Source organism: Coturnix japonica, chromosome 23, assembly GCF_054131305.1.
Source record: "Coturnix japonica strain WE chromosome 23, WE-NBRP24, whole genome shotgun sequence".
Classification (NCBI taxonomy): Eukaryota; Metazoa; Chordata; class Aves; order Galliformes; family Phasianidae; genus Coturnix; species Coturnix japonica.
The window spans coordinates 6,853,751-6,983,905 of NC_140685.1; the positions used below are offsets into that span (position 1 = coordinate 6,853,751).

At 41.9% G+C, this 130,155-nt stretch overlaps 2 protein-coding genes and 1 long non-coding RNA gene across 9 annotated transcripts; all 3 read right to left on the bottom strand.

Moving 5' to 3' along the window:
• Positions 1-51,078: 51,078 nt before the first annotated feature.
• LOC146757333 (uncharacterized) lies at positions 51,079-53,040 on the bottom strand. Its single transcript, XR_014936653.1, has 3 exons — positions 52,669-53,040; positions 52,394-52,488; positions 51,079-51,670 (listed from the first exon to the last, which is right to left on the bottom strand). It is a non-coding gene; the product is annotated as an uncharacterized LOC146757333 (long non-coding RNA).
• Positions 53,041-62,447: 9,407 nt separating this feature from the next.
• On the bottom strand, positions 62,448-72,595 carry KCNJ2 (potassium inwardly rectifying channel subfamily J member 2). 2 transcript variants are annotated; one of them, XM_015880091.3, is made up of 2 exons: positions 72,440-72,595; positions 62,448-67,852 (listed from the first exon to the last, which is right to left on the bottom strand). In XM_015880091.3, exon 2 carries the CDS (start codon positions 67,634-67,636, stop codon positions 66,353-66,355), a length of 1,284 nt encoding a protein of 427 aa, XP_015735577.1. In that variant the 5' UTR covers positions 67,637-67,852; positions 72,440-72,595; the 3' UTR covers positions 62,448-66,352.
• Positions 72,596-84,353: 11,758 nt separating this feature from the next.
• KCNJ16 (potassium inwardly rectifying channel subfamily J member 16) lies at positions 84,354-115,132 on the bottom strand. 6 transcript variants are annotated; one of them, XM_085522530.1, is made up of 7 exons: positions 115,008-115,131; positions 114,857-114,926; positions 111,133-111,217; positions 109,723-109,769; positions 105,818-106,110; positions 103,837-103,933; positions 84,354-88,482 (listed from the first exon to the last, which is right to left on the bottom strand). In XM_085522530.1, the coding sequence occupies exon 7, from the start codon at positions 88,404-88,406 to the stop codon at positions 87,117-87,119; it is 1,290 nt and encodes a 429-aa protein (XP_085378656.1). In that variant the 5' UTR covers positions 88,407-88,482; positions 103,837-103,933; positions 105,818-106,110; positions 109,723-109,769; positions 111,133-111,217; positions 114,857-114,926; positions 115,008-115,131; the 3' UTR covers positions 84,354-87,116. The 6 variants fall into 6 exon arrangements, with proteins under 6 accessions (XP_085378656.1, XP_015735572.2, XP_085378655.1 ...); XM_015880086.3 differs by lacking the exon at positions 105,818-106,110; XM_085522529.1 differs by lacking the exon at positions 105,818-106,110 and having other exon boundaries at positions 111,133-111,263; positions 115,008-115,022.
• Positions 115,133-130,155: the final 15,023 nt, after the last annotated feature.

The window sequence follows — 130,155 nt, forward strand, 5'->3', positions numbered from 1 at the left end:
CAATAGGACTCTAGGGTAAAGCGATAGCTTGGGAATAGCCTTGGGAAGAAAGACAAATATACACAGAGGATGCAAAACAGTGTGAAAAGTGATTCATGAGGACTCGGTGCTGTTCCTAATTGTTAAGACTTTATTGTATTTAACACATTCCTACAACCCGAACAAAGACTCTTGATTTCAAAGCTTCTTGAATGGCGTGCCTGGAGCTGGCCAAAGCCTGCAGGGAACACCTGCTGGGGTGTGCTGAGCAGAGGCAAAGCAGAAAGGCTTGGATGGAGGTAATGGCATGTGTGGAAGGGCAGGAGAGCAGGATGGCTTCCTCTGGGTATCTAATATGAATCCTTCTTTAAAGCAAACAAACAAAATGCACTACGTTGTAACATGTGGACTGAGATGAGCTTTAGTTTTGAGCTATGGGGTTTGGGGACTATGGTGTGCTCAGAGCTCTGTCATGGAAGAGCTGGTCCAGTTCATAGCTTTGCTGCTACGTATCCGAAAAAGCCAACCTCTGCACATTTGCTCCTTGTTCTTGGACCCTGTCTTGTCTAAAGATGCTTCTGTGTTTTTCAAGATCTCAACAGGTGAACACCCAAATGTTTTCTAGTGTTCTTAGACATCCCTGTAAGGAGAACATAAAACCTGCTGGTAGCACACTTTAGCTTCCATAGCCACATTTTGTGGATCTCCTATGCTGAAGGACCACCACAGACCAGATTAAAATCAACTGCTGCCTTCCAGACTGGAGTAGCTCCATACTTAAACAAGGACATCTTAATGCAGTAGTGTACAAACTTGTGCATTCCCTGAGTCCCTGGGTGATCAGTTTTGGGTTTGGCCAGATCTCTGCATTTCAGTCTAGTTTGTTTTCTTATACTCCTCGTGTTACACGGAGTTTTCACTCTCAACACAATTCTCATAACAAAGACTGCAGAAATAATTTCTGTGATGAAATAGAAGCTCTCGAGGAGATATTAGGAGGGTTTGTCTTTGTAGAATTTGTTTTCAGCCATACTAATGCATCTGAGCCAGTAATTACAGTCCTGTTATTGCTTTCCATGGCATTCAGATAGAATGTACATGCAAAATTCTGGAACTTTTTGGTGATTTGGGAGTTTTTATTTGTTCATTAGTAATGGTGTGATTAGGAAAGTAAAGGACCTGTCTTGGCAAGTAATCTGTGAGTAAAGATACGAGCCAACAGCTGGGGAAAAGTTCTCTGGGTGGGAGGGAAGTGACTGAGGATTGCACCCTGGAGTACAATCTTCTCTGCTTTGTCTAGTCTGATTACAAATGATTCAAGTAATGAAGTTTCTACTATTACTCCTGGGAAAGATCTGTGGTCTTATGTTACTCGTGACTTGGGCTATTCTTTAAGCCAGGGAGGGAGGAATGTTCATCATTCATATTTTATTAGCGTTCTCTGAACTTTCAACATTTACATTTGAAAGCGTGAAAAGAAAAACACTGTGAAATTATTCTCAGGAATAGTGCCACTGAGACACACACATGTATTTATAACACACACACACTAACCCCTCGTGTCCTTTGATGGACTTGTCTGTTCACACCCCATACATACACACATTATTTCTGCCTAGAGACTTTCTAATCAAAGCAAGGCAATCAAATAAAACCAGCTCAAACAGATGGATTCCCACCTGCCCCATCTGTAAGTGTGCTTCTGCAGCTTGCTGGGAAATTCAGCAGGTCAGAAAAGATGTTCCCTCTTCCCTCAGCGTTTGCATCCATTTTCATGCCTCGACTTGAGTCACTAATGGCAAAAGCAGTAATAAGCACCCAAGCTGCCAAGAGCATCGCTCTTCTCTTTCACCTTGGGTGTTGCTTCTCATGGATACAGACTGGCCCAGCAATAGGGATCTTTCACCAGTAGGGCACTTTCATCAGCAAATGTTATCAGGATTGGCGCTCAGTTTAAAAATACAGTGTCTCCGTTGAATATTACGCATGTTAGAACCCACAGCCCTCTGAACTGTCCTCTGCTGGGTGAGATACATCCCATACCATGCTGTTTACAGCATTACAAGCTTAGCAATGTGCTTTTTTGGAGGGGAGTTGGGGGGGAAGCAAAGGATACACAAGTGAGTGAGAAACGCTCTGTTAGCAGGTTTGATTAGCTGCTATCTTCCTGTTTGGCATAAGAATAGTGGAGTCCTGGAGGCACTCAGCCTGCTGGAATGAACTGCTGTGTTAGCTTTTTGTTACGCTGATCAGGTTGTTTCCAGCTTAGACATTGAGAAACAACTTTGCTTGTTTTTCAAATAGGCAGTCTTGCCAGAGATTTTATTTCTCTTCTGTGGAATCTCTTTTGACCCCTTCAATTCCTTTCTGTGCTCCTACAATTAGGAGCAGCGTGCTGTTATCTTACCTCGCCTTGCACTGAGATGCCTGTAGGATGGGAGCCCTGCGAACTGCTCGGAGGTGTCAGAGTTGACATTACGCGATTAACTGAAGGTGTCCAACCTCGGTAAGGTGTCTGCTTTAGAGGACCCAGGAAAGAGAAATACTCTGAGAGATAAAATCAATCTGTCATAGGACTCAGAGGAGAAGCACTGAGTAGGAAAAGCCTTGCTGCTCAGCTCTGGTTTAACAGAACAGGGTTGCTGGTACATCAGTCTGAATTGATATTCACACTTTTCAGTTGGAGTGGGTCTACATTTGAGTGTCTGTAAACAAGAAAACTGAAGTCAAGTTACTTGCATAAGATCTCTTGGGAGATATAGCAATCTGCTTTTGCTCGGACACCAATATAAATAGGTTACACACCTTTACAGGGACTCCCCAGAGAGCAGTCTATGACCTTCAGCTATATCTAATCCTGTGAAAAATATGAGACACAGTGAAGTGCTGGGACTCCAAAAAGTACACTGCAGAGATGTCTGTATGGCTAGATAAGGACAATGTCTTTGGCTTTATGGATTTACAAATGTTAAACATACATTTAATTGTCCTGCTTGATCAGAGCTTGAGTGAGGAGATGCAGCTTGTTCTGCAGTCTGGTAACACCATCAAAAACAGAACTCAGGCAATGGTTGGCTGATAGGGACCTGGCTGAGGAGGTCAGGTTTACACATGTGAGCTATTGTGCAAAGTGCAGTGAATGAGAGGGCTGATGAGTCAAATCAGACCTGACAGCTGAAAGTGAGACATGCTTCCTTGTGTTTTTTGCAACTGTTGATCATGTATTTATACAGTGAGCATAACGTCTTTGGAGCAGGAATTGTGTGTTTTGGTTCAGTATTTGTACAGGGCTTAGCACAGCAGTGGCCATGGCTAGGACAGTCTGAGCTTGTTTAAGTACAGTTATGTGTTACAGGGGTCTGCTGGGTTGGGACTCCTGTGTTTCCCTCAGATAAAGCAGAAATCTTGAAACAAACAAACAGTATTTCCTGGGCAAACTTGATATTGTAAGAAAAGTAAAGCTCTCTTTGGTGCTCTTCATGGGCAATTTCTGTGCTTGTATGCAAAATGACACAGGATTGGGTGTAGTCAAGGTTGAGGGGAGGTGTTCACTTTTACCATTGGTTAAATTTTGTAGATTCCTTCAGCTGTGATTGAAAATACTGGAAGCAGGAATTCTTCCTTAACCTCAGATCCCCAATCAGTGGAGAGAATATCCCAGGTCAGAGAAAGAAGGGTCAAGTCCAGCACTTTGCCACCTGGGAGCACTTCACAGCCGGTCCTGGCTGAGGCACAGGAGATGTTCTCACCTTGGCTGTGTCCATCCTCCTGCTTGGAGACAGGTTTTTCTATTGTTTAGCCCCATTGTGAACCCCCTCCTCTGGTTGGGATATTTTGAATGGTAGCTGTTGCTGTGCTGCCTAAGTTGAGCAGGACAAGAATAGCCTGCTCCCCCAAATATAAGTGGTCTTTCAGTTCCAAGTCTTATAAAAGCTCTTTTGCCAGTGGAGCACATGCCAGATGGAAAGTGCCCCTCTGATTTCCTCCAAACACGTATGCAGCTGTTACTGTTTCCCCCCCCTCCCCCCTTTTTTTTCCCCTAATGAAATTTTTAGACCTCACCTGTTAACACAAGCATTATAGGGTTGGGGATGGCTGTGTGGGTTTGTTGGTTATTTTTCCTCCCTTATTCCCTGAAAGGAAAATGACTTGAGATGTTTTGGAGAAATGACACAGGGCAGAAGCTGTGAAAATATCTTTGACATAGTTTTAACGGTGGGAAATTTCAGATACCGGCAAGCCTTTGTGCCCTCAACACAGTGCCTGGCTGGAAAGTCTTTGTTTATAGCGTGCTTTATTTTGTGAGACAGAAGCTGGAAGCTGCCCAGGTCTTAGGGGGAATACCAAGCATTTAGCTTTGACAGAAATAGAGCCATGGCTTAGGACACACTGAAACAAATGGAAGACAAAGTGATGACCCAGATCCAAGTTATTAAGGGTAAATACATATTGACAAGATTGAGGATTAGGTAGAAGGTGCTTAGACACGGAAGGAACTGTTTATGCATTGTGTACAGAGTAAAGTTTACTCTGCAATCATTGGCATTCTCAAAATAGTTGATTTTTTTAATGAGAGAAAAAAGATAATCAGATCGAGGAGAAAAGGCTAAATCTATTTCTAGGCTCCAATGTATCGTGAATGCAGCATGTCTGGTGCACCAACATGTCATGATATATCTGGCAGGAAGATGTAGTATCTCTCTGGTACGTTTGGGTCTGCCACATGACGATGTTGTAGCTTACACGTGTCCTTCTTTGCTGAAGCTGTCACTTCTCTGTTCACCTTACAGCACCTCTTTCATGGGGCTCTGTCTGTGCATAGGCTTAGCAGCTTCTTCTGTGTCTGGTGATGCTATTAAGCATGACCCAGGAAAGTGGAAAAATAGAGATACCTACAAGAGGGGCTGGGGGAGGGCAAACAATTTTCATTAACCATTTTAAGAACCTGTGTCTTATGTGAATGTGGTAATAGGAAACAATTACAGAGTCAGGAAGCAAGCGGAAAAGATAACTTTGATGGAGCTCATCATTCACATCTCTCAGCTGACTGCTCTCTCCAGCAGAACGCACAGATGGAGTGTTTTGCAGGTAACAGTACTCAGTGCAGCTTCTGATTGATGCTCACTGTTGTCTTCGAATGGGCTGCACAGCTCCACTAGTACAGTCAGTGTGATGCACAGTATCTGCCTTGCTCCTCTGTTGCACCTGGATGGTGCTTGTATCAGCACAGCAGCGCTGCTTGCTATCACAGCACATGACAGCTGTGACTGGAAATGGATACCAGCAAAAACCTCAGTCCTGCGACTGTCAGAGAAACTCTTGCTTTTCTGCATCAGGGAATACAGTGAAGGGAGTCCAAACACACTTTTATTTGCTTATATAAAGCCAAGTCTCTTGAAAATGGGGTCAGATGTGAGCTAGCAAACCTCAATTCGTTCTCGGTTGGATTAGCCGACAGTATCCCAGGTCAAGAACCATGCTGGTTTAGAGAAAGCCTCCAGCATTGCTAGGGCTATATTTATGGCTGTTTAAATGCTGAAGCATGCAGCCAGAACCTTAGATGCGTACCGGAACATCCCAGCATGCATCAGAGGGATGGGTACCAGCACAGAATGAACGTCAGAGCTGAGTTTGCTTGGGTAGGGAAGAAGGAATGGTTGAGGGGATAAAACCCTTCACTTTGTGTCATACAGATTGGATTTTGTTACATCTCCCAGCAACACCGGAAGAGCAAAGGTTGGTTGTTCTGCAGACCAATTGACCTGACATTGAAAATCTTTCAGGCTGAAGGGGTTGCTGGCATTTATGGTTAAGGCTTTTGTTTGTTTTTGCAGAGAGATGTAAATATTATTAAAACAAAACTTGAAATTGTTTCTGAGGTGAAAACTTTTCCTGGAGTAGCAGAGAAATGAAAATACATTTTGTTGTGGAACAGTGTTTATTTTTTCCTGACAAAGTTTTGCACCGACTTTTAAACTTCCCTGATGAAATCTGGCTCATCCCAGCAGCTTCTCTCACATGGTGCAGAACGTATCAGATCTCAGCCGCAGGTTCTCGCTGTTGCTTTCCACTGTACTGAGGTGATGCAGAAGGTGAATTTCCAGCAGTTAATTAGCAGTCAGGTGGGCAGCACTGCACAAACTCTGTTAGGATATGTTAGGTTATGTCTCTGTTATGGTTAGGGTTAGGTTTAGGTTAGGTGAGACATAACCAGACATATCCATAAACAACACTGCTTCCCTCAACCATTTCTCCTTGGTTAATATTTTCATTCATTTCCTCTTTATTTGTCAGCCTTCCTCATTTGCCCTGTGACTTCTACACTCCTCCTTTTTTGGGCTGCTGGATTGCACAGCCAGGTGTCAGAAGAGTCCCACATCTGTCCCCCAAAATGTTCATATCATTTCTGCAGCAGCTCCAAACCAAGGGATGGAGTGTTCCTGAGGTCACAGCACTGGGGGACACGGAGCTATTTTCATACCCACAAACAGAGGGTGTTTTCACAGGAGTGCAAGCAGGAAGTTATTGTTGCAGCTTACCTTGAATAGACAAAGGGAAGCCAGCAGCAGTCCCAGTACCAGCTCCTCCAACACAACCATTGCAGGACCTTACATGTAGCTCTGCTCCATTGTTCCTTGGTTTTCTATATCCTTTTCTATTTAAAATTTATTTAGGGAGCCTGCTAATGCCAAGCCATGCTTTCTGCTACTCTTTACATGCATTATTTCAAACCCCGCTTTGTTCAGCTGGTGAGGATCAGAGGAAAGATGAAATCCATCATTATTTTCTCACTTTGGGGGCAGGGACGTTGTTGTTGTTTCAGATTTTAGCCAGCTTCCTGTATTTACTTTTGCAGCCTGCTCTGGTGATGTGCTGACTGCTTGTGTTTACTGGTGCACCAGCTGCGGCTGCCCGGCTCTTCCTGCAGCAGGGCTGGTGAGGGGGGAAATGAGAGAAATGGGCCAAGAGCATTGCTGGTCTCCATTAAATATACAAAAGCATATTGCAAACAGTGGGCTCAGCAGCTTCCTGGAAAGAGACTCAAAGTCCTTTCAGCTGCCTACCTGACACAGATACCTGAAACTGGAGATATTCTTACTGAGTGACACGGTCCTGGTTTGTTGTATCTAACATCTGCTTGATGCCTTTCACTACTGAACTATATTTTGCTAAGCTGGCTTATGAAGCGCTCTCCCAATCACTGACTCATCCCAAGTCTCCTTTTCTTCTAGCCATGCAAATAGCAAAATCTGCAGCAATCCTTGCCTGCACCAATTTGTTGAAGGTCAGTGCTGTGCAGCAGGTGCTGATACTCCCATATCTCCAAATACAGCACCCAAGAGGCTACATTTCCTCTGTTTCTCTAACTGGGCAGAAGTTTTGCCAGTTTGGCTTATATAAGATTGTAAAGCAACTCAGAGTTCTGTTATACAGCAGCAAAAAGAGCAGTTTGCATTGTCTCTGCCTGGATGCTGCTTTGCTGGGGAAGCAGCATCACCTCCCACCTCTTCTCACCCCCCAGCTGACAGTGGGAGGGTTATTACCTTGCTGTGCAAAGCTGGGGGCTGATATTCCCAAACTTGGTTCACATCCTTCCGGCAGTGCTTTCTTTATAGTTAAAATTACTTGTTCTGAAAAGGAAGCAAAATTCTCCAGCTGAACCCCTAAAATTTCATATAGATTTATAGTTCCATTGCCTCAAGTGATGTCAGTGTAGCCAGAGGGATAACCTCTTCTCTTTCACACATGCTGGCACTTAAGAGCATTTATAAGTCTGGCTTATTCTGGTTGGCAAAATAAGAGCTATCTCTGGAACTTTTGCCACAGAAGATTTCAATGTTCTTCTCTCAGGGGGGAAGCCATTCTCCTACCCCATATGGTTGTGCTCCCAAAGAGCTCCTTGGGGCTGAGGCAGCAGGATGCCACGTTACTGCAATGAACCGAAGTGCCTGTGACAGCCCCGTGCACAGCTTTATTTTCACAGTTCCCCTGTGCTTCCTGCAGGGTGTAAATAACCAGCAAGAGGAGTGCTCTGGAAGACATGAGAGATGGGTGTCATCAAACAAAACCAGGAAAGAGGGAGAGGAAGGGCAGTACTACGAAGGACAGGAAGGTGGATGTTAAAAACAAGGAAAGCATGAGAAGGAGAGAGACATCAGACTGAAATAGCACACGTGAGAAAACTCTCCCAAGCAGCTTCGGGCTGTCCTGGAATGGGAGATGGGGGCAGGAGGAGGGGGAGTGGGAAGCTGCCAAGAGACCCTGAGCGTAATCCCTGTCAGAACACACTGAAAAAGGAAGGAAACAGGAACCTCGTGCCACAAAAATCTGAAAGCTCAAGTTCTTCATGGCAGAAGTGGCACAGAAAAGCATTAGAAGAGAGAATTGGTCTGAGGCATTGCTGCTCTTTATCTCCTATACATTCAGGTATTCTGGGCCTGAGGTTTCTGTGCCTAGAAGGCTTTTCCTTTGTTGCTGGCAGTGAGGAATTTGGAAAAGATGCCCCTTTAGTGGAGCTTTGGTTTTATCTTTTTTTTTGGCTGTATTTTTAACTGTTTCATTAAAAGGGGAAAGGGAGTCAGGTGGTGTAAAGAAGTCCCATATTTGCCTTTGGTTTCTTATCAGAATCACCCAGTTTAACTATCACCTCATCACCCAAATTCTGCATAGCTGGGCTCTGTTATAGGGAGTTGTACTTTGCAAAGCAGTAAATAAATTGCTGATTCTGCAGGATGGAATTAAAAAGCTGAGTGCAACCCAAGTACATGTATGTGAGTGATTTGGATTTTTCTTAGTAGAAGACAGCATAAATAGCTCCATGGAAGCATGTAAACTTACCTCGTGGAAGGTTTCTTTTCCCCTGTGGGATTGAAGTTATTTTAATGTTGATCAGAGCATTGATGTTCAGATCCTTTCCCGTCTTTAATAGCTTTGATTACTATTACTTTAATGAATATAGTAATCATAAATCCACCAACCTGGGGCCATTATACATTGTGCTTTGGCTCAGGACCATAGAAAACAATGGCTTAAATCCCATACATGCTTTGGCATCCACTCAATATCTAGTACATTCATTTATGCTAAATTTACTTTTGTTTTCAATATTTCCAGCGTGCCCTAACCCTTCTGACCTACAATCTGCTGTAAATCCCTTTTACTACTCACTGACACGTGACTTTATAAATCACGCATGGGCCGCTGAGATGATGCTGTAACCAAACCCAGTATTTAGACTACAATTGAAAGGTCATAATTCTGGGCACGCTTAAAGGCACAGCTCATAACAGCAGTTAGCACATGATTCAATCTTTGACCTTAAAAGCAAAAGGAAGCAGAGGTTCCTGCCCCCCCCCCCACCTCACTATGCACACACAGAGTTGTTTAAAACAGGGCGTTCAGCTGATAGATGAAGCATATATTATACCACGTTTTGTATGTATTATACCATATTTTGATCACTGGAAACGTCAGAAATTTTGCTGCAAGGGTGAGAAAACTGTAGGTCTGATACACTGGACCTGGTGGTAATCTTGTGATTGAGACTGTGCTGTGTGGAACTGTCAGTGTGCTCTAGGGAAAATGCTACAGGAGGCATTTCCAACTAACTGCCACTGGGAAGGTGAACCCACAGCAGCAGGATGCTTGATTATGTAGATCCTTAAAGTGGTTTGAGTTGGGATGGACCCCAGAAGGCCGTCTGGCCCTGCTCCCCTGCAATGAGCAGGGACACCTACAGCTTAATGGGATGCTTAGAGCCCCATCCAGCCTGAATGTCTCCAAGGATGGGGTGCCACCACCTCTCTGGACAATTCATGCCAGTGTCTCCCTTATTGTGAAGAACTTCTTCCTTATATTCAGTCTTAATCTCTGCAGGTCTGTCTTTCTTAGCAGGGTCTAAACTTGCAATTTCATCCAATGTGTCTTTTCACTCCTTGCCTGGTGGCTCCCAACCACCTGAGCAGATATCACATCAGAAACTGATTTCTGACCAGCATAGGAATACGAATGGCTAGAAAAATGTGTGGAATGCTGCTGTAGAGCAAAGTCATCTGGGAGTAGAAACGGTGTGATTCTGCGAGTAAAAATTATTGGCTCTGCTCTCTCTATCTACCACATAGCAAGGCTGTTATTTACCACTTGCCTTGCTCAGTACCCAATAAAAATCTGAGCGCTTTTTGTGCCCATGGTTTTGGAAGTGCTTACATCTGTGCTTCCAGGAAAAGTCAATGTTATAAGTGAATAAAAAGGGAACCCAATCTGACTGCAGGAAAGAAGAAAAGCTTTAAAAAAAAAACCAAAAAAACACAGAAGAAAATGACAAATCTCTAAAAATTCAGAGTTTTTTGCTTGGCAGCTTTTGAAATAATAGACTCATGCTTATGACATTGCATAACATGAGAGAACATTACTCATGAAGAAGTGATGTAATGTGACATGTGACATCTGGTAGTTGGAAACTTCAGCTATATGCTAACTTCACATTGCCTTGACATGTCACAGTACTTGCAAGACGTGTGGAAAGCATATGTGTTAACACAGCCACTGTATGGCTCTCATGAGGACTGCACATCTCCTGTTGGCAGAGGCCTCTGTCTTCATTTTTTTGCCCAATTGCAACTCATTTCCAGTTTCGGTTGTCTTGCAGATTCGTCTCTGACAAAAGTCGCATCACTTTGAGTTAGGAAGGGTGAACAGTAGCGCATCAGATCAGTACAGAGCTGTTATTTCAATGTAAGAAAATTGTGGCGTGTAGAAATAATTCATACGTTCTTTCTCCATTCTCAGTTTTAAGGATTAATTAAAGACCTGTCTTAAACAATTGACAAGTGGAACTGCTCACCTTCAAAGGCACAAGAACTCTGTTTATGTATCACAAATTTATTTTGAATTTAATGGAAATTTAAGAAAGGTTTTCAAGTCTAGGTCCACCTGCTCTCCTTTCTGCAAACCCACTAGTGAGCACCCAGTCCTCCAGCTGCTATCAGTGGGACGTGCTCACGCACTGAGGCTGATGGGACACTGGGGTCAAAGAAAGGATATAATGGAAATACAGCTGGGACTTTCCAAAGCACTGGGCTGAGTGTTCCCACTGATAGCATGAGGGCAGCCATGAAACGTGAGCCAAGCTGGGCAGAAATAGGAGACCTGCGTTCCTGCAGTGCTTGCTCCATGCCCTGCTCTGCACTGTTCTCTGCTCCTCCATTGCTGTGAGTGAGTTCCCCTCCGAAACGTGAGCTGAGGATCTCCCATCTTCTATTTTTATTAGGGGTTTGGATCTCTCTGAGCTTTCAGCAGGCTTTACCTCCCAGGCAGTGTTACAAATACCTTTCACGCTGTATTCTCACCTTCTCCCCTCCCTCTTAAATCATTTTTATCTTCTCCCTCTTGCATAGAGAGGGTGGGATCCTCTTTCTGCATTGACCCTAATGGTGTGTGGTGGCCTGAGCACCTCCAGGTCTTGCAATAACTGTGTGAATCCCTGGACTCCAGCCACCTGCTGCAAACCTTTTCCCTCTGCTTGTGTTTCTTGGTTTGTCTCTTGGGCATTGCTGGTAAGAGAACACCTGGTGAACAACTGCATGGCACAAGACGTGGGGATGCTCTGCTATTAGCCTGTCCTGCCCTTTACCTATCTGTCACCCACGGCAGCTTGGAGGCTGGGGAGAAGAGGAAAAGGAAAGACGGGAGAAATATTCCCTGCTAAAATTCATGGGTCTATCTATTTCTGCATCCTGAATTAGTCTTTTTCTCCTTGGATCAAATAAATCTTTTCCTTCAGCTCTGCTTCCTGCTTAACCTACAGACTTTAGTTGAAGAGATAGATTTGTCATTTCTCTGCTGGAGAAGGTTTGTTTAATTCTGAAAGTGGCACAATTAAATTAATGGGCTAAAAGGTCTGAAGGAAGCAAAGGTCAGCAGCTCCCAGATCTCCCTGCCAATAGAAATTGGTCACTAAGATACAGAAAGGTCTTAATATACAGAGCTACATAGTATGGATTTCAGCTGGAATTAATTTCATGCTTAGAAGTGGCATTTTTTTCTTCTTCCATCCAGTTCAATGTCTGTGAATAGAATTCATTCTCAATCTCAACTCACCTATAAAGGAGCACAAAATGAGGCCACCAGTTTTGCAGGGAAAAAAGGTCCTGAGCTTTTTATGTAGCTTGTGTTACTAACTGCACATAAGAATCAGGTTATTTATGATTCACCATTTATTTCTAATGAAAGTATCAAAGCAGGAGAAAATAAGGAGAACAGTTGAAGGACAGAAATTGATAGAAAAACAAGAATTATTATTTTAAGTACCAAGTTGGTATCTGTAGATGTGGCCATTGTTATGAATGGAAAGGAATCTGTCAATGAGAGCATTCTAAGGAAAAAAAATAATGGTTTGAACCTCCACTTTGCTTTCCCAGTTCCAATGAATGATTTGTTCAGCACATTGCGCTTTATGAGCATCCTATTCAACAGGTGTACACACACCCCTTGGTGCTTTTGTGTGCATGAGTGCAGAGTGTTCTCGCTGCAATTGGTGCTACCTGCTGTGGTGAGGCTGAGCAAAGCTTACCTGCAGCTGAAGCAGGAGTGATGTGTCTGCTGCCTCCAGGCAACTCCCAAATAGCTGAAACTCTGCCAACAGACGTGCTGGGATTGGAGTTGTGAGAAACATGACTTAATGCAGACAAAATGAGTCAGAGGGGGAAGGGGCAACAGGTGAGAGAGAAGAAAAATATTCACTGGCAGCCTTTGAACGTAAAATTAGTGCTAGAGGCGGCATCTGGGGGCAAAGGAGGATGAACTTCAGCACTTTGCCTGAAGAAATCCAAGAAAAAAATGTTCTCTGATTGCCCCTTTGAATAGTTGGGTCATCGCAAAGGGATGTATGTGTTTTTTGGGCTTCACAAGGGTTGGATGCCTCGAGTCACCTCGTGGTAAGGAGTAGAGGTCAGCAGAGGAGAGGGGCTCGGTTGGGGACACGGAGCACCGGGGTGGGAGCTGAAAGAAAAGAGCTTGGAAACAAAGAGGGGAAGCAGAACTCCAGCGCTCTGACAGTCCCTTGGACTGAGCCTGGGAAGTCGTACATAATCCTTTTGAAGAGTAGCCTTCCAAAGAAGCCATTGTTTGAGTCTTGGTATGATTTGTGTCTGTACTTAGTATGGAAGAGGTTCTCTAATCATTTGAGGTCATGAGGCTGTGATAGAATTATTGTGAATTCCAGTGCAGACTAGCATTGAAGTACCAGGGAGGAGAAGGCAGCACAACTGGCAACACAGAGACTTTGATCTCTCCCTGGCTACAGATGTGTGCATTCCTACAGAGGGTTTGAGGTGATTTTTCTGTCTCAAAGCACCAGCTCTTTGGGTAAACACATGTAAGGAATGCTGCCAACTAGTATCTACTGGCCCTCACTTAGGTGGTGATGGCTTGACATGCACTGAAAGTGTGTTTTAATTAACATCTTAAAAAAAAGGAGGAAAAAAAAAAAAAGGAGGAAAGAATGATTTCTCATTTCTTAGAAGGTCAAAAGGTGCTCAGGTATTATAGGAATGGATATAGCAGAAGAGCCTAAAGAGACAGAGAGACATGTCAAAACACTTAGATATCACATCCCCTTAGAGTAGCTATTTTCTTTCTGTTATCGTGTTAAGTGGAGGTATTATAGAAATGAATCTCCTGTTCAGACATGTTCAGAAGATAAGGCTGTGGCAGGTACTTCTTGTTCAGAGTGCCCTTGCTACATTTGGCCAAATAGAGCGCCTGAAATAGTTGTATGATTATTTTGTAATATTGTTCTCTGACTGCAATCAGCTCTACAAATGGATGTCATTACTTTATATAAAGGCATGGCACTCGCAAGTATGAAAGGTTAATGAGATTGTTCTCTACCCAAGCATATGGCAGAGCATTTCACCTGTTCTGTCCTGGAAGTGATAAAAGGAGAAAGCCTGCACTGGGAAAGCCTTTTAAATTCCAGTACTTCTCCATAGCAGAGTCCATCAGTCATACTGAATTGTACTGAAAGATCCCTGATGCACTGCACTTGAACTTTTAAACTGCTCAACTCAGCTTTTGTTCAGGCTGGGACCCCCAGATCAAACTGGTTTTTATATAAAAGAGGTTGGTTTTCACCAGGGAATCTCATCTATTTGACTCAAGCTGAATTTGCTCTGAGCCTGCACATAAAGAAGCAATCAGTTGTACTGTGCACACTGTGTGTGCATGCGTATGTTAGCCTCACAGTTGTTCTGTCATTTGGAAGGAGGATGGACATTGCCTGGCCAAGCAGATTTTCAGCACTAAGTTAGGTGAAAATACTTAAAAAGTAAAAATTTATCCATTTCAGTGATGTAAAAAGCATAATATTGCTTTCTCAAATATAAAAACTAGAAGTCATCTGTTATATTCTAGCTTTGCTTTGGATGCAAGATGGTTATAGCAGTAATGTGATGATGCTGAGTATGCTTTTGCCTTTTGAGCAGTTTTGGGGAATGCTCCCTGCAGAAAGATGAGCCTCCTATAAGCAAAAATGGGACCCAGCTCCCAAACTCTTATAAATAACCTACACACCTACAGGAAGGAATCTTTATTAGGCTGACTGTGTGAAAAGAGACTTTTGACAGCTCAAGTGGTCTTCTAAGTACTGAAAATAGGTAATTTTCCAAATCTATTTCCCCATCTAAGGCAGTAGATCTGTTTAAACAGATGAAGGTATAAAGAGCTTGCAAATAGGTTGTGAAATTTGCAGATATCTATGGCTGAAGGTTAGAAGACAGTAACAGAAACAAGAATAAATCTGGACTCTAATCCTACAGGTCCAAGTGGCTTAAACTACAGAGCTGCTACCATCAGAACAATGATGAGGGGTTTGGTCCTGATTGACCCATCAGAATATCAATTGCTCTTCCTCTGGAGCATGCTGTTGGCATAATGCTTAATATACTCTTGTTTCTTGAGCAGTCAGAGCTTAGGGAAGGAATGGAGCTGTGGAAGTGCAAAATATCAGTATTACAGTAAATTGCAGAGGGGAAGCATACTGTCATTTACACGTAAAAGAAATTGAAGCTGTGCACTGACTGCCTGGTGGGTGGTGAGAGCAGTGCTGAGATCTACGGCCTCCTGGAAAATAAAACTCCACACACTCAAACTTCACGTTTCTCCGCAGTGCTGAACAATCAGGCAGGGTGGAGGCTGCTTTCAAACAGGCATAAATCTTTCTTCCCTCTGCTTGAATCTCACGCTGATAGGAGTAAGTTTTCTTATCGGCCGCTGATGGTAAGAAACAAGGATCTTGATAAAGTTGTTTATTCCAGTTAGGTACTGGCACGATGTGAGAAAACACACTGGGAGACCAGATGTTCAGCAGTTGGCCAGTGCAGGCTCAGGAGCAGGAAAAACGATTTTCCCTTCTTTTCCCTGGCCTGGATTTGCATGTTATTGTTTCATACAGCACCTCTGGTTTTCCTTTTGACAGAGCACGGCAGTTTCTTCTCTTGCGTGTGTTCCTCTCTGACTTCTGTGGGTGCTGCATTTTCACAGCAGGTTTTGAACACCGTCAACACACAAATGATAAATATTCCTCGGGATTCGGGAAAGCTTTCAGCCGAGTGTAATGAATAGGATTTAAGCACGTGTTTAGTAATCCGTTTGGCCACATCAGTAACCACCAATCTCATATAGGACAGTGCTGACAGCTTGGCTATTAGGTAACTTGTATCTCCTGTATATCGGATAAATCTCCTGGCACTTGCAATTCCCCAGACAATAGTTGAGCTGGAATGGCCGATTGAGTTTCTTAAAGTCCCTATGAGTGGTCTGAGTACAGTTGGCAGTGTGAGTCAATGGAAACTTGCTTTCAGGGAGCTAGGCTCTCCTCAGACGCACCAAATTCATCTTTCATCCATGGAGAGTTTCAGTCCCAGAATAGAAGGACAGCATTTGTGGATGACTTTGTTCTTTTTGGACTTGGGTGATTTTTTTTCTTCAATTAATGATATTACATGAGGGGCTAGACAGAGGAGAAGGACACAATATGAAAACGTTCTTTGATCTTGATCAAATGTTTGCTCTATTAAATAGCTAATTAAAAAAAAATTTAAGCAGAGCAGCATAGCCTCATCCATCTGCAAATTGTTTGTAGTCTACAAACGCAATAGGAGAAAATCAAATGTCTACATAACCTTCTCTTTTAACCTTTCAATAAGGAAGTTCTTCCTCTCCAGCCATACCTGCAGCAATTAATACCACGCTGTGGGTACATCTCTGTAGATAGGATAGATACCTTTTGAGGGCAGCCCATTGTGCGCAACATCAAAATATTAGAAAGCACTTCATTAACCAATCTGAAATGAAAGCATTCAATCTTAATCCTGTCATCGAGGCTGCCTAATTAAAGGAATGGGCAGATTTATGAAGCTGCTATTTTTAACAAAGCCCCGGCACATTCAGTGCCTTGGACTGCGTGCGGCGGAAGTGATGTCAGTGGTTGCCTGAGTGAACATGAATTATGTTTACAATATCCCAGGAGAACTTTTGTATTTTTCAACTCCCACAGAAAACTATCATACTTAGCTTCAAATAGAAAACCTCAGGCACGGCTCCAAGTGATTTACACAAGCTGAAGCTGCAGCTTTATTTTTCTTTCATATTTCATCGTGCTATATCTCTTCCTGATTCCTTTTATTGTCATAAAAGCCGGATCTTTTGCAAGTCCAGTTTAAACCAGTGGAATTAATCCCCTACCCAATCAGATAGGAACAAATTTGAGAGGTCTGTAGTAAGTCATTAGTTTTACATCATGTTTGTGATGTGATGGTGACAGAGTTTGCCCAAATGAGGTTGGGGACTTGGGTGTGGATGTTGTAGGACATCTATAAAGGTCCTCAGCCTCTTCTTTCTACCTAACATTTAAAATTGTTTTCTTATGGATGCTGCTGATGGATAACTTTGAACATTCAGCCATTCTCCAATGGCGGGAGAAACAATCTTGAATACAGAGGGCAAAGTCAGCCCCAAAAAGTCTTAGACTGAAACAAAAAACAACAACAAAAAAAAGCCTAACCCCAAATCAAAGGAAATAAATCTTAATGCAATTTACAGAGAACAAAAACTGAAGCTCCAAGTGCCTTCAGTATTTTGTTCTTACCATGTATTGATGAAAACCTTTAAGCGCTATCCCTATATTTAGCGTTGTGATAAACGTTCTGCATCCCCACGCTGCCATCACTGCTCGTTTAAAAACTTAATTTATGACAAGTTTTCTTTCTGATGCCACTGTTTTCTTTCTCATGAATTATAGATCCAGCTCTATACACAATGTTGGTATCAGAGAGCGATCAGTAAATTGTCTTCGTGAAGAGAGAAAATAAGACAGAAAACTACAACAAAGAACAAAGTATTGATTTGGAAAGAAAAAAAAAAAAAAAAAGCTTTTTCTGTTTCACTCAGACTCAATTCAGCAGGAATTTGAATTCTTACAGCAGACCAAAGAGCAGGATAAATGACGATCACAGCACTAAGTGGGCCAAATCCCTATTCTCTTGTCTAACAGAGTGACCCTTTGCTTTCCTGTAATCTATCACAACCTCCCCCAAGCTAAATATTCCTTTGCAAATCCTGGCTTGGACACCATCCCAACCTGTAGTTTAACATGTTTTACTACTATTGACCAGCATTTCACTCCTCTATCTGGACTCCTCCTTTCATGGGTCCCCAATTAGCAAGAAATAGCATTCCTTCTGAATTCTTTCCCTCCTACGATAGCTTATGTTGGTGCAAGTGTTCAGATTTTTATGTGTTGTAAACCAATGCAACATGAGGCACACACTCAAAATATAGAGAAAAAATAAAGATTGAATTCATTTTTGCTCCTAAGTTTGGAGAGAAAAAATACTGTCAATTATCCAACTATCTTCACTTGTCATAATCTGCATTTTCATAAGATATTTCACTTAGCTCAAAATTATATTTGTGAATGGCAATTTTTTGTTTAGCTATATATGTCTGTATCTTCTAATTTTCTCCTCTTACACATGGGATCTTGCCAAATGGTGCTCTTTCTCTTCCATATCTCCAAATCCACATCCTCCTTTTCTCATTAGCTGACAGGCTGTTAAGTTGATATTCTGGCAATATCTTTTGCAAACTCTTCATTCCAGAAGGAAGGAATGCAAAGGCCAGCTAGTTGAACATGTCTTTGCAAATACTTTAGGTTTCTTTTCCTCTTGTTAAAGCATCCTAAAATAAATATATTCTACACCTACAGTCTGAGAAAAACTTTTACAAGGCAATTCTTTCACAGAAAGAAATAAATTACAGTGGAGATAATGCAAACCAAGAACACTGTGTGTACAGTTGAACTTCAGAGGTATGAAGTTCTGGCAGATGTGACCAAGATATTACTTTCTAATTGTTTCTTCACACTGAAACCATCTTCTTTGTCAAATCCTGGGGTACTTATGGGAATGTAGTCGATCCCAGTCCCTTTTCCTGACAGGAGTAACTTTGCTATGCTGACTTTCTGCATAAATCCCCTCAAAAAGGGTTGCTATTTAGATATATATGTTCTGCCATTGCTAAGGCAGCAGAATTATCTCTATTGATTGATGAAATTATGATGGAGAGAGGAAAAAAGAACAGAGTGAAAACAGCTTTGAAAACTAAAATATACAAGAAATTGCCAACTAGTGTAGAATATGGCAAGGTTCCTCAGATTGCATTATGTGGATCAATATGGTTCTTCATTTCTTTCTCAGTAGCAAATGTTGTGAGCTTGTTCCTGTTTCAGTTGTGAATTGCATTTGTCAAGCATTTGTTATCTTCCGAAGAGCAGTGGGTGATCTCTAGGAGCAATTTCTGTGACTTGTGTGGATGTTTCAGCATTGCTAGAGATGTCAGGCAAACTGTCTGAGAGGTCTGGAGCTGCTGCTATTCACTTCTCTACGATATATGTTGGTGACACTAATACACACTGCTATTGGTTTTGTGGGACATGGGACAGTTTCAAATACTGACTGGTTCACGTTCCTTAAAATTGAACTTTTCAGAGGTAGAAATGCTCATATTGTTTCATCAGCTCCATATAAAAGAAAGAAAGCCTATCAAGTATATTTCTGAAAGAGACAGAGGCATTTGGTCTATCAAAGCCTCCTGCAACTCTTTCACAGAAGACCCCACTCCCAGCTGGGAACATCCCCTTTGTGAACACATCTGACCTCTTCGCTGTGTCCCCAGGAAGCCCAGCTGGGCCCATGGCACCTTCTCAGCTTGGACCCAGCTGTGTCCAGCCACCGACTCTGTCCGAAAAGCTGGTTGTTATTAGTTTGGCAGTATGTGCCTACAGGAGACAATGGATGGCTGGAGAACAAATGAGCTGACAATGTCAAAGATATTACTGGATGGGAAAACTGATATTTGAGATGAGCTAAATTTAATTATGGCTGTTTAAAATTCTTTCAGTGTCTTTTCTATATTTTTTTCACCTCTTGTTCTCCACTACCACCCATGTTCCTATTTCATTCGGGTGAGCTTGGCAACAGATGTTGCCTGGGCATCACCAGCACTGGAAACCCTCAGATCCGCAGTAGCCCATCATGAATACAGGCATGGTTCCATTGGAAGCCTGCCTTTGATTCACCAAAAGTTTGACATAGCCAAGATGCTTTAGATGAAACAATTTGGGGTTTTCTGCCTAAAAAGAATGACTTCCAAAAATATTCAAACCAGCTCTAACCACTACATCTTCAACAGTGATGAGTTGCTACTTCTTAATCAACCCTAAGAATAGCTAGATTAAATATTTTGCTCCATTTTGAACGAATTATGGTATCCTGAAACAAATACTTGTGGGTAGCTAAATTAGTCTTAACAAATTCATAAACTAATTTGGGTTAATTGTCAGTTAATCATCTCAAAAGAAGAGGCTGAGGTATTTCTCAAGAAATGCACACAGAATAACCATAAAGACAACATATTTCTGATATTTTTAAGGTAAAAGAATAGCAGGAACCCAGCAGACCACTAAAAATCTACCCTACATTTAGTACAGTATCAAAAGAATGGTAGGAGGACAGAGGTAGAGTGTTCCCCATTTCTTCTGAGAGGCAATATCTTAATGATTACTGGCTATACTTAAGAGTTGAACCCCTCAGTAGTATCAACTATAAGAAGCACAGGTGTATGTGTGACTAACTTGGGGAAGTAAAATAAAAGGAAGTGTGAAGGAGATAACTGGGATTATTTCCAAAAAGAAAATCAATATCCAGTGTAATTGGCACTTTCATCGTTGCAGGGATGACTGTCTTGAACCCTGTCTTTTCTTGAGGAAGCAGTAGCACATTACATTACTCTCATGATCCAGCTTCACCTATCCCTTTCCTTTACAAAACAATGGCTATATTCATTCTACAGGTTACACTAAAGTGCCATAGAGCAAGTAACATTACTCCACCACTGACATACCTACATCATCAGAATGATTCATTGTGTCCTGCACCTGCTGCTCTTGGGAAGTGCATCATCTGGGAGACCATGGCCTTCAACTGAATAAGTTGCATTAGAATACAGCTGTGACAGGAACGGTGCTGCTGGTTCAGTAGGTGGCACTACTCCCTTTGAGTCAGGACAAACACTCATGAAGTTAGGGAGCTTTGTGTTTAGCATTTGGCATCCCTCAGCTGTCACATTGAAAAGATTCTTCTTACTCGTGAAATACCACATCATTAAAGATCCCATGGCATGTTTCATAAGAGTATAGTCAGCAACACTGGTGAACTGAGCAAACCTCATTACCTTTTGCCTCCCAAAATTTCTCTTTCCATTAGTGAGGATGATTTACTGCTTGTCAGATAAGACTGGTTGTTGGCATTTAATAGATTCCACCTTCCACACTAGAAGCTGTCTGCATTTCAGTGGAAGGGTGTAGCTGAAATTGTATGTTTTTGTAGGATAATTGGATTCTTTTCAGTAGGGCAGTGTATCAATGTCAGTCAGTTTTACTGTGTTTCTCAAGCTGCTTTGTACATGGCACAAAGCATTTGGAACCTAGCATTTGTGTTGGATGGAAATTCATGGGTGGTGATATGAGCAGAGACCTTGTTAGCAGAACCAAGCACAGGAACTGAGATAGTTGCAATGTGATTGTGTAGAACCTGTGTGAATAACCCATGCAATAATCACATCAGTCGTAGAGTATGTTCAGAGGCATCTCCCTAGGAGACAGAAATGGCAATATTGTAAATTCGAACTGTAAATGAGAAGTCGGAGTATTGTCTGTAGGGTTATTCTTGTGAGATTAAATTGAAGACCTCCACTTGAGTATCCTTGAAATCATAGTTTTGGAGGAAGGATTGCGTAAATGCTTCAGGAGGTAAATGCCAGAGGAAAAAAGACTGTAAAAAAAAAAAGACTGTAAAAAAAAAAAGTAAGCCTTAGCAGAAGAACAAATGGCACTAAAATGGTGCTGAATACAAATAGGATGGGCACCAACAACCATCAGCCTGAGCAAGGAAAGCTTGGAACCACCTTCCACTGGGAGCACAGAGGCTAACGTTTTAAGATAGACCTTACTCAGCTGATGGAGTGGTTTATGTGATGCGGCTGCTGGATACAAAACCTCTTCAACCTGTTTTTGTGGTTGCTCTCCAACAAAAACTAAGATCAGCTGCCTAAGTGCATTTCCACACCACTCGTGCCCTCTTGCTATGTCTCCATCTGCTTATTGCTTGAACCTGTGACTTTGTCTGGCACGTGTGGTATGCTTTGTACTGTATGGTACCTCTAATCCCCTTTCTTTTTGAATCACACGATGCTGTTTTGTGTAATGCATTACTGATGTGAAAAAGAACGAATGCACGTCTTACACAAAAGCAGAAGTAGTCTCCCATCTCAGGAATGCACTGGCAATAGTCCATCAGACAAAGATTCCACTTACAGCTGCAAGAATGGACATAAAAGGTGGATGACTGTCCTCCTGACAGAGGCCAGGAATGCCACTCAGTCTTCAGTCAGTGCTCACCCAGTCAATGCCTGTTATACAATTTGTATGAGGCACAAGTTTTTACTGCCACCTTCTCCTCCATGATTGCAAACACCCTTCAGACCTCCGTCCTCTTCCTGATAAATATTATTGCCACAAGTTGAATGGCTGGTGAAACTGAAAACACCAATTTTGCCTATTTTCAAGTATATGGAAGTAGCGAAGGTAGTTAATGCTAAATTCAATCTGAGAGCAGCAGTAGTCACTACATCCTCTATATTGCACAGCCTGAAGAGTCCAAATTTCAGCAGTTTTTCCTTGTTTTTGTTTGGGTTTTTTTTCCAGAAGCCACTGGAGATTTTCAACATTTGTTTTCTTAGAATATTGATAATAATTTGTCCCTCTTAGGATGCAGAAAAAAATGATGTTTCAACTCCTGCTAAAATCCAGCCATGCTGAGAGCACTTATCCTCTATATTCCAGTCTACTGGTAAACTCTTTTTTGGATTCAACAAGGCTAAACTCAATGTTGTTTTCTGTTTTCATTGTGGGAACACATAGGCCCTGAATCAATGGAACTTCAGTCTAACTTTATGATCTCCTGGGGAGCCTGAAATTCTTTTGTCTCTGTGATCAAACCCTTTTTCTTTGTCAGCAAAGCAGTCCAGTTACTGGAGACTGTTCAAATGGATCTGTGCAAGAAGCAACTGGGGAAGTGTAGAAGGACTGGGAATAAAAGCCCACCTGCAAACAGATCTCATTGTGGGCTACATTTAAATTGAATCATTCAAAAGCATAAATCCTTTACAGGGAAAGAAGAACCAAATATTAAGTGGATAACAAGAGAACATGCTTGTGTTTGTTTGGATTTGGGTTACTATAGATTTTATAGCTGGAATTGAGCAGTGTTGGCCATATGGTAAATTAGTGTGGTTTCTAGGGTGCTTAAATGGTGTAATCAGGACAAAGAAACTTTGCAGTACACCTCCCTGAGCAATTACTGGGAGTGCTAGTTCAGTTAGAGGAAAAGAAAAGGCAAAGCAAGAACAGGAATCTGGGAAGTGAATTCCTGGCGTTATCCATCACAAAGAAGTGTTCTGTCAATTGTCACTTAAATTGTCTTCACCATCATTTACTTCACTTTAAAAGAGGGCTTCTAACTGACCTCACGCTGTATGAGCTAATTAATTCCTACTGATAAAGTACTTTGCAGTGTCCTGTTGACAGGCGCTGAAGAAGTGCCCAGTGATTATACCACTGTTATGGCTCCTGTGGTGTGCTGGAAACAGAGAGGGTAGAGTTTTGTTTCAGCTACCTGCCTTTGGCAAGTGAATCTGGAGTGACCTCCTTAAGATCAATCAGAAACACTATTAATCCATCCGTCATACGAAGTGACCCATCTTAGCCTATTTCCTGGCTGTAAGCTGACTGAGATTTATCTTTAACCTTTACAAGAGCACAGAGAGGAGAACTCCTGATACATAAGAGTGAGATTTCCCTGGAATTTTTCAGAAATGTGCCATAGAATATTTGGAACGTATTTGAGTCCTTCAAGATCATTTCTTTTCACCATAGCATAACTGAGACAGAGATGAAAAGGAATATTAACTGATTAACTCAGAAGCAGGGAGTCATTATGGGTGGCTGTGAGGATGATGATTTTCAGAGTGATTTTACTGACATAAGTTAATAGTCCAAATACATTTGTATTCATTGAAATCATAATAGATTAAATAATTCAAACATCACTTTGGACATAGCCAGGCAGGCATTCGTCCTTGTTTTTCTGGTTGTTGGGTCATTTTGTTTTGTTTTTCTATTCTTTTTACCCTCCAAATTTCTCGTTGGCAGTAACTGTTTTGGGGGCCATTCTGATTCATGGACCATTGGGTAGCATGTGTGATGGAACTGCATCAATGAACAAGGAAAGGCCCACTGAAGGACTTAAGTACAGCCTTTGACACAGTACCCCACAAATTCCTTCTCCCCAAATTGGGAAGATATGTATTTGATGGGTGAACAGTTCAGTTGACAAGGAACTGATCATACCCAGAGGATGGTGGTCAACTACTCAATGTCCAGATGGAGGATAGTGACAGGTGTCCCTCAGGAGTTAATACTGGGACCAGTGCTCTTTAACATCTTCATCAATTACATCAGTTGTAACCCCTTCCACAGCCACAACGAATAGCTGCTTTGGGACGCTTTGTGCTCCAGCATTCAGCTCTTATATCACTGCTCACAGCCTCTGCTCTGGGTGGGCATAAACACCAGATCTGTTTTTATCTTTCGATCCTTACACAGCTGTTGGAGGGAAACTCACCCAACCACCCTATGTGACTCAGGAAATACGTTGCAACTATGTTCCATTCTGGCCACACTCCAGAGTGAAACCCGGGTGTACTGGCCAGCAGAAATGGATGGAAATTCACATGGGACATTTTTTACATTCTGGGCCACATGCTACTTATGAAAAAAAAAGAAAGAAAAAAAAAGAAAAATAAAAGGAAAGGAAAAAATTCCACTGGAAACAGGCACAGAACTGGGAGGTTTTCTCTATCCAATTGGCCCATTGTTACCAGAACTGTTACTGGGATATTGAGGTACCATCCCCTGTGACTAGCACTAGGGCAAATGCATGCTCAGCATGTAAAAGTACATGAGAAGGAAGGAGGAATTGTCTAGAATGGGGTGTTGAAGTGGCTTTGCAAGCGCTGATGCTCACGTGAAAGCAGACAGGTTGCACTCATAGCCCTGAAACGTTCCACGTGATGAGAACCTGAACTCCCAACCCAGCCCAATGACTTGTCCCAGGTGGACAAAGCCCACTGCAACCCTTCATCTGCACTCCCTCAGCTCCCAGCAATTAAGGGATCAGGTACTTTGCCAAAGCTACTAGTAATTAATATTTTAAAATATTAATAAATGCAGAGCTGCTTATCTATAGCAAGAGAATGGGAGCATGTGAGCAGCACAGGTGACTTCATAGCAGGAGAAAATACCAGCCCTTAGAACAGCATCTAAAAGGCTACTCAGGAAGAGCTTTGCACTTTCATTGACAAAGATAGCTTTAATTGTCATTTTCAACTACTTAACAAGGAGGAGGACTTGCAGAGAAGGCAGAGGAGAAGCCTTTGCTTGGAGGGTGTATCCGGAAGTCTGATGAGACTCCTGAGCCCCCACATCATACAGAAGGGTGGTTTATACCAATGGCAGAATGACTCAACCTTATGCATGACCAGTTTGAAAATCAAGTGCTGGAGGGAGCCATAAGCAAATACTCCCCACACCCAGGCACCATCCACTGAACCTTGATGGCATTCACACCAGAATGACCATCCCCACCACCAGGTCTTTTTGATGGGTGGTTTGCAGCAGTAGGCCAACCAGTTTGGCAAGGAGCAATGACGTTTCTCATACTTTCACCTACTGTTGGCATAAAAACCAAAGCAAAACCATTTTAACTTCATCCCAGTCCTACACCCCGTGTGCAGCTGTGCAAGGGCTTTCAGAATCCCTGTGTGTGAGAGGAGTGCAATGGGTTTGCTGTACAGATGGAGAATAAAGACACTAAGGGAGAAAAGTTCAGAAATTCTCAGCATGCACTGAAAGGACCAAAGGAGGACAACTCTTAGATAGGCAGCCAGCTTTCTTCTTCTTTTTTCCTCTTTCTAATGCAGAGCACTAAGCAGTTCTCGGCAGCTGCATCTTTTAGATGCTTAAATGGGCCTTGGACTTTTTATTTTAAGGAAAAAAAGCTGGTTGTTACATGGCTTGCCCAAGCTCACACAGAGTGTCTATGGCAGAGCCAGCAATCAAACACAGATCTCCTAAGTCTCAGGCCAGCCCTAACCACAAGACCATTCTTCCTCTCACAAAGATGATCCTCATCCCATAAGAAAAGTATTCCAACAGGATTTTAAAAAATCCTATAAAAATACTTAAACCTGAACAAATATGTAATAATTGCTATTCAGAATCCACGCAGGGTCTAATTAAATCCATATTCCTTAACCTTAATTTAAAACAATCTCAATGTTATTTTTAGGTTTTGGACATGGATTTATTGCTTCTATCGGCAGCATGTTTGGCATCCGATGCCATAGCACGCTCTGTTTCATCAGAAGTGCTGGCTAGAACCTTTATTTTCTGGACAGCTGCTGTAGCCTTGCAGCAAAGGAGAACTAGCGGCTTCATTTCCCTTAGATGGTGGCTCAGATTGAAAAACATCCCGATTGCTTATGCCTTTTACTGTACTATCCAAAAACAGGGTGGTTTTGTTACTGATAATGCAGGCAACTCCTGTCTGCTTTGTGCTCCAAGCCCCAGCTTGGGATTAAACTTTAATTCCGGAGATAGGGGTTATATAATAAAGCAGAATATGACTCCCCAAGCTATCCACTTGCTGACCTTCCAGCCTGCGAGCGGAGGGCTACAGAAATCCAGCTGAAGCAAATCATTTGATCTCTTTAGGTATAATTCCATTTTGCCTCTTGATTTATAACATGAGTTACGCCGGGTGCTCAGGAGCTCACAGGAGCTCAAGGAGCTGAGCCAATCTGTAGGTGTTGTTTTTGCACATGTAGGTGATAGTAATGGTCTTCTCTTGATAATAATTGACAATTAAGGCACGTGGTGATATGTAGCTTCTGGTTTTTTTCCCCTTTTATTCATTGTTTCATGCTTCTTTAATCCCAGTATTTATAAGAGGAACTAACCGCAATAATACCATTTATTTTTACAAGGTTTCTAACTTACTTTTGGTCAGAGACAAAAAGACTCAAATACTTCTGCTAAACTAGAACAGTGATGCCTCTGTGAACAGAACTTGAAGGCCGTGCCCTGAAGAACTGCAAAGCATCTATTTGTCCTCTGTTTGTAAAACCTTTCATCTTGAAGTGCTCATGCAAAAGGGTTAAAAGCAACAGCAGAAAAAAGTGGAGGCGTCAAAATGACTGCAAACCCAGGGCACTTCTCCCATTCTTACCCTGGGCACTGGGGGATGTTTATGCTTTGCCACTGTGATGTAGCTGTATGAAGTGAAAAAGTGCTCTATAAAAACAGAAGCCGTTGTCTGTCATTACCTCTTTATCTCATAGTGATCTATATGTCCAACCTTGCTCAACACCGCAAAACACTGTGGCTGGAAGCATCCATCATCCTATCAGTTCAGTTGGATTAATTATACTCAATCAAAATGTTTCAAAAGAGGACAGAAATGTCTGCAGCAGTTAATCCTGTCTATTGAGGCTGTCAGAACATTGGCATTTTACACTTCAGTTCAATTACAAGACAAATCTGCTAATGGGACATAATCTTTCAGAGTAAACAAGGAAGCAAAGCACTAATATTCTGGCAATTGATTTATGCAGGGTAAATGGTGCAGAGTAAAAGCTTCAGGAAGCCACATGAGTGAGGACAGCCATGAGCCATCGGTACTGCTTTAATCTTCCCTTCTAAAAAGAACAAACATAAAACAACAACAAATCACCAGTGCATTTTATGTATATAGATGTATACTATATATAAAGGGGGGTTGTAAGAAAGAAAGGGACAGATTCTTTATCAGAGTCTGTTGTGACAGGACAAGGGGAGGTGGTTTCAAATGAAAGGAGGGGTGGATTAAACAAGACATAAGAAAAATGTGATTTAAAGTAACAGTGGTGAGGTGCTGGCACAGATTGCCTGGGGAGGTGGTAGATGCCCCATCCCTGATGACATTCAGATCAGGCTGGATGGGCTCTGAGCACTGATGGAGTTGTGGAGGTCCCTGCTTGTTGCAGGGGGTTGGACCAGATGGCCTTTAGGCACATACCCATCATACATGGTGCGGTCCTCACATCTCCCTTCTCTCACCACACAGTCCTATGGAGAAACAGGATAAGAAACAGAACAAGTGAATCAGAGCAGCCTTTGCTGTAGGGCTGGCTGTGCCCTGCAGATGGGGATTCTTCCACATAAGCATGCAGGAGACTGTGGGGCTGAGAAGCAGTGTGAGCTCTAAGCATTTCGTTGACGAAATGAACCTTTAAAGGTTTAATTAAAAGCCATTTCCAGTGATTCAATTGCCTTCCCACACAGACTGAAAATTTCCAAGCAAGCTGATTGAATTATTGCTATGTAAATCCATGCACACGCACATCCTCGTGCGCATACACACGCACTACACACCCCATTATCCATGGCACATATTTAGAACAGTTGTGAATCCTTTGTGTCTTCTGCCCATTGCTTGGTTACTTACAGCACTGCAGCTTTGTAATTCTGCCTAGTCACTAATACCCTCCAACAGCCATTTGGACATCATGTTATCATTAAGCATTTATAACAAACCAACTGCAATTAAAGATTTATAAATCCTATTGCATTACAGCGCAACCCAGAGCAAGAATTGCCCTGAGGTCAACTTTCCTTTCTAATTTTTTTCAAGTACAATCACGTATTGGGATCAGTCATGAGCATGAAGTGTGCATGCTCTTTCTTCATGGGTTTGTCCAAGTAATTTTGGTTTTGATGGAAGCATTTGGTTTAGATTGTAGTTTTTACTGGAGGAAGGATATGTCAAAAGCTGCAAATCAGGTTGGAGAGACCTCCCAGAATCATCTTCATCTCTGACAGGGTCTTTACAGCACTTTGTTATGGCACAAAGCTATGCTGGACACAAAGTGCCCATGCTGATGTCCAGCACTGGTATGTGTTCATGGGCACAGCACCCATCCATCCTGCATTATTTTGTTCTGGAGGAGCTTGATGCCTCAGCCCAGCAGCCACTCTTGGATTCATTTGTCCACCTCCATCCTTGTTCAGCAGATTTCATTAGGAAGAATATTGAGGGTCAGGAGATACAGAAACGTGAGATTGTACTGCGAAATAATGACACTGTGAGGATCAAAAAGGATGTTGTTAAATTTGGGTACATCCAGATTTTACGTCACATTTGGAACTGAAGTCATGTATAAATACTCTTTCTCAGAGTACCCATGGGATTATTTCTTTCCCAAGAACTATGAGACTTTACGAGCTACTCTAAGGAAAGCAGCATATGCCCTCTCTGTTAAAAGTTGGAGTGTTTTACCCAGACCCAGTCCAGTTCCATCTCTGATCTTTGGAGAGAGAATGGAAGGCTCAGCTAATTTCTTTACCAACATTTTACTGACGGTTACGCACTGAATGCTTAAAATTACACCTCAAATTTCCTATTTAGGCACTGAAGTAGCAGACAGTCTTTCAAAGCACTGTAGCACTTCTCCAGCACCATAAACCCGATGTTTCAGCATTGCCACTTTTTTTGGCTTGGATCAATCCATGGACACAGTTTTCTCTTCATTTCCCATCTTTTTACCTATCTGGAAGACATTTGTGCACATAATCTGTGCAGCACTCCCACTCTTACTTCAGAGGGTGGTTAATTATATCCGGGATGGTTACAGCAGCATGTGGGTCACAGCCTGGTGCTGTGTATGTGCACAGCAGATTGGCCACTGCCCACTAGCATGATGGGCTGGAGGTGTCCCCAGGGTGGGCTCTACCCCACAGGGCAATGATGTAGCCCTGGGGACACAGTGCCTGCAATCCCGTATAAGGCAGCTGCCCCCCTCCCCAGGAGTATTAAATTGTGTTTAGAAAAACCCTCTTCCTCCTGGCTTTACACACACTTCTTACACCACCCCAAAGTTTGGGGTGAGCTGCCTACATTCAGCTTGATAACACTCTCCTAACTGCAGAAGCCACACTTTGCCTGTTAAATCTCAGCCCCGAATATTGCCCTTCTGTTTGTACCTAGGCTGCCCTTCCCCAGGGACCAGTGATAACGTTTTGACTTGTGACAGACACTTCTTTCGTAAGGACATTTTCCAGGCTGACTTTTCCCCAGCTGCCTCATAAAAATAGTCTTTTTCTACTTGAAAACAGTTACTTTAATTTTTGGGATGTGGGGGAGGGTACCAGCATCCTTCAAAGTAATGTCTTTTGATTAAAAACGAAACATATAACTCTGAAGTAATTAACATGGATGTTATTGGATGTACACTGATGATTACATTATAGGACTGGTTATCAAAGGATTACAGTTAAGAGGTTTAATATTCTCCAGCTGATCCTGGAGCAAATTAATCTGGTCTGACCTTTACTGTTCTTTGTTATGTCACCATAGTATCATTTCAGCATTATCGTCTCTTACCCCATTTTGGGAAAGTTAAATAAATGTAGAGAACTTCAGAAACATCTCTTTTCAAGAGAGAGACTACAGAAATAAAGCTCAGCTTGTCCAACTGGTCAGATGAGAAAAGCAGATCTGAATTGTGACCTGTTGCACCTCTGCAAAACTCACATTCTTGTTAGAACAGGAACAAACTGCAAAGAAATCCGTCGCCTCTATATGGATAATGTTCAGTACTGCATACGAAGTGAGTTGCTTGGCACCAGATACGTATCGTATCGTGTCCTCTCCCTAGAAACAAAGAAAAATATGGGGCCAATACTCTGCATTTAGCTCTCTCACATTTGAATCCATCGTGTTTAATCCCCCGGTGTCCACACGAAGCCCACACAATTAAGTGTTTATATGTGACAATGCAATCTCACAGCCATGAGGTCATACTGAGCAGAGTGGATTAAAAACATGCTACCTCAGTATAATAGATTCAGACTTCATAGATAAGAAAAGCTGCATAATGACAGATCTCTGAGCTTTTTGTCTGACTCAGCAGAGAACAAAAGACTAAGCCAATTAAATAACTGACATCTGCTTTTATGTACTTCTGCTCATATCCGTGCAAAGCCATCTTAATAGGTATTTTTAACTCTCGTCGAAAGAGCAGGTTTGTCACCGATCAGGTCCTTACTGATGAATCTTCCTGTTGGAAGTGTTAAAACGCAGCAGTGCTAGCAGTCAAACAGATGATCCAACACAGTTACAAGAATACAGACTCCGGGGCTCTGTGAAACCAGGAGGGCTTCCAGCATGCTCTCATGGAAACAGCCAAGGCAGCTCTGTGAAGTGAAGCCACTGATAAGCCACAGGTGCACAGAGCCTGGCCAGCTCTGGGGAGGTGCTGGGATGGAATTTTCAGCCTTGGCTTCTCTTCCCCTATGGGGCACTTGATTAACTTTGCACCTCCCACGAGGAAAGAAAGGAAAGAAAAGGGAAAAAAGATGAGTTTCAATATTGTGCAGCATACAAGATCACTGTTCTGGGGATGAGTGACCCCACTTTGGCTACTGAGAGCACAGATCTCTGCTTCACATATTGAATCTAAGTTGATTTAGATGATTTCAATTCAAACACTGTTGAAATATATGCTAGTTGCACACATCTTGCTTGGTTCTTCCCCATGTTGAGTCCCCAAGCAACTTTCTCTGTAGACTGTGAAGGTGGAGCCCAATGTTTCAGAGTATTTGTACAGGCCAGTGTGTGTTTCCCCAGAGTCCACACTTTAGAGTAGAAATTATAGGCATAGAATATGATACACACTTTACAGAAGAGAGTATTTCAGCAATGGTTACAGGCCATGTTTAGATCCACTCTTGATGGAGTGTGGTCAATCTGAGTGATGCTCTACTTGAGTGTCTTTTATCAGAAAGTCATGAAAACTTTGTGTGTTCTGGAGTTATTCTGTTAATTGCTGAAATCTAGACCCAGGCTATCAGCCACCCTAAGGAGCACTGATCCTCACCTGTGCTCATTTACACCCGTGGATGATTTGGTCTTCGGTCATTTGAGTGCTGCCTACACTCAGAAGCGTTAATTAAGGATAAGGGAACCTCTCCTGCAAACAATGGGGCTCTGTTTCTTTAGTTCTTTTAGTAAACACTTTATTTCTGAAACCAGAGCTCCTGAAGTGATTTATGTTACAAGAGTAACTTTCCTTTATAATTAATTAATTGATTACTTAGTTAATTACTTAGTGATGTGATCGTTGAGCTCTGTTATGGCATCTGGTTGGGGTGATACTGATCTCTGAATAAATGTATGGCTTTTCCCTGCTGGTATCTCTGCTCAAGATATGGGGTTGGCATCTCTTTGGGTGCAGAGAAGGGATTACCCACACCTCTCTCTGATCTCTCCTTTCATTACAAACTTCACACTTTGAAATATTTTGGTAAGCTTTACTCATGATTTAGGGGAAAATAAAGAAAGTAGTGTGAAGTAGAACAGGCAAACCATATTACTCTTTGCTTGTTGTTGCTGCTTTTGCCTCAGCTCCATCAGAAGTGCAGCTCAGTAATGACCAACCCAGATCCTGTAATGACCCACAGATCCTGTTGTCTTCTCCTTCCTCCCAGGAACTCAGACTTTAAGTTAAACAAAACGTTCAGTTCTCAGCTCTCTTGCACTCCTGTAGATAAGTTTCCAATGAATGGGATGCTCAAATGTGGAGATGTGGCACTGTGGGATATGGTCAGTGTGGATGGTGGGTTGGGGTTGGACTTGGTGATCTGAGAGGCCTTTTCCTACCTTAGTGATCCTACAGCTGTGCTATTCCAGGACATAGTGTTGCTAGGTGCTGGCATACTGGATGCTGCTCGGTTACTGTGATTCATTTCCTCTTGCTTTTGTGCAAGAGGAGCAGTCTTGCCATTACACAGAATGCTGCTTGTAGCCTTTGGAGGTTGTGTTGAGCTGTCATATCATCTGCTTCGTGCTCAGAAAAGCTTCTGGGTTTTTCTCATCGTATCACTCAATGCTTTCATCAAAAAGAAAAAGTCCAGTTGGCTGTGAATGGTGTTTTACCAATGATCTGAAAACTCTGTGAATGGATATGTTGATGCGTGAAGCTTAGCTCTCTTCTAGCTAGGAGATACTTGTTTATTCAGTTTATATAAAAAATTAGTACATAGGTGCGACTCATTAACATGATTCTAGTGCGTTAAGGTTGTTTTCTCCTGAGTTGATTTGGGTTTATTTTACTTTTAGCTATTTTTTCCATGAGAAAATATAATTACAACAAATAATTAGTTAAAGTTTCAGTAGGATTGTCTGACTTGGATTAATTCTCAGCTCGGTTCTTGATGATTCATTTCAGTTTACAATCAAAATCGGCCCACTCTCAAGCAAGAATATGCAAAAATAGTGTTTTGAGTTGAGCATTTAATCTCCTCCACCAAATAAAAGTTATGTTTTTTTTCCTAGGGAACATCAACAACAGCATTTCTAAAAATTAATATACCCAAATTGAAACGTCCATCCCTAAAAATGGTATTTTTAATTTCCATTAAAAACCTGGAATGCTCTCAGTTTCATTTCATTTCATAAAAGCCATCCTAATGGGTTTTACTTCAGAAGTTTCAATTAAGCTTCATCTTTGTCTTTTTTCTTCCATGTCTGGCCCAGGATTATTAAGAAAAAATAGTAAAATCTCACTGTAATACATCCCATTTTCCAAAGATGTGTTTTATAGTTAATTTTTAATGAATTATAACAAGTCCCCGAACCTTGAGGACTTTGAAACAACTTTTTCAGGGTAGGTTTTTCTTTAATACAACGTTTTCCATTCACCTTTAAGTAATCTCCACCCAGAATTATAGAGCAGAAGCACATGGAAAAAAGCATCTGGTAAAGAAGTAAGGAAGCTGTGCTTGAGTAGCAGGCAGGTTTGTTTCATGGTTGACCAGCTCTCATTTTCATTTATAAAATGGAATACAAGCTACTTGTATCTCCTTTCTAGCTGTAACTGACCTGTGTTAACCTGGCTACTCAATACCATTGGTTTTGTCTTTCCAACACAATAGACACAGAAGTCCTCTTTTTCTTCCCCTTTTCTCTTCCTTCTCTTCTTATTCAACCTCAGCACCGTTTGGGAGAATGGAAAAATTAATTGATTTTCCCTAATGATGTCTCAGGGAGCAGATCAGGTTAACCGTGGGCAACAGCTGCAGCTTAATTTGTGAGTGTGCAATTGAAAATTATACACTCCTTGGGTTACTGCACCTGACCACGGGGCTGGCGAGCTGCCTGCTGGGTCTTAAAAAGCGGCTCCTAGGAAGCCCACCAAAATCCCAGTGTCTATGTGGATGTACAGAAGGAAGATGAAATAGAGAGGAGAACAGAAACCCTTCCGTATGAGTTTGGAAATAGAGAGAAGTTGGTCATTTTCTGAAGGAAGTCCAAGAAAGTTGCTCCTGAGAGTTACTTTGAATGTCATTGGGTGGTGTTAAACCCAACCTCACTGCTCCGGAATTGTCTCAGCAACCAGAAACTGAAACAGAAAAAGTGAGGAAAAAACATATCTGATAAGCTGCCAACCATTGGTTAACAACCTGAAGTGTCAGGAAAGTATCAAAGTATTACGATTTTAAGCATTTGGCACCATATTATTAAAAAAGAAAGAGATGATTTCAACCCAAGAAGTATGTTGATCTATATTTTATCTTAATACTGACAGTGTATTTGTGCACAAAATTGAAACCTGGGTTTTGCTTTTTCCTAACGTTTAAACTGGAGCTGTTTCACTTCCAGAATATGCTTCGTTTTCTCTTAGAAAACAACAAAAGCATATTTTAGGTGTCCTTAAAATAGAAGGAGAGAAAACAGCGTTTAGCCCATTAGATTTTTCCATTTGAAATCATTAATATTTTGCAATCTGGATGAAGATGTGGATATTTGTACTCTGAAATGTCAGCCAGATAGTTACGATATCACATACTTGTCATCATTTTACAGGCTTCAGGTTCGTATTACAAATGGTGGTAATGCTTTTCAGGTCATCAGAGTGTTCCCTTATCCTGTTTCTCTTTCCCAAAAGCTCATAGAGTGGTGAGATAAATTCTGGAATAAAGTGTTGCTAATATGCTGCTTCAGAAAAGGTGGGAGAAAATCATCCTTAGCTGTTATGAGAATATCCACACAAAGGAAAACTGCCATATCATCTCTGGAACGTGGAAGTTACCCCCAAACCTGTGTGTTTTCCCTGCTTTTTGGTAATGCTTTGGTTTCAATGTGAATACATTTTCTTATACGCAGAAGGAATTTCCAGCAGTGCCACAGACTTGCAATGCATGGCAAACTTTCCCTTCTGACAAATGCACCAAGCACAAATGTACGAAGCACAGCTGCACTCATACCCTCCAAAAGCTGCTGAAGGGTTTGTCTTCCAAGGAAGCACAGCCGTTTGTCAGCTTCCTACACCAGAAGTGCTTTAAAACAAATAGAACAGCAAATGACAGCCCTCCAAACAATAATATCTTTTTGTGTTTTTTTTCCCCCTGTCACCCACCTGGGAGGACTGGGGGAAGAAAACCCACCATGTTTCACATCCAACTCAAACAATTCTATGATTTCATCAACTATGCAACAAGAGAGAGTGGAAAGCTAATGCAGTTCACCTGTTTTGCTCTTCTGGCAGGATAATTCTGTTCTCCTTTGCTTATGTGTTACCCAAGCCAACATGAAAGGTTTCTCTGTCCAAATACTGGCTCTTTTGCTGCTTTGAGCTCAGGATTTATCACTTGTAATTTTGCATTGCTCTGGGTTAAAGGGGATAGGTGCAGCCCCGAGCCACTGTTGACGTTCCTGGCATGTGTGGATCGTGCAGGCTGCTCTCATTTACAAGCTGAAAACATAAAGAAGAACCTTTTGTAAGCGTTAGTTTTTATTGTGACATCTCAGCTGTGCAGCTGTGCTGTAATCTCCATGCCAAGGAGATGAACTCATCAGCTGGTTGGAATTCTTGCTTTTATCAGAGCGGAGCAGCTATCATAATGGCAGAAGTAACATCTTGCAAGGTTAAGTGGTTTTAATTTGTTCTTAGCAGGCGTCTTCTGACTCAGCTGTCTGATGGCATTTGTACCAATCCTCTTCAGAGATCTTCAGCAAGATCAATTATTTTGGGAAATGCTCCTGAAAAACCCTCATTACTGAGTGAGGAGAGACCTTCTAGAAGGGGCTGGAAGAAGGCAGAGTCCTGAGGGCATTGTGCACCTCTGTGCCTTAATGCAAAGTGCTCAACATCACCCAGGCTGTCTCAGAATGGCAGGTCTTTAGATGGAAGAATGCACTTTGTATGAGAGATGTCTTAAAGGGAACCTTGGGTATCTGGGATTAAACAGCTTTCTGCCAGATCCAGATAAAACACTACGCTGGGAATATAAGAATGGGTTTTCACCAGGGAGAGGTAAATGCACAGCAGTGTTAGGTGTGGTGTTTTCTAAGACGTTCAAATGCTTACTAAAAAATCATTAAGTACAGATTCTGAGACTAATGCTTTCTTACAAGGGTTTATGGTCACATGTACCAACTTCGCATTTGAATTTCAGATTATGATAGATTTGGTAATTAGGCAGCATCTCCTACATTTCTACCTTTCAGATGAGGTGAAAAGAAAGAAGTATAAAACAGGATTTTATTTATCCTAAACCCTTTCTGGGGGTTCCAGGAATCCAGTGCATATGGGACTGTAACACTAAAGCAAACAGTGTGAGCAAGGCAGTAAATGCAGTCCCTGAGGTGTTGATCTGTATTTTTGTCATTCCTCCAAGGCTCCAGATCTTTTCTGTAGTGAATAAATGACAAATATTCCCAGAGCAGGAGAGGTGTGTGGCTGAGTAAATACTTTGCTGAAAGCACCAAGGAAAGGAGAGAGCTCAGGGAGAAAAGCATTCTTAAATTTAGGGAAACCTCATGAAAACTTTGTCTCCAAGAATGGATTCTTCCTTACGCTCAAACTGTCCTCTCTATAAACATAAATGAATGACTGTTAGACATAAAATCTGCAGAAGTCCTGGACGTGGCATCTCTCTGTTCCCACATTCACTTGGGGGACAATGGGGTATAAGTGCTTTGAGAACTCTTACCCTACATTTTCCAAACCATAACTTCACTGTATTTCTTGAAGGCATTTCTAGCTCAGTTGTATTGAACCTGAGCAGACTGGTGCTATTTCAGAAGAGACTGCAGACAACAAATAGCAGCATTTGCTAAATACATGAATGCCCAGTTCTACATGGAAGAGTAATAAAATACGAAGTACATAACTCAGCACCACATAGCATGGTCTGGCGGCTTGCCCTTTTGCCTCTGAATTGCTTTTTGAATCCATGCCCTGCCCAATACAAGTGAAATTATTCTAATTATACCATTTGAAAGAGTCCCTGGTGACATGCTGGATAGTGATCATTTCCTAGTTCACTGCAAAACAATTTCACTTATAATGCAGATTACACAAAAGGGTCATGAGCTCATAGAAACTCTGAAATTGTCTTGAAAGCTTTGTGTTCTCTCTGGGTCTAGGTCACTTTTGGGTATGGATTAAAGAAAGATGCTGAACCGTCTGATTATTTCAAGTAAGCTTCTAGACATTTTATTCTACTTAATTTCAGGCTTCAATCCTGTAAAGAAATAGAACTAGATCTGCTCTTTATTCCAGTTTCAGATGCATGATGAATTAAGCAGGTTGTGCTTGTCAACTCTATTTATTAAGATGGATCAAAACCAAGCCCTAGAACCCAAACAACACGATAACCAAAGGAAGTTGGATTTAGGTTTTTTTTTGTACCTGTTTTCCCCTTTTGCATGACCCAAATCCATATTTTAAGGTCATTTTGCACAGGATTTGATCTATGTCTAATTACTAGGAAGAAGACTTGCATAAGAGTCAAAGTTTCTAGATCAATTATTACAATCCAGGTAATGAAATTATGCAGGCAATTATGTAAAATGAGCATTGTTAGGCATATTGGTCTCTCATAGGGTAAAAATGGGATGAACACATGCACTTTACAAATCCTATGTCAAATATTTTTCCAGTTGTTTTGGTACTTTCTGTCTTGAATGTTGAATTTTCATCAAAATCTCAAAAACAGAAAACTGTCAGCATGGCCTACCAGCAGTTTTGGGCTTCTTTTGGATCCCCAGCTTGGTACCTCTGTAAGTAATACTGAGCTTACAAGCTCTGACTTCAGGCTGATCATCAGTGGCATTGAAATTATGAAGTGAGAAAGAACTACATTCAAAAGAAATTAAGGTCTTGTTCTCTTCCCTTTCCCTGTTCCAAGCCTGATGCATTTCCAAGAGTCAAAAACAAAAGATGTGGTCTTCTGGTGTAATGACTTCACCTGCAAAACACTACGCAGAGTCATGCCAGCACAGATTTTTCATGCACATATAATACGCAGCTATCCAGTGCTGTTTTTCATATCATCCTCTTTTACTCAGTAATTTCATCAACAGAAAAAATAGCCACGCACCACACGACAGCATGATAGTAGTGGGGAACCATTAAAAAAACCAAAACATTATCTGTGATGTTAAGGGTAGTGATCTTGAATAGTCAATAAACCAACCCAATTTTCACACAAACACCTGGACACAAGTTCATCCCTTGTATCTTGTTCTAAGCCTCTTCACTCCCTTCTTTTTGAATGCTGATTTATTTGCTGGTATTTTATTTCTTTTTAATTTACAGTGTAGCAATGGAAATCGAGAAACAGAGAAACCTGTCTTGAGATAGCTCTTTCAGAGTACACTACCTTCTTGGTTTATTTCAGACCAGGAGGGTCCACAGAGTTACAGAATCATTAAGGTTGGAAAAGACGTCCAAGATCCCCAAGTCCAACCCCAAGCCACCCCCACTGCTCCCATTGACTGTGTCCCTCTGTGCCGCATCCCCATGGCTATGGTACACCTCCAGGGACGGTGACTCCACCACTTGCCTGTGCAGCTCGTTCCACTGCCTGACCACTCTTTTGGAGAAGAAATTTTTGCTAATATCCAACCTGATGGACAAAGGCTTAATGGAAGGTTCAGTCCTTTCAACACAGCCACCTGTTTGAAGATGCTTCTCTTGGTCCTTTTCAGTCTTAGGAAAAAATCCCCTCTGCTTATGGTCTGTTCAATACTTTGAAGGGAATGATGTCTTGCCATGTGCTACACAGCTCTGGAAAAAAAGGAGAGCCCATGTTCAAAGTTAACCTTTGGGTCTCCTGGTGTAGAATTAAAGGCAAAATCAGCTCTGGATCACAAAATTTGTAGGCACGATGCTTATACAAAAAGCTTAAAACTCCCCAAGCCCTTGAATCCACAATGCTCCAGCTTATGACTGCTAGCAAAGCTGAGCATGGAACTGGGGATTTTTTTTCTAAATTAAACTTTGGACTGAATGTTTTGGTGAACTTGTCTCTTTTATAATAAATATTTTCCCCCTAAAATTATGGAATTGTCTGTTTCATTTCAAACTGTTTCTTCACCCCAGGATTCAGAAAGAGCAATGTTTTTTTAATGTGGAAATTTCTTCCCCAGGTCCTATTGTCCACTGAGCCAAATCCTATTTTACGTTTCTTAAAGATTTATTTATTGATACTTTTTTGGCCCACCTGATTAGTTACGCAACTGCATATCACAGACGGGATGTAACCACCAGTTTAAACACCTTTTTGAAGTGTGACTTGAAGCAGCCAGAGAAGCTTTATCAATACCACACTGATTTATTTAGCACGTACAGTGATTTACTACAGCATTTGTGTTTTGCTTAATTTCTTTTCTTTTTGGTCTCTTCTGAAAAGTTGACACATCCAGCCACTATTGTTTTCTATTCTAATCTTTTCAAACTTTTAGCATTTAAGTCATCTCTAATAAATAAAAAAACTTTCAGCTGAAACAGGAGAAGGAAATTTTTGCTGCTTTCCAACTACTCCTGACCATATGGCAAGTGAAAAGTTTTTTGCTGTTTTCTGCTTCTGTTTGTTTTGTAATTAAGAGTCCTCTTGAATGAGAGAAAAATATATATATATCTTGCCGATCTTGGATCCTTCCTTACTTGTAGAGCCAAGCTTCTTTGAAGTTTCTGACAAATCCCATTATTTTTTATCCTATTACATGCTAAGTTTCCAACTCTTAGCTCAAGCTGGAAGTGCTGAAATGGCAGAAGCAGTCAGCATCGCAACTCCCATGAGATTTCCAGTAATGTTTTGGCAGCCAGGAAGGCGAGGCTCTGGGTATTTTGGATAGGTATCTAAATTAATCTTTTCATACCTATGTCATTCATCAGTGTGGATGGACTAGCCATTAAGCTCTGTCATGCAGGAAGGCATTGCCCAGAGCATAAATGCGTGCACGTTTTAGCATTCTTGCACTGTTGCTGGGAGCCAGCCCCACCGCACGCTGCAGAGTGAAGAGATGCTCCCTTGCCTGGAAGAGCTGACACTGTAACTATGTTTGTTATTACAACTCCTCTCATTCTCCCAAACCCTTCTGTCCATGGGGGAAGTGGGGTCAGTCCTAATTTAAGATGGGAAATTGGAGCTCACAAGTGTAAATGATTTGTCAAAGACAATGACAGAGTCAAAATGAAAATGCAGAGTTCTTGACTCCTCCGTTGGTGCCAAAACCACCAGAGCATCATTCTCTCCCCTTTTGCAAGGAAAAATCTTCTGCTTCACATCTGAAGGGGCAGATTTTCAAAGGCAGAGACCATTGGGAATTTCAGAACTACGCAGTTGTGGGGGAGTTTGGTACCTAGGCATGAAGCAACTTTGTCTTTTCCAAACAAGTCCTCCTCTGTCTTGAAAATCTGACCTTTTACCTACGCATAGCACATCTCATGGTCTGTACTCCAAAGGTTTCAGATACCTCCAGTTGTCATTTTTGCCCTCTTACTAAAACATTTTCAATGCCAGGCAAGGATTTGATGGTTTGCAAGGAAAGACTGTTCCAAACTCTTCACATGCAGTTCTAATCATTTTTCCAATTGATAAACACGCCATGGATGGGTCCCATATCTTCCTTGCCTTTTCCAAAGACATAAACAAACTACAGACAATTCTGGGTTTGAATTACAATCAGAATAGCAAAATCCTGAAAACCAGCACGTTATCTCATGTTAAATACACTCCCATTCCATGTGATTAATATGCTTTTCACTTAATTGAAGTGTGACACACAAAGCAAAAAATGTTAATTGAATTTTAGAGCTCAAAATAGTTGCCAGGTTCTTGGGCGATAATTTTGCTGAGGGGATAACTTATCCTTCTGAGTTTTATTTCTTTTCTATTTTGGAAGCACTGAAAGAGTGTCAGCTTGGAGAGGCAACACGTTTAATTCATTGGCCTTGGTTTCTTGCAGCTAATGACTGTTTTATTTTTCAGAAAACACACCTAGTTTGGCTCTTAGCTGCAGTTTGTGAAAAATCTCATAAAAGAAGAAAACTTCTTCACTAAACCTCTGAATTTGAGTCTTATCTCAGATTTGATCTCAGTTTGAAGTGCAGGCTGGCTCCTCAGCAGTTTCACTCCATCACCTGCCAGACTTCTCTTCTGAAACACAACTTTTATGTTCCAAGGAAGCTTAGGCTGTGTATAATTTTATGGTAGTCCCTTTTGGGAAAAACTGTCCAAATTTTGCAATTCATTTTGTGTGCACGACCAATTAAGACAAGAAAACAGCTCATTAGAGCCAGGGTGATTGCAATGATTGCAGTAAGTGAATATGCGTTGATTTGGGATGTTTAGGAGGCTGGGTGGGTTTTTTTGGTTTGTTTGAGTAGTGATCATATGCAAATGAAGACTTCACTATGGCAGTTTGTCCTTCTGCAATATCTTTAAAGCTCAGAAGCATTAACACTGGGATGCTCAGTAAACACACAGTGTTGATGTAGAGACAGGAATTGAGCTGCTACTTCTGTATTAATGAATACTGTTGTGTTCTTGGTAACCTGCTCCACTGAACAATCTTCTGGTGTCCCATGTAAGCACGGAATGTACAAAACTAATTAGTTGCTTTGCCCATTTACCTCAAATATCTTGCACATGCCCGCAAATGTAAATACACAATTAGGATGTATTTAGTTAAAAGGCAAAGCAAGATAGAGTACAACTATTATTAGCCAGGGCAAAAACCTTGATAATCTTCATCTATGTTCAAGTCTGATTAAGTTTGGAGATTGGCTCAGCTGGTTAGGGAATGTTTGGGAAGCAATCTAGGTTAGAAAGTGGAGTGCTAAGAATGTAGATGCTGTGAGTGACTGTGGTTTGATGACTATTGTTACAATTAGCTGTTTGTTGTCTACACGCATCCTATAAAAAACCTCACAAGCCAAGTGCAAAAGTAATTAGCATGAGAAAGTTTTGTTAATAGGAATTAGAGAAGTAGTCACAGGAGATCTTCATTACTGATGAGCAGTGCTAAATGTCAGTTGTATCAGATGTTTTGCGTTGTTGTACGTCTTTCTACTGAAATGTAGGAAGTCAATAAATTTCAGCTCATTGTCAGCTCGGTTTAGTGACAAAAACAAGATTGAGGGGAAAGAATGAAAAAACATGTTCTCTCATTCTTGCTGAGCTCTTGCCGATTCCATATCCAGAACTGCTGCACTCTTCAGTGCTTGAGATTGTCTGGGATTATAAAATGCTGAAAGTGTCGGTGCCAGAGAAGATAAAGACTTTCTTCCAGAGAATTTGGAACATTCCTCACTGCGATGGATGTTTTTCTCAGGTTAGAGGTAATTCCCTTCAGTCTGCAGCACGAGGTCTTTGTTCGGAGCATTGCCTTCACACAAAGTAGAGCTTTGCAACAGCCTGACAGCTTTTATCCTTTCAAACTTACATAGGGAACTAATTAAAAGAGAGTTGCCTAATTTCCATTGCAGAGGGTTTCAGCTTGTCTAAAGGCTGACTGAAACTCACTGCTTTGAAACAGAGTGCTCCCATGCTCAATGCATGCAGGGTCCATTCACACAGAAATAGCAATGTCCTGGGGTGTGATTTTGGTGCAAAACTTGCTGCTTTATAAAGCAGGTTGGTGGTCAAAGCTCCAGCGGGTGATGCATGTTATAATAATCTCTCCAGTTCCACTTAGTCCAATTGCTCTCAGGACTGGAAAGTGAACCTGCAAAACTGTCCACCTGAAGTCAATCCCTACCCATTTTGTAAAGGATGAAGCAGTTTCCTGGTCATGCTGCTCCAGAGCCAAGTGGGATTCAGCAAAACAAGAGAGAAGCAATTGAGAGCTAATTACTACTGATAACACACTCCAAGCTGGCAGACTTTGTGCTTGTTAAACGTGTTTGCGAGGACTAGAAGACCTATTAAAGCTAAGCACATTCTTCTCATCTTGCAGGTGCTCCATTTCTGTGGGCTTCAAGATATCAAAAATCAGTTCTGTCTCCCTGGTCTTGTAAAAATGTTGAGCAATGAACCCTAAATGAACTTTCATCTTTCTTGAGGTGTTGCAATGTGCCTTGTGGCCACAGACAGCGAGAAAGGGATTTCTATGGAGATCTGTTTCTTGCCCACTCTTTAGAAATCAACCCTATAGGAGTCTGTCATTAGAGGCTGCTGTGACATTTGTCCGTGTGTTATGGTTCTTCTGGACGTGTGCACATATTGATATTGCTACTTCAGGGAATATTTTAGCAAAGTGATTTTCCTCATTCTTCAGCCAAGGCTTTCTATAACATCTCCAAAGCAGAAAAGATGGCAATACAATGTTGGTATTTCCCAGCTCTTCAGTACTTCAATTTAACTAAAGAAAACTTCTATCCTGAATGGAGTCTGTCCAGCAACAGTTTATTATATCCCTATAAAACAAAGATAAAGCAAAGCAAATAATCCAGTCTCAGGTGAAAATTTGGCAGAGTGAAGCTGCAGGTCCTAATGTTCCATCTTCCATTAAATTCCCAGTTTCTGCCTGGGTGGAGAAGTGTGAAGTGTCCTCAGTTCCTGATAGCCTCAGCTCTACGTGCTCAAACACTCAGGCACTTTCTAATAAAGGGCTTTGGGAAAGTGGATGTGGATTTGGCCCTACCCAGATACCCACTTTCTTTTTTTCTTTTTTTCTTTGCTGTTCCATTTACTGAGAAGGAAGGAAGTGGTGAGAAAGCTGAGCTCCGTGCCCAGCCACAGAATCCCAGAAGTTTACAATACTCCCATATTCTGAAGGACGCTTATATTCTTGGCAGGCTGATGCTAGTGGCAGGCTTACCTCAGTGTGCTTATAGCTGCTGTCAAACCCTTCATAACATGGCAGGGTACATCTTGTTTGTGGATACCCTAGCTTTTTCTTATTCAATTTCCGACTGCTAAATTATCCTGTGCACTCTTGTAACTATATAATCACCGTCAATTCCTGCATTGTTTGAGGTGACTGAATCCAAAGCATTTAGGCTTCTTTGAGTCCTGTGTGCCAGACCTCAAAGTGACCTTAACTTACAATCCCTTGTTTCTCTTCCTCTTTCATGTACTTACTTTCCAGGATCAATCTCTTTCCAAAAATAATATTAACTTTGGCCCCATACCCTACTCTGTTTCTCTCCGGTGTATGTCTGGTGCAGTGAGGATAAGAACAGCTTTCTGTCTTTAAAACACTTCTCCTTCAGCCACAATTGGGTCCTTTACATCCACTGCAGTTCTAGGGAGAAATATGGAGTTTTTTGCAATAAGGGAACTCCATGCCCAGTGCTAGTGACTAGTGCAGCATCTATCAGGGCTATCTGCTGAGGTTGGTCCTATTGCATCTGAGTATCTATCGGGCATGAAGGGCAATTCATAACCCAGGGCACTAACACACCATGCTTCGTATTTCATTCAGCAGCTGTTAGAAAGCTGTGAGTTTTACCTTACGCAAATTAATGGAGATAAGCCCAATGGGTGCTATGGTTAGTACTGGCAATCAACACATTTGCCCCATCACTTTTAGTGCTCTGGGCACGTGGGGATGACACGTCCCTGTCACATCAGCAGCAGTCTGGGATAGAGGAAGCTGCTGCCATTTGTCTGCATCCCCATTTTTGTCAATTCAATAACAGGAACCAATCTGCAAGCAGCACTGCGACTCTAGCAGAGAGCTTTGGGATAGGATAGGCAGCTTAGGAAGAGCAAAAGGATGCAGAGGTGTCTGTTCCATGTTCCATTTGCAAATAGCAGGGCAGGGCAGGAAGGGTGAACTGGAGAAGTGTTAATGCTCCATTAGTTTATCTGTTGGGTGGAATCAGGCTCTCTGGGGTCTAAGGTTGTTTTTGTGTGTGTGTGTGGCTGTGTTTTCATGTTTCCTTTGGACAAACATTCCTCTTGCCCTTCCTCTCATGGGGAGCAGTTAATTACCATCCCTCTTTCCTCTCCGCCCAAGCAGGGCTCTGCTGGTGAGATGTGTGGGCACCTGTCCCAGTGCTTCCCTCCAGCACACACCATCCCTGCTTTGCATCCCGACTTTTGGGGATAAATCCCTCTGTTTTCCCATCCATGCCGATCACCTCAGCAGGCCTGACCTATTTTTACTGCCTGCGGTTCTGTTCTTTCTGGGAGCAATGACACTGGTATACAGTAAAGAAAGGGCCCCGTCTGAGCCAAGAACTCTTTATTTAGAAGAAAGATTTTTATTTAGAAGAAAGACTTTTAAGAGAAAACAGATTTCAAGGGCAATAAATCACTCTGTATCTCTCTACCTAGAGCTTATTTATCCCCCTGATGTTAGAATGACATTTTTGGGTTCTCTAGAGCTGGTCATCTTTTGGGCAGCCCTTGATGCTGAGTGCCACTGGTACTCAAGGAGGACGGGTCCTATGACTCCCTACACCCCGCTGTGGCTCAGCAGCTGTTACAGTGTGGCTGGGACCTTGAAATTGGGCCATACTCTTGTAATTGAGTCCTCAGCACTTGCTGAGAGATGGTTTATTGTGTTGTCCTGCCCGTTCCCTTCCCATTCAGACAGGAAAGTCTTATACAATAACTTCACCTCGTGGAAAAGGTCATGTGCAGAGTTCACAAAACACTGTCTCTGTAGTCCTTTGTTTACTGCTTAGTATCCCTATGCCCATCCCATAAGCCACAAAACAGGGAAAGAAGTTTAAAAATAATCTCCATTTTGGCGCATTCCCCATAATTTGGCAGTATTTGGGTTGAGGCTTTTGGTTTACATTTATCCAAGTGTCAGAAAAATCAGGACAAAGCTCAGCTGGAGTTTCACAGTTTTGCTGAGCTTCACAGCGAACCCCCATGCAGAATTGCCGTAGGTTTTATAGGTCTCCATCCAGCCCATAAATCAGTTGAGGTCGTCTTGAATTGCAGCCCAGGTATGCCATGACACCCCAGTGGCCCCGGGACTGATCCAGACAGCTGCACAAAGGCTCGCACAGAGCTCGCCTCTGCTCAGCTCCAGCTCTGCTGCTGCCTTTCTACACACCCCATCCCTTGGCCTCCATGCCCAACGTGCCATCATGCAGCCCTTGTTCATTAGCAGCATCCTCAGGTTGGTGATGTCCCGGTGCAGAGCTGTTATCACTCACCACAAGCTATTCTTTCCGCATATTTGTTTGAGTGTCAGATGTGGAAAGCTGGACAGAACCATCAGTCAGCACGCACCTTGTCTCTGCTGCCTGCTGGAAAGTCAAGGCAAAAATGAAAAATGAGCAAGGGAAGAATCTAGAAAGCACTGAACGGCACAAAAGGCAATGGGGCAAATCAAGTCCAACTCCACTGTGGTTTTGCTGGTCTTGATAGAGCTGCACTGAGAGACACATACTCAGACGTTCCACTGATTTGTCAGCAGGCAATTGGTAAAAGTCTTTTAGCACTTTTACTTAACCAAATGATTTTTTTTGTTGTTTTTTTTTTCTGCAGAACTCCTGTGGGTAGGATGAGGCATTCCCCAAAGAGCGCTGATGATCTCATCCAGGCTGACCCTACATAGAAACCTTTAGCCCAAGCATGAGCACTGATCACTTACACAGCACAATTACTAGCTGATGCTCAGTTTCATCTTGCAGCAGTTTACCCACAAGGGTTTCCATGGAAATTAACGTACAGCATCATACCTGTTATATCATGCCCTGATCTGCTGTTTTTCCATGGGCTGTACCACATACCAACCCTATAAATCCTTGAAAAAAACCCTCTGATCCAAGGGCTAGTAATTATCCAGTGTGTGTGGAGCAAATCCAAAGCATACTGCCTCGTGGAGCTGTAATTATGCTGCAGACTGCATGACTAATGGACTGCAGCCAGTCACAAGGTGTAATGTGACCCCCACGGCCACCACATCTGAACACCTTTGCAAGGATTTTGGGGGGGTTGAGTGTTAAGTCAACTGCTGTAAACCTAGATTTGGGGTTTAGACCAGATTTACTGTGAGCATGCCTCTATATGTGCATTGTTGATGTCATACTGTGTGCATATGTTGATAGGACAAAGATCAACATTTGGGGGTCTTCATGTTTGTGCCTGAGTTGTGCAATGGAACACATTGTGCTCCATTGTCCAGGCCTATTCCCTCAGCCTTAAAGAGCTTTTTAGCCCAATAGCCTGAAATGCAACAGTAGACAATTACCACCAGTATCACTCACAGGATCCACCTTGGGAAGTGCTGTGAGCATCCCGCATGAGCATTTGTGCACAATGTCCTTGGGTAAAACTACCACATCCTTTTGATGGCTTCCTTTGTTATAAATTCAGACAGGAATGATTTCATATTTGGGGGGGAAAAAAAAAAAAGTGTGAGAGAGAGAAAGAGTAGCATTAATGGAAAACCCTGGGTTACTGATGGCCCAGCAGTGGGATAAAAGGCTGCAACCACACAGTCACATCCAACGCAGTTCTTTAATTTTCACCTTGTCTCGTTCAAAGGGCCTGTGGTTTCAGCCACCAGCTGTCAGAGATGCTATTGAATTACCTGTGGAGAGAAACTCAACTGTGTTGATAGTAGGTTATTTTCAGTAGCAGAAACCCTTTTCTGTGAAATTAAGTCCTCCGAGAACTGCTTTGGAGAGCAAACCTGCCCACGTTCAGTAGAAGCCTTGAGATGTATTCCTTTGTCCACTCCTATCAGTCTGATCTGCACATCCTGACATTATGCCAATTAATTATGTCTTCCAGCATCTACCCACCTTGATGCCGCAGAGACTTGAAAGTTATTCAGCGTGTGCTCGGGACAATCTCATTTCATATCCTTCTGAAACCTCGGAAGGGACAATGAGATCCCTGGAGCACACACTGCTCTGTGAAGATCTTGTAAGAATACAGATAATCTATTTATTTGCTTTGCCCAGGAGTTAGTTTTGATTCCAACCACGATTACACGTGAGACTTTGATACAATCATTTCTGTGAGTTACTGTTTACAGCTCAGATATGTGGCAAAAAGGAGGGATGGAAAGTAGTTGTAATTGAAATAATATTTTTCCTACCTACCTTTAATTCATCAAAGAATAATTTTGCCAGTTAAACTTTCACTTGTAAGATGTGTCTGTAGCACAAATTCAGGCAGTGAGTGCTGATACGACAGCTCTGATGGGAGATGGGGAAGCAACACCATCAAGATGGTTAAATTGCATATAATGACTGCCTTTCTACTGTGTTCATCTCCAGCACAATATCAATGTTTCCACCCTCTTCTTTCCCCAAAGCCCATTTCTTGCCTCTAATTTTTAAGGACAGCTAATGTAGCTTCCAAGACTTTAATGGCACGTAAAGTTGTTTTCTCCTTCAGAGACTGATAAAGTGAAACTTATATCTTGCAGCTGCCTTAGTCGCTCTCTTGAAAGCATGCTCACCTCGCTCCTCTGGGCAGCAGTAGGGACTGGAGCTGCCTTCCCTCTGCCCACTGCCTTGGGCTGAGCTCATCAGGAGTGAGAGAGTCTGGGCTGCTGCTGGAAAGGGGATCGATGTCTTAGCTGCAAAGAAAAGAAACTGACTCACAATAGAGGTTACTGGTGAGAGGGCTTTTGAAAACATTTTCTGTTTCTAATTTTGGTAAGGAAATAGGAAATTATTGTCTTAAAAAATTAAATGTCATGAAATTTCAAACTCTGTTTGGTTCTGATAAATATCTTGCAACTTGTGACAGAGGTTGCTGGAAATCTCCTGTAATAGCAGTGCCATGTTGGCAGAAATCTTTGATCTCTGCTGTAGCCTTGTCTTCATGTGGGCTGCACTGGCCTATAGTCAGATAAAACGTCAATCATCTGGTTAGTTAAGTTTTTAAAAATAAATTTGAGTCAGTCCGTTTTTACTTTATAGCAGCTCTACCCAACCTGTCTGGAGAAGCAGTAAAAAACTTTAAATGGGCCACTGTTAAAACACCATTCACCAGCTTACGTTCAGACTTGCAGATGATCCATGCATTGTTCAGCTTTGGTTGAGTTCCGGCTCTACCCAAGAAGCTTGGCCAGATGACATGTCCTCTGCTGCTGTGAACTCACAGGGCAGGCTAGCAGTGTTTGTACCCATTGGCATCTTCATTAGGTCATAAGTTCTGATGTAAAACCTGGATGTTATGTTGTGTCTCTGTTGCCGCACAGGTCTTTGGGCATCAGCTTGTCTTTAGACTCTGCCTTGGAAGGTTAATTTGAATCTTAGCTGGTTTTATATGAACCTCTTGCCACATAACGTAGTCTGCACATGTAATAATTCATTAGAGTTAGGAGGATACCCTCATGCCCATTGGATAGACAAGCATCGAAGCTGGATTTTAAGCTGAAGAGCCTAACAATGCAGCTAGTCATCTCATGGGGTTTTCTAAAGGACTTGTAGGTCTAAATCCAATTCATTTAAATGGACACTCTGGCTTCTAACAAGCAATTACTTACTACTACAGAAATTCCACCTCCTTTGCCTGTTCTGTTGGCTGAAACATTTGTAAGCAATGTCTTCCTTTCTCATCAAGTGAACTCACTGGTGATTGCCCCAAAAGTCTTGAGCTACCCTTCATGCTAATGTGTTCAGCTTCAGAGAATGACACAAGATGCTTTATTCCTAGAAGTGTGTAAGGCTTCGAGACAGGGCAAGGAAAGGTGAATCTTCCATTCATTTGAACTGGATTTTCTGTAGGATTTAATCATCTGTGGGAAAAGTGTCACTGTGTGTTGCCTTTACATTGCCTCAGTTGTATCAAAAGTAGAAGAAGCAGAAGCAAAGGCACTGGACGTGGTGGGGTAGGATGCCAAGTCTAACAGCAGCCTGGGCTTTGACTCACATTTGTGATGGAGCATAGCTCATCTGTCACCACTACTACAGCCTGCCTCAGGCAAGGGGGAATTAATTACAAAGCTTGAGAAGAAAATTCAATAACAGAATTGAAATATTCCCATTGGTTTCCCTTGAATTAGATCACCCAGATAACGAATGTTCATTGTAAAATATGATGCAAGGTGAGATAATATTGCTAATTAGAGGGACACTACACCCAGCTCCTGTGAAGCTCCATGGAGTCACGCACAAACAAGCTCCAAAGAAGACGGCAAAGTATCAATAAGGATGACTTTAATAGATTCACCTCTGATAAGCACATTCCAGTGAGTCAGTGCAGGATGAGTTGGTGCTAGAATTCACATTCATGGAGATTCTGATGTAGTACAGAGAGATCCAGTAAAGGCTTTTTTTCCCCCCCCCACAGATCGAATTTAAAATTCTATCTAGTATCTGCAGAGCTTTACTGTCATCCCAGGATGTTTTGTTCATCAGGTGGTGCTTTGGAAAAAGTGGGAAAAGGGTGGGAAGTAAACACATCAAAAATTGCTTCCACTTGGTGTTGAGGTGAGCCCTGAGTGACCCAACCCCCCCTGTCCTCTAAAACAAATATAAATCATATTAGCTCTGCTGGCTGGCTTCTGATTCAGTGTGGAATTTGTTTTTCCCATCATGAGAGAGAGAAAACTTGCAATCCAAAGAGGGAGATGTCAGCTTGTACGCAAGTTTGCTCATCAGAGAGAAATGATGCTGCAAACACGCACTGCAGAGAAGCGGGCTCAGCAACACGATCACTTGCTGCAGTGCCTTGTGGACAGAACTGCCTTTAAAGGATTAATAACAAATTGAAAGCTCACTGGAAATATCTCCCTTGTTTGTTTTGGCTTCCAGAGCATTTCTGAGAGTAATTACGAGCAGTTGAGAAATGGAGAAGACAAAAAATGAGGTTATTGCACAGGGTGGTGGCCCAGGAGATGGAGGTTGATTCCTGACCCCTGCCACAATCCGTTGTCGGGTGAAGCCCACTCCCACCCACTGCTCAGCTCTGCTCCCAGTCCTGTGCCATGCAGAGATCAGTGGCAATGACGTCTCTTCCTGAAGGGTCACCGGTGCTTATATGTAAGCCTTTCTCAACTGAAGCACTGCTTCAGATGGGGGAAAATCCCAGGTTCCCATGTGCAGATGCACATGCTTTTAAGCCAGTGGATATGAATGGATTTGTGCTGCAGGGGAATTAATGTGTTTATTAAGATACGTGTTTGCTGGGCAGTGACAAATCTTTCCTTCCAAACACAGTGATTAAGGTTTAATTTTATTCCGGATTACAGCCAGCTCCGTTTGCAAACCAGCCCTCATCCAACTTTGCGCACATATTGCCTGGAAATGAACGTTACTCCCCAACTGCTTAAGCAGCTTTGGATAAGAAATGATGGTTTCAGGCAGATTAGGAGCATAAGAAAGATCTCCAGGCTCAGAGGAAGTTAAGGGAAAGCGTCATCAACAGTTCAGGAAGAAATGCCACCACCTGTGAGAGTCTGAATCCTCCAAATTGCTTGGCAGAGCCCAGGAAAGTTGGTAGGAAACTGATGGATTAGTGAAGGGAGTGAAATCGGATGTGGTGAGCATGAATTCAGCCTATATGTGCACCTGTATACATTTATATCTACATAGGTGTATATATGTATATATACATACACACATTTATATATCAGAAGGAAAACGTATGATCTTCAGCCTTCCTATGGCAACAAAGCAGAGGTTCCGGTGCTTGTGCTTTTGTTATATTGTGGCACCCAGGAGCATCACAGGACCTGAAGTTATCAGTGTTGCCCTAAACACAGAAATCATGTTAAACACACATGAAATTACAAACTATTTATTCTTGAGCACATGTGTTATGGTTGTACTGTAAGGCTCCATTAGGAGAGGACAGCAGCATACTCAAATGACTGGTCTCATCCTGATCTGAGTGCCATAATTCTGGATGGACCTGAAAGTTAGACTTTAACCAGGAAAAATAACATTGCAGTCTTCCCTAATTAAGTAGATTCTGCTTGTTTATTGTTTTCAAGTATCTGCAGCTCTGCTCATCAATTTTTCACAATATTTTGTGGCTATTTTCTCATGTTCAGTCTCTGCCTGGCTGATGTTTTGTTCTCTGGGGATTTCTTTCATAAATTTTTACTATTTCCTTGGAGAGTTTATCATTATTATTATTATTATTATTGTCTGTTGTAACTGCAGTGCAGTGCAGTGAGAGAAAGCCAGACAGTGGAAACTCCTTTGACTGAACGACATGGAAAAACCCCTCTGGCTTCCAGCTGGCCAAAGAAGGTCAAACACAGTCCGAGCTCTAACTCCGTCAATGGATCCCAAATCCACTATTTAACATTGATGTCCATGCTATATTGACACCAGTGACATCAGTCCTGATATCAGCATGATGAAATACAAGCAGGGCATATAAAAGAGACTTCATGGTGCCAGACTTGGTCACAGTAACCACTGGAACAAAAATGGGATGATTCAAAGGCTCCCTGTAGCTGTGTTTTACTTCGGTGCCAGGTGTGAGCACAACTGTCCCCAGTCAGTCTGAGTTTAACATCTACAGGCAGCTCCATGAGATGACACAAAGACCACTGGAACATTCTGCAAAAAGGAGAGTGCAAAGTGGCCGACGTGATGTGTAGGGACATGGTTATGAGCTGACAAAAAGTCACATGGTAACTATTTTATTATTATTATTATTATTTTAATAAAATGGAGGGGGAAGGAAGAGAGCAATTTGGATTTTCCCTTCAAAATTGTACAGAATTACTTCTCACGTACCTCAATTATCTTCAGATTCATTTTATATATATGAGAATCCATGCCTACAGAGTGAGTAGATAAAAGCCAACAAAATGAGAACAGTATGAGACAGGTCTTTGGATTGTATAAATAAAGCAGTGCTTGGGTGACATCATTGGGGCAACAGTGATTTATACCAGCTGAGGATCTGGCCCATAAACCAGGAACAACTCCTTCTGTGCTGTGATTTATGTTCTCCCGTTATTGACTGCTTAGGAATAAGCCCTCTGTTGTAAACAATCTGGGAAGAGAAGAGGCAATTGTATCTTAATGAGGCAGTGGTTCAAAGCACTGCCCCGCTGTGCTGACCCTTCAATAGATCAGAAAGTCGCCTTGATTTAATTACAGATCCCCAGGCTAGACAGCTCCAAAACTCACTTATGGCCTGATATATATATATATATATGTATATATATATATATATATATATATATATATATATATATATATATATATATATATATGTATGTATGTTTTTGGTTTTTTGGGTGCAATTCATAGGTATTTACAATTCAGCCAAAGGACTCTTCATGCAGCGGATGACAGGTAGTTGGAGGGGATCACTGTTTGTGTGCTATTACATTATCCTGAAGAATAAAAGAAGTCCAATTTGAGGCTATACAGGTCTTGCCTTCTTTCCCAAGCACAAATAAGTGGTGGTTCTGCCTTTTAAGTCTATAGAAGATAAAAAAATCAATAATAGAATTATGGGATTTTAAATGAGAGTCAACACAGTGTGCATGCATGGAAGATTCCCATGTGGAAATTCCCCATCCAGTCCTGCATGCTGCTTTTAGCGGATATTTCAGGATTATTCCACTAGGATTATCTCATCTCCAAGGAGGTCTAGTTTTTATTCTTATTTCTTTTCATTTTTGCAAATCTGTGGTATAAAGCAGTGGAAATAATACAGCACGCCATGTTGCATGGCAGTCCATGTTCAGAGAGGGCTGATGGCCACTGAACCAGCATGGAAGTTGTCTGTGTGCTATCAAAAAGCCTGATAAATATTCCATAACACCTACCTCCCCATCAAGCCTTTGAAATATTCCCTCCCTTAGCTCTCCCCTCATCTCTATGGATTCAAACACTTTCATGTTACAGTTGCCAAAAGTCCCTGCATGATTTAAAAGCTGAAATCCCATTGCATTTTCATGATTTACAACTGGCTCCCAGAGGCTCTGACTGAGAGGCACAATTCCCACTCACCTGACTGCACATCTCCCTACTGCATCCCATAATCCCTGACCCACCTCAGTACCTGCTTGGTACCTTTTCAATCCTTCTTTTCTGGCTTCATCCTTCTGGCACTTCTCGTATCCTTCCTTTTGTTGACCAGCCTTTAATGTCACCACCTGGCAAACCAGGACACACAACCTGTGCATCATGCCAGGTCTCATTCATACACCACCATTAGTTGTTAGCTCATGTCGATCATTACCTCAAACATTCAGAATGCAGCAGAATTTTGGAAGGAAAATGTAGTGTTTATCAGCATTTTTATACCCTCAGTGCATTTTTTTTCTCTATTTCCAACTCCCTTAAGTAGGAATTTACACTCCCTCAGGACTGAAGTCTCTTGAGCAAAGTTAGGGAATATATTAAGAAGGAAACTTTAGCCCATGCTGTAAACCACATATTAATATTTAATAAACCCTGCCTTCTTTTGACGCTAACAAAGTATTATGGCTCTCTGAGCTGAAATACTTTTAAATGGAGCAGTGATTTATATACGTCCAAAATGAACCGTCCTCAAATGAAGTTCTTCTGAAATTATTTTAGAAATATATTTGTGAATGAGACGTGTGTCTAAGAATAACTGTGTAGATTGTAAGATCTGAAAATACCAACAGATGTTATTCAGTTCAAGGGACCCTACTTTCCTCTGGGTATCAGGAATTTTTCGTCCTAAAATTGAGGGCATTTTAATATATTCTAGTTGAATACTTAAATCTACAGTCATAAACTTGTCTGGAAAATACAGTGTTGTATTTTTAGGACTGGAAAAGGACATAGGGAACTTGTTTCCTCCTATTAAAATAATCATCAGTGTCTCTCCTAATAGAAGAGGGGAAAAAAAAGAAACAGAATAATGTGACAATTGTAATGATCCCACTCTGTCATAAAACAAGTATGTTAATAGTGAGACACAGCCATCGGGCAGGAGAGCAGTGCTGACATCTGGATGGCATTACTGGAGCTAGAGCTGTGCTGAGGCCATAGGGCTGGGGCAGGTGGGTGTGCAGCTCCAGCCATGAAGGTTACCATTGCCATACAGCAACATGAAAGCAATCCCATTGCTGTACACCAACCCTCTCTCTGTGCACAGTGCTGATCTGCAGCCCACAGCAATGCTCCCTCTAGTAACTCCCATGTTGAAGGACCCCTATAACACCACCAGGCAATGAGGTGCTTGCACCCACCAAAATAACTTGCGCTGAAACAAATCAAGCAAGTGAATCCCAGCAAAACCTCATTTTTTTTTAGTTATCCTGGTGCAAATAGTATATGAAGTGTATGCAAATAGTGTATGAAGGGTAGCAGGATGAAAAAGACTATTCTAGGAGGAATTTCTTCTCAAAAAGAGAGGTTAAGCATTGGCACAGGCTGCCCAGGGAAGTGGTGGGGTCACCATCCCTGGAGGTGTTTAAGGATGAAGGATAGTAGTAGTACTTGGGGACATGGTTTAGTGGGCAGTACTGGTGGTGGGTGGACAGTTTGGACAAGATGATCTGGGAGGTCTATTCCAGCCTTTATGATTCTATGATTCTGGAGCTCCATCAGAAGGAGGCTTTGCTCCGTAATGCCAGTTCCTTTTGCCTGTAGCAGCAGGAGAATCATACAGTATCCTGAGTTGGAAGGGACCCATGAAGATCATTGAGTCTAAAGGACCAAGTACTACTGTCATGCTGGTCCTATTCACTCCATTTGTGCTGCATGGGAAAATGTAAAGGCAGCAGGCTAATGATAGGGCTCCATAAGGCAAAATTTCCAGTGCAAAATGCCATGCTTCTGGAAAAGAAAAAAAATCATCCAAAATAAATAAACTAAGGGAAACTATACTTCTAATGGACAAAACAGATAACCCTGTGTAAGGATCATGTCAATTTTATAGACTGTGGTTAGTAAGCTGAGCAAATAGAGTTATACCTTAGTCATTTCAAAACTAGTTGAGCAGAGGTAAAGATGAAGGTTTGCATAGGAAAATCATTTATCTATAAAAGAATGGAGCCAGACTCGTTGATCCTTATAGGACCCTTCCAATTCAGGATGTTCTACGTTGCTATGAATTACCGGGGTGGGGGGGGAAAAGACAGAAGGGCTGTTGGTGGAGATCCCAAAAGGTTTGATGTAAGGGTTGCCAGTCCTGCTCACGTCACTGCAGCCTTCAGCACAAAGCATAACTGCAGCACAGCTTGGAAGAGCAGAATGAGTGTCTGTTGGTGTGCTTATGCAGAAATCTGTGACGTAGGGCTGCTAATTATCTTAATAAAGGGACCTAGATCCTTACAAGGTGGTGACATTCAACACAACATAAGGCAGCTGCACTGCCTTACCCAGCAGAGGGTCTGGCACCTAGTAAGCCATTAGCAACATTACTCCCGGAGGGTAAAATACAAAAGGAAAACAGCTCGATGTGAAAAGAAAAATGACACCAATAACAACATAATGAAGCCCTCCCATGTATCAACTGGCTGAGACGGCTGCAAGCAAATCCTGGGTATTATCTGGCAAAATATGATTTAAATTATGCCTGTAAGCTCCTTAGGGGACAGATATGAAAGCTATATATACTTCAGGGTTTTCCTGTCTCTCTGCATTCGCATTTGCAGTATTCTTACACAAGTCACTGGAATGGGAAGCTCTGGTGCCACACTGGCATAGCCAGACAAGCCAAGCCAGGCTGCTTCCCTGCCTTACAAATGGGGTGAGAGGAACAAGAATTGTGTTGAAGCACATTATTGACAAAGTGTCCAGTCTTTTGACTAATTGTAAATCAACACCGGACTGTGGAGTTTCAGAAAGTAAGATTGGTTTCGGTGTTATTTAAGCAATCTAGAATTTCTTTAAATATTAACTAAACCTTGCTCTGCAAAACCAGAGATGGTAAAGGGAGAAAGCGCTTCTTGCAAGACATCCTTTCCCCTGAATTTTGTGCTCAGTGTTCCTAAGTGTTTTCCTTACCCTGGTTTTTAGTGTTCCCAAGCAATGGGGACTCCTATCCAGGCAGCAGCTGAACAGTCCTGTTTATTTATAAGAATCAACCCAGAACCACACAAAAGGTTATGGCTACAGGCCAAGTGTCTTTGACATCATAGCCTGTCATTAACGGCATAAATCCTCCATGATTTCATTTCCCAGTCAGCTAACCAGCATCTATCACAGATTATTTTAAAGGAAAAAAATGTCTAAACATTTACCTTCAAACCCCAAACAGATCATATCATTCTATTTTGCCTTTCCGATATTAAATATATTCTCTTGGATATGGCAGTTTTATTACAGGTTGTGACCAGTCATGGAGCTTGTCTCGGAAAGAAACATGTACAGAGAGAAGTTTTCTTATTGCTCCCTAAGGGAAAAGCACAAAAATGGCATTTCACTTAACAGAACCTTTGCTAAATAGAGGGCTTTGCTCTTTCTTTTTGTATTTTGGTTCCTCTGCTTGTGCACCAGATCCCTTACACGGTGCCTGCCCCTTCTTTTGCATATAATCATTATGGTTATGTGCAAAGTGTTGGCAAATGGCTCAGGGCATGAAAGGACCTAATGCACAAGTAATGCCTTAGTATTTTAAGCTAAAACACCTTGGTATTTCTGGTCTTAGTAACTTTAGTATACTTCATGATGGAAAATACATTGCTTTATAGTATGCCTTAGTATTTTAGCAATAGTTACGTGAGATTGGGCCCAAAAACACTTGCAGAATTCTTCTGAAGTAGGGCTGGTGCTACAGCCCTGGGGCAGGCAGAGAAATTCTAAGCTTATATGCAAAAGAAGAGCAAGCAGTTGGTTTAAATCTCACTGTTTTTTTGCATATAAGACTGGAATTAGCCAAGAGTGCACCAGCTGAGAGGAAAAGAGCCCTCAGGGCTGTCTCCATCAAATAACCCCTGCACCCAGAGCACAGTGTGGCTCTCACTGGCTCCCATCTGCAGATGCCCTCAGCCTGGGAGGTATGCAAAGACTTCCTAATATGTTCCTGTGCCAAAAGCAACAGAGAAGGGCACACAAGGTTGGATGCAGCCTCCCCTCTCTTTCTGGCCATCCTGTAGTGTTCAGAAGAGAAAGGGCAGAACTGGATCTGGACACTGTGACGCAAAGTTCCCATCCTTCTGGCCTTCGTCCCACGTTAACTTTGTACCCAAAGCCCTCACCACATTCAGGGAGGAACAGAAGGACCTCACACATACCCTACCACATATAAATTAGATGTTTCCTTTTTTTTTTTCCTGTGGACTGAAATCTCAGGAGACACCCACAAGTAAACGCTACCCAGACATGCAGACAGCACGGATGTATCAGAGCACTCATGTGAGAGCCAAAGCTAAAGTACGCCTGCAAAGCACCAGTAGCTCCATGCTTATGACTAACACATCCCCAAGGTGCCATAACATGCACTGATGCAATGAATTCTGGGGCTCTGGAAGGCATACAGGGGGAGGAGGAGCTGGAGTTTCTTATGAAAGCCAGCAAATTGTTTTTCCACCATTTATCATGCTACTTTTACACTGCAAGTTAGCCTTTTCCTCTGACTGCAGAGATGAAAAGTCACACTATTCCAGCATGGATTAAGGCAGCCAAGGAAAAGAAAAGCAGCTTTCTCTCTTCCCCAGGGTGCACATTGTGGCTATTTGTGAACGATTTTGATACGTGGAGGAGATGAACTTCAAGTATGGAATGTGGACATCTCCTATCTGAAACAAAATCTGCCCTGATGGAATGGGCCAGACATGTTGGGAAGGTGTGTTAGGGGCAGCAGTGTATCTGAATGGTAACACTAATGTTTTTCAGCACAGGCAATAGCAGTGCTGTTATAAAAGCTGCCAGGCTTTGCTTGCTCCCATGGATGAAAAGCTGAGTTTATGAGCCTGTAGAGCTGATACAGTCACCTGTGAGTGTGCTGGGAGGCAATGAGCATCTTCTGCATCTTTCCAGGGATGTGGAAATATCCATGAAAGGAGCCCTGTAAGAATTGAAATGAGCAGTGTGAGGCTTTCAAGCAATACATAATTAATTGTATCTCAAATGCATGCAAATAATTTACATGTGGAGTAAAATCTGAATTCCGGAATATGAAAGACTGTGTCTGTTTAATCATTTACTGTAAGAGCTGCATTGTCATTAAAAAAGCACCAGGATGCAATTCTTTGCAGCAGATGATGAGGAGGGACAATGCATGCAAATGCTACGCGCGTTTTCTTTCCCTGCTCTCCCAATGGTTTAATTCATATCTGATGAGAGTACGGTTTTGAGAAGGAGAATGGCAGATTAGTCTCACTGGTGATACCGCTTCGGATGAAAGCACTCTCATTATTCCTCACTGAGAGCTCCAGATTTGCTGAAGCAAGGACTGTCACAACATGCTGAGGTCCAGGGATTCCTCAGAGAAAGAGTCTGACATATCTGAAGCTGATCTGCCTTAATTTATGGATATTACACAGTCTGTTTGTCCAACAGTTCTGAAGATGTTTAGTCAGTGCATACCTTGAGTTAATTCAATAGAAAAACTGTCAGATAATACGCCGAGGGATGGGCACAGCAGTTCTGGCAGCCCCTCCTCGTTAGGCGCCAAGCAGAAAGAACAGCAGAAGGATCTCATTGTAGGAGTTAACGAGCTACAAATATTGGAAATTCCAGCTCCATTAAAAAGTTGCAGCTATAAAGGTAAATGCAAAACCTGTGAGCGTCCTTGAGATCAAAGCCTGTCGGAGGGTGTCACTGGGAGACACTGTTCTCCAACATGGAAAAGAGAGAGAAAAAGGATGGAGAAAGAATGAGAAGGGCAGAAACAAACTCCTGGGCCCATTGGGAGAGAGAGCTTTGGAAAACTTGAGATAATGAGTCTAGTGCAACTCCAGTACTGGCTCTAATTAGGATATGTCAGGGCTTTTAATTGCTTTTAATGCCCCAGGCTTCTCTGAAAGCATCAATGCCGGCACAGCCCCACTATAGAGAGGAGCTGCCCTTCGGGTGGAGCTACAGAGCTCGCTAGAACCAGCAAACAGCAACCTCTGCTTGCTCTCCTGCTTTCCCCCCATCCCCTTTGAAAAGCAGTGTGAGTATCTGAGCTGCTCGGTCGCTTTGTTCACTTTATGTTCCTGTGAAGCTTTTTTTCTTTCAGTTAGCCGCTGGGCTTCTTATTAGAGGGCAGACATCTCCTGCCAAACTCTTGCAGAAGGAAAAAAGGAATTCCCACCTTTTCCATTTGTAGATCACAGACGTATCCTGAGTCAACAGCAGAGAGCCAAAGCTCTCTTGCCTAAGGTGTAAACAGAGACAATACCAACTTTTGATCCACTGATGCCTTTCCAGTAACATGGACTCACTGCAAGTATCAACATGGCAAGAAGGAGAAAAAAATGATTGGCTGGTCTGTCTTCAATCCTGTCTGCGCATGGATGGGTGTGCATGCAAAGGGCTCACACAAAAATAAATAGAGAGGTGGAGATGGAAATGTTTTGGCTCAAGGTAGAAACTTGTCCTCCTGGGAGCTCCCAGCCACTGCACTATTTAAGCATCTCAAAAGACTCTGAACATAGAGCTGAAGTATTGTTTCCCTGTGTAATCTCTCTGCCCCAAGATGAGATTCATCTCTTTCCATCAGGACTCTGTGCTGTGTAACTTCAGAAATGGATGTGCCATGGAATGCAAACATTGCCACAGCTCAGGATTCTCTTGTGCAGGATTCCCCAACCAGAGGGACTGAGCAGCTACTTCACATTTTATTGGATGTCATTTGTATGAGTCCCATTGTGGATTTTTAAAAGTTTCTGAAGTTTACAGGTTGGAATCCAAGCTAGAAAGGAAGGAAAGAGCAGTAATTTTGTAAAAGAATAATGTAAAATGCATGTATTACTGAAATAGGTGTATTTCTGTACCCTTCCTGCCCTGCCCATCCAAACCTATAAAAAGCATTGGCTTGCATGGAACAGCCTGCACTTGTATGCTCAGTAACACTGCCATTGATGGTGCTGGATTTAAGACTTTACTTTAGAGAAAAACCTTGAAAGAAGAAGTAGGATGATATATTTGAGACTCATCATTCATTTTTATATTCTTGAACTGTTCATAATGCTCACTGCTTTCATTTTTCTGTCCTGTCCCCAAACACTGGTAAAGCAGCATCTTCAGGAGAGGACAAAGAGAAGGCAGTGCTTTGGGTGAAATAGGCTTCATGGCTTCAAGTGGCCATGAGAGTGCTGAACCGTGTGTGTGAATTTAGCTTCAACATTCTCTGAAAGTGTGGACATTCCTTTAAACATTCTTGGTCAATAGGAATCCCTCAGCATGAGCTTTGCATGTCAGAACCATCCGTGAGCACTACTCATTCAGTGAGAAGACTAGGAAGAGAGAGCAGCTGGTCCATACATCTATCTCTAGTTCACCTTGCTGTGCCATGCCCGTGCTGAATGCACCTGCCTAGATGAGTGTTCAGTGAGAGAATGGAAGGGCAGCAGCAAGTGAAGGGTATGAAGCCCCTGCCTGCTGCACACAGAGGCTGGGAGCAGCCAGCCAGCACTCGGGGCTGCCTGGAGGAGGATTTCAGCAGGGCTGTAAGCAGATCCAGGCTGTGACAGCCAATCTGTGCCTCTAAATCCAGCCCTGCAATTATTATGATCAGCTTTTCGCGAGACCATTAGATTTTGAAAAGCGAATTTGAATTTATATGAGGAGTTTTTCTAGATAAGGTCAGGGCTCAATCAGAGGCTTCATTTACGAGCTGTATTTAACGAGCATTACAGATTGATGAAAAGCTGGACAATTCAGCAGAGGTCAGAGCCGCGTTGCAGCACTGAACAGCCGTCCCCAGCCTGTGCAGCGCGTTGCATTCCGGTTAGATCAGCATTTTCAAGCTGAGTCACCCTTGCGCAGCTCCTGTGTCTGCCCTGAAGGCCACACACACACACACATATACACACACAGTAGGCACAGAGCTTCCCAGTCCTCTGGGATGGGCACAGAGCTTCCCAACCCACCGAGATGGGCACACAGCACCCACTCTGGTACCCCAGGGCCTATTCTATTGCACCTCCCCGTATGTTTCTGCACTTCAGCTCAAATGAAGAGCATCATTTCAATACTGGGATGCTCCAGGGACACATGAAACATGGAGATCTGAAGATGTTTCTTGCTTAATTTTTTAATCCTTTTCCAAACATTTCAGCACGCTCGCTCATGCTCTGCACGTTCACTTCCCCTTTCCCCACGCTTTGTATTTTATGTAGAATTTGAGCTTTCTTTCTGTTTCAGGCAACTTGTAGCTAATAATGTGGAGCTCTGCAGTTTCAGATATGACCTTAAGAAAGTCAGTCTCTCTGGGACAGATCTTCTTTTGGTGCAAGCTGCAGAGAATCGTGTTTGTGTTCCCATCTGGCAAATAATGACCGTATCACCTTTCCTCCTGCCTTTTGTCAAGGGAGAGAACGACCTGTCTCTTCCTAAAGAGCTTCAGACAATGGCTGTGCTCAGGGACAGGCATAAACACAGCTGTATTGTAATGTCCTGTTCGCTCACATGCATGCTGCATACACCAGTTCATTCTCAATGTATTTATTTTTTTATTATTATTTATTTAGAAATAATAAAATAAGACATAATATATAAAAATCTGTACAATCCACAATTTGTGCAGTACATTAGGAAGACTTTGATACAAAAAGGCTGCAAACAGGAAAATAGTAATGGACAACTGTCAGATGTCTAAATTGTTCACCTTACAATAGTTGGAGGCCAAAAGTCATTACAAAATCAGTTTCTCATTGGCTGTGGGATGGCAACTACGCAGCACCCTTCTACTTTACAATGGTCGTGAGCAGCCATAATTTAAAGACATTACAGTACTTCTCAGTTTTACCTTGTAATCCATTATGAAAAAGAAGACATAAGAGAACAAATCAAATTCCTGGACAACTTTGTCTTTACCGGGAAGAGCAAGTGCTAAATGAACAACACAAGTGTATCATGTCTGGGCGAGTATCATTAGGTACAGCCAATAAGGACTTGACCCCCGTTACCTACCAGCAGACGGCTCACACAGAAGAGACAAAGGAAAGAAGAGATCCCAACCTGCCTCACAAATGCTCTTTGTCACTGTATGCAGTATTGTGTTTCAGACAATAAGTGTCTCGTTCAAGTATTTTCAGGGAAGGGCAGAAATAACATATTCCCCCCAGACCCTAAGCAAAATACAGTATAAACCTTCTGTGCGAGCCAGCTGAGCCAATTGTCCTTGGTAAAGAGACCAGCCCTGCAGGAGCTTATGGGTAAAGCTCAGTCAGTCCAAAGGGCCCCTCCTTAAACATCAGCTTAGCCCAGGATCATAAGGAATGGACCAAATGCTGTCACCCACTCTGTACTCCTTAAATTTTCCCATTGACCAACCCAGCTGCTGCTGTAGAAGTGTGCTACAATAGTCAGTCCTACTCTGGGCTCACCAAGGCATGTTGGTAAAAACAAGAACGATGGACAAGGGGAAGGGTACCACAGCGTGCACATTGCAGGTCAGTTTCTAGCAGCTTCCCAGAGCCAGAGGCTGAGTGCAGTTCTGCAATGTGAGAGTCCATCAGCAAAGACAAAGGGTGGTTAAAAAAAAGAGGGGAAAAAAAGAACATTGCAGAGAGTGCCATGGATTGCACACCCTCTGTAAGACTAGCACTGGGAAAGCTGGTAAATTTAAAAATGCCAGTAGCCAGAAGGTGTTTTCAACTCAAAAGTCCATGCGTAAAAATAAATAAGGAGTTCATAGCATTAGGAATCCTATAAGGCTTGCAATTATTTGCTAAAACTCATGCTAACCGGTAGCATCTATGTACGAGCTAGCTGAGACTGCTGAGCAGAATTTATACTTCTTGTGGCCTTTTCTTTCTCTTCTTCTCCTTGTTCTCCTTTACAGACTGCTATTTACATTTGGCTTTAAATATGAAAATACTTGATAAACTTTATAAAATGTACATTTTAAAAATAGTTCTGGAAAAAAAAAAAGTCTTGAAAAACAAACAAACAAAAAAAATAAACACAAAACAAACAAAGAAAAAAAAAACCCAACACCCAAAGCCCAAATCTCTGCACCAGAAATGTGAAGGGGAGGGGAGGATCTTTGTGGTTTTCTGTTGTTTTCTTTTTGTTTTCCTTCCTTTTTTTTTCCTCTGAATTTCTCAATAAAGAAAGAAGCAGAATCCTGCGTCCCCCTCTGCCCCATCTCTTCCCTCGGCCATCTCCAGTATCATCCTGCAGAGCGCTGTGCTCCTGGGGACACTGACCCAGAAGGGAGGAACCTTTCCTCCTCCTTGGCATCCCACTTCCATCCCTCCCCCTTTGCATTTTCATGCCCCCTCTGTTTCACCGAATACTCTTTGGTTTAGGTATTTCCTTTTACAAGTATATCACAATAGCAGCACTAGCAGCACTCAGTTGTTTTCACCAATGTTGACCCAGAAACTGCAACCGAGTTGCATTGCATTCAGCTCTCCTTTACTTCCCCCCACCCCAGCAACCGCCTTCTACGTGCACTCAATCATCTGCCCTCTTCAGTCACCAAGTCTATGTTTACAATGTCAAATTCCCACTGTTTCATGCCCAGATCCCATCTGACCAGACACTGTTTCATTGCAGGCATTTCTTTCAGGCAGGGCTGGAAGGGGCCAGCAGCCTTCACAGATATTCATTTGCAGAAGACATTAGACCTAGAACAAGCTGTTTTTTAATGGCATACAGTGATCCAATACTGTAAGAGTGGACTAGGGTTGCTGTCCCCATCACCTCCCCTCTGCAGCAAGCAGCTGTGCCATGCCACAAAGGCAGTGCATCCTTCAGCTTGGAGGCACAGAGGCTCTACAGCCTGAGCAAAGGAGCCAAACACCACAGAGCCAAAGTGTACTCAGAGCCTGGTGGTGTTTTTCATCCACCAGTCATTGATATTTGTGGAGAACGGGAGGCAGGAACGTGCTTTACAGCCTCACTTTTTCTGACACCTTTGCCCGGCTGGAGAGAAGCATCTTCACAAAACTTTGTCACCCCTGTGCCATTCCCAAGCATCAGGAAAGCTTTTTTTTCCCTCTCCGCTGCCCTCCTACTTCCTCTTTGTGAGGTTTATGCATTGGCTCATCTGCACCCCAATGCCCTCTCCAGCTGTTCTGCATTGCAGCTCTGGCTGGGTGACACCCCAGCAGCACACCCAGTGGCTCAGGATGCTGGGGCTGGGATGGGGCACAGGCACTGCTGCACTCAGTGAGCAAGCAGGGGATGGGGGTCTGTCATCTGCCATCACCCTACTGCACTTCCCCTTAAACAAGCAAGGGATTTCTTCCACTTACAGAGGAAGGGCATGAGGAGGGGCCCTCACTCACTATAGATCCGAGTCTTAAGCTTTAAGAATAAGGTGCAAAAATAAAGGTTGTAAAAAGAAAAAGAAAAGAAATCAAAACAAACAAACAAAACCAAAAGTGTCTGAGGTTTGAAATTCTTTGTTTAAAGCAGCCTGTTCCTCTTTTTTTTTCCTCTTTTTTTCTTTTTTTTTCTTATTTTTTTTTCTCTTTTCCGTAAATAAACTCCACTGTGCAAAACTGCATTGTCTTTGGTATCCATGTAGGTAGTTTTAACTTAGTACTTTTTCTATGCATATATAATCTTTTATTTCATCGCTTCCTTTAGACAGAGAATTAAATTCTCCCCCCCAGAAATCATACTTTTGCTGGAGGCTACTGATTGGCCTGATATTACATAATGCCCCTTATGTAATTGGAAAGAGAGAAATTGATTCTAGCTATCAAACTACTGGCCTCAAAAAACAAAGGAGTTTAGACTTTCTGGTAACGTCCGCCTCTCTGCAGTGATTATGAGCTTTTCAACCCCAAAAAGTTCAACACTGACCATTTTTTTTTCTTTTTTTTTTTTTTCTTTTTTCTTTTAAATTACACAAGAGAAAATAAAAACTACACTGCAACAAAAATAACCCTTTGTGTTCATGTAGTTAGCAGCAGCTTTCTTTAAAAAATAATAATAATAATAATAATAAGGCAGATTCTTGCCTTTGTTATGCCATTAAAAACATTCTTGTTCCCTAGAGAGAAGCATTCTGGAAAAAGTTGAAAAAAAAAACAACAAACAAATAATAATAACCCAACCAAAGCTTGCCTGCAAGTTCAAGTTTTGTAAAAAAATATATACATAATTTATTCTACAACATATGTGCCTTCTGTTCATACTCAGACATGTTTAGTGCTTTGTGTTTAGAGTTCATTCTCTGTTGTCCCTCCTCTGAGGACAGCCCTCAAACCAGCCGGGGTTTTCTCAGGTCTGTTTGCCTTCACGCCGCTCTTCAACAGTACCGTTGTCTGAAAACTGTTCTGGGCCAACTTCTCAGGTCAATGTGCCTTTGACCGATAGGTATTTGTTTATTTATTTTTCCTTTCAACCAAAAGAGAGAGGAATTGTCCGCCAGTCATATTTCTGACTCACGCCGTAGCGGCCTTGGCTCTAGGGGCACTCCTGCCTGGTTGTGATGGTCCATGTCAGGGTGGGTGTCTGTGCTTGTGCTCTCGGGCACCCCCGTGTCGATCTCATCCTCCTCCTTGCTGGTGAGGGCCACCTCGTTCTCGTAGCAAAAGGAGTTTGCGTTCGAGAGAATGTATTTCTTTTCTGCTAAGTCTCTGGCACTGCAGATGGGTGTGTTGGGCACTTCGTATGTTTTGTGGAACCTTGAATAGTCCACTTTGTAGTAGTTTTTTTCTTCAAAGAGTACGGGCTCGTAGCGGTGGCCCCAGAGGATTTCATTTGCCAGATATGAGCTGCGGCACTGGGTAGTCATGGCAGTGGCTTCCACCATGCCTTCTAAAATGACTACTATTTCAAAGTCAGCATTGTCCATGTCTTGTTTGCTCAAGTCATACAAAGGACTGTCTTCATCTATTTCATGTACAATTGTAATTGGGGAGACCAGGAATATGCGGTCTATCCCGCTGTCAAACCCTACATTGATGTCTATTTGATCCAAAGGGATGTACTCCCCTTCTGATGTGATCCTGGACTTGAGGAGCTGTGCTCTCACGTGTGCCTCAACCAAGTGGCTTTTCCTCAGGTTTCCGACACGCCACATCAGGCACAGTTTCCCATCTCTCATGGCCACCACGGCATTGTGGCTGAAGACAAGAGTTTCATTTCTCTTTTTTGGCTTAGCCATCTTTGCCATGACAGCACCAATGATGAAGGCATCAATGATGCAGCCCACTATAGACTGGAAAACCACCATGAAAACGGCAATGGGACACTCATCTGTGACGCACCTGAAGCCATAGCCAATCGTGGTCTGGGTCTCAATGGAGAATAGAAAGGCTGCAGTGAAGCTGCTCACTTGTGAGACGCACGGCTTGTTATTTTCCTGGTTCTCCAGATCCCCGTGCAACAGCGCAATCAACCAAAACACACAGCCAAAAAAAAGCCAGGAGAGGATGAATGTCAGGCAGAAGATAACCAGCATCCACCTCCAGCGGATGTCCACACAAGTGGTGAAGATGTCTGCCAGGTATCGCTGTCCCTTCTCACCCACATTAATAAACTGGACGTTGCAGTGGCCATCTTTTTTGACAAAGCGGCTCCTGCACTGCTGCCTGGTATGTACCTTACTTTTTCCATTCCCAAAGCCATTGGCAACAGCCATGGTTGCCAGCTTCATGCCGTCCTCTTCCGAAGACACGATGCTGTAGCGGTTGGTTCGCACGCTGCCCATCACTACTGCTGTGGACTGAGGTGCTTCTGCTTTAGAAAACAGTCTAAGTTTCTGCAAAACCCTTTGGAGAAACAGTTTTGAAAGTTCTAGAGGAACACACACACACAGAAAAACTGGGGAGAGGCTGGAGTCCCCAAAAGCCCTTGGATCAACCAAGGACAGTCTTCTGGCATGCAGAGTTAGCTTAACAAGTAACCGTCATAGAGAGGGCATGGTCTGCAAGAGAAAGAGAAATGTCATATTAGATCCTGGAGGAAAAGGATAATGAATCAAGCCTCTGAGAATCAAGTAAAATCACTCCTCTGGAGTTGCAGGAAGTTTCTTTATTCTTTATGACAGCATTTTCTGAAATGCGTGAGAGCTCTGAGCACAGTTCCGTATTGACCAAAGTGACATCATTACTGCAGAGAAGCCACCACTCTTCCCAAATGAAAGCCCTGAAGTGATCATGTCACACAAGTCTCTAAGCAGTATTCACTTTAAAGTCGGGCATGCAAAGAATCTATCTACTGTTTGCAACGGGGCTTTCTGTTTATTTTGCAACAAAGAACTGGCATTAGCCTCCCTCTGTTCAAATAATACTGAAACAGTTTTTTAACGACGTACAGTGTCTGTCTCCTGGACTGCTTTACCTATGTCAAACAAGGGAGTGTGCAGAGGGAAGACAACATGTACTGAGAACAACAATAAAGTTGGAAAATGCAAATATCAGTTATTTCCACGAGATTGCACTGCATAGAACTTAGGTTTTTCTATTAAGTGGGAGTTATAAAAGGAGTTGTGGATTTTCTGTGAATGGTGGGAATACAGGCTGCATCAGTACCTCTAACTCACTGCGTCCGGGCTGGTTTTTACACTCACTTTAGGGTGAGTTGTAGGGAGCAAACTAAACGTTGTAATGACCCTCTGTGAGTGGGAATGGCAGAATGCTCCAACGGTGGGACTGGATGGGGGTAGGACTGGATGGGCATCTTCAGAACACCTCAGGGTCTCAGATGCCAGCAACTAAGGCTCAGCAGAGAGGCTGCAGAACTTTCTTCCCAAGGGTAGAAGCTACTAGACTTGTTTCAGGGAGGTCTGGCTTAGACCCAGGTTTAGCTTTTAACAAGTGCGTCATCCATTAAGTCATGTACTGTATATCAGGAAATGTAATTGAAATACTGCAGAGGATAGGAGATGCATTAATGCAACTGCTCCATCCATACATTCACCTCATGGAGGAAATAAAACCAAAACCAAGCAGCGAGGAATGTATGCTATCCATTTACCCTAGGAGAGGAGACTTAAGTACTGTTTACATTGGTGGGGGATTAAATCACCATCCTCTTCATAAATCAATATTCAAAACTCATCTGAGTTTGTCTCGAACCCAACACATCTATCGCTGCCAGAGAGCACAAACTCTGCCCATGGCACAGCCTAAGTACCACAGCTGCTCCTCTGATTCAGCAAGACAACTGCAGCAGATAAGCATCCACCTCCTTCCCCCAGAGTCTCACAGAGGTGTTCCAGCAACTGAAGGGAATTCAAACAGTTCCTCAGCCCTCCCACATCCTTCCACCGCATTACGAGGGCGTTAGGTCAGCAAACACTTGTTGGGAAGAAGAGCAGGTGACAAACAGAAAACAACAGCGCGCCTGTAGTTGCGTGCAGGAGGATCTCTTCAGGTTTTACTTTTACCTTCTCTTTTTTCCTCACTTCTGTTTGTTGTGCAATGTGTCCCGCCGCCCACTTGCTGAGATTACTCATCTGTGACTGCAGCGGCGAACAAGACATTTTGGCAGCTTTGGATGGGTTCAGTTATGTCCCATTTGAGTAAAACTCCCAGCAATTTAGATTTATGGGACGGTATAGCCCTTACACAGCGCATGCAAGATAGTCAGATAAGTGTAAGGACTCACTTTTTCCCTCACATCTTTTTAATCACGGGGCTTCTCAAAAATACAAAGGAATTCTTTGAATGCTCACTTTAAAAGAAAAAAAAATGGGCTCAAAAGGACTTTGAGAAACCTGAGCAGAGGGTGAGAGTGAAATTGTTTATGCATTCCAGACAAAAACATCCCTGAAAAGCCGTTGCATTGGTTCACAAATTGATCACTTTTCTAAACCACATCCTATAATCGCAGTCATGTTCAAATTCCACATTTGGAGCCTGTTTTGTTCCGAGCTGATGGAAATACGCAGCCCAGGAAACAGCTTTTTCTGAAGAGTTTTATTTCCCCTCTGCATTGTCTCTTGGATTTTAGAGGAAAACTTGCGGCGGAGGGAAAGATAAGCTGTAAAGTCTCATGTGCCAGAGCAGGCAGCTCCCCCCAGCAAAAGTCTTGACCTGGGGACATTTGTTTGAATTCCATAAATCACTAAAATCCTAACTCCAACTTCCTGCAGCGACCTGGCTGCATTTAGAAGTTTGGGAGCTGAGTGATGTATCACACATCGCTGCCATCCCATTCACTTCTACCTGCTGCACATCTGCCCAGCTGTGCTGCATACAGCTGCGTGTTGCCGGGAGCGGAGCCGCACCTCTGGATGCTGAGATCCTCCCAGCAGAGGTGTGCCTGGGGACACGCTTAGCCAAGTGTGCAGGCTGCTTCTTGAAGTTTACACAACAACACTCTGGCGTGCTCCTGCTGATTGTGGGATAGCTCTTTCATTTCTTGCACGGCATAGATTGGCTTTTCCCTGTGAGCGCTCAGCACGGGGAGGATGTGAGGCAGGACTGCAGGCAGCGGGTCTGCTCCTGCTCCATCCCCTGTCAGTGCTCACCTTGATTCATACAGCTGTTTCAATAGAGGTCCCCCAAACCCCACAGGTGATCAAGCAAGCATGAAAATCTAATGGTACTTTTTATTTTGCTAATCCACCTGCTTCTCAAAGGCTAAATGAGCTTGTTCCCTCAACACACCCCAGCAGCAATGCATCGGAGGCACCGGGGATGCTCAGCTTGCATGGGACCAACTCTGCAATCCTCACCAGGCTAAAGAAGCCAAGCCAGAACCCACAAACCAGCCCAGCTCTTTGTGTATTTGGGCCCTGCACACTGCAGCGAGGCACGCACACATGCTCAGAGCTGTGAACTCAATCATCACTAGGTGTGTTATTATCATTAATGCACACTACCTTTCCTGCTGGAAGAGAATACGAGATTAGAGTGATGCAGCTTTTAATTACTAGCACTGGCACTAATGCAGTGTTACCGGGATGGGATGGGAGGGCTCTGCTGCAAGAGGGAGCAGAGGAACGGGGGGCTGTGCTGTGCCTGTAGCATTTCTGAACTAAATTCAGTACAAACCCCAAGACCCCACTTAGAAAGCATCCCCCCCAAATGTTTCCCCAGAGGAAAGACATTTACAACGCAAGTCTAAACATTGCAACCAGCAGCTCGGAGGGAATTTCTGCGGAACGTTCGATGCCCAGCAAAACCCGCAAAGTGCCAGAAGAGCAGAGGAGAAGAGGAGCACTAATGAGCACTCGGAGCAGCTATTCCCAGGCTGACGCCACGCAGCACCGCACCGTGAGCTGGGCACATGTTGCTAAGAGAGCAGAAGCGCTGCCTTAGCGAAGCCTTCCCCCACTGCCCTCGGTAAACAGAACAAAGAGTGATCGCAGGAACGGAGCCCGATCCCACAGTCTGTGCTCGCTGCTGGGCACAGCCACCCTGATCACGCTCCCCAGCCCCAGGGTCATGTCCAAGGCACTGCCCAGCACTACTCTAGCAGGACAAGACTCAGGTTACACAGAAGCTGCCTTCAAGGAGAAGGATCTGTCCTTCTCGAACAGGCAGCGGGAGGTAAAAATAAAATAAAACGGAAAAAAAAAAAAAAAAAAGCAGATGATGTAGGGAAATGGGTATGAAGAAACAGGAGAAAGGACACAAGTGGCGTTTGCATCTGCTATCAACAAAGGATCCCGGGTTCGGGATATTTCTAGCTGATGACAAAATAGCTACAAGTGAAATAGCCATCACCAGGGGGTGTACTTGGTGCACCGGCTGTGAGGGTGGAAAAGCAAACAAGTGTAAAGGTAAGGATGGAGCGAGGAACAAGTGCTGCGGGCGGGCGTGATGTGCGACCCCAACACCTGCGGCCCCACCAGGAGGGGACAGAGTAACGCTCAGCCCCCGTCAATAAATCTGCCGCATCTTATCAGTAATTTTTCCCTTAACTGTCACGAACTAAATTGAAACAATGCATCCTCTTCACACACTCCCCAGCTGCAATATGGTTTCTTTCTTCCTATTCTTGGCAGAGTGATTGCAAATGAAGAAAACCCCACGTTCCCATAAAGCCAGTCAATGAAGCTACAGGTTCCTTTCATGTCCCTCTGAAGTATTTTGGACACTCTATAAATGACGCATCTGATAACTCAGCTCTGATAGTTTTGACCTCTGTCTTACACGGGAAACAACAGACAAGAAAAGCAAAAGGGATGGAGCGGTGCTGCGTCTCCACGAAGGAGTTGTCATGCAAACTTCCAGCCCTTCCCCCGAACAAAATATCTCGGGGGGGAGCAGCTGGTGCATGGAAAGTTATGAACATAAACAGATGCTGCAAGCAGATGCTCGAGTGTTCCCAGCATACCTATCTAATTATTTGAGGCACCCAGAATAGCTCGTGTATGGTGCACGAGAAACGCAGGAGTTCCCCCTCCGAGCGGTTATACCGAAGCGTAAAACAGATCCACCAGCACGGAAAGCGCTAACTCGGCAATGCCGCATTAAGCCCCGACCTGTCGCATCGCCCCGACCCCTGATGTCACCTCGGGGCGTCCCGCATAGATGGGGGGAAAAAAAGCGCTCCTTACCTGCCGGTGGCTTATAAGGGAAGTGCTTAGAGAGTTTAAAGGGTGTTAAGATCCGCGGGGACGCAGCAAGCCAAGCCAAGCCAAGCCAATCCCAAGGTGCCCGCCGGCCGCCGCTTCACCGCTTGCAACTGAGCCACTCAATGAGCCGCTACCCCCTTTTTGCGGGCTGCCATGTGATGTTTAATAGCGGCCCGGTCGGCTCCGCCTTCGCCGCTACCCCGCACCAATGGCAAACGGGAGGCCGGGCCGCTCCGCGGGGCTGCGGGGCTGCGGGAGAACGGCTCCGGCTCGGGGGCGGTGCGGGGCTGCGTGCGGGGCTGCCCGCTCTGGGCTCAGATGTAGATGGAGCTCAGCCCTACCCCGGGACAGCCCCGCAGCTCCGGGGAGCACCTGTGAGCTGGTGTTGCTCCTCCGGGAAGGCGTTCGGTGAGAGCTGCTTATGAAGATGCTGGGTGGGGATGGGTGAGGCTGATGGCTCTGGTCTTCTCTTGGGCTCCTGTCCTATGTCTTGCATAGTAAGGAACAATAGAGAGGAAAAGCAGTTTGGTTTCCTTTGGTAGTTATGTTCTATCTTTATGAAATGCTGAAATGTGTGGTATCTAATCACAGAGACCCAGCCCTCACACACACTGGGAGCAAGTCAAGCACACCCCGCTCCATCACTGCTCCTTAAATTGAAATCTGACGTCCCTCTCAAAAGCAAAGCTCTGATCCCTGATCTAAGACCTCCTGGAGCAAGCAGAGTGTTGGTGTAGGCTGCAACTCTTTGTTCCATACGTCACCTGTAGAAGGCCATCCTGTCTGGCCATGGGTGAAATGTACAGAAACCAAAATGGCATTTAATAGCTTGTCCTCCCTATGGTGGACGTGGCCTAAGGCATCTGACAAAGAAAACAGGGATGAAATGTTTGGCCGGGAGCCTTGCAGGAACAAAAACAGCCTTGTAAGCATGCTCTATAGTTTGCCAAACTCCGGCTCTGATGGACAGTGCAGGGGTGTGAGTTTCCGAGGCAGGTGTCCACTGCACAGTGCTAACAGCTGAGCTGCAACACGGAGCCCTGCGTGGTGGGCTGGAAAAGTCGGAGTGAAGGTGACTGCTGAATGCAGAGCACATGAGGCTGTAGGAGTTGGTGTGGGCACTGTGAGCTGCACCCTGCACTACAACAGCAGCATCTGCGGGGACAGAGGGGTCCTCCTTTCCTTCCTGTGTCCCCAACAGGCTCCAAAGATGATTCCATGTTTCTACAGCAATGCTCGCAGTCACTATTAGGTTGCTTTAAGCTTTTTAAGTGTGCAACTCTGACATGAGCAAGTCTTGAGATACTCCAGTGAAAATGCTGTACCCAAATGCTTTCTTGTTGTCATTTACAGTATGTGTTGAGTTCCCCATATTCTGAATGAGGAAGCATTGGTGCAGCAACAAACGCAGTGACCAAATGCAGCTGCCTTTAGCAGCCTGCAGCGTGGTGTGTGCAGGATGCATGGCTTTACGTGGTGTGGGAGTGAAGGAAAGGCAAGTGATTGTGTACATTGAGCAACCCGACGTGTTGGGCAGTCATTGTTCCTGAGTTGTTCTTGGGTGATTCTGTCTGTGTTTAATTGGAAGAAAAGCTCTCTAACTCGGGCAAGTTCCTTGTGATTGAGGGATAATAACTGCAAGAGGGAAAGACAGCAATTATTTTATTCATTCAGTAAGACCAAAGTCACCCATCTGCAGGATTTGAAGTCCATAGGGACAAATGCTACAAAGATTCATGGCAAAAAATCCCTTGTGTTTCGAAATGCAGCTAAAATAGCAACGATCTGACCCACCTTGATGCAGTATGTGCTCATCTAAATGGAGTGGGAAGAAAAGTGCTGTGATACACTGCAGTTCAGAAGCGCCCTGCTGAAAATACATGCATTATGCTGGATGGTGGGTTGGACACATCTCTGCACAATGCCCACAAGATGTTACCCATCAAAGCCTGACCTTGCAGACTCTTACTCAACCCTTACTCACCAAACTGACTGATAAAGGCCGCTAATTTACGGGACCCAAGAGCCCAGATCCGCTGAGATGAGTAAGACTTATTCACAGCAGCACAGCCCTGCAGACCAACCCATCCAGCATTTCAAACTGAGGAAGGCATGAATGCACACATCAGGGCTGTTTTATAGCTTCCTTAAACTCCGATCTGCTCTGTCCAGAAAGCTCTCCTTTGGATGAAATATCGATTTGAATCTATTAAACAGATTACAGGAACTGTAACAAAGCCACCTCTCACCCGCCTGAACTTCAGCAGCAGCACTTCCAAAGCCCTCAAATGGGGAAGTCGAAGTTACAAGAAAAGTTTCTAAAAAACCCTTTCCTGTTGCAATGAGCCAGGACAAAGAGGGTGAGAAACAGCTGAAAACTTAACCCTCAAGAGTGAGTGAGGCTTTGTCTGCCTTCCCTCCATGTTTTCTCATTTGAGGCAGTCTGGCTGCAGGATATTTCACTGCCTCCTTTCTGCTGTACTCAAGAGCTACGTGAGATGGCCTGAGGAGCTTTCAGGGCAAGATCTTCTATCTGCAGAATGAAAAACACTATCAGGAGATAAGAAAGGCACTGGGAAAGCAAAATATTTATGTTTCATATGGGTGTAGGAGGTGTAAGGATAGGAGCATCCCAGGGCAGGATGCTTCTTCTGATCCATCTTGCAGCTCAGCCACAGCAGTGGAAGGAGAAGCTTTTCTCCTCGCATTTTCTGAGCATCTCCTCAGTCTTGCAGAGATCTGCAGATGCCCTGTGGAAGCAAATTAGAGTTGTATTGCAGGCACAGTTCCTGCCAATTGAGACCCAGAGGCTCTAACCCCTGTCTTGCTGCATGTTATTAAATTGGTTTTTCTTCTTGGCGGTGAAAAGGCCTAATTATCAGATTGCATTAGTCTTCATCTCTTAAAGTGGCCAAATCTGCTTTGGTTCTCAAGGATTTTATTGCCAGCTGAAAATAGCTTGATTGTATTGTACTTGCAAAGAAAACACAGTCTGGTCAAATCAAAGCCGTCAGTTTCCACTGGATGAGAAGAAATGCTGTAAATAAAGCGTTGGGCTTTTTGTTGGTCTCACCATTTCCATGCATGTAAACTGGCACACATTAGCCTTTCTTCTCTAACCATGAAGTCAACTGGAAAAAATTCATCAGGAAAAAGGTGGTTTTCCCATTCACAGTAAACCTCTGGGGTTTAGACATAAACTGGATCTTTATAGGTCTAATGCTGTGATCTCCAGGGAAAGATGAAGGCACTTTTGCAGTAGAAGGAATCAGTAAATCCAATGTAAATTCCAAATAGAAATTGTTACATATTTGATAAGACTTGAGAGAGTGAATAAATGCATTTTGTACTTTGCAAGCAAAGAGGATATACAGATGTGCAGCCAGTGACATAGTTATAATGGATGATACTATGTTTGTTCATACAAGGAGTGAAATATGACGTAGGAAGTTGAGTTGTTTTATATCTCTGAGAAGAGTAGAATTCACACAGCGTTCACATTTTTTCTCTCTTTCTTTCCCAGACACTGAGCATCCAAAATCTTTGCTTAAGATTTCAGTCTGCCTTCTTCAGCTTGATTCTAAAATCAAACCTCCAGCTAGTGACTGTAGTTTGAAATATTGGAGTATAGGCTTTCAGTCATTGCTACTGCAGATGGGGGATGTGGGAAGCAAGGTGAAGAAATGTTGAAATAATGAATTACAAAGAGTAATCCATAGCTAAAGGTAACTGTATACAGCCAGAAATCCAAATGCAACCCATGAAGTTCTGCCAAGGAAAACTTAACTTCCAGCACCATATTCCATGTGGTTCAATTCTCACTGAATTAAGATGCCTAATTTAAAGAACCTTTAACTTCCAGCTAAAGTTTTAGACCCCAAAAGATTCTGTTAAACATAACAAGAGAATGGAGAAGGGAGCTCTTCCAAACTCTTACCTCTACAGTGTCAAAATCCTATAATCAAATAGGAAATGTCAGTCTGTTATTTAATGTATGCCTTGCACAATCTTCATTTTCTGGAAGTTTTACTTTAGCAAGACAGGTGTATAAGCTTTTAGTTACCAGTTTTCATAATTTAGGATTATGGATTCTCTTTGGGTAATGCAGTGAGCTCGAGGGACAACTAGAGTTATTTGTGATGTGGCGATGCTCTTTAATTCAAATCACTCAGCCCTCAATCACCTGTGCCAATTTGTCCTCCAAGGCAACATATGTCCTCAAAGGGCAACATATGTTCAGTGTAATGAGAAGGGTGTTAGTGTAAGTGATAAAACTGCCCAAACATTTGCATATTAATAAGGATAAAAATTTCCTATGAACCTCAAAGTTGCAAAATGCTTTGCTATGGTTCTTGTTATTTGGATGTCTCAAGGGAAAGGGAGTTAATGGTTAATAAAGCAGCCAAAGTGGTGAGAACATGCCCACGGAGCTGCCACAGGGAACGTGACAATTCCTGGAAGGAAAAGGGTTAAGAGCCAGCAACTTACACATACAAAACGATGTGACCATACTTTCATTCTCTGACTTACAGCTTCAGTTGTTTAATGTTACCAGTGTGCCAAAATCAGGATAGGCTCAGGTTCAGCTGAACGGAATAGGACAGGAATATCTTTGCATTTCTCTGGGTCGCATGTTTGTAGTTATGCAAATACTGTGAATAAGCAGCAGGGCTGTTATAGGAGCAGGTCTTCACTGGGTTTACAACTCTCACCTCCCATAGGCTCTCAGTAGCCAAGACACCTGATTGCTCAAAAGCCCACATAGTGTTCAGTCAAATTTCCAACCTAACTTCGAGGCTGTGCCCCAGAAAGGAAGGAGCAATGTCACCAGCCCTTATTTCCCCTAATTCCGCCAGTGCTACAAGGGATGAAGCTGAGATCTGCTTTGGCCTTGTTACATTGTGTGCCACCATAGGTAGAAATGTGATAATAAAGAATAAAAGCGAGATGTGGTAGAAAAGAGCTAGAAATCTTTAACATACAGCATTCCTTCACCTGTCCTACCAACCCTTTTATATTCACCTGTGTGATTCACTTTCCAGGTGATGCTTTCCTGAGGGGAAGTTGATGCGAATACATGGGTACACAATGCTTCCTACTTCCAGGAGCAGTAGGATATACTCAGAAGTGACTGAAGTTCTCTGCCTTGCAATGTGCATGTTGTATTTTATGCTGCTGGTCGTTCATTATCTACCACTGTGCTTTACTGCCTATCAGTGTGTTCACTCAAGTGAAAACTGCACTGATAAACTCAGAAGCATATGGTTTGTGTTAACAGTGCTCTGTGCATAAGTGACTGCTCTCCTTACTCTCTCAGATTTTCTGCTTTAGTGTAGTAGCTGAGATGCAAATGTCCTCAGTGTTTTCTGTCTGTACCAGAAGCTTTAAACTCGCCTGCAATGTGTGGCCACAATGTAAATGACAATATCAGAGTTTATTTTCTCTCCCGGAGAGCAAATAAACTTTGCTGAAAACAGAGGATTAGATCATTGGCCATTGTGGAAGGAAAAATGGCAGCATACAGTAGCAAACAAACTCGAATTTCCTGAGGAGCCGATGCTGTGCCAATTTACATCCAATGTGAAACTCCATCTTGATGACCCGTTTTGGTGCTGCTTGGACCGGGGAGCTGCAGCCTCCAAGCAAATCCACTCCAGCACAGAACCCAGAGGGATTTGGAAGCGATGCCACCCTGAGCTGGCACATCTTCCTGCCCCGTGCTAAGCCAGGAGCGCTGTGGGGATCAGGCACAACATGGCAGCCCAACCCTGCTCGTAACTCCCGCATGGCTGGGAAGGAGGTTGAGAAACGTCATTAGCTGGCACCTTCCTAAACTTCCCTCATAACTAAAATTGAACAGATGAGTAAAACCCTACCAAGCTCAAACAGTTGGCTAAGCTTCCTGATATTGTTTCTTGACTGATTATTTGGACCGGTCCTTCAAGGCCCACCCACTAAAACACCTCTGTCATTTGAGAAACCTGTCGTCAGAGAGGAAATAATCTTCAGCAAGAAAATATCACCGTTTCCTTTCTTTTTCTTTCCTATAATCTCGTGCTGCTCATTTGCTTCTCTGATGTCATTTTGTGCCTCCAGGCTGATTTCTGCCTCTCGTCTTTGCAGATGCAGAGGGGAAGAAGGATTCCTCACCCACCCCTGGGCATCCTGCATTAAAACTGCACGTCTTGAGCCTTTGGGCCCTGATTAAATCACATAGAGAAAGGGAAAGGGCGGCCACAGAAAGAGGCTTTTCCCTGTTTGGTCCTAGTAGATGTTGTGCCCGTGGAGGCATGAGCCATGCATTTCTTTGTAATCTCTCTAATACTTCAAAAGTTGGCTTTGATCCTCTAATATTATTTGAGCTAATGCCCAAACCCTATTAAGCAACCTTGTGACAGAGACTGGAGGGAAAAGGATTGCGCCGTTTCTCATCAAGTATTAAAAAATCAGTATGGAAGTTCATGAAATGTCAGAGTTGCTGCAGCCCACGGTTACATCATGGCCTGTGCAGGTCCTGAGATCATGGTTGTTTCCAGCAGCTGTGCTCGCTGTGTCCATGCAGTGGGTGCTGCAGGAGTGGGGTGCTTTGGCAGGGCAGGGCTGCTTGCAGGGCCCTCCCTGCCTGCAGGCTGACACAGCTCAGTGCCTTCTGCACTTTGTTGTTGGCATGAAGTGATCTGCAGAAATATGCTGTCAGGCCGTGGCTCACAAGGAAGGTGATCTGATTATGGGAAGGTCACATTGCTGAGTCCTGAGACCAGAAACCCACCTTCACTTAGAGCAGTGCATAGATACGTGTTTTGCTTTAATCTCAGCTCAGCTTCGGAGCCGAATGCTTACCAAGGCCACTGGTGATGGCTCAGGCAGAGGAGATGTTCTGCATACAGGTTTTGACCTCACTGTGGCCTTCCAGTATTTGATAGGAGTGCATAAACAGGAGGGAGAATGACTGTAGTGATAGGACAAGGGGGAATGGTTTTAAACTGAGACAGGGGAGGTTTAGGTTGGATATTAGGAGGAAGTTTTTCACCCAGAGGGTGGTGATGCACTGGAACAGGTTGCCCAAGGAGGCTGTGGATGCCCCATCCCTGCAGCCATTCAAGGCCAGGCTGGATGTGGCTCTGGGCAGCCTGTTCTGGTGGGTGGCGACTCTGCACACAGCAGGGGGTTGGAACTGGATGAGCACTGTGGTCCTTTTGAACCCAGGCCGTTCTATGACAGTGACAATGGGAAAGAGTGAGGGAGACAGCAAGAGAGAGCTGAAGAGAATGAGCAGAGCCTTGCTGTGTTGCTTGCTGTGCTTCTGCAAGGTGCTTGTGCTTCCTGACAGTAAAGGTGACACAAAAGCCATCGTATAATAGAGCAATAGAACAGGGCTTAGTGGGCCAGTTTTGTTCAGTCCTTCCTAACGGGCTGACTCCAGTGCTTAGGATGGAGTGCCAGCAGTGCCCATCATTTCTGGGCGCTCTGCTAAAAAATCTCCTGCACATTTTCAGAAGTTGGAAACCACCAACCAGCTCAGCTTTACTTAATCACCACTCCCAGTTCTGGTCACCAGGTAAAGCCAGGATGGAAGCACAATAAATGCAAACCCTTTGACTTGAAAGCAAAAGTGAGTGCTGCAGAGAGCTGTTTGCTTTTCATTATTCACACTCTTCAGGCTCTGGCAAATTGCTTTTCCTCTGACCATACTTCACTCTAATTTTTTCAAGCTGAACTGCTTTGGATAGAATAAATATCTGCTCTGAATCCTCATTAGAAATTTCAATTGACTTTGAATCTTTTTGGAAGGACCAGAGAGAAATAGAAGACTTTCAAGCATCTTTGTGCCTTTGGTGTTTGGAAGTGGCTTCTCTCACAGGAGAGAAAAGAGAAGAAGCAGATCTGTATGAGTAATTTAATCTGTATAAGGTAATTTACTACAAGGCAACACTTCAGTGCTCAGTGCTTTTTATTTTCCAGCACACAGCTATCCCTGACCTTGCTCTTTTCTAACCCCAGTTGTGTGTCAGCCCTGTAAGAAGAAGCCTCCCCAAGGAGAAAATCTACAAGTCAAAATCATGACTTCCCATGTTCAAAAAGGATCCAGAAGACTCAGTGAGCAATACGTATCTCCTCCCTTCATATGATTAGGCTGTTCTAGCATTTTCATCATCTCTGGTAAAATTAGCACCATAGTAATTACCCTGCGCCAAGCATCAGCTGATGAAAGTGCCCATATTTCAGAGGGATGAAACTCGAGATGGAATGGGCAGGCACTGCTCCACGTATTAAGGCTGATGTAAGGAAAGTGATGGGAGTTATTTCATCCACATGTGTAGACTTATGCACTCGTATGTGACAGATTTTCCCTGCTCGAGCTTTGCACTCAGCTTCCTGCAGGTTGCCAATACCAGTACAAGGAAGAGGAACAGGGTCCAGTGAGCCATGGGTTGTCTGCCCTCCAACCAGAGGGATTGCAGGGAGTGACACTGTGCTGTGCCCTCTTACATGACACAAATGACAAGGGAAAGGTGGACTTTTTGCCTATGGAAAAATGAGATCACTGAGGAGAAAAGGGTTTCATCAGTACACACAGCATGTAATGAAACATCTGCAATAAAATACCAGAGGACTCCTGCCAGGCTCACATCCCACCACAGATCCCTCTTGGAAGCTGTCCTATTGAATTTGGTGGGGTCACCTTTACTCAACATGAGTAAGATCACTGACCTGGGTGGGCAAGGAAGCCTCCTCTTTATTACACTCACTAGGAGCTGTACTGATTTCCACTCGAAGACCTGAAATGAGCCCTGCCCATTTATGCTCAAGTTACTTTTCACACCCATCTCGGGACACGCTTATCTCAATGAAACATTTATCAGTCGAGATTTGAATACTTACAACACACCCAAAAAGGCAACCACACCCAGGCGGCGTTCAGCAGACACACAGGGCATGCATTTCAAGCCACAACACACAGCAGTGGCACCGGGGAGGCTCTGGGACCCATCTCCTCTCTATGCTGCTTTGCACAATGGTCACATAGAGGCTGCCAGCTCATTTTGGCACCTGAGTTAAGCACGAATCGTACCGAATGAACATCGGAGCAAAAATAGTTCCTGCTCTGTCAGGCAAGTCTGAGAGACACCCTGTGATCAAAGATGGGGAAGCACGAAGAGCAGACACAATGCCCAGTAGTCGCAGCAGAGCAGCTGCCTGACACTTGTGGAGCTTCCTCCACGCACTGCTGCGAAGGAGAGAGCCTGAAGAAAGGATGTGAAGGAGGATGATGATATAGATGGTTCAGCAGATGTTTCATTGGAGCTACTCCCATGCGTGAGAGAACGCACGAAGCTGTTCAATGGAAAATGTGCGTTCAGAAGTGGACATGGCACTGAATATGAGATAATTATTAAGGCATTTCTATTTTGGAGCCCTTCTGTGTGTAGTTTTACATAATAAATGTTAGCATTGCCTTTCTACACGCACACACGATCCTCGGCCCAAACAAACAAGCAGCTTTTTGCTTCTTGTCACTGATACCTCTCGAAGTTAAGTATCTTTGGCCACAAATAGATCATTGCCCTATTTGAAAAGTTCCTAGTGGAGTGTAGCCAGTTTTGACTGGCTATATATACCTAAGCTGGCAAAACGAGCAACCTCTCCGCTTTTGCTTCTATATATAAAGAGGAATGATATAGAATAAATCAGCTGGACGGAGCAGATGGCATATCAATTTTTAAACCAAAGTTCTTTGCTTTCTGAGTCTGTTTTAGTGCCTGAGTGGGGCAGTTACGGCAAGCCCCAAACTCAGGTTGGGATGGGATGGTCGGGCAGTACTTGGAACATTAAGGTTGCCAACAGGTTTCCATGTGTCATTTAGGAATAGCTGAGGAATCAATTGGTGTGAACAGCACGCCGTGCCTCCTTTATTCATCCTTTATGAATCCTTTATTTATTTTTATTATTTATTTGGGGGGGGGGGGGGGGAATGGAAGAAGGGGCGGTGCTGCAGTTCAGCAGGCGGCCACCAGGTGGCGCTCAAGTGCCCCGGCGCGGCCGCTGTCTGCGGGATCGGTGCGGGGTGGGCGCTGCTGCGGGGGGTCGAGGCAAGGGGGCTTCCGACAGTCCCCGTTTAACTCCGCATTGTGAAGCGTGAAAGGCTGATTGACGGCAAAAAACCTCCAAAACCTCCTGGCTTTTTTAGGGAGTTTGGAATGAACGGAGCCGTCGCAGGTTTTTCCTGATGTTGGTCTAATTCCCACCCCCCCCCCCCCCCAACCATTCAGAGTGGAAAGATTTAAATTCCAGAAGTGCTGTGACTTTAGGGCCCGTGAAAAGCATTGATCCACGCTTTGCAGCCCAGACTAAAGCTATAAATGCTCATTGTTTCATTCGTGTTTCATTTCTGTCCTGCTTCCTGCTGTCTGAGTGGAAGTGAATTTACTGCCAGCTGCCCCCCTGGGCCCACCACAGAGACTCCAATTCTCTGTTTGCAGGTTCCCAGCTGGAAACCAGTGAAGATTTAAGAGCTAAAAAGGGCTTACAACCAAACGTTGCTTCCCACACAAGCACTTCTGATAGGCTGAGTTGTACCTCTTATCTCCTGAACTGAGTGTAACCGTACCAACGTAATGCTTATGCTAGACAGGCAGCTGAAGTCAGACCTCCTATGCTGTGTTTTAGAAACAAGGAATAAATGAAGGGATGTGTATTATGTCCCACATCTGAAAACCAGCTTCACATGAAATATGCGCTAAATGATGCATAATGATACATGATAACGGGGAAGGAAATGCCAGCTGCCTTAATGAATGGGTGGTAGGCAAATCTGGAAAAATAAATTATATAATAATCTCGTATTATATTCCCTTTGTCATAAACTAATTCTGACCCAGAACAATACTGCTGCTCTCCAAGAGAAAATAGCTGTAATCACAATACAGGAGTCCAGTGCACATTGGTCTGTATTTTCTCTTTGTTGTTCACATTTTGCTTCATCTGGTAAATGCTGTGGACAAGGCAAGAACAGAGTGAGCTTCTTCCAGCTAAGGCAGGAGGAACAGCCAACTGCTGCCTCTGGGTGGCTGGGGAGAAGAAGTAGAGATTCAACCCAACGCTTTGGCTTTCTCTTGAAGACCCATAGAGCACAACTGTGGGTGAGCAGGAGGGTGCTCTTGCTTCACTTCAGCTCCTGACCCGTAATGCAGCCAGGCACTTACTTTAGGACTTTGCTGGGTTGTTTCGCCCGTGTCAGTGGGAGTGAGTTGAGGATTAGGGCTGTTTTTCTGCTGTGACAGTGTGTGTATTGCTTTGGCTGGATTTCTGAGAGGGTTGCTTGATGATGGGGATGAATAAGAGTAAGACAAAGTAACCTTAGAGAATATCCTCATCTGGAATAAGCAGATGAATGTGGAAAATTCTCCCTTCTACTCACCCAAAATGACAGTACAGACTGTGTCTGTCCTAGATCCTCCCCCTAGGCAAGGAGATCTGGCCCTTCCTGAACGTACTTAAAGGATTCTCCGCACTTTGAGCTCCTATATCTCGTTCCCATTTTACCCACCTGGCACTTTCAAACATCCTTCATCAGGTCATGATGCTGCTTTGCAAGCTCTGCATGCAAATACCATGCACAGGTGTGAGTGTGGATGTCTGTGTGACAGGCTTTGGAAATTCACATGGAACAGAATTTATGGGTGGCTCCTTCCATCAAATAAACTGAATTAGTGTTAAGAAGCTGCAGCAAAATGTGTTTGTATCTTTGTGGCTTTGCTTGTGATTTGGCATCTTTTAAAGTCAAAAGCCAACTCTGCACCTTATAACCTTTTCTATGACTTCCGAGGATGTAAGATGTGGGAGCTTAGAACAGTGACCTGAAGAAGGGAAAGTAACATGTTGCTCTCACAAGGTGTGTGTGGCAGAGGCACGTTCTTTATTTCTGCTTCTTTATTCATAAAAAAAAATGCAGTGCGTGCGTTACTATACATTATAATACATCATTTTTTATACTCTGATAAATGAAATTAAAATATCAAGCAGAGAAACCCAGAAAAAGCCAGACGGGTTGAGAGCAGTGGTTCAAAGAGTATCCTGTCTCCAGCACTGGCTGGTATCAGATGCTGCAGATAAAAGTAGAAGAAACTGTATAGTAGCCTGTTACGAATTAAAATGCCCAGGAGAAAAGTTTCTTCCTGACCCTCATCAGTTAGTGGTTGACTTATATGCCAAAGCATACATTACTATACATACTCACGTATTTCTATCTATCTATACCAAGAAACATGTGACCAAATGCCAAATCAGACTCCTGGTACTTTCACTTACAGGAAAGTCATTCCGAGGAAAGAATTTTCTTCACCGCAAGAGGCTCACACAGTACATTGCTGGGAGAGGGAAAGCTGCAGTTCACAGCTTGGCGAGGGAAACTGCCTTTACAAACAGCACCTGAAATGTGTCCCGTTTGAAGATAATGGGGCAATTGTGATTATATATCTCAAACCTCTGAGTAGCTTTACTTGCATCCACCTGCAGCCCCAACCTGTCCTGCCTTCTTTGCGGCAGTGCTCCCTAACTCTGCCTTCAATCTGTTTGGCTTTAGTTTAAGCCCACATCTTCCTGTCCTGTCCACCAGATTCAGAGTATCCCTCTCTTTTGATGCTTCTGCATATGAAATGGGCCAATTAATGAGTTTAGGAATAGCCACCTCCACTCAGGTTGGTTAATATGCTTGGTTTTACCTGAAAGGGATCACATAGCATCCAGAACTTGTACAAGTGTGGGCAGAAAGAAATGCAAGAGACATTAAAATAATGCAGTAAGTTACAGAGGGGAGGAGAGGAGAGGAGAGGAGAGGAGAGGAGAGGAGAGGAGAGGAGAGGAGAGGAGAGGAGAGGAGAGGAGAGGAGAGGAGAGGAGAGGGAAAGGGAAAGGGAAAGGGAAAGGGAAAGGGAAAGGGAAAGGGAAAGGGAAAGGGAAAGGGAAAGGGAAAGGGAAAGGGAAAGGGAAGAAAGTAAAAGACAAGGAAAAAGAAACAATCAGTCTGCTGGTTTTCTTTTCATTAAATGTGATTAGCTCATAAAAACTTTGAATTAGTCAGCAGGTTGGGAATGACTCATCAGACCTAATTTTAGCAGCTTAAAGTTAGCCAGCATTTCCAAAACAGTCGTCTCATCTCCTTCAAAAGCAAACAGGGATGGATGAGCACTTCCAGGATAACACCATCCTATTGCCTTCAGCTCCCCTGCCGCTCAGGTGGGGATGGGATGGACTCCTGTGTGAAGACAGAACAAAGCTACAGCAACTACAGGGAGCCTTGGTCAGTAGGCAGTAATTCACCTCTTGGTGGCTGAGGTCAGGTGAGACAAATTCCATTTTAGGCAACCATAAACTCAGACACAATTCAGAGACAATACCTTTTACATAAGCAGGATAATGAAACATAACACAAATTAGATGTGATCCTCATCGGGGGGAAAAAAAAAGCATGATGAGATATTGCATGTTGGATAACAGAGGTGTGCAGGGGGTGTGACTTCCATGTCACGGAGAGCTTCAAAACACTGACATTTTCTTGCTTTTTCATTTGCAAATGGAGCTGACAGATGAGTGTGTTGAATTTCTCTGCAAAGGATCATTTTTACGGCCATTTCAGATGAATAAACATATTTCATTTTGACAAAATCATGCTGTTTGGTCTCTAGATTGAACACTTTCTTTTTAAAGCAGTGTAACACAATAAAAGCAAAAGCAAGACTGGCATTCTGAACTGAAAAGATGATATTTTGACTTTAAGAATTGCAAAGCTCCCTCTAAAAGCAGGCTGATCTGTCCTGAGGCTTAACACGATTGTGCTGATTGTTATCTCAGACTCAAGGTTCTATTTTGATTGCTGAAGAGTGCAAAGGAGCCCATTTGACCAGCACTCATTGATGACAGAGACAAACCTGCATGCAGCACCATAGCATGCAGCTGACATAGCACATAGATTGAATTGTGAGGCTGTGGCATTACTGGGAGCAGCTCATGATAAAGAAGTGCTTTGCAGGATCTTGGGTATCTCACAGAACTGAGGGTATAAGCAGGTTCTCAAAGCTACCCAGTAACACTGGACTCCATTACCACCAGTTTGCTTCCTCTTACATGGAACAGCCCTGCACGTTCCTCAGTGCAACCCCAGGAAAGGGGCTTCACTTGAACCACCAGAGAGGGGCAATTGACACACAAGAGCAATTATTTTCTGTGATGGTAGGGGAATTTCAGAGCCTTGCAGAGGGACAGGGAACTGAGCTCCCAAGTAAATTAGGCAGCTTTGAAATATCTGACCTAGAGGGCACACTTCATTGTTCTTGTTCTCTGCCTAGATCATTATCTCTCTCTGGGTGTCTTCAACATTAGTCCCTGTAGGGTAATAAAGTTTAGAATAAGTTTGCTCAAGCACAGTAGCTGTCTAGTCAACCCAAATATAAGCTGCTTTCTTGTGCCAGCACTAATCTGTTACTGATATACCCACACTAACCATTATGAAGCTCCTTTTAGCAGCTCAGTATTGTAATGTAGGCATGCTGACAGTATGAGGCTTGTAATGTAAATACTTGTGCACATGAGTTCATTGTTTATACTCTAAAAGCTATGCTAGGAGAAGTTGTTGGAACTGATTTTAGTTGCAGTGGAAAAGCTAGATTTGTGACTCCAGTGATAGTCTGCTTAAGGTCACAGCTGCTTTCTGATAAGAAGCTTCTCCTGAAGGCTGGCTGACAGTTGCCACTGGGTCATCTGGATCTTCACAGCTAGTGATGAGGGCAACTGCACTAAACGATTTCTGGTTTTCACTAAATGATTTGATTTCTGTCCCTGATTTCTCTGCTTCTTTTTCCAGTGTCTTCTCCGTTCGATTCCATTCTTGCTCCTTCCGATCCAGCTGCATAGCACTGCAGTGAGGAGCATAAACCTCTGTAGTTTCTTCAAACTGCAAGCAATCCACTTTATAGTACTTTTTCTTTACATGTAAGACATCATTAAATCTGTAGCCCCAGAGAATCTCTCTGGGCACATATGAGCTTCTTGACTGATGTGAAGTTCCTGTTGAATCCCCCGTATAGACAAATGTGACCAAGATCTCAAAGTTGTCCTTGGCCAAAGCTTTCCGGTCCAGACCATACAAAGGACTCTCACTATTAATTTCATGCACTACTGTCACTGGTGTAACAAGTATGATCTGGTCATTCAGCAGCTTCAAGTCCTTGTATTCCATTGTCATCCTTCCTTCCTTGTCTTCCTTGTAGCGCAGGAGCTGAGCTCTTACTGAGCCCTCAACCATATGGTTTGGTCGGAAATCGCCGATGCGCCACATCAGGCAAAATTTATCATCCCTAAGGCCTACCACAGCATAGTAGCTGAAACGAATGGTTTGAGCTCTTTTTCGAGCTGTGGCCATTTTAGCCAAGGCTGCTCCGATGATGAAAGTGTCGATAATGCAGCTTAGTACTGACTGCAGGATAACCATCAGGATTGCCACAGAGCACTCCTCTGTAACACAGCGATAACCATAACCAATGGTCGTCTGGGTTTCGAGGGAGAATAGGAATGCCCCTGTGAAGCTATGGACATTTGCAACACAGGGGGTTGTTTCTTCGTCATTCACTAAATCTCCGTGTTGCATTGCTATCAGCCAGAAGACCAGGCCAAAGAACAGCCATGACAGAACATAAGACAGGGAAAAGATGACAAACATGTGACGCCACTTGATGTCCACAAGGGTGGTAAATATGTCCACCACGTAGCTCTCCCATTCCCCAAAGATGTGTTTGAAGTACACATTGCAGCTGCCGTCCTTGTGGAGAAACCGCTTCTGCTGTCTTTTCATCCCCATTTCTGGGCTTTTTTTGCAAGAGCTTTTGTAACTGATCTTATTTCCCTGTATATTTACAGGCCTATAGCATCCACTCTGTTCAGTCATCTTTCTCATATCTGCCTCGCGGCATCAGCTTACACAACGCACTTGTGGTCCCAGGGGCTATTTGTGTCCTCTGTTCATTGGAAATCTATGAAATAAAAGAAAAAGTTTATTTTTGTTTTTAATTACGTATGCCAGAACTCTGTAAAACTAAAACTAAATACACTCTCTGGCCATCATGAGCAATTTTCTCAAGAGTACAGACTCTGATTATGCCATACAGCTCAAAAACTCAGGAATTCAGATAGAAAATCAACCAGCTAGAAATGTCCACATCACTCTTAAGGTTTGTTATCCAGATGAAAGCAGAACTGTGGTGAAGTAGCATTCAAATCAGGATGGGCTTTCACGGACACTCACAAGGATAGCATGAGCTCTCTGAAAGTTAGCCAAGCGTTTGGGGTAAGCAGTTGTTCCTTTTTGTTCTGTGTTTGTTTTCCCACTCTAGAAGAAATGCCTAGGTAAACATTCTCATTCAGCCGTAAGAACACACTGTCATGGACTGACAAGTTCAGTTTTAACCAGAAAATGTTTCAAGCACACGATCATTCGTCAATATTGATATTTCAAGATTTCTCAGAAACAAAATATGGGTAAAGTGATTTCATTTTACTGAGCTAAAGAGGTACATTTTCCGCTCAAATAAAAAAGAAACCTCTCTGAGGTCCTGCAAGCCCTTGCAAATAATTCCTTAAAACAACAATAACAACTAAAATCCAGTTGCCAAGAAGTGTTTAGATTTTTATTAACAATTTGGAACAAACATGCGCTAATAAAATGTGTGGATGACACAACTTTAGGAAGCAATGTGAATTAGGAGATTCCTCTGTCAGATCTGAGAGAAAATTGATGTCTTGGCAGATTGCAACTGTATGAATTGCAGCAGTATGAAGTGCTAGGCTGTGCATCCAGTGACTAATAACTGTGTTAGAAACTGAGACCTCATCAGTTGAAATCCATTAAGAAGCAGGGACTTAGCTGAAGTGGTCAGATACAGGATGCTTATGAATTACTTGTAGGATGGAGCACTGAAAAAGGCAAACGCCTTTTCCTACAGATCTCCGACTCATTGTACTCTATCCCAACCCCTAACACATATAACACTGAAAAATCCAAAGCATATACAGCTTCAGCCATTCAATGGTTTTGCCAAATGTCATGCTTTCAACCAGTATTTTTAAAGAAAAAAAGCCATTTTTTTGAGGAAAAACTCTCATCTTCCAAAATTGTAAGCTTTCAATGGAAAAATGGCAAAGACTTTTCCCATTTTTAAGCTGGTTTCATGTGAGTAGAGTTCAGATGTAGGCAATACAACGAAGCCAGAGTATTCATGGAAAATGAATTTACAAAAAATGTTTCCCAGTCGTGGTCTTTTTTTTTCTTCTCAGCTCTTCATTCACTTTGCAAGAGTAGAAATGACTGCACACAGTTTAAGGCAGAAGAGAGTCAGGCCCGTAGAGTGTAATATATATTGGATGGACTAGATTAACAGACTGAGAATGCTTCTCCCATCCAAGGAACAATGACAAGCATGCATAGACGCTATTCCAAAAACACTTAAAAGCCAAACATAGTTTCCATTTCTTTTTTCTTTTCTTTTCTTTTTTTTTCTTTTCTGCAAAGAAATGAATGTGACATATGGTGTCGTAGCCTCAGAATGTGGCCTGCATTAAAAAACACAACATTAATGTTTCCAAAAATACTTCTTGGAATACAGTCTTTGGAAACATTCATATGCCTTGCTTTACTCATAGCTTTAAACAAACACTTTAGCTTAGTCCATTGACGACTCCTGACCTAACATTTCATAAGTCACAGTTAACAACAAACAAATGCTAGAAACTGTGGTGCAGTTTGTTTAAGAACCTCATGATGTGAGGTGTGAAAATGAAGCACATTGTAATCAGGAGTCAATATGACATTATACACAACACATACTGAGGGTTACGCTGTTTTTCTTATTGACCGCTTCAGACGAGCGTGCCTTTAAATTACTCACAAACATCTTGCAACTCTAAACAGAGTTCTGAGTTCATGAAAAAAAAGACTACTGAGTTGATTCCACTTGCTGCTGTTGCCTTCAGCAAATAATCAGATTTCAAAAATGGTGTTTTGCTGGCAACATCTTTAAGTGTTGCTGGTGCTGGCAACAGTGATAGACTGTCAGACATGCGACTGAGTGGAAAAGTCCACCCTAATTTTACAGTAGTCCATGACGCACTGGAGAGAACTTTGTGATTCTTTGTGCATTTAGAGCTTTCATCCCACTTAGGGTCTCTCTTTAAGTACAGGTGGTGGTTATATATATATATATATATATATATATATATATATATATATATATATATGCTTGTGAGTGCCTCTGGTGGGGTTCTGACTGGTATAAATGAAGCCATTCAGCGAGATGCTGTACTGGATTTTGTAAAACAATTGTATGAGTATGCATATAATATAATATAATATAATATAATATAATATAATATAATATAATATAATATAATATAAATACATAACAGAATGAATAAAATAATATATAACATATAACACATATGTGTACCATAACATATATATAGCATTTAGCATGTAATATGTGGTATGTAATATATGATACAGAGTTGGTCTATAAGGAGGAACATGATGCAGATCCTTTTCAACCAGAACCAAATAAGCTAGCCCTAGAGCTAGATGGATTAGAATAGAATCAGTTCAGAGGAAAAGTAACACATGCATTGCTCTCAGTTAATCTTTCTCCATCGTGTTGAAAATTGGCTTGCTCAGAGCCATTTGGCATTACACAGTGGAGACGTGCCCCAAATGACCTAAAATCCCAAATGTGCTTGAAAGTCTTAGGAAATAACCTCCTCAGTCACTCAAAAACATCTACAAATGTTGCCCAGTATTTTGGGTGTGCTTAAAGGTGAGCCAAATCCAAACTTTTCCAGGCTACCTCTTTAAGTCTCCTGAGTGCAATAATAATCATGCATCATAATTAATAACTCTTTTATATTGTCTGATGTTGCTCAGAACGTTTAAAGTCTAAAAAAACATCCTTCAGTGTTCCTGAATTATGTAAGCTTGTATTACAATCTGCACTTCATTCATGGGGACACTTTTAAAAGTGATTTTCCTATTTCAAATGAAAGGCACTGAGGCCAGATGTTCATTGCTTTCTCTATGGAGACACTCCGCCTTTAGCAGAACAGTCTGAAGACTGTTATTACTACCAAAGTTTAAAGAAGAGAAGACCACAGACTTATAACCAGACTTGTGCACCTCAGTCTTGGAGCCATTTCAAATATCTTATTTTTCAAAACAGACCAAATATTTTACACATCTCGAGATACCCGTAGGAACTGCATTAAAAGTCCTACTACCTGGTAAAGATTAACAAAGGGGATGGGGGAGGATTTAAAAACATTCCCTGCTCACTAAGGCTCATGGATCAGTTGCTGCAAATGATTCTCAGATGTTGCCAGGAAGTGTATTCACCTTCCTCTAACAATCACAAACCCTCACCCTTTTTTTGTATGTGTTTTATTTTTCCCCCTTTGCTTCTGGGCATGTTTGTACACATCATAAGCCTCCTCTTGCATACTATCCTGTCCTTCAGAGCAAGAAGTGCATGGAAATTTACAGTACTTTTGCTAACCATACGTATAAGTGTATTTAACCCCTACATACTGGCTTGTTAGAGGTTAAAATTGAGCAGCAAATTTAGGCAGGATATAAGGAAGAGAGTAATTGAGAAATCTCAAAGATTTCATTAGGGTGAATGCCAGAGAGGGTTCAGAAGTTCTTCCTTATGAATCAGAGTTCAGAAAATAAGCAAGTACTCTTAATTATCTGAGCCAAGGCTAGGGTCTTTGTGTTGTATACTGCATCATGCTCAGAGAAAGAAATGACTGCTGCAGAGAGCTGTGCTCATGGGGTCTGCACACAGATCCCCCAAACTGGTATCTCTGAAATTTTCAGTTGATTAGATATGGGAGAAAGGTAAGTACATACACTGGTTTAAAAGGCTATAAAGTAGTTCAGTGGCAGAGCTAGGAACAAACTTAGCACCTAATTACATCCAGTTAAGAGTTACAACAAAGCAAACACTAGTAGAATCAAGCCTTTGTATTATATTTATCATCTTAATCTAGTTCCTCTTGAATAGAGCAATTGTACAAGAAGAACTTGAACTCTTGATTGTCATCAGCTCACTCAGAAGCTCTAAGCATCGCATTAAGGCTTAAAGACATTCAGTAATTGTAACCTACAACTTCGTTGTGATATTTTGAGTTTAGACTTTAGCATTTCATGGGAATAATTCCTGTATTGCACCTTAACCTAATACCTAACGAGTTGTTGTTACACCCATTTTATGACTGTATTTTCCCATTATGTAAACAAGTAGAAGCAAATTTTTGTTCAGTGACAACTTCAGTCAACAGTCTGTTTGTAAAGCATTAAGCAAAACAATGTGAAGATCTTGGTTCCAGAACAATTGTGTTCTGAATATGAAATGAAATAAAAAATAAGACAATTCGAAGCCTCTGAATGAAGCTGGGTCCTCTCTGCTCAACTCCACACACATGGCAGTGGATGTCTCCAGCATTGGCCTCAGTTTCCCACTTCATTTTGGAAAAGGTCTGAAAGGTTTCCAATTTTAGTCAATGTTGTGTAACTCTGGAAGTCTTTGAGCTCATAGACCAGAAATGTGACAAGTAGAAGCCTTTTGTGCTGCCTTGGAACAGATTCAAATACTTGTTCCCTAACAAAAAAACAAAAATCCATCAGCAACAACAAAAAAAATCCATCTCATAATCTAAATAAAACTATTGTAGAACAGTTGAGACTCTTCTTTTCCTCCTTCCTCCCTTCTTCCCATCCATCCATCCACCCGTCTGTCCATCATAAAAGTCACATGCAGTGTGGAGAGTAATATTTATATTCTTTTATATTTAGTTATCCTCATCTCATCACAGATGATTATTGGGTATCTCTACAAGGGGAGTAGAAATGCAAACTCCTCTAAACTGTACCTGACATATTCCCAAAGCCAGAGCTCTGGGGAGCAGAGCTGAGGGAGAGGAGTGTTCACCCCCTGAATCCAAACCAGAGCACTGTCAGATCATACATGCTCTTGCGTTGACTTATATGAGAGGAGCACATCCAAACCATGAGCTTCGATTGCAAATCTCTTCAATTCACAATAATTTACATGCAGACGTTGGAACAAAGCTTTAAAACAGCTCAGATTTCCCTAAAATTAAAGTTTCCTTGTACTACTCACTTCAGATTAGATGACTGGATGCAGCAGAGGTTGGCAGGGCTGCAGTTCAACCAGCAGTGTGACTGTTAGATTGGAAATACACAGTTCTGAGAGCATCGTCTTACAAGGAACACCATTCCTGTCTATCATTTTGTGAATATAGGTCTTTCAACTACAAAGATTCCAAATACAGAAATAAGAGCACACTTTCAATGGGCTAAGCTTGTAGCTGTAGAAAGGATAATTCTTGGACTTTATATTCAAAACCTCAGTGCAGAAAGAAGACCTGGAATATCAGTATATAAGTGTTTATTAAACATTTTATAAGATGGATATAAATAGCACGAAGCAGCAGACGTTTGCACACATCTTAAAGTAATGCAACTGTGCTGTAATCTACACTGAAACAATCCCGTAAGAGATATATTGGCATTTAATTCATCTAAGTGAAACCAGATCTCCTTCAAATTAAAGAAGAAAAAGGAAAAGAAATTTGCCCCTTAAGTTTGAGATGACAGACTCTGACAGTTACTTCTTGATGAAGAGTGGGTACCAGTTTCAGAGCCACGGGACAGGTTTATTATAATGAACAAGGCCCCTGATTACAACTCAGAGCGACTCCCAAAATCTGTAGAAAGCTGAAAATGTCTATTTTAATCTATTCACACTGTATGCACTGCTTGGTCGTAGCCAAGAGCAAGCAGTGGAAACACTGAAATACCAAGAGAAATGGAAAGTGCTGGCAACTTGAAACTCTTTTATTTCAGGCCTCACTGCCATTCTTTGTCTCAGACAGTTTGGCAGGGGTGAAACCTGAAACTGCTCACTCCCAGGACTCTTCCCCTTTTCAGCCCTGAGCTCCCAGACACTCCTATACCAGGGTGACTGGGCACAGCATGGTCTCAACAGAGCAAAACCCACACCAGCATCTCCTGGTGCAGCTGTGGGTGGTAGAAACACATGTGACATGCAGTGCCCAGGCAGAGTTCAGCCAGAGAGCAGCCAGCTCCTTGCATCAGTGCTGGGGCTGCCTTCATATGCTACATCCCCCAAGCATTGCAAGGAGACACAGCAAACAGGAGGCCAACCCTTAAAGGAGGCAAACCCTTAACTTAATCTAAGTTAGCTGTGAGGCAATTGAATACAAGCATTAGGACTAATTACAGTTTCCCTTTCACTGACACACTCATGTCAGAATCAACACGCAGTGAAGGTGAATTTTAATAGCTTGGCAATAGTGGGATTTCTCCACGCATTGAGCCTTACGGGTTGTATTCAGCCCACACAAGCACAGAAAAAAAAAATAATCTTTGAGGAACTTTTCCACCATATCTTGCTGGCAGAGAACAACAGAACAGTTTGTTGCAGCTCTTAATAGACATGATGTAATAATGTATTCAACAATAGGTAAGTGGCAGGGCATGAACAATGACAGAATGAGATCAGAGCATGCCAGCCACTTTCGGTTAACAGGGCCAACACCCTCAGCTCTGTTATTTGCCACAGTTCAGTGTTGCTATACACGATGGGTTATATACGCTATGAGGCTGGGGGAAGAAAGAGACAATATTCTACAGAGGTTCTTCCACTTGTAAGGGCTGTTTCCTTTACTGCTCCCTGAGACAGAAAGCATGCTTCTTTTCTTCTGTTTCCTGGAATACACTGTAAATCAAATATCCAGGGGAGGGCTGGGACATATGAACACAGTCACTGTCTTTCCAGTTGAACTCTTTATTCAAATACGTCTCTAGAATAAGAAAGGGGAGTGCATGCCAGGTGCAGTCAGGTACAGTTAGATCCCGTGTATTTCAGTGTTTCCTGCTCCTACAGTTCTCTGTACACATATCAAAAACAACTGATAGAAGAAAGGGTTATACATCTTTAACCAAAGGCTTACTTGAAGATCAGAGAACTCCTTGTGTAGCTTGTGCAAATTTTAATCCTGCCAGTTCAAGAAATCTGTTTATCAATCATCACTAGGGTCAAGAACAGCTGTTTTTCTCTCTGAGCAGCTTTGTATGACTCATGTGTGGACATAGAAACAACAGAAGACCACCTTTGATATGCCTTGGTGTGGTTTTCTCTCAAGTTTGGTACAGGTATCATATAGCTAAGGTTAGACTAAGATTGGAGCTGCCAAAGCCCACAGTCCTACGTGGCATCCCAAGATTCAGGTACTTCATCCAAACCAAGACCTGCTTCCACATTTTTCAGACTATATTTGTTACCACTTTTCAAAAGCTTGTGAAATGTATTAAATGGTTTCAGAGATCAGAGGCTTGATCCGAAGTCTACTGAAGTCAGCAAAGTGATTCTCTTTAGTGTCTCATTTTGGATCAGGGCTAACTGCTGGGTTTCTTAGTATCACCACAGGCAGTATCCGTTGTTCTTCAGAACTGGCTTGGTTTGCTGGAGTTAGAGCAATACATTCTAAGGAACAAGGGCTTTCCTCTAATCTTCATTTCATTTGGTTCACAGAATTTGGCAGAATATAGACTTTCCATATCCCTACTTAACTCCTCTGAGAGCTACATGAAATTTGGGAACAGGAAGATTCTTTCAGAGATGACTTTCAACACCTTGTAGAGCAGATGGCTGAACCTTTGTGTCTGCTTCCTCATGAGCCTTGGTCTCAGCAAAGATGCGTGTGATCTGGAAAGGCAGGGTACTACAAATTTCAATAGTAGCTTATATTTTGTTTCAGAACTTACACTCAGCATGGTGTTGGCTGCACTTGTTTTCAACTGTTTTTCTCTCCTTGAGTTCAGTAGCCCAAGTTACAGTTGAAGTTTTTCAAGGATAATTAATGTGGAAGTGGAAAATCATGTGTGTCTGTGCATGTGTGGACCATACATTCAAGAGCCTCATTTTGACCTCAGCGTGTGACTTTTAAAACTTCCTTTTAGATCTCATAAGCTATCCCAGAGCTTATTCCTGACCACCTGAATAAGGCCCTGAACACAGCAAGCAGTATTTAAGAAATACCGAGAAAGGCAGAATCTTTGTTTAATTCTTGTCTCTTCTCCCTATCTTTTAAAACATATTTAGCTAAGTTACTCATTCCTTTAAAGATGGGAACATTCATCTTGAATCAGAGCTGTGATTTATTTATGCCAGTGCCTACTCTTTAATAGCGGTCCACATCAAATATTTAATGGGGTAAGCTCTATTGATCATTTATGACTCAGTACACAAAGCTTCTCCTCTCCGCCCCATTCAAAACCTTGTTTAATCGACATTAATGCCTATTTCTGAAATTTAATGCCTAATTCTTAAGATCCTTTTCAGTTTTTCCACCAATTGACTGTAACAAAATTTCAAGCTGTTTCCAAAGGTGGTGATGCTTATGTAAAAAAAAAAGAACACATATACGTATAAAAGCTGCCTTTAACTATAAGAATGAGTTTAGGGTTTATTTCATTGGATTTTTGTCTTTCAGTGATTTGCATAGAGGCTGAATATGTCTCCCTCAGTGCCCAGGGTCTGTGTCTCTGTGGCTGATCTTCATATGGGACATTTTCACCCTGCAGTGCTACTGACTGAATGAGCTACCTGTGAAAGGTTCATTTCATTTCAAGATGTTTGCAATGAACCTGTTCAGTCAGCCGTGTTTTTCCTGTTTTACTTCTCAAAGGCAAACACTGTGAACAAGTGAGAAGATCTTATCAAGATGATGTTAACAAAAATACATCAAATAAAAATATGTTACATTACAAATGTCAACAGCAAAAAAAAAAAGAGAGAGACCTAAACTGCAGTTTAATTGGTTTTATTGCCAAAGGATTATTTTGGGAAGCATCTTTCTGTGTTTTATCTCATAAGTGCTATGCTATGCACCTATGAAAAGCATCTCTCTCGGGTATTACGTATTAACTTTGTAGGGCTATAATCAGAATGCTGTTGAACCATCCTAAACAGAATTCCACTCTTGGTTTGAAATTGTGTCGTTCCCCCCCCCCCCCCCCCTCCAGTGTTCTTCAAACTAGTTGGGAGTTAGAAGAGTAATTAATCAATAAAATCGAATGCAGAATTTGGCTTTTATTTTCCCTGCATCTCTTTCTTTTTCCAACTGTTTTCACTACTTGAGAGCATCACTTACTCCTGCCACAAAGCCAGTGTCACTCAAAAGATCCACAAATCCGTAGGTTATTAAACCTCAGAACACTACCGAGGCCTGACAAGCTCCAAATCATGTGAACTTGGACTGGTGGCATTCTTCCTTAGGAACATTTTGTGTAGTGCTAAGCTGTATTCACTTTCATACTCAAAAGATCTTCAGGGAATTAAGTCTGTGAAAAACATGAAGTGGTGTTTCCCACAGAAAAAGCAAGTCACACCACTTGGGTGTCTAAGTCTGGGACCAACTGCAATTCTTATTATGCTCAGGAGGGAAAGTACAGATTAAGGAGACTAAAAAGTAACCTGAAAGGTCCTGGAAAGAAGCCAGAAGAACTGTAACAAAGGCCAAGCAATCTGAAAACAATAATGTCACAAAACATCCTTTAGAAAGAAACAAGGATGAATCTCCAGTCCATACGAATACTAGATAGATGAAGTTATCTCCCAGCTAACTGCCAGCACAAACATCATTTACAAAGCTTGACAGCTGCACAGCAATTAGGAGAGGAGTTTGTGTTTAAAGGCATAAGCAGCAAGTGGGTTCCAACAACATTATGACGCGTATTGGTAATTATGACATTATGACATTGATTTGGTCTCCGAGTGTTTCTCAAATCAGAACTTGAGATCTCTTTGTTCTCCTATGTAAAACCCAGCTTTGAGGTCATTCTTCTCCTTACACACCCTTGGCTGTTTATGAACAACCTTACAAAACTCAAAGCCCATTTCCCATTGAGGAAGACAAGAAACAGGTTGTGTCATTGTCTGGCTCAATTGTTCTCTGTAACTACATAACAATGCCAAAGAGAGCAATACTTACTAGCTTTAAGTTCGATTGTTGTAAAAGCCTCATATCAACAATGGAAGGATATGCACGGTAAGGAGGTTTGAGTGAGAAGAATCTGGTTTTCATATTAAAGAAAAATGAATGAGACTGACATCTATCTATTTGAAAGGGAAATTGGTTGAAGGTTCAGTGAGGTGCTCATCTATAAGGAATGCTAAGGGCCATTTCTGCTGTTTGTCATTAAAACAGATAACTCTAGATGTCTGTGTGTGACAGGAATCCCATACTGACATCCCAAAGGATGCCAAGAAAAGCTGTGTATGCTTTTGGCTTCAGGGTAGAGGGGCAGACTTTCAAACCCTGCTCTGATATTTCCTTAAATCTGCAGCAATGTATTCTCCTCTTCTGGTTTTATGCACTGTTGCTCCTAGCAGTGGCTGCATTTTATCAGTTTAGAAAGCACTTGAGAGTCTTTCAGAATAAAAAGATTGTTTGGGGAGAAGCTGGAAAAATGTCAGTAGGAAGGATGAAATATTGTCCCATGCCCTTGCTTTACTGAACAGAGAATCTTTTCTTCTAGTGTTGGTTTAGGACTTAATCCCTGAAGGTCCTGTCTGTCAGCAAATAAAATCAGGTTTAAGAGGATGAAAAGCCATCCTAGAGATCACCAGAAACTATTTTGTTAGCAAGATATTGAGGAAGTGCTTAAGTTCTCCAATAGGCTGGGACCAGAGTACTCAGAGCCCTGCAGAAATGAGCCTTCGGTTCTTAGACCCATTGTGTCCAGAACAGCCATTCATTAAGGCTTTGTGCAGAGAGGCTGAATTTCAGTCACTTGGAAGATATTCTTTATAACCCCCTGAGACACCGACTTTTTGGTTGATTTGGAAAACAAAATGATTAATAGCATTTTACAAGTTTTTCCACTAAGCAGTTTTCACTTAAAGGCTGTCGCAAGCTAAAGAAATTGTAGGAATAGTGTCAATCTGATGACATAGTGGCAGTAAATCCTATTGTACTGGATTACGTTTTTAGCCATTAAAATGCTTTGACCTATTGTCATCCAAGTAGAACCACATTCCACTGGCTGTTCAAAAGGTTCTGATTTCACTCTTGATTGTTACCAGGGCAACTGCACCTCAATCCAAAACGGCTGCACCAATCATTTAACTTGATTTGAATAGACTCTTGGTAGATAAAACAAAGAACTAATTATTTATTCCCATTGAAAAAGTCAAAATCAAGTCTTTCTGAGATGCGAATAACAGAAACTCGGAGGATTCATGTCAGCAATATTTGTTGGAGATTTCTGTGTGTTTGTTTGTTTTCCATGAAGCACTAATTGCCTCATTTATTTGGAGAATAGCTAACTGTGTGATAAAATGCCATGAAAAGATTCATATTCTTAGCCTATCCAAAGCAAGAGCGCACTAGAAATCTCATCACAGACCACTCCTGGAAAGAGTTCTCACTCAGTTTTGAAAAACTAAAAGAATTTTCATTAATAGTCAAACAGATGGTTGATGCTTGTGAATGGAAATAGGAATGTTTGAATTTTCCCACTGAGGTTTCTGGTTGAAAGCAGGCTGTGTTTTATGGCATCTTCTTTTAGAAATATTAAGTTTGTATATCAATTCACTCAAGCTATCTTTGAGTGGGAAACTGCCTGTTAGAAAACGTGTGCACTCTTCCTGAGCTGCTAAGGATCAGTGCTTCTTGGAGACAAAACCCTGACCATCTGGCCATGTCAGAACTCAGGCCTGTACCATTAGATTGGTTCTGATCAGAGCCAGGATACAGTCTTGAAGCGAAACAAGATGATGCTGGTGCTGCAACACAAAAATCTATGCTCTTAAACTGAAGTGCACAGCTCATTCTGATGCCGTTCTGAAAACAGTTTGAGAGAGAACATTTTGAAACGAACTGGAGATGCTTTGTGTTCAAAGTTGCCTCACAAGTGGAGATGCCTTTAGTTTCTTATATATGGAAAATCTCCAGCTAGTTTTACTCTTTTACCCTAACGAGTCTTTGTTTCACATTCTGCAGTCAAACCCTGCCTTGCTTTTCTTTTGGAGCACAGGAAAACTTGTCTGAAAAATCATTCACTGAAACTACTTCTGCTCAATTTGTTTCACAGACTGTTGATTTTTATCAAATGTCAATTTTTAGGCCTCCTCAGCCTAACATTTACCTGCCATGCTCTACCATGTTGACAGCAAAGAGAAACCAAAAATGCAATGCTTCCTCAGCTGAATCCTTCCACAGGAAATTAAGGACTGAAACTCTCTTTGCTATTCCAATTCTCCAATCCAACATGCCACCACAAATCACATTTGAGTAGCTGAAGCATATTCTCCCGTCTGCACTCTGAAAACAGGACTTTTAGCTGCTTTAGAAACAGGAACCATTGTTACTATCATGACTGCGAACCAGAGAAAATGAACAGTTCCCTGTGAAAAGCAGCTCAATGGCTTTTTGGGTTACAGCATTCCTTCCTGCTAGACAGGATGGACAAGTAGTTAAAGAATTGGATCAAGTTCCTGTCCCAATTTAAAAAGCAAACAGAAATCTGAGGTTGTTTTCTGTTTGTTTGGCTTATTTTTATTTATCATCTGGTGTTTTAATTGCACAGCAATGGAAATGGATATTCTGTTCCCAATACAGTTTCATGCTCAGAGCAAGAACGTTGGGGAGGAAAGGTAACTAATAAAACAAAGAAGGACAAGGCATCAGCCGACCTAGAGAATAATCTTCTTACCAGAAAGTACAAAATGAGGTGAATCAGCAGTGTCCTGTTGAAAGGCAGAAACTTTCTCAGTGTGAAGTGGTTTCCAACTGATCTTTCCAAGGACTATTCAGAATCCCTTCTGCCAAAAGGGTGTCTTATTGATTTCAGCCCCCTTGCCTAGTAACATTTCATTTGCAAAAGGTTGCATCCTGGGAAACAGCTTCCCAAACAAATGACTGATACATCAGTTCCAGATCTTCCTTCCTCCAGAAGGAAAATCTATAGAAATCTTGGTAAGAATTTAACTTGCATTTGTGATATTTCTTTCCTTCTCATGCAGTGCTGAGTCATTATATCTGCACTGATGAAATATATCTAACCTATGGATTTCTTGAATATTGCCTGAATTTAGCAAGTGTGCTGCTGGTTTACTCTGACTGATCAACTGACATTTGCTAAGCAGTGCTAAGCAATTTAACATAATGTACCATAAACCCTGCTTTTGGCAGTACATATCTCTAGGGAGCATGTATGACTTAGTGGAAACAACCTTCTTGTATCAGTCTGTTCACACCCTTCCCTAAGTAATAGGGAAACAAGTGTATCAGGATGTTTGCAGACTCCCATTTCAAAAATGCCCATCAGTATCATAGAATGTGTCACGTAAATGCCTCAAGCCTTCTTTGCATTACTTTAAATCACCTAAGCAAAAGGAAACAAAAGAGAAAGCAAAAGGAAGATGCAAAAGTGCTGTGAGACCAATTAGTATAGTCTGCAGATAAAGGAAAATAAATAATTTTCCCCTTCTTTCAGTGAATAATTTCTGTTACTGTAATAAGATGTTGGAAACGTGCATTCTCTCTTCTTCATCTCTTAAAGTCACTTGAAAAAGTATTCACCTCTGCATTCTGGTTCTGGCAAGAAAGCTTAAAATAATAGTACAGAAAACAAAATCTGTAAAAGAATTTGTTTCGTGCTCAATTAAAAGCTTGCAGTCATTCTGTATGACCACAAGTGTGTCAGGAGTAATATGAAACACCCGCTTGAATGCTCCCAGGAGCTCAGGCAGCCAGAAAGGGAAAGAGATGCAATGCAAGGACTTAAGAAGCATTTCTACAGTAGTGGCCATAAGGACAAACCACCCCCAGACCATCCCTAAGATGGGTCACCTCTCCTTTCCAGGCTCAGAGCACTATGGTTGCTGCTTGTCACAGGAGGAGAGCTTCCTTCCTAAACTATGGCACAAGCACAAGTATTCGAGGAAGTTTACCAATAAGAGGAAGCTAATGTAATCAAATCCCTGGCAAGGGCATTGCAAGCCATGCAGTGAGTAGCATAACAATTGTATTGTCTTTGCCATCTTTCAACCATGTTCTGTCCGTTGGGTAAGTGTTACTAGACAGGTTATCTTCCACAGGCACTCCATGAGAGTGGGAATGAAAACAGTGAGGAAAGGAAACCCTATCAACTAGCTTGCCTTCTACATGACCTTCCTAGAGCCTCAACCTGCTTACAAAAACATTACAGTTTTCACTGCAGTTTGAAATGTTTGTTCAGGATTTAGAAATATAGAAACAGGGTTATCTCTCATGGGGATAAAATAATTATTCTTTTCTTACTTTTCCTTGTAGATTCTTATAACAAACCAGCTTCTCTCATCAGACTCATTACAGATATCGTTCTGTGCACAAACTAATTCAGGATCCTGTGCACAGCCACTCAGCCCTAAGAAAACTGTGTGCATTCCTGTATTTCATGCCTTCATACGAGGCCCCTCTTCCCACAATAGCTCTAACAAACTGGTTGCCCAGACCAGACTCATAAGGCAAGCTTTGGACCAGAACGATTCTTCTGACTCACACTCATTTTAGCCAACATTTCTCATAGTCTGTAACCTTCAATTTCCTCTGGTATTAGCTGAAAGTGCCTCTGCTGGTCTGCCCTCCTAACTAAAGAATTCACGCGGTCGGTCCTTCTGCACCTTTGCTTTGTTCCTCCTCCGGTAATGACAAGTTGGAAAAACCCATCAAAAATGGACAGCCAGGAACAGAGGAATGTAGGAATTGCCAAAGTGGATCAGACCCACAGTCTGTCTGGTTCTGTATCCTGTCTCCACCACGGTCTAATACCAGATGCTCCAGGAGAAGGTGTAAGAGCCCTGCAACAGGCAGCTTTGGAAGAACTTCACTCCTCAAACAAGTTCTCATCCTGATCTTCAGTAATTAAAGGCTGGACTCAGCCCTGAAATTACATGGCTTAATATCCTTCCCAAGCATGTCTCTGTACAAGCACTGTTGGTCTGCCTATATTTAATATTCAAATGAACACAATGTCTCCTGAATTTCTGTGTTGTAGAGGACACTGTTTCCAAACAACAGCTAACAAGCTGCCAGGATACAATGCAAAACACACTTCCCGTGCAACAAGATAAACTGTTTATTCACATACAGGTTGTTTAGTAAGTTTAAAACTCGATGAGGTAACAATTTCTATTTACATGTACACACACACAGAGACAAGCATAATTCAGGAAATCAGAAATGGGTTTTACCTTAATATCTGCTGAGATCTGAAAGAATCTCTGCTTCACTCCCTCCTTTTTTCTCTCTCTCCCTCTCTTGCATGGCTGGACTGACAGGTTGGCAGAGCTGAGAACGACAGGTTGGGTTTGTTTTTTTAGGCACAACTCCTCCCCCTCTCAAAGAGAGAGAGAAAAAAAAAATGCAAGACAGCTTGGGAAAAGTTCACAGAAAATCCCATCCTTTCAGCACATTAGATCTGACGAGAAATATACTGCATTTGGGAGCCCTGCAGTTTTCCTATTTAGTTTTTTCTCTCTCGAAAAGGCTCAAAGGCTACTTTGCAATAACTATGAAGCAAGCAGAGGATTTACACCAGGAACTAATTTGACCCCAGATCTTTCCCGTGTCTCTGATAACTGATGCAACAGATAATTACAGCCACTTTCAGACAGCCTCGACAACAACTTCTATAAAAGGGGAAAGGGCTTTTGCAAACAGCACAAATGTCTTTGGGCCTCAGACTTTATCTTTGCATCTCATTGTCACTGTGTATAAATAACAGCCACCAGCAGACATCTGACATCCTCGTTTTTCTCCCTGAGTCTTCTGCTCCTTCTAACCTGCCTGCACTTGCAGCAGAAAACTGGTTATTTTTAACTCCTGCTTCACTCTGTCCTCTGACTTTGTTGCTGTTCTGTCACTGTCTCCTGAAACTCTGGTTCCCTGCAGGGTATCTCAGAGAGATCTGGGAGAGTCCTTTAGCAGGCCTCACTGGCCGCAGAAGTAAGGACGATGTAAAAAAGGTCATTTACAGCACAGAGCAGTGCTATCAGCAGCTGTGTGCTTCCACTGGCCTTTACCAGTGTTTTGGCCCACCTAGATGTTATATGTTCCTGGAAACATCAGGTGTTTTTTTTAAGGTAGCCAGTTAGAGTGTTACATCCAAGATGCAGATAGTGTTCTTTCCTTGACCCTATTAGGGCACTACCAAAGAAGCTCAGCCTGCTTCTATTGCTCTGTGCCTGTGAGCCTGTGGATGTGCATGTGAAGACCCATGGACAGAGACATTTGTTATTAAATGACAAGAAAAAGGAATCAAGAAGTTTATGGCTGGTGTTGAAACATCCTCCACATTTCTGCTTTCCTGTAGTCGATCAAAAGGATTGAGAGACAAGTCTCTTCTGTGCTATAATGTTTTTCTTAAGATGGCAGTTTTGGAACAAATCTGTAATTTCCACAGCCTGGTCTCTGCAGAGTAGCTGTCACTTCCTTACCCTGCTGTTTCAAGCAGACATACAGTAGACTAATGACAGTCATCTGCATAAATTTGCATCATAGACTCCTTGAATAGAATCCATATCTCCTCTGGGTCAGATTTGCAGCTGGTTTATAACAATGAAGTCTCGTAGACTTCATTTACCTGCGTCACTACGCCAGCATTCAGTGTGCTGATAAGCAACATCTCTGCAAAGCCATAAGCCTTCCAAAACTTTTGGGGAATAAAAACAGCCAGTTTAATTTAACATTACAGTGAACTAGATTATAGGTGAATTCAAAGAGTACACACAAAGTCAGTATGACATCATAGCAAAAATGTCTCACAAGCTAAACTTCTTCACTAGTGATTTCCTATGCCAGGGAAGGGCTATGCTTATCATTCCAGAACCATCTTCTGTTCCTCTACTCAGTTTCTTGCGGAATGGATTTTTGTTCTATATCTTCTATCAGGCAACTGCTCTAAATCATGTTCAGGTCCCTACTTAAGATTCTCAGGGAGATAACATAAATGCTAAGGAGTCTTTCCTGACAGTAGAGCAGACTAACTGAATCCAAACAGAACTGGTCAGAGCCAGCCCCAAAGTTCAGCAATAATGAATCATAGCTGAATGCACCAGTGCCTGCTGAGTGCCTCCGTGAAGTGGGAAACTGTTCCTAAGGTTATATATGTTTTTGCTTTAATTTCTAATAGATAGGATGGAGATAAGAATGTTATCAGCATTAGTTGCTTACCATGCTCAGCATTGCAGTATCAAAGGTAGATTTACTAGCAGAGCTATCAAGTTGTAGCTTGCTTTGGCACTCCTACATGACAGCCTTCTCAGTCCTCCCTTCTCAACATTATGAGGCTGGAGATCTGCATCCTTTGCAACTTGCAGAACGCTTAAGGAAACAGCGTAGATCCAAAGCAGTTTATTTTGACTGCCTCAACAACTCAGTGCCAGGACTTCAAACATGCTCATTAGAGTGTTCCTGCTTTATCCCTGGCATATCGATCCCACATGGTCAGGCCAGCCTGTGGGCTTCTGGAAGAACAGAGAACGTGCCAGTCTTCAGCTATAGCTTCCTGCTCAGCCCTGTGATGCAAGCCGGGAGTGCAATGCATTTGTATGAAACATCTTATAGTCTCCCTTCCCCTTCTTCATTAGGCTGTGTCTATCCAGGGAGCTAAGGGTACATACAGTCCAAGAGTGGGCCCACCACTCTTAGCAAACAATATTGCTACAAGAGTTTAAAAACAGTCAATAAATGCACTCCAATTAAGTACTAAGTGAGGTCAGATTTCTTGTTTTTCCTGTTTAACTACCAAGTTGGAAGGCAGTCTAATAAAGAGCTCTCAGAGCTCAGTTTATTACAGCATCAGAAAGGCTACAAAATTGCATAAACTTTGGATCATCATACTCAATTAGTTACACTCCCTTTAAAAAAAAGAAAAAAGAAAAAAGCATGTCACATAATGTAAGAATCTAATCCAAAATTTCTTGATGCCCATTACAAAATTATCATGACTTTCTATTGACAATGAATCAATGCAGCTAATATAATGCTACTGTTGATATCAGAGTACTGTTTCCTGCTGATCTTCACTTTGGTTCTGTATGCCCTGCTGCTCTGTGGTGCTTAGGGATCATCTGCCTCAACAGATACAAATAGTCCTTTGTTTTTGCAAGTATCTCCATCAGGTACGGCAGAACAGATATCGACTGCACTGGAGTAAAGGAGCAAAAGGGAGAAAAACCATTTCAGCTCTCTGCTTTTGGCCTTGGGGAGCGTGGATCACACAAGAAGCAGTGCAGGGCTCACAGATCTGTGTCCATTGACTCAAACTGCACGCTGCCTATTTTAGACAGGGTAACTCTACATTGTTCTAAATTTCCACTCATTCAAAGATCAAATTCTCTTTTTATAACCTGTAAACTGCAGGTGCTTAAAGTTTGATGGGAGGGTGTGAAATTCTGTGCAGAAAAGAATAGCAAATAGAACAAGATACTCTCTCTTTCGTGCCTATGGACTAGTGGTCCTATGAAAATCAGCGCAAATGTTCTTATCAATTTAGAGGGCATAGATGAAGCTCTGTGGAAGTCACACAGCCTCTGGTAGCATTACATGACAGGACATTCAGGCTACTGGGAACTAGAGAAGTGGTTTAGTCCTTTCTCGTGCTATTGCACAGGAAGAATATTTTAGTCTGGGGACTGAATAATTCACCAAGAAATCAGCTGGTCAGTGTGGAAATAATTTTAAATGAACTGAGCCCTTAGGTATTAAATTAACTGGATCTCTGGGGAAGGATGTGGATTATTGCAGCTGAATGAAGCCCTTATTTATCAGATGGAAAAGGTTAATGTCATTTCCTTTCCTTTCCTCCATGGTTTTTCTTACCACATCACCATTTATGGATAGCATGAGGTGCAGACAGTGTAAGAACATGTGCTTGATTGTTTAAATGACCAGAGTTGTTACTTTAATTGGGGGAGGGGGATAAGAAATTAAGAGTTCTTCTGGTTTCCTGGGAGGAATTACAGGGCTGGGAAACATAAAACACTGAAGAAAGGAAATGGGCTTGTGCAGCACCTGGTCTTTGATTTGACATTCAAGAGTACCTAACTGAATGAGGGAATTTTTGCATTCTCATCTATTGTGAATACATAATAACAACCAGCATCAAACTAATCTAATATCCTTATTTCATACTTTATAAAGAAAGGGTGCATTAAGAAAGGTCATTTTTTCTCTCCTTAATTAAGTTTAAATACAGTTAAATTAAGTTCTACTAATAAAGAGTCTATGGTTTTTCTAATTTGCCTCTGGAGTCTCCATAGCTGTTGACCTAAAGATAAATATCAGAACAGCTCAGCTATCTATTACATGCTTTACTAATGATATCAACAAGTTAATTCTAATACTAGCTATGGAGACAATTTCCATAGCAATAAGACTGAGTGCACTGAAAGCTTAAATTAAGTGAAGAAAACTCTTTTGGTATAAAAGACTCAAGAGACACAAGTTTATTTCCCTGTCTCAAGCACAGTATGCCCTTCTGCAAGCCACTTCAGGATAACTCATATCTCTTATTATAGTAACAAAAATGGATCTACAACACACCATCTGGGGTCAAAGAGAAGGATGTTCCTAAGATAACCTCTTAGGAATTCATAGATACCAGGGATACCTGTAGAAGTTTTACTATCCACTGAATGAAATCCAGACTGAGGGCAGAACATCTGTTTTTCTTTTGTTGCTGGTTGAATCATAGATAAACTTTCTGCCACAGTTTCTCATATGTGAGATGGAGTCAGTGGCATTACCCTACCTTGCAGAGGTGCCTTAAGGACAAAAAATTAATATTTGTCAGCACTGCAATGGGGATAGCTAATTCCGTCTCTGAATAAAATGAGGAGAAAGATGTCCATTGACTTATATAAGATTTAGAGTAAGCCCTTATTCATTTTACATTAGCCACTGAACAGCCATTTGAGGATAACAGTGAATAACTATTAATACTTGTGCAGTTAAGATCAGCATCTAAGTTATAATGGAGTAAATTAATGTAAGTCTCTAAGGCAACAACAGTGTGACTACTGAGTTGGTTTCATGAGGTGAGCAATTGCAACATATGAAAAGAAGAATATATAGGAGCTGAATGCATGTGGTCTGATTTTTTTTTCCTGACCACAAAGGAACAGCTTTACTGGACAACCAAGCAGCAAGATACTACAGCAGATTATCTTTTGCATAAAGCCAACCTTGACTTTTCTGTAATAGCTTTGTAAATATAATCTCACTTATCAATTAAATGCTACTCTCCTGAGCTGGAACATTATACATGTTCATTGAGATGGAATCCCTGTCAATTCAGTTTGTTAACTCAGTATTCATGTGCATTAGTCTTGGAAAAGAGAATGTGATTGCTTGAATAAATTCAGCCACTACCTTCTGCATCTCTGTATCAGTTGACATGCATCAGTCTGACTGTAATATGGGGTCTAGAAATATGTTGCCATGGAAATCCTAAATATTCATTTATTGGCAAGGGAATTCAAATGGGATACCTGATAAACAGAAATACCCCAGTTCTTGTCAACTGCATAGATAAAACCCAAGGTCTTAAGATGTTACTGAGGATCCAAAATATCTTAGGAAGCAAAAATCTTGTTTCTCACTAATGTATGTACTTTCAGATTCCAGATTCCACAGTGAGTCAGAAGATCTCCCCCAGAGGTTCCTATTGCATAAACACAGTCTCTGCAGTGGGGCTTATTTTTGAGCTGTCTGGATCCAGCTAGTTCCAGAGGCCAGAGGGTAATTGTTAATGATTTCTGACCACTTAGGCATTGCTACTCAGTGGTAGCCCTTGCACTCCGGATGACCTATGCTTTCCGTTTCTGTACACCACACGCATAGGGCCAGCCAGTGTCTGACCCCTTGTTTTATGGTTATTGTTCTGTGTGACTGAACAGTCTTAATAATTCAGCATGGTTCTATAGCTCTGCTGTTTCTCAAGCGTGGTTGCAAACTTTACAACCCAAAATACAACCTATAAATAGATTTCCCTCTCAGGCAGAATCCAGCAGCTGTTTAACAACGTACAACATCCCCCTGCAGCAGTTTAGCACAAGAAGTAATATGTGTCATACCTAATTAAGCTGGAGGCAATTCAGGCTGGAAACCAATTCGTCGCTCTCTGTTGGTAAAGCAGCACAATAGACCATTACTAAGGGCATTAAATACTACCGTAATATTTAAAATGTCAGTAATTCTTACTCGGGAGGAGAAAATAAGTTCCACAGAGCATAGTAAATCAAGCTTTGTGGCAGAAGCTCTGCTTTTAGCACTTTTCTTCTAGAAGCCCTGTCTTACCGCCTGTCTTTTCAGCCCACTTGCAGAACTAGGAGGGTCCCGGGGCGGGTGGGCGCTATCCCTTCAGCACCACGCGCCCGGCAGCCCGCAGCTCTGAAATCCCGATAGGCAGCAAGCACGAAGCCTTGAGATGGTTGACCAAGAAACTACCGACAAGGACATTCATCCAGCTGCCCCTGCTACTTGATAGTGTGAGCTGCCAGCGGGGAAACTCACCCTGCCCTAATCGTTATCTTAAAGCTTCAACCTGATGTGGCTTCTAGAGTTTGGGGTCTGCCATACGTTGCCCACTCATGCTGACTTGGATTATCTAGTTCTTCTACGGCAGAGAGTAAAGCAGAGAAGAAAATGCCTTTCTGTCGTTTTAGTTTTCACATGATATTGTGCTGGAAAATAAATTAACCTAAGAGGATTTTCTGAATTTGAGCTAGGAACAAAAGACAAGGTGAAAGTGTCTACATTTTGGAAATGGGCCAAGCTAGCAAATACTTTTCCTGAATGTAGTTTTACAAAGATCTTTCAGCACTAAAAAAATACAGAGAAAAGATTTTTTCCCCCCCTTCTTTTGAAAGAATTATCTGAAAACTATTTTAATGAATGTATTCATTAAGTTTTCTTCTAAAAAACAAATAAATAAATATTTTCATCTATAGAATTATGCCAAAAGAAAACTAAGCTACCATGAAATCTCTGGACTTGATCTATTAATTTAGATAAAACATTTAATTGGATTAATGAAACTTAAAACATGATTCATCAATGACAAATGTCTGCCTTTCTCATGAACACCCATAATTTCATTTTTGGTTAACTCTGTTGCAGACTTTACTACTGCAAAATAATCAAATACCAGATAAATAAACTTATTGAATCCTCAATTTATTGCTTAAAGTTGGTTTTGGGGGAGGAGAAACAGAGCTGTCTTTACACTGAACAGATAATGGGGCATCTAGTTGCCTCCTATGACTTCAAAAATATTGGGTATACTTATTTTCAGGTGAGAAATTTTCCATCAAATAGGGAGAATTTTACATTCCTGATAAAATCAGGGTCTCCACAGTGTCCCGCTTTTCTGTATTATGTATTTAAAACATATTTATAGCTGACCAGAATAAACACTGAACAGAAATGCTTCTGTTTCTACTGGGAGAAGAAATTTCTAAATGCTATTGGAAAAGCTGACTTACTTAAAGAACTGGATTTCTCTTCCTCCAATAGTTTGTCATTTATAATTGGCAACATCCATGCATTTGTGCAGAACAAAGTAGAGAGCTGTGCAGAGCAGAATATTAATAATAAAAATGTGCATCAAGAAAGGCTGTGAAACACAAGTAGGAAAATAATTTTCTTAGTGTCATCATTTTGATCCCTATTACTAAGCCAGCTTATCTCAAAAGTCAAATCACATAATGTACACATGCAAGTTAAACATTTTGTATAAAACCACCCAGTGAGCCAGCCTTTTGCATTCTGTAAATTGGAGAGGATTACAAATGTGTATAAAATAATCTTGTCTGCACTTTGCTGTTTTGTATGTTATTTGTGCTTTAAATTGAAGAATAACATCGTGATTTGTTGGCTTAGTGGTGGAAAATGATTTGGGCTATCAAATGAAGTATCGTAAAACTCCAAGTTGTGTTTACTAAGCGCACCTTATGTCTGAACCAGAAATACTATCTTCTTGACCTCATGCTATCAATCTCAACTGTCTGCTTGGTTGTGAAAGTAAACAGATAATGTTCAGACTACAGAAATTACTTGTTCTCCCACATCACCTATGCAGTTTTCCTGCTCCCACAGTTTTCTTCTGTATTTCGTGTCTTGGTTCAAATGAGGAGTACTGCTGCATAACTTCTTAGAAGATGTTTCTGAAAAGCTCTAAGATACTGTGCAGCTCTGGCAACACAGCAAGAGCTGAATTGCCAGCAGAGGGGGAGAGTTAGAGAGACGTTGTGATTTGATCCAACATCCACTCAAGTCAGTGGAAGTATTCTCAATTACTGAGTCAATAAAAAGTAGGGAAAACCTTACACTAGATGCATTTTTGTAATATCTTCTCTAATTCACATTTTCTAGATCCTATCATGCTCTATAACATCACTTTACCTTGCTACTAGTAGTAAAGCGTTAATCACTTTTTCTGTGCAGTAAAAAAAAGAAAGCTCTGGAAAATGCAAGGCCACATATGGTCTCAGAAATAATAATTAAGATGAAAAAAATCCTCATTGACCAGAACAAAAAGGCACTGAGCAGCTTTGAGCAGAGAATGCCGTATGCCAACCCCTCATGCCTCTACTAAATCTGCATTTGGTCGTGCACTGTAAGTCTTTAAGCATATTGTAGAAATGGGGCAAATCCTCCTTTGGAATTTACTGACTTAAAAATGAAGAGTAACATAATTCCACTTGCTTTAACATCATTAGTTTCTGAAAAAGGAACCCTGCTCACATCATGGAATAACATCACTATTATTTCTGTGATTCCACTTCATTTTAACACTTGATACTGTACTTTGTTGCTAGCCAATTAATTATTTTGCTGTGGAGTTACACAGGAGGTGAGAAGCATGTTAACAGCTGGAACAGAACAAACAAACAAAAAGAGTTATGGTTTTGCCCCTTTTCTAAAGAAATTGTAATCCGTTTATTGTCAGAATAATGCTACTGATGCTAGATGGGGCAGTCGTGCTAGAGAAGCATGATTTTCTGCTTTTTGTTGATATGTATCTGAAACAAGATAAGGTTTCCTATCCTATCCTTTAATATCACCAGAATGTTTTTAGAACTGGCTGTGAGCATTACACTAAAAAGAAAAACAAACAAACAGCTAAGCAGTGAATAACAACAGCAGAAGCCCTGTTGGGCTGGGATTCTTGGTGCTGGTTCTTTCACAGCAGCAGGCAAAGTGAGCTTGTCCTCTTTTAATACAGGCAATATAGAATTTAGCCAGTTCTCATTTCACACTTTTTCTTCTCTAACAGTCTTCAAGTAAGATTTTAATTCACTTTTTTTGTTTTGTTTTATATAACCTCTTCATTTCTGGATCAACTCTGTTGGCCTAAGGAGTTTATCAGGATAAAGCAATGAAGAGCTTCCCCAGTTCCTTTTTGGTACATATCCACTCTCACCAAACAGGCAGAATTTCCTTACAGATCTATGACAATTACAGTTCTCAGTGGTCCATTGGCTCCTTGGCTCCATGTCAAGCCCTTCATCTTCAAAGCACTCCATCCCCTTTTGATGCCAGTGTCTTTATTTGCATTTTGTAGCACTCAGAATAAGCTAGGCAAATACGTTTAAAGTCCAACACATGCTTTGTAGAATTGCCAGATTTAAAAATACATATATATTGAGGAAATAGAGAAAACCATGGGCCCTTAACAAAGACTCAACTGCTGATGGAGAAGGAGGCATATTTTGTCCTCTGCTGACCTAGGTCACCTTTGAACAAACACAGTGTTCTTTATCAACTTGCCAATTTGGCCATTCTTTTAAAGAACAGGTTTGTGTTTTGTTGTGCATTCTTTGCTTGTTTACCTCTTGATCTTTGAGTAAATTGTGATATCTGAATTCAGCCGCTGTAGAAGTAGGTTCAGAGCTTCACAACTGATATCCCATTCATTTTATAACCAAGATGCCAGTCTCCTGAGATGAATGCAAATAATTTAACTTCTCTGTCATATGATTCTGATTTTCATAGTCATTTGTGTCTGTATTCTAACATCCTTCCAATTAATACTAATTTATTCCACCAATACTTGCATTCATTTCAGTATACTTCAGTGGGAGTAAATCAATCATAGCTAGATTCTGTCATTCTGTCTGTGATTATATCCCTGGTGTTTGGTGCCAATGATCTTTAGGGTTATACAAACAGCTGGATCTGATTGAAACAGGGAATAACAGAATTTTATTCCTAGTCTAGTAGGCTTATAAGAATCAAAGATGTGTGAACTACTCCCAAACAGCTATTTATACGTTCTTTTGAGGAAGTACAGTGTGTCTTCATATTGCTTACCGATCACACACTTTCATATTTCACAATGTGACCACAAACCTTTTCTCACACATTCCTAAGTATTTACAAGCCAAATACTTTCATAGCCATACCATGCTGTAATTGTTAGTTTAAAGTAAAGGAAAATGCAAATGGTGTATTTGCAGTGTCTGTAGAAATCTCCTTTACAGTGGCAGTCAGTAGTTTGGGAAATGCTCAGCTTCATAAGGCAGCACATACACACTAAGAACAAAGAGGAGTTTCTACCTGGATCTTCCTAAAGAATATACTGGGGCTCAGATATTGTTTGCTCAGATGGAGCTCACACCTGACATGCAAGAATTATTCATGGACCAAAATAATATTTCAGACAGTTGGAGACAAGAAAAAATAATGGTTCTTTTGATTAAATTTGTTAAATATACTTTTATTTAAATATTGTTTCTAAAAATATAGTTATCTAAGTATATGAGCACACATATATCTAATACAACACAAGCAAAAGTATTTTCTGAATGTCTTTAAATTGTACCTCTTCACTCTAATTTCCTTTGAGGCATTACTTTACCTCAATTAACTAATTACTCAGTTATACCATAAGAGTTGAGCAAGTTAAATGTTCTCTCTCCAAACCAATTTTGAGCCACCATGTAGCACACACAGGTATTTAACATTATTTTAAAGCATGTATTCACACTGTTGACATAATAAACAGAAAAACTGTCAGACAAGTTATTTACGTCAAAATAGGATGAAATCAGCTGGATCTATATCCAGTTATTTACTTTAAAATAGGCAGAAGAAAGCAGCGCTTGTTATTAGCAGGTTGTTCTGCCCTAAAAGAAAAGGCAAGCAGAAATATGCAACCATTCTCTCCTATGCATGGGTATGGAAACAATATAAAAGGTACGTTACCTTTGCTCATGCCACCATGAGGAAGCTATGTCAAGGGTCCTTTGTTTCTTGTGAGCAAGCAGCTATGCAACTGTAAAGAAAAACAAGGGTTGGGTTAATAATAAAGAAAGGTACAAGCCATAGACTCTAAAGACTCAGGTTAAACATTTACCTCAGCTTGTTCCTGTGAGCAAACTCAGAGGGTCTACTTTGATAACAGCTGGCATCTTGAGAAACAGGTGACAGCCAATCTGCTGCTTGCCCCACTACTTCCCTGTCTGCAGTTCAGACATGCACAGCAGACATCTTCAGTCACCTGTGCACATCTAGGTTAGGATTTCAAAAATGAGAAGCAGGAAATTCTACCATGTAAGAAAAGCTCTTCACCATTCAAATGGTACTTCAAATATTTACACACAGGATTTGATTTGAAATTACCCACTGAAATACCATTTCGGAATAAACAGGTTCAAGTTAATACATTTCTATTTTGCTGACAGATTATTTCTTCAGAAAGTCTTTTGTTTCTATATTAACATGAAAGTGCAGTTTCCTCTTCTGTCCGAGTCACACAATACGCAGCATTCCACCTCAGGTCCCGCTAAGCAAATACCTGGGAACAGGCGTGTTGGTCCGTAGCTTTTGACCTTCCTTGGAAGCCTCAGTGTATATTAAGGGAGGATGGCAACTTTTTGTAGCCAAGTTACATTGTCATGTGCCAAGGTAACATATTAAGTGACAGGAGCTTCAGAATATTCAGCATAGTTTCAGGTATCTTTCCCTGCCTTTCGGTCTCCATTGTACTTATATCCGGAGCCCTGAGGATCTGCAGAAGCGCAAATGCATCCCAGGCTCTCAAAGTACTTTAAGTACTCTTTGTAATTTTAAAGGAGCTGGCTCGGACAATAGCTTATCAAAGGCTGAGGCCAGCTTGAAGTTCCTTAACAGACTTTGGAGAGCTCCATGAGCACTGAACAAAACCAACAACCATGTATTACTTTCTTATGTCCAATATTTTCCTCTGAAATCTCAGAGACACGACACAAGGATCTGCACCTCTCCTCTTTAAAGCAGACACAAACATTTGCTTGCGTGATGACAAAGAAAATTAAGGAACTTGTGATCACTCTCACACTATCTTGTGTTTGCTTACAAGAAGGCAAGCTCAGTTCTTTTAATGTCAGTTCTGTTCTCCAGAATTGTTCTCCAGTAGCTGAGGTACTAAGCTATGACTCAGGAGAGATAATTCCTAGCTCAACTGCTAAGCAGCTATACAACCTAGGGCAAAGTGCCCTTTGTCTGTCTGCTCTATTTAGACTATGGGCTCTTTGAGGTAAAACCAGCTTTTGACTGGATATTTGTACAGCACATAATACAATGGAAATCCAGTCTCAGTTTGATAGTTCTGTAATACAAATTAATAACAATAACTAGACTTGACTGCTTGACAAAAGGCAAATAGTTCGGAAAAAGCTGTCTTAAATCTTTCTATCCCACTTCCCCAGACCAAAAAAAAATCTACAAATGTTATTTCTTTTGGCAGCTGAAACCTAATCCTACCTTGGTTAGCATAACAGAGAGAACAGGAAGTGCTGCGAAGGAATTTTTCATTCCCTGGGACGTCTTTGATCCCCCTCCCCTCCCTTTTCCTATCAGGTAATTTTCAAATCTTGATGTTTCCAGTTAGTCTATGTATCTTCTTGTTTTGTCTACTTCAGTCAAGTGTTATTTAACATCCATTTCATGGATGAAAAACTGGTCTGCGTTTAGACTCTGCTGTTGTGTAAGCCGGAACCTGAGAACTTCAGAATCCCAGAAGGGAATACAGCTAAAATTCACAGCCTGTGCTGCTGGAAAGCCTATGACTACTTTGCTTTAACAAAGACAAGGTGCACTCATACATTACTTAAATGCCAAACAAATCATTCAGTCATTTTCTGTTGTAGCCTCCACTTCTTGTCACTTAGCTCTGGTGTCTCAGTTCAACTTTCCAACACATGGAGAACAGTTTTTTCCCACTATACATGTCGATTTACGCTCATCTAAAATGTGCAAAGCTCAAAATAAATTAATGTCTGCTTAATATTTGGGGTTCTGAAGGAATGACTCCTATTTCAGTCCCACATGGAATACATCTCATGTGGGAAAGCTTTGGACAATGAAATAAGTAATAATTAAAATATGCATGACCCTCAAAGGGCTTAATTGTCACACACTGCTGAGTGTAGCCTCACGCTCGTAGCAGATACAAGTCTGTAGCACTACAAAGCAGGAGATGACAACACACTCGAGATAAAAATGATAACAAGATCAGCTTGGAGTACATAATATGACATACCCTTTGCTTGTGGATGACTGTTTCTGTCACACAAGCTGGAGCTTCAGTAGCATGTGCAAAGCACGCTACTTGGAACTGTGGCAGCTGCATATGTAGTCTTTCCGTTTCATCTCTTCCTGCGTTGAATCAATCACTGTTTGCCTGGTTTGGTGTTTGTTCAATGCTGTATTTCTTTATACATATTCATTATTCATTATACATATATATATGATTTTTTTTTCCCTAAGCTGTATTATACAGAACAGTTACTACTAAATATTGCGCATGGTTCACTTTTTCTGATAGAATGACTCACTGTAATTCTGCTTAGTAGTAATGAAGAAACATGACTTGTTCTGGCAAATAACGCATGATAATAAACAGTGGTTTTGTCACTGATTCCTTTATTTGCAAAGCTGTCTATAATTGGAAGCCACTGGAAGATACTGACTTGCTTAAATGATTATTACCGTTGACTGCAGAACTGTTAAACTTGAAAGATGCTTACAGAACTGAAGTTAGACTCAAGTCTTTATTTTTTCTTCTCTCCTTTTTCTTCTTCGTACAGAGATGACAGCGTTGCTTCTTCCTTCTCTTCTCTGAGAAAATGATCAATATAGATACAAAAAATGACTGGAAGGCAGAGTAAATGTATAATTTCCCTCCTCTTTGTGACTTAAACTTGTGAAAATCCAGAACCCCTTTAATAAATTCCATTTTATAATAACCTGCACATGGAGGTAGATTCTAGGCCATTATTGACTTCACTGGTCCTGAAACCAGGGCATTGCTCAGAGCTCCATTTACAAAATGTATATACCACTGTTCTGCAGTCTTGCTTCCAGCTATTTACAACTCCCCAGTGCCTAAGAGCAAACAGCTGGGGAATGAGTTAGGGACTCAATGGCACTCTTAGGATTCAATGGCACTATGCTTTTCTTTTCCATTTTTTCCCCCATTTAAAACTGGAATCTTTTCAGCATTGTCAGAATAGAACAGGCAAACAGAGTGTGCACAGAATGAGACAGTACAAAAGCAGTCGATACCACCAGCGATGGCGTTTGTTTGTCACTGCTTGCAAGTACAGATGCTGTGGAGATGCGTGGCCTAAATAGGAGCTTGTGCCTGAAGGATCAATGTGCACTGGCTATGCACCAGCCTTTAAGTGTGTGTAATGGGCCGTGACTGGCTGTGACCCACCTTTTTCTCAAGCCCTTCTGGGATGGTGTTTGCTAAGGGGACTTATACAGGTAGGAACTACGCTTGACTTTGTGAGGATGACTCTACCTCATCAACCCATGCAAGAGCCAAGGACATATTAAGTTTATTCTTATTTGTCTAGAAGGGTGGAAGTAGGAATTACAGACTACAACTTCCATTGATGTAATAGGAGAAGGATGGACTTAATTTGTTGCAAGCGGAGGAAACTAAATGGAGATTATCTCTCTTTTCATATTAAAGAGATCATTTGCAGCCATCTCAAAAACATTTTCCCCCATTGTCAAACATAGACTTCTCCTTGTGTCTTCTGTACTGAGTTATTTCTTGCTTCATACACAGTGGTATGACAGCACATGGCCTACACATGTCCCTGAGGTCTCCTCTGCACCCCTTGGGTCTTCATGCAGTCCCTTGGTGCACCCTCTTGCCCAGCCTGGCCCCTTGAGGACAACTGCAAGCTTTGGGCTTGTGGAGGCTCTGAGGGAGCACAGAGGGAAGAGGGAGGGGAACAGCACACAGAAATAACAAAGGCAAAGTGTGTGTGAGGGAGGCAAAGCAGCCCTCAGCCTCAGACAAGGCTGCTGGTAGGAAGAGCAGCTGGGAGCCATCTCTAGCAACAGGGCTGCACAGTTGCCTCCAGCCCAAGTTCAGGGTTCTGCAGAGTTCAGGCAGGGATCGAAAGTGAGAGACTGAATTATACAGGTTTCAGCTTTCCTGTGACAGGACCTACTTTTAAGAAAAACATAAAAATGAAGGATGGTGAAGGGTTTGTGTTGCCAGGTGGCCAAGCAAGAGCCAGAAGTCTGCAGCAAGGCACAGGGCACCACTGTTGGTCTACTGAGTCACCTCCAAAACTGCTTTGCTTCCATGACCTGAGATGGGGAAATGTGGCATCTGAAGCACAGCAAATTCCATCCCAGATTCTGGTAGATTTTCTTTAAAGTCAATGGGAGGGCTTAGTACAAACAGCATGCTGATGATGATGGAGTATTTCCAGGGGGATGAGCCCACATTGGAATTACTGACAACGCTGAAAATGGTCAGCTTCCCATTATTGCAACACCAGAGAACATGGTGGTTTGACCGCTTCCTTTCACCCTTTTTGCCTCCTTTCCTGCAATATTTAAGGGAGCACAACTGACATAGAGAAAGGAATTTGAGAAGGTCATTGGAAAAAAAAGAGAGAAGAAGAATTTGGCATGGCTGTACAGATAATAAGACTTAATGATTTTATTTTCAATTTCATTTCTGTGCATTCTTATGGAAACAGTCTATTTTAGGGTGATAGTTCTTCACTTAAAAAATAAAAAGGAGGAACAATTAGTGGAATGAAACTGAAGCGACAAACTGTGCTGCATTGTCAAATTCTTTTGTGCAACTATTCTCATAGACTTAATGAGTTGTAGGCATGTTTTTTCTTGCCTGTGTGTCTTCCTGGCTTTCAGAGTGCTAGTATAGAAATTATTTTGAAAAGCAATGCAATAAAATTTTATTAGACAGAACAGGCTGGTTCTGTCCTGGTATGGACCAATTGCTGTGTAGGACGGAGGAAGCCACATGCCAAGCACAATAAGGAGTGAAGCACTGGAATGTGACACTGGTATTTTTCTCCAATTGATTCTTCACCTTGCAGGAAAGATTTTACTCTACGGGAAACACTTTCCTCTTATTCATTGACAGCTGGGAAATAATGGAGTCGTTCATCAAACAGTTGTCGTAAAAGACCAAAATAACTCTGAACCCCTACAACAGCCCCTCTGTAACCATAGGAAAGACCTCTGCTAATCCTGTCCTCTCCCCTGCCAAGCCAGGATTGCTTTTTGTGCTGCAATTTCTGGTTCTTTGGCTAATCTCATTTCAAATATTCCAGGAGATGTGGCCTCGATCACTTCTCCTTGCAGCTTGTTGCAGCTTAAGAGATAGCAGCGTCAGAAAGTTTTCCCTGCTATCTAGGGCGTATATTTCCTTGACCTCATCCCTTTAATTATAGCTGTTTCATATACCCCACTAAACCATCCCTTTCCAACGCTGATGTTATGTTTGGTAAAACGAGATGTACAAATGAGCAGTATTATTTTACTTTTATGAATCAGTCTCTCCAGCTCAAAATCACTGTTGGTCACCTCTGAATGTTGTCCAATCTGTTGATATCATTTTGGTATGGAATTACTCAGAACTAAATGCTCTCATGTCTTTACATAAAGTCGTTGAGATTCTCTTTTTCTTTCATATGTATCCTTTTAACTTCTTTTTCCAATTGTTTGGCACATATGTTGGGTAGAAAATACTATATTTAGAAAATTCCTTTTCTACCTTGTGTAATGCTAGACATAGAATGTCTGGGGTCAGTTCCAGGTTTCACATGGCTGTGGCCAAGTCTTTTGTTCACCCACATAAAAAATGAAAGTTTTATTTACCTGCTAGGAAGAAGTAACATTGAATAGCTACATTCACTTTTATAAGTACTCATAAATGCTGTTTACATCATACATCTTGACTATCAGATTTTTAGCTGCGACTGTAATACAATCCTGTAAATTGGCTGCTATCTAAGATACTTTTTTGCTGTTCTGTGTTTAAACAAGGATACAACCCAGCCTTTGCTCTGAAGGCAAGTGGTTGAAGAACAGCCCAGCAGTGAGGCAGCTCCGCCTGATCTGCACAGTCTGGCTTTCTGCTGCAGTCCCTTCTCTGTAGTGCAATCTGAGCTCTGTGCAGAGTGACCAGGCACCACTCTCAGACCAGAAAGGTTCAGTAGGTGAGAACACACAGTCGGATCCTTCAGGGATACCAGGTACAAGTATTTCCACAGGCCTATCTTGATGTCATCAGTGTTTCACATAAGGTGTATGTTAAGACTCTAAAGATCTTTAAGTGGGATAAACAAGATACGAAACCTACACTGAGGAATGAGCGTGCAAGCATTTCTTGTGGAGATTTGAAGAAGCTGTTTTCTAAGTTTAACATGAATTCAGTCACTGTTCTTCTAATAGAAGTAATTAAAAAGATCTCAAAGGAGAACATTCATATCCAAAAGCATCTCACTTACAATAACCACCATTTTCATTGATGCCACAGTTGACAAACTAGGAAAAGTCCTCACTCAAATGTTTTGTTTGAATGTGATGTATTTGATATGACAATCATAATGAAACAGTGTTTTTTTCCCCGTTAAATCAAAACATTCCCCCAAAAGTTGTAAGAATTGTAGGCAAAAAGTGAAACGGGGTGTGGAAGGGAGGTTTCGTGTGAACAGGAGGAGATTCTTCAACTGCATTGTGGGAATAAACATGACCTGAGTTACCTCATCGAGACTGAAATAGCTTCTGTATGTCTGAATGCACATTTCTGAGAGGTATGAAAAAGCTGAAGACTCTCTTGCCCAGGGATGTCATTTTTGATTAAAGAGAGGGTTAGGCCAAAACCACAGATCCCAAAACATCTTAAACTTTTCCAAAATGTAACTCCTAATCTGAATTTAACATCTGTGTCTGTAATGAGCTGAACTAAAACTTGACCTCCAACACCAATGAACTTTGGAAAGGTTCCGTTTCCCTTTTGAAGCTGCTTTTTCTCTCTCTAGATGAGCTATTCCAGGGAATCAGGAATTTGGTGCATTGATAAATCCTCAAGTAATACTTATATGAATTCTATGTAGAAGATATTTGATGCCAAAATATTATGTGTGGGTATGTCCAGATGATATCTATTTAGTGGATAGACGTGTGCGAGACCTCATACACCTCACAGTATTAACAGCAGTGGAAACTATTTGAAGAATTGCAGGTGAGACATTTCATTGTGCCCAGGGGTATTTATGACCTGGTTCTAGTAATGACAACAGTGTTTTCACAAGGTCACTAACAGCATTCAAATCTATCCACAAAAAGGCAGCTAACAAATAGTTGGAATAAAGGAAAGATCAGAAGGGACAACATTATTGTATCATTCCCACCATGGAGAAAGTATTTTGACTGTCTAAATCCAATTGAGGATTATATGGGTGCTGCTGCCCCTGTAGACACAGAATCCTTCTCTTGATATGAGATGTTAAGCAATCATGGTGGGAAGGTTCTCCAGATTTAGATCTGTCATATGGACATGAGAGATGATGTTTGAGATGTCTCTCAGAGCATCTGAAGCTTTCATTCAGGATAGATGCAGGAAGAATCATGGGGCTGCTAAGGGTACCTGTAGATATGCACAGAAAACGTTGCTATGCAGACCAGGAAAATGTTTGTTTTAGCAACCAAAATTAAGTGAATAAATAAAAGACACATTATGGAACAAGCCAATATGTTCCTGTGTTAGCAAGGCATGTGATAAGTACAGAGATTTAGGTTTACCATATGCCACAGATAGCACAGAATAGGAAAACAATGCACAGTGCAGCCTCTTTGAATCGTGAAATAACAATTCTTTGTTCCCAGTGATGAAATGTGTAAATATCCCGAGGTGGGCAAAATGGCTAACTCATTATCCACAAATCAGGTAGTCAGCTACATCATTTGCTGCTCCATAGTTAAACTGCTGTCAAACTCGAGGAGAAACACTGCATCCCAGTGAAGCAGGGAAAGGGGAGTGGAGGTTTTTTCTGCAGGTAACTCCAGATGCAGCTGGTACTGCTGAGTGCCCAGTGCTGGTGTCATACCTGTGCTAAAGATACACAGTGAGTAATCCACAGCTCAGAAATTCACTACAGTTTCCATGCCATAATTGCACAATCAGACACACCAACCAGGCTGTGCATTTCTAAGGGATTATTGCACTCCATTGAAATCTGAAGTCACTCGGCCTTTGGCCTCTTAGAATCACCCAGAGCTTTCAGTAATCTCCAGGGCTCTGCTCCCTGTTGTGTCTTTCTCAGACAAATGGAAAACACATTTTCACTTCAAACTAATCCCCACTAAACATCAATGAAATCATGCAAACCCTGAGCTGATTCTAATAAAAAGTGAACGTATTCAGAAGCAAATTAGTCTTGTAACTCAAGCACTTTAATATCATTCTGTGAAAACCACTGCTGGATAGCTGTGATTAGCTGCTTTCTAAGGGCTTTCCTGGGCCTAAATATCAGCTAGCGCATTTTACTCCAATACAGGGATGATCCAAGCACTCGGCAAGCAGTTGAAGTTTTAACCTATGTTGGAACGTGCTTTCCAGCCCCAGGAAATTACACAGCACTATGTTTTACAGTGAAAGAGAGAGCCAATTTTGCATAAGTCAAATAATTCAAAGAAGGTAAACTCTGTTGCTCCCCAACACACTGTGTGCTTTATGCGAAGCACCTTCAAAGCAAAGCGTGTTGTGATTTACTTAAGATAGTGAGCTAAGTATTGTTAATTTCAGCTTGATTAACTTGCTAGTGAAGCCTCAGCAAGCTATTCCTACAGGATCACATATGAAGTCCTTTCAGCTTTTTTCCTGGGCCACCTTCGATATTACACTGATATTGCCTCAACAGATAGTATGTAATGGTCTGTCAAGTCTGCTATCCAGCCACTAGCAACACTCGCTGGTTCAAAAAGGTGAAGCATTTCTGTGGTACACCTTGCCAATACGTTATTGTTCTTCAGGGAAATAAATTTCTTCCTGACCCCTGCAGTGATCAGTTCATGCAGTGAACATTTTCAGATTAGTGTCTCCAGCTGTGGAGCTTGCTTGCATTTGGAGTATGGTGTAAAACTCATCTCTCCAGCCAAGCATTGTTTTGAACATCACTTGTGAGGGCTGAGTTTTGGTTTTGATTGTGGGTTATTTTTTCCCCTTCTGTTGTTGTGTTGTTGGTTTGTTGGGGTGGTTTTCTTTGTGAGTTAAGAGCTTTGCATGGAAAACTGCTTTGTGAGCAATGTGTTATGCTCACATTTGAGCTAATGTGTTGTTTATTTTTAATTCTGCACTCAGTACTCTGGTCTCAGTGCACTGGTTGCATCCAGCAGTCGTTTAAGATGTGCAAATGTCTTAGCAGCCTGTCCCAAAGCCTGCTAAGGCTTTCTGTTTTCTTCAGTTGACTTTGATTGGGCCACAAGTAAATAACCAGGAAATCTTAATTATTTTAACCTTTGTCCCACCTTTCTGCTTTCATGCACCAAATATTTTACTTGTTTATTTGTTGCCTCACATCTATGTGAGAGATACACATTCTTCTCATTTTAATCACCATGCTTTTAATTTTTCTCTCTTTTTCTTTTACAGATTTTTGATTTATTATTCCTAACCACTTTAAATGGCTTAGAACCAGATTTGTTGTGTAAGTGGAAATGTTGCCAGTGTTCATCCTAGTCCCCACATCCTTACAGAAAACCCACGAAGAGTGGAGAAGATAGATAGATCTCTTGAGGGGCAGTGCTATTTTTCCATTGGTTTGTGATGTAACGCTTCCATTCAACCCCCGCTCAGGAGATGGACAATACATCCCCTTCTTATCCCAGGCTCCTTTCTTAGGTTACAGCAGGACAAGGCTGTGATTTAGCAGGGTCTGTTTTCTCCTTTCTGGGACGATAAGAGGCTTTAACCATCTCCTTTGACCCATGGATGTTCTGGAATTTTTTCTCATGAGTTCTTTGGTGTTGCACAATCAAGGCTTCATGTGCCCATGGGTAACCACAACCACTTACCAATCTGTCTGTGCTAGCTGCAGTTCCTTTGCTCAGGCCCTGCTGTATCACTGGGCAGTGATAATCAGAGTTTTGCTTTCTGTGCAGTGAGGGATTTCTGGTGCTCAGAGCGTAGCAGTAAAGAGAAGGGACAAAAATAAAAATACAGAGTTCAGCTTGACTTGCCTGGTCTTCTCATCCAGCAGTGCTGGCAATCGCCTTGCTTTTTGCTGAGGAAATGTAGTGCATTTTGTGTCTTCTATACAGTGTACGTTGCCACTGATTCAAACACCGGGTTGCTTTGCCTCATGTTTAGCGGTAAATTGCTGCCAAATATTTTACACTGTCTTCATTCATCCTATGAATAGGAAAATGGCTCACAATCTGTCATGGTACCTTCAGACTACGAGTAGTTTTCCCTGCGGCAAAGAAGAATACTTTTATTCTTACAATAGGCAATCTCCTGTAAAAAAAAGTTTCCATCTCCAGAAGGTCTGTGAGGGTCAAAGTCTGTGCTTTGCAATGGATAAATTCAGCTCATACTCAGCATTATACCCTGCAGCTACACTGAGGCCACTTACTTGGTATTTAATGGCTTTTATTATGGACGTAGTTGGCTTGAGCAGGAACAGCTAGCAAATAATAGTTAAAATTCAAACAGCCATTAAAGTCTGGTCCTGACAAGATGCAAGTACTCTGTTACCAATGGACTTTCCCCCACAAGGGCACATTTGTTAAAGGAAAATGTTTGAAATATTTGGCCAGTTGACAGTGGAACAAAAGAGGGAGCAAATTCTAAAGTTCTTACGAAGCTGTAATGACAGTGTCCAGTCTACACACATCAGCAAAAGTGATCAAGAGAGACAAGTTTGTCTTTATGAATATTTTCCATAAGTTGTCTTTATTTAAACACATTTGTGCTCCCATTAACTTCGTGGAGAACACTCGGAAGAAAAGTTGTCTAAACATTCAGACATAACGCTCGACCAGACAGTTAGGAAAATAAAGCTTCTAGTTTCTGTTGAAGCCTTGAGGAGTTCAGCAGTGCTCTGTTAGAACTGTGATATTTCAGATTGCCTATGTCAGGAATTCTCTCTCAGACTTGGGCCTAAAAGTCCTCTGAGATAACACATAGAGCATCATATATTGTGGTAAACTCTATGCTGAGCATTTGGGACAAGAACTTTGAGGCTTTGCACGGACTTCTAGGAGGCTTAAGCACCAGCAGTCTATGGGTAAAGACGATCTGGATTCAGTGCTTCATTTAGGAGCACTGATGTTTTGAGCAAGCAGATATTTTGCTTTAAAACAATGTTGATTCTTGGTTTGGCCCTGATTTGCTCCATATTCTTCTAAGTGTATGAAATTCAGTTATACACACTAACCGGAGTGGACTGGGCTGACGCATGAACTCTTCCCATTGATGAGCAGAAGGCTTTCATTCATAAGAATTCCTCACCTGAAATGCTAATACAAAGACATATCCCAGAGGTGATAATATTAACAAATTTCCATACAACTCCCCCAGCCTTTCAGAAGATCCTTCCAGCTGTCAGAAAGCTTCATTGTGTTAAGTGCATAAAGCGCTGGAGGCAGTCGGGTTGAAGCACGTGTTGTGTACTACAGCATCACACTTTGTTCAGATCAGATGCAAGTGGAAATAACATAAGCAACTTCTTTTCAAATTGCAGTTACAAAAGAGACAGGAAAAAAAATAACGAAAACTAACTAAAAATAATTATGCTTTATTTTGTTTCTAATTAGATGCAGGTGCTAGAAACCGCTCCAGAGCTACTCTTTACATGGTATTTGCAAGCTCTCGCCACCAAATGTGTTCTTGGAGAGGCAAGTAGAAGCTGTTAAACCTACTGAATCTCCCATGCCTCTGTAGTAAAAGTACTCTCAATGCGTGTGATTTGTTGACAGTATTTCTGTACAGATTTTGTTTTGCTCTATGCTTGTTAATTCAAAGACACTGTGCATACACTTAACTATTTAACAAGATGTTTGTAAAGAAAGACCTACTCCCATGGTCCAAGGTCACTTTATTCTCTTTTATTTAGTACTGTGCTTGCACATATTGCATTCACATAAGTAATGCATGATAATAAAAACATCTGTTGAGGCTTTATGCGTTTTGTTTAATGTCAGCTGAAGGAATACAGATAGAATTCAATCAGGAAAGACCACACTCATGCTTTGTGTTTCTCCTCCCAGGATTACTTTTAACTTCCCCATGATGAAATGTATGTTACGAGGGGGGAGAAACCTTCATTCTCACCTATAAAAGTTGCAGCTGTTTTCCTGTTTTTATAGAAAGCAGCAGGCAGATTTACTATAAAGGAGTAAATACTCTACAGCAAAGTACTGTTCACCTTGAGGGATGATGTCAGAACCATAAATAACACTGCGGGAATACAGATATGTCCTTAAAGGCCCATTAAGAATGATGTGAAAAGGAAGTGAAAAATAGGCAAGAAAGTGTGCTGTGCACAGCATGTACATGGTGAACATCACTTTATATTTGATTTACTCTCAAATGCAGGAATGGATGGAAACTTCAGTGGCAGAAAGAAAGATAAGAATCCTGATAAAGTTGCATATCTAAAAGCTTTAAGGGACAGCTAAGAAACAGAATAACTGGCATTGAATGCTTGTAGTAGTGGGGAGGGATGGAAGAAGAAGGATACCAGTCTTACATGTGCTCTGTGTGGCCATGTGTATAAGAGTTTTTCTTTAAACTTACTTAGAAGCACAAGCACAACACTTAAAGTTGATTGCTGAAATTAGTAACAGTAGCTGGTTAAAGAACTAACTGTGCACCCCCTTTTTAGAGCCGATTTTGTGTTTGACTTTCCATGTCATCAAACATAGAGAAATGTGCAGAGTGTCACAGAGATTAATACAGTTCAGAAGGAAAAAATGAAAAAAAGAAAAAAAAGAAAAGAAAGAAAGAAAGAAAGAAAGAAAGAAAGAAAGAAAGAAAGAAAGAAAGAAAGAAAGAAAGAAAGAAAGAAAGAAAGAAAGAAAGAAAGAAAAAAAAATAATAGTTTTTCAATTAAAAACGTAACTACAGCAGTACCACTAATACTTTCCTATCTGCAGCCACCTCCTCTGATACATTGGATTGGATTCATCTTTTCCCACTGTTTATAACCGCATCTTCCTCTTTTCTCCTTTTTTTTTCTATCTGATACATTCTGAATATATAGCAAAAGTTCTTGCTATGACCACTTGTGGTTTGACACTATGTGTTACTAATTTTCCAGCCCACTTCCATTACTCAGTCCTTTGAGACTGCTTGGTTTTCCCCTTTTGGTATTTCCTTCCTCCGGAATCCACACTTCATCCCAATTTTTTAACATGCCTGAGATTGCTGATGAAAGTTCTAAACTCAGGTTAATTCAGTGACTGATCCTGAGGAAACTCATCATGCATTCCAGTCTCACACGTGTGTTACTCTTTGACCAAAACACCCCTTCCTTATATCTATGACACTGGCCTTGATCTTCTTCAGTTTAATGAAGTTTAATGAATGTCTCTGTTTGTGACAGCTCGGATAGATGTCATCCACTATCAGAAGATCAGTAAACAGGTTAACAGTTAACAAAACCAATCAACCATGGGAAAACAGTCACTGATTCTTATCTCCTCCTGTTGGATAATTCCAAGCTGGTTCCTGCCAGTAAAACATGCCAACAAAGCATATTGCATACTGCATGTGCACGTTTTAGGGAAGAAATAAAAGAGTTCATATCAATTGCTACAGCTACAGATTCTCTAACGAAGAATTAGGAGGTGTTTGTGAAATGAAACCTCTTTTCATCCCTCTACCCCACCACCCAGCATGGTGAAGCTCTACTCTCTGTGCCTACAATATCTGCATCTCTGGCAAGGTCAGGTGCTTAGGGAAATACAAAAGGAAAACCAGCAGGAAAGGGAGGGGGGCTCTGCTCCTAAAATCTAACAGTGTAGTCAGAGGAGGTAAGTTCTCTGAACATGGCTTCCAAATGGCCTCATCCGTTCATTCTTGTGGTTTCAGCTTGAAAACGGTTGCCATTGCACTCAGAGCTGAACAGCTGTGTACCAAATGCTCCAAATGCCTCAAATTAGCAACCCAAGAGCACCCATCAGAAAAGAACCATTCTGCTGGCACTCAAGAACGTCAGGCTTTTATGACATCTCATTCTTTGCTCTGTCCTCATTCAGCCTCATATTGTTTCCCAGGCAGGGCATATCTTCTGAATTAGAGCTAGATTCATTATTAGGAAAATATGGAGACTGTAGTAATTGTACTAACTTGTGTAACCTTTGCTTAAGTTGGATGGGTCTCACTTCTTTAGCACTAAGACACAGTTTTCTCTAAGGCAATGGAAAGAGAAGAACAGACAAAACAGGAATCTTCAGTGCTGATTTGACACTTTCTGTTATGTAGTTGATGAAAAATTTAAATGAGGAGAATAATAGAAATCTATGTCCAAAAGTTTTCTGCAATATTAGCTCCAGTGATTTTTGTACAGAAGTTTCTCAAGACAGCAGAGTTTCTGGATCATAACAAATGCGTTAGGAATTGGATCTTTCCTTCCTTCTTGTGTCCCCATGGCAGTATTTCTGAGCCAAAATGATATGATAATCAGGTAATGAATTTCATGTTCTACTTTGCTTTCTAAAAGCTTTCTTTTCCCATTTCTGGGAAAATGGGAAATGGATTTTGCTGCCATAAAATACTTGGAACACTTATTTAAATGTTATCACTTTGGGTGAGTAGGAACAAACATTTACCCATTCAACACTTCCATCCTCTCTGTGTTTACAGGCAAAGGTTTCACATCGATTCACCATAGACAAATGCTCTGTATTAGAAAGCTCTATAATTCAAATTGATTTTAGTTTGTGAGCTAATTGCAAAATCTTTGTTTGAATAAAGCAGCTCCTCTGGAACACAAAGCCAATGTGACCAGATGATCTGACGATGTGCAAAACACTGACAAGTAATTTTTGGCCATGATTTGTGTACTTAGCCAGTAACTTATGCCTTAGCAGCACATGAACAGAAGTACAGGCAACCTAGATTAAAATATGATTATTTTCTAACTTTTCTTGCACGATTTATAAATGTTTGTACAAACAAGTGTATCTTAAAAAGATATATCCTAAAATTCTTAATTGCAACAAATATTTCTGGT

Excerpts from the sequence above, each read along its gene's own strand:
- KCNJ2 (XM_015880091.3), bottom strand. The coding sequence starts at position 67,636 with ATGGGCAGCGTGCGAACCAACCGCTACAGCATCGTGTCTTCGGAAGAG.
- KCNJ16 (XM_015880089.3), bottom strand. The coding sequence starts at position 88,406 with ATGAGAAAGATGACTGAACAGAGTGGATGCTATAGGCCTGTAAATATA.